The sequence below is a fragment of the Zingiber officinale genome, chromosome 8A, assembly GCF_018446385.1.
Source record: "Zingiber officinale cultivar Zhangliang chromosome 8A, Zo_v1.1, whole genome shotgun sequence".
Taxonomy (NCBI): Eukaryota; Viridiplantae; Streptophyta; class Magnoliopsida; order Zingiberales; family Zingiberaceae; genus Zingiber; species Zingiber officinale.
This window is the reverse complement of record NC_056000.1, coordinates 13,303,133-13,447,311: the sequence shown is the minus strand read 5'-3', so window position 1 is coordinate 13,447,311 and position 144,179 is coordinate 13,303,133. Positions and strand designations below refer to the sequence as shown.

The 144,179-nt window shown below is 38.2% G+C and overlaps 9 protein-coding genes and 1 pseudogene across 13 annotated transcripts; 7 read left to right on the top strand and 3 right to left on the bottom strand.

Annotated features, from left to right (window-relative positions):
• Positions 1-10,700: 10,700 nt before the first annotated feature.
• LOC122012576 lies at positions 10,701-15,038 on the bottom strand. 2 transcript variants are annotated; one of them, XM_042569161.1, is made up of 10 exons: positions 14,748-15,038; positions 14,247-14,419; positions 14,018-14,086; positions 13,836-13,892; positions 13,480-13,560; positions 12,952-12,986; positions 12,581-12,670; positions 12,335-12,491; positions 11,170-11,290; positions 10,701-11,099 (listed from the first exon to the last, which is right to left on the bottom strand). In XM_042569161.1, exons 1-9 carry the CDS (start codon positions 14,908-14,910, stop codon positions 11,174-11,176), a joined length of 942 nt encoding a protein of 313 aa, XP_042425095.1. In that variant the 5' UTR covers positions 14,911-15,038; the 3' UTR covers positions 10,701-11,099; positions 11,170-11,173. The 2 variants fall into 2 exon arrangements, with proteins under 2 accessions (XP_042425095.1, XP_042425094.1); XM_042569160.1 differs by having other exon boundaries at positions 14,018-14,122; positions 14,748-15,033.
• Positions 15,039-30,209: 15,171 nt separating this feature from the next.
• On the top strand, positions 30,210-84,694 carry LOC122010530 (annotated as a pseudogene).
• On the top strand, positions 41,275-46,988 carry LOC122012574 (rhomboid-like protein 20). Its single transcript, XM_042569158.1, has 8 exons — positions 41,275-41,448; positions 41,561-41,661; positions 42,516-42,656; positions 42,881-42,947; positions 44,273-44,418; positions 44,498-44,599; positions 46,271-46,390; positions 46,517-46,988. The coding sequence occupies exons 1-8, from the start codon at positions 41,421-41,423 to the stop codon at positions 46,682-46,684; spliced, it is 873 nt and encodes a 290-aa protein (XP_042425092.1). The 5' UTR covers positions 41,275-41,420; the 3' UTR covers positions 46,685-46,988.
• On the top strand, positions 48,446-52,047 carry LOC122012572 (geranylgeranyl transferase type-1 subunit beta-like). The gene is made up of 11 exons (XM_042569156.1): positions 48,446-48,665; positions 49,017-49,092; positions 49,178-49,236; positions 49,317-49,456; positions 50,309-50,364; positions 50,433-50,509; positions 50,611-50,656; positions 50,817-50,923; positions 51,381-51,448; positions 51,530-51,617; positions 51,716-52,047. Exons 1-11 carry the CDS (start codon positions 48,501-48,503, stop codon positions 51,860-51,862), a joined length of 1,029 nt encoding a protein of 342 aa, XP_042425090.1. The 5' UTR covers positions 48,446-48,500; the 3' UTR covers positions 51,863-52,047.
• On the top strand, positions 55,679-59,555 carry LOC122012571. Of its 3 annotated transcripts, none has more exons than XM_042569153.1 (2): positions 55,679-55,850; positions 57,450-59,555. In XM_042569153.1, the coding sequence occupies exon 2, from the start codon at positions 57,481-57,483 to the stop codon at positions 59,395-59,397; it is 1,917 nt and encodes a 638-aa protein (XP_042425087.1). In that variant the 5' UTR covers positions 55,679-55,850; positions 57,450-57,480; the 3' UTR covers positions 59,398-59,555. The 3 variants fall into 3 exon arrangements, with proteins under 3 accessions (XP_042425087.1, XP_042425088.1, XP_042425089.1); XM_042569154.1 differs by having other exon boundaries at positions 55,679-55,860; XM_042569155.1 differs by lacking the exon at positions 55,679-55,850 and adding an exon at positions 55,869-56,152.
• Positions 61,669-62,968, top strand: LOC122012573 (EID1-like F-box protein 3). The gene is made up of 2 exons (XM_042569157.1): positions 61,669-61,805; positions 61,896-62,968. The coding sequence occupies exon 2, from the start codon at positions 61,949-61,951 to the stop codon at positions 62,873-62,875; it is 927 nt and encodes a 308-aa protein (XP_042425091.1). The 5' UTR covers positions 61,669-61,805; positions 61,896-61,948; the 3' UTR covers positions 62,876-62,968.
• On the bottom strand, positions 70,556-71,733 carry LOC122012575. The gene is made up of 2 exons (XM_042569159.1): positions 71,438-71,733; positions 70,556-71,087 (listed from the first exon to the last, which is right to left on the bottom strand). Exons 1-2 carry the CDS (start codon positions 71,585-71,587, stop codon positions 70,803-70,805), a joined length of 435 nt encoding a protein of 144 aa, XP_042425093.1. The 5' UTR covers positions 71,588-71,733; the 3' UTR covers positions 70,556-70,802.
• A 3,381-nt stretch (positions 84,695-88,075) lies between the features above and the next one.
• LOC122012611 (octanoyltransferase LIP2, mitochondrial-like) lies at positions 88,076-92,008 on the top strand. The gene is made up of 2 exons (XM_042569211.1): positions 88,076-88,315; positions 90,624-92,008. The coding sequence occupies exon 2, from the start codon at positions 90,687-90,689 to the stop codon at positions 91,389-91,391; it is 705 nt and encodes a 234-aa protein (XP_042425145.1). The 5' UTR covers positions 88,076-88,315; positions 90,624-90,686; the 3' UTR covers positions 91,392-92,008.
• A 3,909-nt stretch (positions 92,009-95,917) lies between these two features.
• LOC122012570 (probable calcium-transporting ATPase 8, plasma membrane-type) lies at positions 95,918-127,193 on the bottom strand. 2 transcript variants are annotated; one of them, XR_006120272.1, is made up of 8 exons: positions 126,808-127,193; positions 110,294-110,357; positions 108,282-110,221; positions 107,700-107,858; positions 98,696-98,867; positions 98,313-98,611; positions 96,444-96,870; positions 95,918-96,356 (listed from the first exon to the last, which is right to left on the bottom strand). XR_006120272.1 is itself a non-coding variant. In XM_042569151.1 (7 exons), exons 1-7 carry the CDS (start codon positions 126,979-126,981, stop codon positions 96,562-96,564), a joined length of 3,117 nt encoding a protein of 1,038 aa, XP_042425085.1. In that variant the 5' UTR covers positions 126,982-127,193; the 3' UTR covers positions 95,918-96,561. The 2 variants fall into 2 exon arrangements, 1 of the variants encoding a protein (XP_042425085.1); XM_042569151.1 differs by having other exon boundaries at positions 95,918-96,870.
• A 2,174-nt stretch (positions 127,194-129,367) lies between these two features.
• LOC122010529 (uncharacterized protein At5g39865-like) lies at positions 129,368-129,985 on the top strand. Its single transcript, XM_042567059.1, has one exon. The coding sequence runs from the start codon at positions 129,368-129,370 to the stop codon at positions 129,983-129,985; it is 618 nt and encodes a 205-aa protein (XP_042422993.1).
• Positions 129,986-144,179: the final 14,194 nt, after the last annotated feature.

Genomic DNA, 144,179 nt, shown 5'->3' with positions numbered 1-144,179 from the left:
TAATTTAGAAATGGTGAGATGGAAAATCAGGAAAATAGATAATTAATTTTTTTCAATGCTCGAACTCCAGGACCCTCAAACTTAGATAATTTACTTAAAAAATTTTTAGGCATTAATCAAGGGGAAGTGAAAGGAGTTAAACATTTTTTTAAAAAATTTCTCAAAGTTAAAGTTTTTTTAACCAATTACTATTTTTCAAAATATCAAAAATTAAATATCTATTTAAGTTAAAGTATTTTTTTAATTTCAAAGTTAATTTTTTTGGGTCAAAAAAAGGGGGAGGTCAAAGTATTTTTGAAAAAGGAAGTTAAGTTTTTTAAGGTTTAACTATTTTTGCAAAGAAAGTTTAAACAATTTTTGAAAGGCAAGCTTTAATATTTTTGAAAAACCAAAGTTAAACTAAGTACTTAACAAGGTTTGTTTAAAAATCGTTTCAAAGCTAAGTATTTAGCTGAATTTTTTAATAAAATCTTTTCAAAGCTAAGTACTTAACTAAAATCTTTTATCAAAATCTTTTTAAAGATAATTAAATTACTTAAAGTTTAAATCTCTTGTTAAGCTTAAGCTTTAAAGTTTTTAAAAGTTTTATAAAATCTTTTTAAAGATAATTAATTACTTAAAGTTTTTATCAAAATCTTTTTTAACTAAGTGTTTTAAATTCCTTTCAAAACTAAATTTGTTTAATTAAGGGGGAGCTTAACATTATAATTATGAAAGAGATTAGTATTTTTTTTTACTATCTTTACAAATTAAGTTAGTACTTCTGTTTAATATATGTCAAAGGGAGAGAGAAAGATAAAAGTTAAAGTTAAGAAATAAACATGAAGCATAATTTTTTTTTATGAAAGGGGAAGTTTATTTTTTATGTTAAATTGTTTTACTTATACTAATGCTTAAGTTTTTTTTTAATTGGTTCACTTATGCTCATGCTTAAGTTCTTTACATTATTGTTATATTTTACTCAACTTTAAACCAGGTTGCCATAATAAAAAAGGGGGAGATTGTTAGTGCAGGGAGCACCAAATGATCGAACCTAAGTTTTGATTATGGTAAATGGTCCAAAGTTAAGGTTACTTATTATCTAACAAGTGTGATTGAACTTGTAGGAAAGTCATAAGTATTCTTAGATAAAAGTCCTAGTGGATTCTAGGCAAGTGGAAAACTCTAAGGGGAGGTAACCCTGAGTCCTAGGGGTGGTAATCCTAGGTTATAGAAAATCCTAGCTGCAGTTAGGCAACGAAGTCTTGGCAGATTTAGCACTTTGGGTGAAATTTCAAAGTCCGGGACTCTAGATGAAAATCCTGGTGATCGCGGACCAGGACGAGTCATGGAGCGGACGTTCAGCATGAAGACCTGAAGTTTCAGATGTTGAGCAAAAGTTCAGACGGTGTGGAGGATCGGTTTGGCAAAAGATAAACTCTCTTGAGAGGAGTAAGTGAGGGTGTGTTCATCGGAAAGGGAATAGTAGACATCGATTCGACCTAAAGTTTCAACGAAACTCAAAGTCAAAATCGAACAGTGGGAGACTGTCAAATTCATATTCTAAATACTGTTATTGCATGGACTAAATTTATTTTGTAGAAAATAAAGAGGCTGAAAAAGTTGGTCCGAGCACCCAAGATACCTGGCCGAGGACCTTTCGCCCGGGTGTGGCGCCTAGGCAGGCGTCTTAGCGATCCGGGCGCCCGAAGCTAGTTCAAGCGCCCATAACCGCAAACTTCATCCCTTCGTCACATTGGAGCACGCTAATTGGACGACCTTACATCACGGTCCAGGCGCCCAGAAGTGATCCAGGTGCCCGGAACAGCCTGTAAAAGCAGCATTTAACTAGCACCTGAAATACAACATTCTGAACCACTTTCACTTCCTCGTGCTGCTCAGAAAATGCCTCCTTCACGCCCGAAAGCTGCTCCGACGATGACTACACTGAAGAACTGATCATTCAAGTCATCGGTGTTGTTTTATTTAAGTTAGTTGTGTTTAAATTGTAATAATCTATTATAACATTCCGATTGATTAGTATTTGCACAACGAAAGCATTTTCACGTACGGACCATGGAGTAGCAGTTGTCATAGGTTTTGAACCAAGTAAAAGAAACGTGTTAGCGATTGCTTTGTTTTCTTTCTTTCTTTCCTATCTCTATTCCGCTGCATTTTACTCGAACGTTTTTAAACTAATGTAAAAGCCACCCTGGTATTAGGTTGAATAAGAGTCAATTTATCTTTTTCAGTCTATCCTAACTACCTAGACGGGTAGACTATCTTTTTAAGGTGTCAATTAATTTGGTGTCTCCCTTTAAATCATATAAATTTTATTTTATTAAGTTTAATTAAGTTTAATTAATTCTTAATTAAGGTTTATTTATATTTAATTAATTATTATTTAAGTTAAATTTAAGTTTTTAATTTTGAATTAATTAAACTGGTTAGATTGTCTTTATTGGAAAGATTATCTTTAATATTTAACTTTTTATTAATTTATATTTTTGAATTTGTATGATTTAGTTTTGATTTTATCCTAGTGTTTATATTCATCCTTATATTTATATATTTTTTTCTTTTAAGTTTATATTATTAATTAATTTAGTTGAAATTATGAGATTAGTTTTATCTATAGAATTATCCTTAAGATTTAAATTATTAATTTTTAATTTTAAAATATATTAATTTTATCTAGATCTATATTGATTTAATCATTTTTATCATTTAAATTATTAATTAATTTGTTTGTTTTCAAATTTTCTAATTTAGTCTGATTTTTTGAATTAATTAGATTTTTATTAATTTTAGAATTATTTGAATTTTTAGAATCATTCAAGTCTTTTAGGTTGATTTGGTCCGTGTTTTATTTGACCAAATCAAAGTTGATGGTGGTTTGATCAAGGTTCTGACAAAGTCTAGATTTATATTAGAATTTTTCATATCTAACTTAACATGTAAATCTAAATTATTGCAAAAGTAATTATCTAAGTGATCATGCATTCTAGGAGTGTTTTTGTAAATTGTAGCTTGACTTATCAGAATCGCAACCCTAAATCCAGTAGGGTTTTCTGTTGATTCATATTCGAGTCTGGATTCACTTTTGACTTATTCCTCCAACTTCAATGGCTCATCGTGAAGCTTGGTTAATTTGGTCTAGAACTCGTAGGTATCTCATGTATTCTCCTATGTTGTGAACAATTTCTTCAAGCAATGAATTCGAAATTAACTTGATTACTTTTTTATTTGATTCTAAATTTTCGGTAGATCTTTTCAATGCTATGCCACAGTCGAAGTCACCCATCTTAATGAAGCTTTCCATCTGACGCTTCCATGTTCTAAAGTAGTCCATTTCGTATGGAGGAGGGTTGTGGATACTTCATCCCAACATCTCTTTGTGCATCATTTTTCTTGCACAGAAAATTTTATAGGAAAATTTTCAAGACTAGGTATTGAGATAAGTAGTGTGGTAGATGAAAAAAATAATAAAGCTCGAGTGATATTGCACTAATTTTGAACAATTCAAAGAAATCGTAACAAGAAGAATTATCTGAAGAGGTAATTGTATCAATTTAGATAGAATCGATAAAAAAAACTCAAAATCGAAACAAAGCAAATAAAAAAAACTGCTTGATTGGTAGTTGCACTAATTCAGAGCGAACCTGACTCTGATATCACTTATAGAATCGATGAGCACGTGAAAGGGGGTGTGTGTGAATCCTGTGAATTTTAAAAATAGAGCCCTTTTAAAAACTTAATAAAAAGTGCAATGTGCGAGTGCGCAGCGAAAAGTAAAAGGCACATGTTCGATTTACTTGGTTCGGAGCTTTTGGATACTCTTGCTCCAAGACACATATCCTTTGGACCTATTGATGGGAAATCCACTAATATCCTCTATCGATAAACTCTCGATAGAGAAATCGAATACAAGAATATGAAGAAGGATAGTATAACAAACCTACACTACCTTAGCAATAAAGTAAAGAACTTTAATTAAATTGTTACCAACACGGAAATGTCGAAGTTGAATACTCATGTGTCGGTGTCGATCTGCCGGCAATGGTTGGACGTCATAGATTAGTAGCACGGTAGTAGTACAAAAAAGTCAGAGTGGTAGAACGATCATATCAGTTCATATGCAAGTTATTACTATTCTGCTGGCCGAGCAGGGCTTTTAAAGAGTGTCGAGAGCGCGCCTCCAACCTCATCCGAGGTGCCTTCAAACTCAAACTTGATCTCTGAATTTTCGACCCTTATCATCTCCAAAGCCTGCGATTTCTATCCGCGCAAGGGCACATCCAAGCACTCCGAGGCGTCTCTAATCACCTTCGAGGTGCCTCCAATCGCCTCTAAGACGTCTTCCCTCAATGAACTTCTATCCTCAAAGTTTATCCACGCAAAGGCACCTCTGTCATGTCCAGGACGCCTCCGTGTAGCTCTGAGGTACCTCCGCACACCTCCGATGTGCCTCGAGTATTGTTCATCTGAGGCTTATTTATGCATTTTAATCTTGCAAGATGCATTAGTCCAAAAAATAAAGTATAACCTACAAAACAAAGTTAGAACAATGTAAAATGACATTATTAATTAGATTTTATTTTATCAAGACCAGGATATAGTTATGCTCTCAACTTAGACATCCAAAATGACTCTAAGCTAAACTGTGCCTATAGTTTTACCGGGACTCGTACTCACTGGATGAATCTCCTCCATTGACTTACCTTCACTTACCATTTACAGTCACTTGACTTGTTCTTGACCCACCTGGTCTTCTTGCTAGTTGTCAGGTCCGCAGACCCAATTGAACTTTAGCCAACTATCAGATCCTGCAGACCCAGCTAAACTTCCTACCATATATCAGATCACACCTTGACTTATCTAGACTTCGTGCAAGTTATCAGGTCCTCTGACCTAACTGGAGTTTATCCTAATGTCAGATTCTCTAGACTTATCAATTCCTGCACTGTCATGCCCCGAAGGTATACTTGTCCTACAAAACGGGCGATACCCCCTTGTGGCAATATTATGATACAACATGATATAGCCTGCACGATTGGCACATACACACAAACTACGCAAGATAATGAACACACAACTCACACGGCTGGTACAAATCCACTTCACGTAAGGTAATAATACACAGTCCACACGATTGGTACAAATACAAACAACGTAAACACAATTGAATAGACTACATGCCAGCACGGCTTAACACAATACAAGTATCATAACCTAAATGAAATAAACATCACAAGACTAAAATCCATAACCAAGATAGTTATTACACCACCAATTCAAAAGTCAAAATATAAGCAAAAGTGAAATGAAATAACATGAAAAATGCAAATCTCGAGTGTGACGAGGGACTAATAGTCAGGGTTCTCAAAGCAACTCCATATAATAATCTATCTGCTACCTGAAAAGAAAAGGATACAACGGGGTAGTGAGTCCAAGTGACTCCGCGGGTAATAGATAAATGATAATGCATGGACAAATGTGTAAAGAGATTAAAGTATATAGTCTCACAGTTAGGAAACATGTACGCAATCATAATGATGTAATGGAAGTACATACCAGAACTAAACTAATACGTAAGGTATAATGATCAGTACATTACTATGAATATGTATCAGATCATCTTGTACCACATGAGCAACATAAGATAGCATATGCATGTATGATAAATGATCATGTATGTTAGTGTCAAGCCTATGCAATAATTATATCTCAATCATATGCAACATATCACAATAGTATCTCCAATATATCCATCATACATCATATACATATGATCATATATGTGTCACTCCTACACACTACTCCAGCTACTATAACATCTGTGTGGCCGAGTGGGCAGAACTGTGAAAACTTCTCATGACTTCATCTACCATTACATCTGAGTGGACGGTTGGACAGGATGTAGAGCAGCTATCTAACTACATAACAAGGAGGTCACTGTCTGCATGCAACTCCACTACCACTACCTGAGTGACTGAGTGAGCACTATAGGACAAGCTGCACCCAACTCTAGCTACCATTATCCCTGAGTGGCCTAGTGGGCAACGAATATGACTGATGACTCTCTCACACTACAAGGGAACATAGTTCGTCAGCATGCACACAATGCAATGATGTGCATGATGCTAATATCCATGACTCAAACATAGTCATCATTAATGACGACACGGTAAACATAAGTATATTTAGAATCATGATCCATCAATCACGTAAAAAGATTAAACAAGTATCTACTAAATAACATGTAGTAAATAGTAACACCTATAGTACACACCACACTCGTGTATACACTACAGAATATAGACAGTCAAATATAATAATTTCTATAGGGCATACCATACACGTGTGCACACTACAACATATGCATAATCAACATGGTAACACCTAAAGTACACACCATACACGCGTGTATACTACAACATGTGAATATTCAACATGATAACTCCTATAGTATCTACTATACACATGTGTACATTACAGAGTAAGAATATCTAAAAAAGACTATATGAGAAATAAATAGATCATCTTTAAATTCAAGCATAAAAGTATCAAGCTCAGTTATAATATGAGCAGAGTCAAGGTAATTAATGTACTTTATCAACAAGTTCCATGCATTAAGGTCAATAAACTACAGAGGTCAAGGAAGAAAAACTCGTCTTTATCTGTAGACCGTGCTAAAACTATCCTCATGTCAAAATGCTCGTCTCGTATTAGCGTCCAGCATCACGAAATACATATTACAACTAAGTTCCACCATAAATCAAGTAGCAAAATCTAATCCTAATCTGATTAGGTAATGCCAATTAATCCATCCTATAAAATAGATCAGATAATACATTGATCTTTAACCAACTGATTAATTGTCCATCCATTAATCTATCAATCAATTACTCTTTAATTAATCCACATTAATAATTCTCTAAATACATGATTTATTAAACTATCTAGTATTCAATCAAACCAATATGTAATTCAATTACATATCACATTAATTCACAACTAAATTAATCATCCCTTAAATTAATCAAATCCAAGCTTAATTAACCGTATCAACTAATTCATCCAATAATCCTCAATCCGATTAATACTGGATCACTCATCCTAATGATTCAACCACACGTCACCCATACACCACCCAATATCAATAATTAACTCATCATTTAATCCATTGAATCAACTACTAAACATGATGAAATAATAGGATTATTTGATAATAATCAATTGTTACCCATGTTTCTTGTTCTCTAGTGACGTCACACGACTCCTCCTCAAGTGGCGAAAGTGAGCAAGAAGGTGGCTCATGAGTGGTGATGGCATGGGGTAAGGTCAGAGATCGGTGGGATGCTAGATTTTGTGACCACTCACAGTGGTAGCTGCTGCAACAAAAGCTTGTTGTGGGAAAACAGGGAACCGATGGCCCCTATTCGCAGGCCAAGGGTGAGGGAGGGAGGTAGTCACTTCCTCATCCAATCAAGCAGCTCTCGGTGGATGGAACTCAGTCTACGGCCCAAACTAGCAATGACGATGTTTCGACGATGGAAGCCACTATGATGTGCAGAGCTCGCATGCGTCAGTGGGTCGCTGTGTGCGAAAATAGAGGTCAACAGTAAGGGGAAAGGGCGGCGGTGACGGGGAGTGATCGACCACACCCTTGATAGCCGACGATAGCTGCGGCTTTAGGAACGTGAAGGCGATGACGACTACACGGTAGTCAGCAACGAAGAGGGGATGGGAGAGAGGCAACGTGAGAGGCTAGGGCATGGTGAAGTTGTTAGGAGAAATAAACTTAGGCTTTTATATCAATACTTAGGCTAATTAATTCTAACTTTAGGTTAATTAAATTAATCAACTCCTAACTTAATTGATATTTCAAACAAACTTTCCCTAAGCCTAATAAGTTCAATCCCTAAAATATGTCATACGAACTTTGTTTAAGTCCCAATTTTTTTAAAAAAAAATATCCAAAAAATTATATAAAGTATCCCTTAATTAACATTTATTATTTTATTATTATTTAAGTGTCATATCTAACATGCACACTAGGTAAAAGTATCAGATTACACAAAATCTAACTTTAACTATTTATCGTTCATCAAAACCAAAGTTCAATTAGTAGTGTCAACTGTACTAACACAATCTTCCCTGAAAATATAGGATTTTGTTCTCATCACATGAAAATTTTGTCAGCTTTTCTAAGACTACTCTGCTACATAGATACCAAAGATGTTGATTACTAGCTTGGGCTTTCTTAATTCGCTCAACTATGGATGACTGAGCAACCACATATACTAAAATCCCCCGCTTTGTCTGTCCCTGTTCTACCAACCCCATCTCTGTGAACCCTTGCACCAATTCTATAACTGCTACTCGATGACTAGCTCTAACCTCTCGAGAGTTTCTGCTCACAACATCTGTTACTATATTGGCTTTCCCTGGATAATAGTTGATGGTGCAGTCATAATCTTTCAAAAATTTCATCTATCTTCTTTGTCTAAGGTTCAACTCCTTCAGAGTAAATAGATACTTAAGGCTTTTGTGATATGTGAAAATCTCAAAAGTGATTTCATACAAATAATGCCTCCATATTTTTAGAACAAAGATGATATAGTTGCTAACTCCAAATCATAAACAAGATAATTCTTCTTGTGATCCTTTAGCTGACGAAAATATATGATACTACCTGCTCGTGTTGTATCAGAACTACGTCTAACCCCTGGAATAATGTATTTGTGTAGAGCACGAATTCATCTTCAATAGAGGGAAGCACTAAGATGAATGTAGTTATCCGTCTTTGTTTAAACTCTTGAAAATTCGCCTCGCAAGTCTCTGTCCAAGTAAATTTCATTCCTTTCTTGGTCCGTTGAGTCAATGACATAGCAATGCTGAAAAACCCTCTACAAATCTTTGATGATAACCAGCCAAACCCAGGAAGCTACAAACTTCTTGTATTGTCTTCGGCTGCTCTCAGCTAGTAACAACCTCTATTTTCTAAAGATCCTCTAATATACCTCTACTAAAAATAATATATCCGAGAAATCCAACTGATGACAACCAAAATGTGCATTTACTCAACTTCGTATACCGGAGGTATACTTGTCTGACGAAACAGACGATACCCACTTGTGACAAAAGTAGATACAACATGATGCATGACCGCATAGCTGGTACAAGCACAACCACGTAAGATAATAATAATCAACTATTAAATGTAAAGATATACGAAATCCACTCAAAGATAAAACTAAATAGATTACGTGGTTGCGCTTGTACTAGCTATGTGGTTATGTATTATGTTGTATTTACCTTTGTCACAAGAAGTACCATCCATTTCGTCGAATAAATATACCTTCGGGATGTGACATTTGGACTCGGCACTCAGACTCAGAAGTCTACACTCGAGTGTCTACACTCGGGAATCGGGAGTCTGCATTCGGAAGTCTGGAGTTTGTATTCGGACTCTGCACTCAGGAGTCTGCACTCAGGAGTCTGCACTCTCACATACAAGACAACCCAATTTTCCAACCAACTCAACTATCTCAAGTAGATAAGTTCCTTCCCTGCTTGGTAGCATGAGATTATTAACTTATATCAGTTAATTCAAAAGATAAGTATGATTTAATTTGTAATTTCAATTCGAACTACTTTTCCTCACTAGATTGTCTTACAAACAGAGACCTTGTTCCATTACTATTGCACCCCCTCGTTTGGATTCCTTTCCGAGGTCGCAACGATTGAGGGTGTCCGCTGGGGCCACTGTTTATGAGCTGTTGTCGATGGCGAAGATGGCTAGGCCCGAGGAGATCAAGGCGGCGTACCGACGGCAGGCGCGGCGGTGGTACCCAGACGAGTGTTGCGGTGCCGACAAGGAGCGGAGCTACGTCGTGGAGAAGTTCATGCAGGCGCGGTAAACCTACAAGGTGCTCTCCGACCCGGAATTCTGCCGGGACTGATCGCTCAATCAGCTCCGGTCCTTCTATAGAGGAGGCACGGGGCGAGAAAAAAAAAGGTCCAAAATAAATTTAGGCCCTAACTACTCAAGGCCCCAATTACATGCCTAAAAAGATAAAAGTAAAAGACAATATCAAAAAATTCTGAAATATGAATTTGGGTCCAACTATTCAAGGCCTCAATTGCATGCATATAATACATAATACTAAAAAAAAAAAATTTGGACCCTCTCAAATCATGGGCCCACGGTCATCGCCCAGTGTCGCCCTCCTCCAGGGCTGGCCCTACGCTCAATGCTCCACACGGCGGGAGGCTGGGCAGCAGCCATGGGCGGAGGGGTGAGGGGGAGGAGAGCGGGGGTTCGAGGACTGGGAGAGCCAGTTGGAGGAGTTGGAAAGGTGGCAGAGGGGCAGGGGCCCAAGCGGGTGAGGAGGCGCCAAAGCGGTGGTGGGACAGTAGCGGGGGAGGGGATGAGAGCTGGGGTAGGCAGGCGAGGGGTGCCCACGGTTCGGAGGTTTCTATTTGATCGAGAGCGGTTGATTTTCTTTTCTTTTCTTTTCTCTCTCATTTTTATTGCTGGAATAATTTGCAAATTGTAATACAAGTGTCGAAAATCTCGAAGGTTTTTGCAAGCAGTTGCTTGAGAGGATGGTTAAAGATAGACACTCGTTTCATCGACAACTATTTTGATAAAAAAGGACAAAGATTTTACTCATGAAAACTGTCTTCATGTTAGTTTTGTGGGCTAAGAAGGGTGGCAAAGCACACAATGCATTCTATGTATCAACCATATCATACTCATCGATCATCACACATTTTGAAGACAAAAAAAAAACACTACAGATTGATAAACACGACGACGACGACGACGACGACAGAAATATTTGTCAAAGGCATTGTGGGGAAGCAGTTTTCCTCCAAGTAAACAGACAATTGAAACACAAGAAAGACAAGCAGATTTGCTATTTTAAGCTCTTCGACAACAACGTATCGACAAACATGGATGTGCACCGCCTGCTTTCTTTGCTTACTTTGAGAAGAGTTGTTGGCGTCTGAAAAATCTTTCTATTGAAGGTTCTGCTCACTGAGATCTGCCAGAAACTCATGAGGGTAACTGTTGAACAAATGAACACTTCCGAGTGCTGCAATATGCACTGTACAGCATACACTCAATAAACTGAAAAGCAACTACAAAATAAGAAATGTTGTTGAGTGTGGTCGTACCATCTCAGCTACTATTAGTGTCATCGTCTGGAAATATCAAGAGTAGGTCTTCGTTATCTCTGTATACTTGAACTAAAGCTGCAGCTTTATAAGCCAAAAAACCAAACATCCCTGGAACTAGCTGTGCATCCACAGAAGAGAACTGAACAAACAAACTCGTGCAAGTCTGATAGGTTTTGGGATTGATCCCTAATGTGTCTTTAGTATGCATCTTCTCAAGGAAGCAGCACAGAAATAGTTGCAAAAGCTTTGTCTAATCTAGTGGGTCCAGTTGCCTCTTAATTATCAATTAAAATATTAAACAATAAAAGTAAAAAATAAAAAAATAAGTTTGTTATGCAAACCAGGAATCAACTTGTAAAATAGCGCTTGAAACCAAAATGTGCAAATACTCTATAAAGTCAAAGAATTACAAGTTTGCTACAATGATCAATAATCACTTGCAAAAACATGAATGAAAGCATAAACAGATGGACCTTGCTAGTGCATATAAAAATGTTTGGAAAGGATAGATCCAACTGAAAAAAAAAATGTCCAAGAAAAGATAACATAGATTCATTAGATTCATCAAGCTATATATAATGAAGAAAATTTTGGTGGCGGATAATGGGATCATTCAGTCAATGAATATAATGGCACTGTGCTCATCAAGTTTCTGCATTCTACCACAGTGTGAAAGATTAAGGTTCATCTATACAGCTGGGCTCATATCGAAAGTGGATCAGAACTTCAAAAAGCTGTGACACAACTGTTCAGTGTAACGTCTGGTTTAATTATCTTGATAGTTAGCATCAATACCATGCATGCTATGTATCAGAAGACAATGAAACGGTAGGACTGTGTGTTTACTTGTACAAAAGGAAAAAAAGGAAATGAATAATATTAAAATTTACTTCAGTAGAAATCATGAGGAAAATATTCCACTTGTTTAAGAAGCCAAAGAAATCTTTTAAATGACAAAATATATATTACTAATAATACCCAGATATTTTAAATCAGTTAACTTACTAGTGATATACCCTTAGTAAGATAGTGACAAAATGATAGCCACATTATGCTTCTTCAATGTGCCTATTTTCATCCATGCAAGAGGTCAAAAGGAAAAATGAAAGAAGACATCCAAATTATATTCTAATATCAAGTTAAGCAACTTCTCAAGTAGTACCTGAAAATCAAAATAATCATTGGCAAAATGTTGTGAGAGGACCCATAATCCATATATTGCAGCAGGAATCACAAGCCTGGGTGAAGAAAGCGATATGGCGATTCCACCTATTGTTTTCTCAAACACATTCTTGATGTCCTCACTTCTTATTCCAATTCTGAGGTACAAGCCATTTAAACTTTTCAAAGGAACTTCAGAAAAAGTAATGGAAATTAACAATCTCAAAAGCATATCTGAAAAGCTTACTTCTTTATTTTCTTCTGCAAAAATATTTCAGGAACAGATTCCTTTGACACATTGTCAGTATGGTGATACAAAAGCTGGAGGTACAAACAACTGTTCTACAAAGAAGGATAAAATTAGCACAGATTATCCATCCAAGTATGCAACTACAAAACACAAAAGATATTGATGAATAAAAAGATATTTAACATGTTACTTGATTAGTATAGCAATTCTTATAAATTGTTTGCGTAATTTGCCTAGGTTTTACAAGTCAGTTTTTTCTACTATCGAGAGAGAAAAAAATAGTGGATGTGTAAAGTTGTAAATCTACCAAAAAGGATCACAGAGAGACCATCAATAAGACCAATCTATTGGGAGACTACACAACTAACCTGAAAAGGACTCCAAAAGCATAACTGAGAGATGCCTGCACATTGAGAAGATAGAATTACTAAACTTATAAGACCTAACCAAGGTTAAACCATCGAACAAAATAGATAACTGCAACTCAGAAGCTACTTTCTGGACCAGTCTCATGATCATCAAATTGTGTTATCCCAATAGGGATCAGCTACAATCTGGAACAGAGAATAAAATGATAAAATTTAAAGAGGTAGAAAGAAATTATTAGCCAGTGGTCAACCAAAGTACAATATAATCAATCTGCATAAAATGCCAACTGTTGAAACTATATTGTGCAGTAAGCAACAACAAGCACTCCACATGTATATGATCCCCTTATTTTCAAGAACATCAAACAAAACAATTTTGCACGTATTTCATTCATCTAGAGCAGCAATAAACTAACACGCTTTATAATTATCACATCAGCATCTCATCATTAGATACATTAATATGTTACCCTAGATACAAACAATGTGACTTTTTTTGTGTCTAAATCAGCTTATAGAAGAACATACCTGGAAAGAGAGGATGACCAAACAATATCCACTGCAAGCAACTCCAATCCCAATGGTCAGAAACAGCAGTTCTCGTTTAAGCTGGTCAAGGCCCAAAATTATGAGAGTAAAAATTGGAAATTTTAGATGTCACACAAATCGCATGCTTGCATTATAGTCATACAAAAACAACAACAAGAAGCTGAGTTCAACTATTGGAATTGACTAGACAATAAATTGCATCATGACCATAAAACATATAATAATTGTTAAACCCTTGTAATAAATTTGATGCATAAAAAACTTATAATAAAATGCTAGTCAAGTATATTGACTAAAGAAAACGCGATCAATAGTACAAGGTATCTCACACCTACCACTTCATATTTGAGTAGGTTGAGTTTCTTCCTTGTCTCGCTTTCATTCTGCCAATTCTGTAGTATGATTTATCAAGTTCAGCACTATTCAACGGAAATTATAAAACCTGCATTACTCTAAGAGGCCCAAACAATTTTCCCATAGCTTAGATTAATGTATAGTGCAACTTGATTGATCAAACCTTTGCTACTGCTTTCTTGTTAACTGGTGCAGAATTTCGACCAGAAATCCAATCTCTGGCACTTGTAAGCTTGAGAAACCCACTATCACTATTAGTATCCATCACCTAAGTGAAGATAAAGAATGATAAAGCTACTAAAACATTTAGAAACATCTCACCAGACCAAGTGAAGCAGTCAAGGAAATAAATGCAATTCAGAAGTAGTTGGAAACTAAAGGAGATGGCTCACCTGACCATTATTCGGATTATCTTCTTGCAAGGTGTTAGCTTCATCCTCAGAAAATTCTGAATTTTCCTTCCCCCATAACCATAGCATATCAGAAACTTTAGATATGAAGTCCCCATTCAACTGTCTGTCCTTGAGAAAAATCCGCATTACATCTTCTCCGTAAAGTCCACCTTCTGTGGGATGCCATCATTTTTCCACATAATTTCCAATGATTTTATTGCTAAATTTATAATTCATTATTAAAAAAAAATATGCGAGGGAGTTATTCCTTTTGATTCAGAATAGCAGCAATCAACATTTTTTTTTTAATTTGAATCAAATAAGGTTATTGAAGAACAAAAGAAGGTGGAATCAGGAATTCAACAAAAAGGAAGTATAACCAGGAGTTTGTTCACTTTTATCTCTCAATTTCTGATGAACAAGAACCAAAGAGTTATATGAAACCCTTCCGCTCTCGCTCTTGAGAAATGGGAATTAATAGAAAAAGAAAGGAAATGGTACCTGGAAGGGAACTTCGTGAAACTGATACTGAAAGAGATCTCTTGAAAACAAGCCGGGGCTGGTGAAATAAGGAATAGCGTCCTCTTGGAAGAAGAGCAATTGGCGAACTGTTGCTCTCAGGCAATCTGACCCCACGGAAACCAACTCCGAGGCCAAGCTCCATCAAGCCGCCTCCTCGCCTTCTCCCCCTCCCACACTTCTACAGAGAACAAAAATTTGAGGTTGCAATCGCAACGGTGCCTCGGATACGAATCCACATCCATAATATCTGTGCGCCAACGATTCTCTCTCGTCCTCCTCCCCGAATCAACCAACGATTGCGCAGCCCGTGGATCATGGGCCTGAGACCGAAATAGATGAATTGGCCTTCGAAAACATTCATTTTGCCCCCGTAATTTCTTCATTTTCGAAAACCGCTTCAACATTTTTAAAATTAAACGAAAGACGGATGCGAATATATGAAATTAGCAATAAAGTACCATTTAAACATAAGTATCTTTTTCATTTCAGATATTTTATAGCATTATATATATGATTATTCTATTAAATCTTAACCACTTTTTTATAACATATATTTTTTTTGCCCAGCAGCACCTGATATCTCTTACATAATGATCAGTAATTCATTCTCAATTTGGTTTATTCCATCGTACGTTTAACATTTGTGTATATACATTTATTTTTTTCATATCGGTAGGGTCGATACTAGAACCACTAATATAACGGATCTATATTTTTTAAATAACATATATTTTTTATTTAAAATATAGCTTTTAGCAACTATTTTAAATTTAATTGTTACAAATATATTAAATTTTATTTACAATATATCATAAACTTAATTATGCTGTAATTCAATTTTGATTGCTTTACGTAGCCTTTTATCGATAAAAATATGATTTTGGATCATTTTATCATACGTGAAAATGAATTTATATCAGATAATTGTTCAAGCCTGACCTGATGAGATCCAACCGATTAATCGTTCACGCCTATCTTCCTCGTTTCATATATTTTGCTTTCTGTCCTTGCTCGGCCGCCTCCCACCCTCCGATCCCTCTGCCCGCTTGATTGTCGCCTCCCAGTTTCCATTCATCATTGTGCCTCCTTGCCACCGGTCATCGCCACCTCCGGCAGCGAATCAACTCTAGCTCTTGCTGCGCACTCAGAACCTCATGATCTTAGAATCAACCGGTGCCTTAAATGCTCAGTTAGGTATGTAATCCTGTCCGAAATTAGTGAAGACGGTGAACTGAGGATGCGACTCTACTATTGATTGAACGAAGACTTTCGAGTTGTCCTACAACAAAAAGAGCGTTAGTGTCAAATCAGAGGAGATGAAACGCCCGTAATGAAACGTCCATAAAACTATCTTAATTTAGTCATTTTTGTATTTTTTAAACAATGTACTTAGATAATTCAATCAAACCACTAGCGGTCCATACATACTTAGCATGAATACTAAGATTAAATCTTTTATTACAGAAATTTAAATTAACGCAGAACATAAACTAGTAGGTCTTTGGATTGTGCTGCCTCTATCCCGAATCTGCTCACTGGTCGAAACCTCCTGCCTCATATGTCTCATCTCCTGCAACCATAAGAACTATGAGTCTAAAGACTTCGCACATCTGAAAATATAATATGCATTAATTAATTCATATAACCATGTGGTCTAAAAGTGGGCATTGGTTAAACGTTCTATACTTAACCTCTTGTACAGTATAGACATTATCATGATTTAATCATTGTGTCCAATTCGTAACCACTTACATGTTATAAACATAAATCCTTTGTTATGCATACACATAATTATGGATTTTTTTTTGTACCAGAACATATGTTAAACAGTTTTAACCTTAACTACTTGCATGACATAAACATAAATATTAAGGATGAGCAAATGCACATATAGCCATAAACATGATCATATATGATCCTGAACGTGAACATGAACATAACATAATCATGAACCTAACATCAACATAACACCTAACATCAACATAACTTGAACATAAACATAATCATAATCATAAACAATATGAAATGTAAGCAGACTTACATGTCATAAACCACGTAGGGTTTGGGAAACTCTCGGGTCAGGGTCACCGATCACACTCAACCACATAAGATTTGGTGAGCTCCCAGGCTAGGGTCTCTGGTCACACTCAACCACGTAGGATTTGGTGAGCTCTCGGGCTAGGGTGTCTAGTCACACCCAACCACGTAGGATTTGGTGAGCTCCCGGGCTACGGTCTCCGATCACATTCAACCACATAGGATTTGGTGAGCTCCTGGGTTAGGGTCTCCAGTCAACTCAACCATGTAGGATTTGGTGAGCTCCCAGACTAGGATCTTCGGTCACACTCAACCACGTGGGATTTGGTGAGCTCCCAGGCTAAGGTCGTCAGTCACACTTAATCCATACATGAACATAACCTTGCCACCTACAACTTGCGTACATATTAATTATTCGCTTAACTACATACATGCACACAGAATATTATATCATAAGATCCATAGCGTGCACAAACATAAGTTTCGAACCCTATAGTAATTGTTTATTAGTTCATACACATGGCATATTATCATAAAATCCATCACATACATATTCATAACTAACGAACTAATCTAACACACCAAGTTACCAAGAATATGATTGAGTTCATAGCATACTAAACCATACAAGACGAAATTAACTAACATGCAAAGTTATCAAAAACATGGCTGATTTAATGACATACTAAACCATATAATTCAAACTTAAACTAACATACTAAGTTATCAAAAACACGACACACTAAACCATACAATCCGAACTTTAACTAACATACTAAGTTATCAAAAACATGGTTGATTTCATGGCATACTAAACCATACAATCCGAAATTTGACTAACATGCTAAGTTATCAAAAACGTGGTAGATTTCCCGGCATACTAAACCGTACAATTCAAACTTTAACTAACATGCTAAGTTATCAAAAACATGGCTGATTTCATGGTATACTAAACCATACAATCTAAAATTTGACTAACATGCTAAGTTATCAAAAACATGGATGATTTTATGGCATACTAAACCCTAGAAACCGAGACTTATCTATGTTGTATGGTTATCAAACATCATCACCCTTATAGCATGTTAAACCTAAGGAACCGAAATTTACATGTACTTGCAAGGTTATCAAACATGATCATTTTCATAGCATGTTAAACCCTAAGGATCCCAAATTAACATATAACCTATGAAAAAAGTTATCATGATAAGAAGTAAGAAAAAACACAAGCACAACTAACAAATTCCGGAATCTTTCGTATAACTTATAAAAATTGTCATGATGAGAAGTAAGAGTAAATGCAAGTACAACTTAACCAATTCCGAAACCTTACAAATAACTTATAAAATTATTGTGATAGGAAGTACACTAAACCAAATCCTGAAATCTTACATGTAACCCATAAATTCATTATGATAAAGAGTAAGAATAAACACAAGTACAACTAAACAAATTCTAAGATCTCACATGTAACCTATAAGATTATCATGCTAAGAAATAAAAAGAACATGAGCGTACAACTAAACATATTCCGAAACCTTATCTAACCTACCATGGTATCTAAACATCCCTAGTTTATAGGAACTAATTAATACATGCTATGAGGTATAGAGCGTGCCTTTGATTCCTTACTACCAAACTTTTCCTTCTTCTCCTCTCCCTTAGAGCTTGAACCTGCGAAAAAATCCAAGGTGAGGGAGAGCTTAGAGCCAGCGTCTTTAGGACGGTTTTAGGGTTTTGGGAAGTAGCCAAGAATTTGATGTGAGGAATGCATTATATAGGTTTTGTCATGTCTAATCTATCTTTGAACATTTCCACCATAATTACTAAGTTTTATAAATTTTTTAGACACATAATAGAAATTTAGATCTATGGGTTATATAAATTTTTATATACATACGAAGTCATAACAATTTTGATATAAAAATTTATAACCATGACTTATATAAATTTTTATATACTTACTAAGTCAAATAAATTTTCATACACATAATAAAAATTTATATCTATGGGTTATATAAATTTTTATGCATACTAAATCATATAAATTTTTATATACATATTTGGATATATAATAAATTTTATATGTATTTATATCCAACTGTTTTCTTAGTATAATTGATCGATTCAAATTCCATAAATGTGAGATAACTTAATTAATTAAATCTAACTAAATCTATCTATTTAATTTAATTAATTCTAATTAAATCTAAATTAATCAAATAAATCCTCTTAATTAGACAATTTGGTTTTGGGCACTACAGAAAGAGTCCCTAGCGTTGGCCCTCCGATGCTCAAGTTAGTGATCAATTTGGGAGAAGAAAATAGTGACAGTAAACTATAGCTAAGAGCGTGTACAAATATGAAGTATCACATACCTCCGCCTATAGATGAAGACCCCTTTTATAGTGTCACTGTTGTGTTGTACACGTATCTCCAAGCATTAGCATATTTTTCAAAGCTTTCCTAAGAAAGGACAGGCCATAAAGTGCTCTTGACACCTTTCCTTAAATGAGCGTGCAAATCTCTATGATTTGACAGGCTAGAAACTTATAAAGCGTGATTTATCAATGGGATATTCTCTATCTTTTACGACACAAACTTCTAAAAGAGTATGATATGACAGGTATATGAGTCTCGCTATAGACCAACTGTTGGTTGCTACTCGGAAAGCCTAGAGGTTCCACTGTACAAAAATTTTGTACAAAGGTCTGAACCTTTTCCTAGCTACCATGTGTTCTTTTAAATTAAATTTTGGATCGCCTGCGGAACTTAACACGTTTGATCCAAAACTTAATCTATTTATTCTTTTAGGTTTTGACTTGGATCTCCTGCGAAACTTAACACGTTCGACCCAAATCACCTTAAGTTATTAATTCCATTAAATATTAATTTCCATAATCGGTTCCCAGTACTGACGTGGCGAGGCACATGACCTTCTTGGATATGGGAGCAACCACCACCGACTAGACAAAACCTTTTATAGAAAGCTAATATTTAATTTCCTAAAATAACTTTAGGTTAACCGAAAAGAACAATCAAATCACAAGAAAAAATAAACAAAAGAACACAACTTCGAAAATCATATTCGAAATACTAGAACGTAAGCCTCTTGTATTTGGTATTATTTCCATAAATAACTAGTATGATGCGGAAAGAAAAATTACTAGTTATACCTTCTAGAAAGACCTCTTGATCTTCTACCGTATTCCTCTTCTAACCTCGGACGTTGTGTGGGCAACGATCTTCTAAGATGAGAAACCACCAACCACCTTCTTCTCCTCCTAGCTAGGTTCGGCCACAAAGAAGCTTTACCAAGGATGAAGAACGAAACACCAACCAAGCTCGAAGAGATGCAAGCTTTCTCTCCTTCTTCTTCTTCTTCTTCTCCAAGTAGTATCCGGCCACCGCAAGAGCTCCAAGGGGAGAGAGAGGTTCGGCCACCACAAGAGGAAGAGAGGGAGAGGATGATGATGGCCGGCCACTCCAAGGAATAAAAGAGGGAGAGAAATAATAGAGGTTGTATCTCATGAAGGCACCCTCACCCCTTCTTTTATATTCGTTGGCCTAGGCAAATTAGGAAATTTAATTACAATAAAATTTTCTTAATTTCCTTGACATGATTTAATTGAGAAAAATAAAATAAAATTTCCCAATTTAATATATATTGGCCGGCCACATCAAAGGGAAACAATTTAGACAAGTTTTAATCAACAAATTAAAACTTCCTAATTTGTTTCCGGAAATTTTTTTAAAAAATAAAATTTCTCTTCAAAATCTCTTCATGGTTGATAAAAGGAAATTTCTATAATTTTAATTTTACAACATGTGAATAATTTTTAAAGAGAAAATAAAATATCTCACCAATCTACAAATAAGGAAAGAGATCTCTTTCTTTAATCTTTTGTAGATCTTTTACAAGAGAGATATTTTAATTTTAATTCTCTTTAATAAATTATATCTTCCACATAATAAAAATTAAAATTAAAATCCTTTTTTAATTTAATTTGGTCGGCCCCACTAGCTTGGGTTCAAGCTAGGGCCGGCCACCCCAATTTATACCTAGGTCGGCCCTAGCTTGGTTCCCAAGCTAGCTTGGCCGGCCCCCTATTGGTGGGTATAGAAGGTGGGTATAGGTGGGTATAATACTCTATAAATAAGAGGCTACGATAGGGACCGAGAGGAGGAATTGATTTTGGTCTCCCGATAAAATTAAGCTTCCCGTGTTCGCCCCGAACACACAACTTAATTTTATCAATAATAATTCATTCCACTAGAGAACTATTATTGAACTACCGCACCAATCCCAAATTACATTTTTGGGCTCCTTCTTATTATGAGTGTGTTAGTCTCCCTGTGTTTAAGATATCGAATGTCCACTAATTAAGTGAGTTACTGACAACTCATTTAATTAATATCTAAGTCCAAGAGTAGTATCACTCAACCTTATTGTCATGTCGGACTAGGTCCACCTGCAGGGTTTAACATGACAATCCTTATGAGCTCCTCTTGAGGACATTATCAACCTAGAATCTCTAGGACACAGTTTCCTTCTATAATCAACAACACACACTATAAGTGATATCATTTCCCAACTTATCGGACTTATTGATTCATCGAACTAAATCTCACCCATTGATAAATTAAAGAAATAAATATCAAATATATGTGATTGTTATTATATTAGGATTAAGAGCACACACTTCCATAATAACCGAGGTCTTTGTTCCTTTATAAAGTCAGTATAAAAGAAACGACCTCAAATGGTCCTACTCAATACACTCTGAGTGTATTAGTGTAATTATATAGTCAAGATAAACTAATACCTAATTACACTACGACCTTCTAATGGTTTGTTCCTTTCCATTTTGGTCGTGAGCTACTGTTTATAATTTATAAGGTACTGATAACATCATCTTCTGCATGTGACACCACATACTATGTTATCTACAATATAAATTAAATGAACAACTACAAACAAATATAGACAATTTGACCAAATGTGATTCTTTATACATAATGAATGTTTACAAAGCTTAGGCTTTCAGTATACACTTCAACACCAACAAGCTACCACTCGACCAGGAGATTGTCAGTTCGACCTTATAGAATGCAGTCAACAACTCGTTATTTAATCGACCTCTCATTTTACCGAGGAGGCGCGGTATGTGCTATCAGCCCTTAGGCCCGATTGGATAGGACGGTGGGCTGGGTAAATCAATACTTAGCTCCAAAACTCATCTGCAAGTTGTGAAGGACAACCACTCTAGAGGTCTGATCGGGCCTTCACGTCCGACAGGAGATGCGAAGCCTACTCAACCAACCTAGTCTGGTCAGTAGTTCCAGGTCCGGATGACTGCCACCCGGATGACTAGTGAGCGACCACCCGAATGACTGCCACAGGAACCTTGATGTACTTCCTGCAAAATAGATTGGATGCCCTATGCTCCGACGTATTTAAACAATGACCTAGAAAAGATTCTTTTATATAAATGATCCCCTATCAGCGTGAATTGACTGACTTTCCTTTTTATCATCTGAGCTTGTTCTCGGTATGCGGTACATTTCTTGATCGGAGGAATTGTATCAAAAGTGTCATCTAATCATTTTGCACTTCTATTTCAGTCGCTCTCTCGATATGAGTCACCAACAATACCTACTCGTCAAGCTTATCCAATGCCACCAGGCTTAAAGAACTAGCTAACTTGGTCAGCTTGTCCGTATATTGATTGTCCGCTTAGAGGATCTTCTGTACTGTTACTTCTTGGAACCCTGACTTTAACCTGTCAAATGCCTCGACATATAATTTCAACCTCGTATTATTTATTTTAAAGTTGACTGAAAGTTGTTGGGCTGCCAGCTGTGAATCAGAGTAGATGAAAACCCAAGTAACTCCCACATGCTTAGCTGTCTGTAGATCGGCGATCAAAACTTCATATTCTTTCTTATTATTAGTGGCCCGATAGTCCAGCCAGATGAACAATTACATCATCTCCTCACATGATAATATCAAGAGTATCCCCACTCTACTTCCCTGTCGAGTTGACGATCCATCCACATAGATTTCCAAGTTTCCTCTAGCTCAAAATTATGTATTTCTGTTAAAAATTGGCTAAGGCTTGAGCTTTGATGGCCGACTTGGTTGGTACTGTATATCAAATTCGCTTAATTCTATAGTCCACTTAATTAGTCGTCTGGATACCTCTAGATTAAGAAGAAATTGGCCTAGTATGCTGTTAGTTAACATAATTATGTGATGGGGGAAGAAATAAGGGCGTAACTTCCGAACGGCTAAAACCAACCCTTATGCCAGCTTCTCAAGACCAGTGTAGCAGTATTCACTATCTTTTAATAAATGACTCAAAAAGCATTGTCGTCCTGTCGCACCAACGCCGATTTGATAACCCACTTAGTAGAAGACAAGTAGATCCAAAGTGACTCACCAGTGATGGGCTTTGCAAGTACAGGTAAAGACGATAGATAGCTTTTAAGTTCCTCTAATGTCCTGTCACACTTAGCGTCCCATAAAAATTTGGTGGCTTGGCATAGAATCTTGAAGAACGATAGACTTCGATTAGACAATTTTGAGATGAATCTCGACAGAGCTGTAATTTGTCTAGTCAAACGTTGAGCTTCCTTCAAGTTGTGTGGCGGGGGCATGTCTTGGAGTGCTTTCACCTTACCGGAGTTGGCTTCAATCCCTTGCTCGGTCACTATATAGCTAAGAAAGTGCTCGCTTCTTGCCCCAAATAAGCATTTATTGGGGTTAAGCTTGACTCCATACTTCCTCAAGGTTTGACACGTCTTTTCGATATCTACACATATATAGATTAGCAGCTCGGAGAGATTTTATCAGTATATCTGTTGGTACGGTTAGCACTAACGGTCTAACTCAAGTTTTGATGAATGACAAAGTAGGTTAAGTTAGTGTCATTGTGATCTAACACTTTGACCAAGTGTGCAGGAGAAGCCCAGCTAGGTCGACGAGCCCACTGGATAGCTGGCACGAAGTCCAGACAGGTCGACGACCTGACCGAATGTCTGGCACGAAACCCATCTAGGTCAACGGGCTGATCGGATAGCTGGCACGAAGTCCAGACAGGTCGACGGGCTGATCGGATGTCTGGCACGAAGTCCAGACGGGTCGAAGAATTGACCGGGCGTCTAGCAAGTAAGTTAAGGTAAGTCACTGGAGGGGAGTGATTGTGAGGACACGTTCCTGGAAAGGGAACTTAGGCGTCGATCCAACTTAGAACCATTTTGGAACTCTAAGTTGAGAGCTTGATTAGATTCTGATCTCAGCAAGACAGAATCTAATTATTATTCTTTTTAAAATTGTGCTAACACTTTGATTTGCAGGGTAGTTTTGTATTTTGCCTCGGACTAATGTTTTCTTGCAAGTTGCTGGAAAAAGATGTCCGGGCTCCCGGAATGTAAATTTTATCCTCATCGCCGCTTCACCACGTGAAGCTTCATGGTTGGCTGGGCTACATCACACTCCAGGCGCTCGGAAGGGATCCGGGCGCCCGGAGCCTCCTATAAAAGGAGGGTGAGCCCTAGAGCAAAGAACAACTCACAACAAGATCTTCCAACGCTTGCTCTGCTGTGTTGTGCTCTTGCGACGTTGCGAAGCTACTCCGACAACGTGCTGCCTTTTATTTCCTTTACTGTCAGTATTTATTTTCCAAAGTTCTTATACCTTAATTGTAATCACATTTTCGAACTGCTAGTGGATTGTCCAACGAAAGCACTCAACGAGTGTGGACTTTGGAGTAGGAGTCGACGAAGGCTCCGAACTAAGTAAAAAAGTACTTGTGTTAGCATTGTTCTATTTTTATTTTTTTTCCGCTGCGTACTCAAATTTCTAAATCGCTATTCACCCCCTCTTCTAGTGAATTACTCGATCCAACAATATCATCAACATATACCTCCATATTCCTGCCGATCTGCCACTGGACTACTATGTTCATAAGTCTTTGATATGTTGCCCCAACATTTTCAAGTCGAATGACATGACATTGTAACAGTATGCTCCATCTGTCGCGATGAAGTTAACTTTTTCTTGATCCTCCTTAGCGAGCTAGACTGGTGGTATCCTTGATATGTGTCAAGCATACATATCAACTCACATGTGACTGTAGAATCCACCACCTGGTCGATACGTGACAAAGGATAATAATCTTTCAGATAGGCTTTGTTCAGATCTTTGAAATCGATGTAGACCTGCCACTTGTTTTTCAGTTTAGATACCAACACCAAGTTGACAAGCCAATTCGGGAATTGTACTTCTAAGATGTGTCCTGTCTCAAGCAGCTTCTCAACCTCCGCTCGAATGATCTAATTTTACTCTAAGTTAAAATCTCTTTTCTTTTATTTTACTTGTCGAGCGTCCGGTCGAACGTGCAACTCATGTTGCATTATTGCTAGGGAGACATCTGGGAGCTCATGGGTTGCCTATGCAAACACTTCATAATTTTGCTTAAAGCAGACAACCATATCAGCTTTCTTCTCGAGGCTCAGATCTACAACAATGAATGTGGTAGCCTTCGGTCGATTGGGGTGAACTTGTACCTCCTCCTTTTCTTCATAAACTAACGTGAGAGGCGCCTCCTAAACTACATTGGCCTCCAGTCATTGAGCCTTCCGAGTGATTCAAGACTCGGCTCTTACAACCTTCATGTAGTATCTGTGTGCCACAAGGTGATTACCTTTAACCTCAGCAACCGAGTGATTCATAGGAAATTTAATCTTCTGGCAGAACATTAAGAGACGATGACTCAGAATTATTCAGCGTCAATCGATTGAGTATCACGTTGTAGGCCGAAGGTGTGTCCACCACACGATGAAATTCTTACAACGAGTCCTCATGAGTGACTTTTCCCCAAGAGATATGACCAACCAAACTTAACCGATCAACAACATCTCGTTGCTAGTGAAACTATATAATGAAGTCATCATGGGCTGCAGCTCATGTTTTTCTATTTGAAGCTAATTGACCGCCTTCTTAAATATGATGTTGGCCGAGCTTCTTGTGTCAACAAAGGTCCAATGAATATTGTAGTTAGTGATTACTGATTTAATAATTAAGATATCGTCATGAGGGATTTCCACTCCCTCCAAATCTCGAGAACCAAAACTAATTTTTGGTCCTTGTGTTTTCTCCTTGCTGCACCTGACCGCATGGAACTCTAACCTCAGTGCATGTGATTTCTTGGCATGGTTGGAGTCACTGTCGGTCGGGCCACCTGCTATCATATCAATGTCACCCCGAGCAGTATTACCGTAATTTTCTTCCTCCTGGTTTGATCGGTGTGTTGGCCGCTCGGTCGAAGCCCAGGCGGGCCTTTGACTGTCTCTATGTTGGGGCTAGGGCTGGTCCCGCTCGGTCTGTATATTGCCTTGACCTTGGGGCTCTCTTGATTGGTGATAATGTTGGCAGGTTGGAGAGGGAGATCACCAACAGTATCCTTGAGGGGTCGGTTGGTGAGGCCTTGGACTAAAGTGATAGCAGTCCTTTGTGTTGTGAGTCGCTGAGCAATGTTAAGAGTAAAACATTGGAGTTTATGGTCAGGGCTCGAGAGATCTTACCCACTCAGCTTCCACATGCTGGATGGCATGCGGTCAAGACTCCTGATGTTGCTGTTGAGGGCCCACTCGAGGCCCTTTTGGGGGTACATTATTGTTGGTCAATCGGCGCTTGTGAACCGTAGCAGGCTCAGGGATCACTTCTTTCTTCCTAGCTGACTAGGCTTCCTCAATGTTGATATATTTTGTAGTCTGTCCGAGCATATGATCAAAATCCCTCAAAGGATTCCTGATGAAGGACTGGAAAAAATCATTATCTATAAGTCTATATGAAAAGACACTTACCAAAATTTCCTAAGTGACTGACAGGACGTCCATGGTCATTTGGTTGAATCTCTTGATGGAGGCCAGTAATGTCTCCTTGGGCCCCTGCTTGAGTGAGAACAAATTCATGTCATTTTCTGATAGAGATGACTGTTGGTGAAATATTGGAGGAAGGCCGTTCGAAAATCCCTGAAGTTATGGATGAATTCGGTCGGTAGTTGTTTGAACCATCTTTACGTCGAACCAGATAGGGTTGTGAGAAACACTCAGTATTTTACTCCATCGGTATATTAGTGGAGTGTGGTGATATTATCAAACTTGAGCATATAATCCTCGGGATCAATCGATCCTCCGTATATTCTCCGATCGACAAAGATCGAAAATGAGCTGGTAGCTGATTATCTAGGATTTCTTGGAAAAATTGCATATTTATATACTTGGGAGAATCGTCAGTTTGGGGTGCTTTGCCTTTACGAACATCTCGGACATGTGCGTTCTCGAAGGACGATCCTTGTGTTCTTTCCACCCTGATCATGTTCTTCTAAAAGCGTTCTGAATAATGCTCTATGGTATGGGATCGGTGCATTGGGCACTGATGGCAAGATGGTCAGTGAAATGGGTGCTTGTTGGAAAGCACCCATCGGCGGGTGGTTCGGCTGATGCCCGATGGGACCCTCCACTTGGATCTCATGTTCAACGTGTTGGCCCATAGCGGATACAGCCAGGTTGTTCAGAGTTCGATACTCGGCTGATGTTTGCCATTGTTATTGCACCATCTTTGCAGCTCAAGCGTTTATCAGCATCTCTAACTCTTATGGGGTTAATGTCATTGTGGTGAGCCGTCAAGCGTCCTCCATATTTGCATCTCGGATGTAGGTGAGATTCCTATAGACTGTGCCAAATATGATCCTATTCGAAATCGATTAAGGCAGTGAGCTAGGGACGTGACTCTGCTATTGACTGGATGAAGAATTATGTGTTGTCCTCCAACACAAGGAGTGTTAGTGTCGGGCCAGAGAAGGGGGTCCCCGACATTAACCCTCCGACGCTCAAGTCAGTGATTTACTTTAGAGAATAAAATAGTGGCAGCAAATTGTAGCTAAGAGTGTATGTAAATATGAAGCATCATATACTTTCGCTTGTAGATGGAGACCCTTTTTATAGTGTCGCTGTTGCATTGTGCACGCATCTTCAAGCATTATCACATTTTCCAAAGATTGCCTAAGAAAGGACAGGCCATAAAGTGCTCTTGACACTTTTTTTAAAAAAAAACACGCAAATTTCTGTGATTTGACAAGATGGAAGTTTCTAAAGCATGATTTATCGACGGGATATTCTCTATCCTTTACAACACAAACTTCCAAAAGAATATGATATAACACGTATATTGGTCTTGCTGTAGGCCGACCGGCCGCCACTCAACCGAGAGATCACCAGCGTGGCCTTGTAGAATGCAGTCAACAACTCATTCTTTACTCGACCCCTCATTTTGCCTAGTAGGCACAGTATGTCTGATCGACCCCTACACCCGATCGAATAGAACGGTGGTCCAGGTAAATCAATACTTAGTTCCAAACCTCATCTGCAAGTTACAAACGAGGTCCAGTTGACCCTTCATGTCTGACCGATGATGCGAAACCCGCTCGGCCAACCTAGCATAGTTAGTAGTTTCAGGTCTGTCGGACCTTATGACTTTGACTGCTTGACTTTGACATCCATGTTAGTTGGTCCTTCCCACTTTGACATGCTTTTTGGGGGACTCATCTGTCTGTATCAGTATGTATGATAATGTCCCTTATTTTTCATATTTTTTTTGTTCGCATTAGCGAATCAAATTGATTGTAGAACTAAGTTATCATTATCTAAACTAGTATGGTTAGAGTTATTCCTTAAAGACGCATTTCTTGTTGATCCTGTCCGAAATTGGTGAAGGCAGTGAGCTGGGGCATGGCTCTGCTGTTGACTCGATGAAGACTCCGTGTTGTCCTGCAAAACCAGGAGCGTTAGTGCCGGACCAGGGAAGAGGTCCCCGACGTTGGCCCTCCGATGCTCAAGTCAGTGTTTGATCTAAGACAAGAAAGTAGCGAACTATAGAAAATGGCGTATGCAAATAAAAAGCATCGCGTATCTTCGCCTATAGATGGAGACCCCTTTTATAATGTCATTGTTGTATTATTTATACATGCATCTCAATACATTTGTATGCTTCCTAAAGTTTTCTTAAGAAAGGATAAGCCATAAAATACCCCTGACACCTTTTCTTAAACAAACTCGCAAATCACTGTGACTTGACAGGCTGGAAGCTTCTAAAGAATGATTTGTCGGCGGGATAGTCTTTGTCCTTTCCGACACAAATTTCAAAAAAAAGCACAATATAATAGGTATCTAGGTTGCGCTATAGGCCGATCGGCGGCCACTCGGCCGGGAGCTTGCCAGCTCAGTCATCCAGAACGCAACTACCGATTTATTCTTCACTCAGCCCTTTATATTGTCAGAAAGATGCACTGTGTTCGATCGGCCCTGTGCTCGATCGAACCTTACGTCTGATCAGCTAGAACAGTGGGTTGGGTGAATTAATAATTAACTCCAAACTCCATCTGCGAGTTGTGAAGGATGGTTGTTCGGGTGATCCGGTCGGCCCTTCACGTCCGACTGGCATTGCGAGGCCTACTCGGTCGATCTTGCCTAGTTAGCAGTCTCCAGATCCGTCCAACTCTACGACTATCATTTGATTTTGACCTCCACATCAATCAGTCCTCATTGCTTTGGCCCGCTTTTGGATTGCCCCCTCTTTATCACCGTGTCACTTGTGATCAGCAAGATCAGAACTATAAGATCCAGAGTTTCAATTGTTGTATTATATTGGTTGGAAACCTAGTGAAAGAACATAGTTTTTTTGAGAGAAATACGAAATATTATTTTGTCAATCAAGTTACTGCAGTTGACATATTTAGAGCTAAAGATTTTACACAAAATGATACTGAAAAAAAATAACTTGGAACACATTTTTAGAATTGTTTATTATGGCATGTATGCATGGGCTGACTATTTGCAATCTCCTTTTGGCTAATTGAATCTTTGTGGCCAGTTTGATTCTATGTAGTAGCAAGTGAAACTTGAAAGACTTTGTTCTTAGAGTAAATTTGACTTCCAAGATTTGTGTTGTGTGATGTATCTCTTCCTTACTACCCATTTGAAGGTTGTGAAAGATGCTGTACATCTTCAATTGTATATCATTTGCAACCGTTACAATTCCTTTCCCTTGTTTGCAAGGAATTATAAAGCTTCTGTTTGCTAATGTTGTTCGATGATAATCCACAACAATTCTTGGATTTTTTTTTTGTTCTCCTATTTCGTTCCTTGCCATATGGTACTTTATTGAAAATGTATGGTGTGCTATAATGCTTTTCCATCTTATCATTGGTGACTTAGTTTATCATTCCATTTTCTTTTAATTGCATGCCCTGCGAAGACTTCCAATTTTTGTTTCAGTCTGTTTCCTTGAGCTCTTAAACTAAAGCTGCACTTGTTCGCATCCAACTTAGGTTGTATCAAATGAACCTACAACGGACCATCAAGGCCTACAAATTTGGGATTGCGAACTACTTGAATGCACTAGAACTCCAAAGAAAGGCTTTCTGGTCAAAGAAAAGCTGGCAATATTCAGGATGCCATCTTATCCCTTCAACGCCCACCAGCCTACACACTTGGAAAGAGGCAAACGAACCACAATTTATTACTAACTCAATCTGGACTCCAAGCCATGGGGGCTGCTGAACTTCATTACACAGAAAGAGGCGGTGATATCACATTCCATGGACCAAGGCGAGCTATTCTTTATCCTATAATTTCTCTGAGAGCAATTTGGATTTGGTGCGAGGAAGTATGTTGAAGGCCTTGAATCAATAATGATAGAAGTGTTGAATATATGTGAATGGAGAAGAGGTGAAAAAAATAAAAGTTTCATTGTGAATGGACCTTAATCCCACATTGGAAATTTCAAGATATATTGGTTAATTTATATTGATTCACATGCATTGAGAATGTGAACAAATACATGGGGAGAGATTCTCGCTCACTCATGGATGTGCAAAGGGTGCAAATCCAGTGCTCGGATTGCACTGACCCATGTTAATTCGTGTGCAGGTACAACCTGCACACGCTGAATGCTGAGCCGGTCACACTTGTGTCACGGTCAGCCGTTGTAGTCTGGGAAACAAACGACCCTAGTAAGCCTCGAAGTAGAGCCGAAAGTGACGAATCTATTTTAAAGAAATTCCGACATGTGGACCTTATTTTCAGTTTGGACCAAACTTATTAGGGACCCAACTCCCTCATCCCCAATCGGCAAGGCCGATCGGATAGGTTCCCTGTGAACCTCATTCCTAACTTGAACCGGACTTACTAGGGACCAACTCTCTCATCCCCGATCGACCTTGCCGATCAAATAGGTTCCCTGTGAATCTCATTCCCGGTTCAAACTAGACTTACTAGAAACCGTGCTCTCTAATCCCATGGCCGATTAGAGAGGTTCTATGTGAACTCCACTATTGGCACGAAATAGATTCACTAGGGACCTAGCTCCCTCACTCCTGATCAACCTTGCCAATCAGACAGATTCCCCATGGGTCCCATTCTCGGTTGATACAGTGATGAAGAGTGGCGCCACCAAAGACAGGTCAAAGTAAGGAAAACCAACTGACATGGATGTCAAAGTCAAGGAAGGTAAAAAGACGCGGGCCATGGATCGATTGAACAGATCAATTATGACCGAATTGACAGCATAAAGCTAAGAGATAAATAGACACTACATCCCCCGACCATTGTCCCGGCTGAGCCAGCCACGTGTCCATTGGGGAGAGATACAACCCTTCGACTACGGAAAAGATAAGTGAAAGAGGTTGTGCTGTTTGTTGGTGCAATTTCCAGTAGGTCAAGGTTGACCTAGTTGACCAAGCGTAAACCTTGGTCATGGTTTCGATGTTTGACAATACAGAAAGACATGTAAACATGGACAATGCAGGTGCAGTTGTCCATGCGGAGAGATACTGATCAGGGTCTGATCAGGTTGGATGAAGAAGAGATGTAAACATGGACAATGCAGGTGCAGTTGTCCATGCGGAGAGATACTGATCAGGGTCTGATCAGGTTGGATGAAGAAGAGTCAAGTAGGTCAAGGTTGACCGGATACTTGACTGGGAAGTCCTAACTGGGATGTTAGGCAGTCGGGAAATCCTGGTGAGTGAAGCCAGGTGAAAATCCTAGTGAGTGAAGCTAGGTGAAAGTGAAAGTCAGCTAGGTGAAAGTGAAAGTCCTGGTGAGTGAAGCCAGGCAGTCGGGAAATCCTGGTGAGTGAAGCCAGGTGAAAACCCTAGTGAGTGAAGCTAGGTGAAAGTCCTGGTGAGTGAAGACAGGCAGTGGGAAAGTCCTGGTGAGTGAAGCCAGGCAGTTGGAAAGTCCTGGTGAGTGAAGCCGGGCAGATTGGAAATCCTGGTGAGTGAAGCCAGGTGAAAATCCTAGTGAGTGAATCTAGGTGAAAGTCCTGGTGAGTGAAGCCGGGCAAGGGAAAATCTAGATGGATCAAGGGTGATCGGACATCTGGTGTTGAGAAGGTCAAGTAGGTCAAGGGAGTGACCGGATACTTGACACGAAGAGAAAAGTCCAAGTGGGTCAAAGGGATTGACCGGACACTTGGTGGGGAGTCTTAGCAGGTCAAGAGAGTGACCGGATGCTAAGCATGATGTACCAACTTGGTTTGGAAGGCTTGGGACTTGGTTTGGGCAAAAACCAAGCTCTGGATCGATCAGTGGATCGATCCAGTGATACACTGGGTATCTGGATCGGTCTGGTGACCGATCAGTAACCAAACAGTAGCCTACTGAGTGTTATCTGATCGGTCTGCAGACCGATCAGGAAACAACGATCAGAAGGGGAGAAAAGGAAGGGACATGCATGCTGATCGGTCCACACTGTCCCTGATCGGTCCCCAGGACCGATCAGGGTCTTCCTGGACCGATCAGGACATAGCCTGATCGGTCCAGGCTTAGCCTGATCGGTCCCCAAGACCGATCAGGGACAGTGTGGACCGATCAGGTTGGAGCCTGATCGGTCCAAAACTATCCGTTGGCTCACAACGGTCTTCTGTCTTCTGCTGTCTTCTGGCTTATTCTTCGCAGGTGGATGCAGGTATAAAAGAGGTTGAGGGCTTCTACAGGGGTCTACTTCTTCCTTCTTCTTCCTCCTCTGAACTGAGCTGCTGTTCTTCTGAAAGCTGTGCTCTTGAGCTTTGCTGAGCTCCGAAGCTTCGTGTGAGCTTCTTCGACTGAGTTGCTTGTTGGCATTCGTCCGTGAAGTTGGTGCTTCATCCGGGACTTCAGTCGACGAGAAGGCAAGCGAGTATTTGTACATTCATTGTGTATTTTGTTCTTGCTCTTCTTTGTATTTCCATATTGCTGTTGCAAGCTATTGTGGCGAGGTTTCTCCACCCACAAGGAGTATTTATTAGCCGGTTCTCCGGGGACTCATCCACCGATGGATTGATAGGGCTCGTCCACCTTACGGACACGCCGAGGAGTAGGAGTATCACCTCCGAACCTCGTTACATCCATCGAGTTTGAGGTTTGTCTTCTTCCTTTTCGTTTCTACGGTTTCATTTCCGCTGCGCTAACCCTAATCGTAGGAAGAAACGCGAAGAATTTGGGTCGGCTATTCACACCCCCCTCTCTAGCCGCGACCATCGATCCTAACAAGTGGTATCAGAGCGAGGTCACTCTTCGTTGGATCAACACCCGGGGGAGCACGAGCTAGAGAATGGAGTTATTTGGAGAAGACGTCACAATTCCACCTTTCTACGATCGCGACGACTTCGCGTTTTGGAAGGTAAGAATGAAGTACTTTCTTATGACTAACTTAGAAAATTGGAGGTGTGTGCAATTAGGTTTTACTCCTCCATTGGATAAAGGAGAACTTTTGGAGAAGAAGAAGTGGACGAAGGAGCAAATCCACCAATCAACCATCAGTGATGAGGTAACGAAAATCATTGAATTTTCTTTACCTAATGATGTTTTGTGTAGGATAGGTGGATATAACGATGCCAAGGAGTTGTGGAATAACTTGGCAAAGTTCCATGAGGAGAACTCCACTGCAAGTCATGAAGAGGAGTCAAGTGAGCCAAGTAGCTCACATCATGGAGGCATGGATTTAGAGGTTGAGGGCTACTCAACATCTAAGGAAGAAGAGGAGGAGAGTTCCTCTTCAAGATCGGAGCAAGAAGAAGAAGCTTCTATCTCCGGAAGGGATGAAGAAGAGAGCTCACATCCATCCTCAACCCTAGGTAACTCAAGCCATTTAATTTCAAATAAATTACACATAATGTGCTTTGAGTGTAGGGAATTTGGGCATTACAAGAGTAAGTGTCCAAAGAGGGTTAGGAAGACTCCACCGGCGCCAAAGGTCAAGGAAGCCGGAGTCCCGACATGCAAAGGCAAGGAGCACGTGGTGTGCTTCCAATGCAAGCGAAAGGGACACTATAGGAGTCAATGTCCGAGGGGGAGGCAACCTCACAAGGACAAAAGACCGAGCACGTCAATAGGGGGAGCTAAGGCAAACCCTAAGGTAATCTCTAAGGCACATTATTGCAATAATAATAAGACACATGCTAGTAGCCTTATTGCTATTGTTAATAATGGTAAGCATGATAACATTAGAAATCAATACACATGCTTAGGTGCCAAACATGTGAGCCTAGATAAGGATAACACTAGGAAAGCCAACCCTAGAATTAACCCATCTAAGGCTAAGGAAAACCTAGGTAGGAATCCCAAATCAACTAGACACATGCCTAGGAATGCCTCAAAGAAAAATGACAAATCAAGTCTTGAGGTATTAAAGAATGAAAATCAAGTCTTGAGGTCAAGACTTGACATGTTAGAAAAGACCCTTAAAAATTTGGAAAAGTCAAATATAGGGTCTAAGGGGCAAAAACCAAAGCCCAAGGACATGAAAGGTTTGGGTCACAAACCTAAGTCCCAAGTGGTCAAGCCCACTTATCACAATGTTCCATTAGATTATGGAACAAAATCTAGGGCAAGGAAGACCATCACCAAGGTCACAAGGGGAGTCACCCCTAGAGTTGATCTTGATGAGTCCCAAATGACCAAGGCTTCAAAGCCTAGGAGGGTCATTAGAAGGGTTGCTAGGGAAGTCATCCCTAGTGAATACTTAGTGAACCCAATGAGCTCCAATAGGTATTGGGTTCCTAGGAGCATGATTTCATCACGCTAGATTAGTTAGGGTGTGCCAACCGTACTTGAATAGGTAGTTAACCTAATCATGGCAAAAGGTGGCACTTTAGGATTTTTCAAGGTATAATCAAGCCTTGAAAATGAAATTAAGAATTATTCCTAAGGTGATTAGAATGTGCCAATCAAATTTGAGTTTTCTAGAGTCAATCTAATTGGCACATAGTGATCTAAAAATCTTTGGTATAAGATGCTAGGTCTGTTACACTTAGGAATATAGAACCTATGGTAAAATGATCAAAATTATCAAAAATGGCAACTAAGGCTAGAATTAGGTATTTTCTATACCTTTATATATTATTTGCCATGTATTGTTTGTCATATGTCATGTCATGACATCATATTTATTTTATGATCATTTAAAATGTCATGATAATGCTTAGATTAGTTAAATGTCATGCTTTATTTAAATTTCATACTTTATGCCATGACATCATGACATTAGCACATGTTTCCATTTATGATACAATTATATGCCATGTCATCATCTTGTGCATTAATGATCAATGAAATTGATTTAAGGACTAAAACACAATTTGATATGGAGATCAAATTGTTATTTAGAAAAATACATGAGAACTTAGATTAAGCTAACCTAAACTCATATCTCACATCAAAATTGACTTGGATGTGTTTGATACACCTTAGATGTGTGTGAGATATTAGGATTGTGAGTTAGGATCAAGGTGCATAGTTCTTGTACCTAGATGAGCCTAATTCTAATTGGGGATCATAGGGAAAGCTTGTGTACAAGTCATGTACATTTAGCCCTAAGATTGTGGTCCCAAATTAAAGGGTTCAAAATCATTTTAAAATTGATTTGAAAAACCTTGATGAAGCTTTTCTAGTGATAGCATTCATCATTGAGCAAAGTGATACAAAGATGAGTTAACTTTGAGCTATTTCAAAGACTTTTGAACTTTGTATCAGGATTGAAAAATGGAAGATATTTTCATAGAAAACTATTTTTCCTTGATAGTATATGTTATGAGGAATGTATCCTCAAAGTTTTATAATTTCTGGAATTTTCTGGAATTTTGTAGGGGTTTCTGAATTTCGGAAGGAAATTCAGAAACTGATATCAGAGGTTGTGGACCGATCAGAAGGGAGTCTGATCGGTCCAGACAGTTGTGGATCGGTCACTATGACCGATCCAGGGAAGACCTGATCGGTCTGGTAACCGATCAGGGCATGCCAGTTTCGACTGTGCTGTCTGAAATTTTTGAAATTTTAGCAATGAAGTTGGTGTTTTGGATTTCTAAAGGGTTGAAACTCTCCAAGACATTGTTGATGCAATGGTCAAGGGGGAGTTGACTTTTAGGGAGAGTTTTACCTATTGGTCAAGGGGAGTTGACCTTTAGGGGGAGTTGTCATGAGTGATATGGGATTATCACTAAATTGACTATTGACATTAGTATCAAGGGGGAATTAAGGGTTTCAATGAAAGGTATGAGACTTTCATTAGGAAGAAACTCTTGACATTGATTACTCTTTTTGATGTGTGTCAAAAAGGGGGAGAATGGAGAATGTCTAGAGAATGTTCAAGGAAGAACATTGGAGTTAGTGGGAGAGTTTGTTGATCACAACGAGTGAAGTTGTGAACAACGATAACTTACTCTTCAGGGGGAGAGTTTGTTGATGTGTGCCAATAGAGGGAGAATGAAGGGTTTAAGTTAGGCCTTCATTATCTAAGAAGGAGGTTGCCTTCTTAGAAGGAGAATGTAAGGTTGTAGCTTATGTTTCATTACCTAGTGGCATGAAGAAAGTTGAGGCTATTGGATTAGCCTAACTTAAAGGTATTGTCAAACATCAAAAAGGGGGAGATTGTTGGTGCAATTTCTAGTAGGTCAAGGTTGACCTAGTTGACCAAGCGTAAACCTTGGTCATGGTTTCAATGTTTGACAATACAGAAAGACATGTAGACATGGACAATGCAGGTGCAGTTGTCCATGCGGAGAGATACTGATCAGGGTCTGATCAGGTTGGATGAAGAAGAGTCAAGTAGGTCAAGGTTGACCGGATACTTGACTGGGAAGTCCTAACTGGGATGTTAGGCAGTCGGGAAATCCTGATGAGTGAAGCCAGGTGAAAATCCTAGTGAGTGAAGCTAGGTGAAAGTGAAAGTCCTGGTAAGTGAAGCCAGGCAGTCGGGAAATCCTGGTGAGTGAAGCCAGGTGAAAACCCTAGTGAGTGAAGCTAGGTGAAAGTCCTGGTGAGTGAAGCCAGGCAGTGGGAAAGTCCTGGTGAGTGAAGCCAGGCAGTTGGAAAGTCCTGGTGAGTGAAGCCGGGCAGATTGGAAATCCTGGTGAGTGAAGCCAGGTGAAAATCCTAATGAGTGAAGCTAGGTGAAAGTCCTGGTGAGTGAAGCCGGGCAAGGGAAAATCTAGATGGATCAAGGGTGATCGGACATCTGGTGTTGAGAAGGTCAAGTAGGTCAAGGGAGTGACCGGATACTTGACACGAAGAGAAAAGTCCAAGTGGGTTAAAGGGATTGACCGGACACTTGGTGGGGAGTCTTAGCAGGTCAAGGGAGTGACCGGATGCTAAGCATGATGTACCAACAGGTCAAGGTTGACCGGATGTTGGTTTGGAAGGCTTGGGACTTGGTTTGGGCAAAAAAGCTCGGATCGATCGATGGATCGATCCGATAGATGTGGTATTGGATCGGTCGGTGACCGATCAAGAATAAACAAGAGCTCATCGAGTGTTATCGATCGGTCTGCACCGATCGAAACAACGATCGAAGGGGAGAAAGGAAGGACATGCATGCCGATCGGTCCCTAGGACCGATCAGGGTCTTCCTGGACCGATCGAGACATAGCTCGGTCCGGGCTTAGCTGATCGGTCCCCAAGACCGACTAGTCGTTGTGACTCAACGGCTAGGTTATTTCGGGCTTCTGTGTTCTGGCCTTCTTGCTTCGCTTCGCAGGTTGGCTCAGGAGATCAGAGGTTATAAAAGGAGGTCGAGGGTTGCTACGGCTACTTCTTCCTTCTTCTTCCTCCTCTGAACCGAGCTGTGTTTCTTCTGAAAGCTGTGCTCTTGAGCTTTGCTGAGCTCCGAAGCTTCGTGTGAGCTTCTTCGACTGAGTTGCTTGTTGGCATTCGTCCGTGAAGTTGGTGCTTCATCCGGGACTTCAGTCGACGAGAAGGCAAGCGAGTATTTGTACATTCATTGTGTATTTTGTTCTTGCTCTTCTTTGAATTTCCATATTGTTGTTGCAAGCTATTGTGGCGAGGTTTCTCCACCCACAAGGAGTATTTATTAGCCGGTTCTCCGGGGACTCATCCACCGACGGATTGATAGGGCTCGTCCACCTTACGGACACGCCGAGGAGTAGGAGTATCACCTCCGAACCTCGTTACATCCATCGAGTTTGAGGTTTGTCTTCTTCCTTTTCGTTTCTACGGTTTCATTTCCGCTGCGCTAACCCTAATCGTAGGAAGAAACGCGAAGAATTTGGGTCGGCTATTCACACCCCCCTCTCTAGCCGCGACCATCGATCCTAACACTGTTCAGCACAACCGAGCATAGGTGTCCCAGCCAAGCGACACTGGTCGACCTATAATGGGACCCATCATATTAGAACCTAAGTGTGTGTATTATCCACCATGCTCCTGCATTTGATCATGATATGGTGAATGGGAAAAGGGCCGACCTATAGGAAAAGGGGTCAATGAACTTATGCAGATAGAAGTTAAAGTTCACAGTGGGATAGAAAGTCGAATAGCTGACCTATAGGGTCCCCATTCTCTGTCGATCAAATAGGTCTCATGTGGACCCTATTTTCGGTTTGGTCCGGACTTATTAGGGACCCAACTCCCTCATCCCCAAGGCCGATCGGATAGGTTCCCTGTGAACCTCATTCCTAACTTGAACCGGACTTACTAGGGACCAACTCTCTCATCCCTGATCGACCCTGCCGATCAAATAGGTTCCTTGTGAATCTCATTCCCGGCTCGAACTAGACTTACTAGAAACCGAGCTCTCTAATCCCATGGCCGATTAGAGAGGTTCTATGTGAACTCCACTGCTGGCACAAAGTAGATTCACTAGGGACCTAGTTCCCTCACTCCTGATCGACCTTGCCAATTAGACAGATTGTCCGTTGGCCCCATTCTCGATTGATACAGTGATGAAGAGGGGCCCACCAAAGATAGGTTAAAGTAAGGAAAATCAGTTGACATGGATGTCAAAGTCAAGGAAGGCAAAAAGACGTTGGCCATGGATCGACCGAATAGGTCAATTATGACCGAAGCGACAACATAAAGCTAAGAGACAAACAGACACTACATCCCCCAGCCATTGTCCCGACTGAGCCAGCCACGTGTCCATTGGGGAGAGATACAACCCTTCGACTACGAAAAAGATAAGTGAGAGAGGTTGTGTTGTTCAACACAATCGAGCAGAGGTGTCCCGGCCCAGCGACACTGGTCGACCTATAACGGGACCCACTCATGTATCTCCTCGTACTCTTTTGAACGTTTGTGCCACTGACAATAGAGCATGTTCGGTAGGCAAATTGTACTTTGAAAGTTTTCATCCTGTCATATCAGAGATATGCATGCTCATTTAAAGAAAGATGTCAGGGATATTTTTGACTTATCTTTTCATAGGATGCTTAGGAAAATGTGCACACTCTTTGAAATACGTGCATAGATACTACAATGATACTATAAAAAGGAGTTCCCATCTATAGACGGAGGTATGCACAATTTCGTTATTTTACATGTCATTGCTACAATTTTCCATTATTATTCACATCACCGAAAACTGATTTGAGCGTCAGAAAATTAACGTCGAGAACTCCTTCTCAACTCGGCACTACGCTTCTGTGTTGTAGGACCACATAGAGTCTTTGCTTTATCAAACTTCCAGCCACATCCCTAATATGCCATCTTCTCCGCTTTCAAACGGGAACACCGATGTTGACCTAATTTTTTTGTTTCTTTGCTCCAACTTCTCTAGTCGACCTGACCGATTAGAGGGCCACTACAACCCTGTTTCCTTTGAGATGTTGCTATTACCAGTTAGGCCATATACATAATTGGGCTCTGTAAGAAGCCCACATAGCTAGCAGTTAAAAAGGTCTCACGGACCAAAAGCTCACTTATGGCCATTACCATAACATATGAGTTTGTCCAAGGATCATGCTTATGCACAGATACTTACATCATCTATATGCCAATGTGATTGATGGATATAGTATAAGAATGTTGATGTGATAGATTGACTGATTGAAGGATAATGTCTCAGCAATGCGGAGATTGTGAGGGATATTATAAAAGAGGTCCTCCATTGGCAAGGGATGTGTACATGCATATTTATGCATCTTCTTCTTCTACTTACTCCTATTTGCTTTGCATCACCATCTATTTTTGATTTGATCATTGGAGTAGTTGCGACAAGGACTCCTCTAGCCTGCTTATTAATGGTTTCCTTCTTTTTTCAAGATTCTCGGAGCTAGTCCATCTACGCACCACATCACCGATAGTCCATTTTCATCACTTTAAAATGGGATCAAATCATAGTCTTATGTTCCTTTAATGATCCTGGACTAACCAGTTGCTCAACCTTGACTTGCCTTCCTGCAATATGAGATTTGCCTTCCTGCAATATGAGATTTAAGTAATCCCATTTGCTTTCAGTAAATTAGTGACCCGATGCTTTTCTAATTTGATTTTCAATCTGTTTTTTATTATTAGAATGTAAAAGCAAAAGTTCAATTATCCAATTTTTAATGGGGAAAAAAATGAATTTATCACCGCAAAGTAATTGGCAATTGGACCATAAATTCTCATCCGCGAGCTCAATTCCGGGGCGTCGTTTTGACTGAGTTGAGCCTCTACAGTAGTATCAAATATTTCTCCAAATATTTACGATATTAATCATCAATTAAATATTTGATTCTTTAAATACCATAAATCTTTTAATTAAATATCTCATAAACTAAATATTATATATATATATATATATATAATTATTTTTATAAAAAAAATAAAGGGAGAGAAAAATCAGGAATAACTCTGTATGACTATATCAACCGTAATATCCTTCCCAATATATATATATATATATATATATATAATTATTTTTATAAAAAAATAAAGGGAGAGAAAAATCAGGAATAACTCTATATGACTATATCAACTATATATATATAATTATTTTTATAAAAAAATAAAGGAAAAGAAAAATCAGGAATAACTTTATATGACTATATCAACCGTAATATCCTTCCAAATAAAAATATTTGAGATAGAAGATTTTTAGAAAAATATACCTTTAAATATTCCCTAATATGGATGCCTTACCGATGGCCAATTAGTCGTCCCTATTTAATAACCGATTGATGCAACTCCGGTTCTATCTCGTTACTTCCGCGACGACGACCTTCTCTCTCTTCCAGTGCCGTGAGAACGAAGCACAGACAGATCGATTTCTTCCGTCTCTCTGCCTTAGCGATCTATGATGCACGGAGGACCATCCGGATTTCGTAAGCTTCTCTCTTCGACTCTGTGATTCTACCAACCCTACATAAGTCCTTTTCCCCTTTGCTACTTGAAACCCTTGTTCAATTTCTTCTTGAGATTGTTTCTTGTATGCAGACAATGCGCCGGTCACGCGTGCCCTAGTGATCTCTAGCGCCATCATCACCGTAACATATGGCCTTCGCGGCCGTTCTCGCAGCATCGGATTGTCGTATCAGGTCCCAATGCATCTCCTCTCTCGCGAAAATATGTTCGATTGGGTTATACTCGAACTCATTTCCGGTTCCAGCATCAAATTCAAGTGTTTCGCTCTGGAAAATTGGAGCTCTTAGCTTCGTTTCTTGAATTTAGGAATTAACGTGGGTAACTAAAGTGTTGGTATTTCTCCATCTGTGTTGTTGGGGAAAACGGAACTTATCTACAAGCTTGATTGTTTTTTTTTTCACAAATGAGAGAGGGATATTGTCTGAGACGGGTTTGGTTTATGTCTCTGAACTTGAGATATTTCAGCTCAAGTTGCACAGGTTCCAATGTCTTATTGGTTTGAACTTAATTAAATTAGGTGTATTAAATTATTTTGACCATCTACTCCATAGAATCACACCATGCCCTGAATCTACATAGTAAAGATGATTTCTTTAAGCTAAATGAAGATATTTGCAACATAAAACCCTAGTCTATTTTCCACTATGTATGGATTGAGACCACTTTCAGCTGTCTCTTTGGCATCTTTGCTTGTAATCATAGAAGCTTAATGTCTGTTGTTGATCCAACACATCTTAGTATAGTGTTTGAGTGCCTCTTGCTTCCTTGTGAGTTATGAATCATATGTTCCCCCTTTTTTCCAGATGGTAAATATATCTCAGAAAAGCTGTATTATCATTTTGCATCTATTAGTTGAAATTCTTGGTTATATACATCATTTGATTTATGTTCTCTATTTGATATAATTTAACATGATATGCATGATTTTATACTTAATACTTGTTGTTTAGACTAGTTACTAGTTAGAATAGTTATCTTGCTTTATCTGGACGCCACTGTTATGCTATCAGATATCTCTTGTATTCAGGATATTACTCAGAACCATGGTCTTTGGAAGACTGTTCCATCAATATTTGCATTTTCATCCTCTCCAGAACTGATAATTGGATTGTATCTGATATATTATTTCAGAGTCTTTGAGAGGCAGATAGGTTCTAACAAGTACTCGGTAAGTTGTGACTTTTATGTCTTCTCCATATGGTAGTTGTTGTTTAGTATCCACTTATACTTATTAAATAGTAGACAGGTCTATGTTGTCGTATTCTTCTGACCAGATCTATTACTTGTAATTTGTATCCATATATTCCTGTTCACATTCATGAGCGAATCTAAGTTGATTACAGTTTTATCTTTGGGCTTTGTTGCTCACTCTATAGTCGTTAAAACATGCAGGTTTTTGTTCTGTTCAGTTTAGTAGCTTCAACATTTTTCCAAATTGCGGGTTTGGGTCTCCTAAAAGGTATTGAATATTCAGAACTCTGAAACTGATGCAAAATTTTATATACATGTGGATAGGCTAGTTGGAACTCTTGACCATGACAGGGATGCCTTTCTAATATACTAACCTTCCATCATCTTGATATCATTGACCTTCTGATCTTATTCAACTGTAGAACTGATATTACTGATCATGATGAGGAATTAACTACAATTTCTATAACAAATAAAAGAAATATTGAAAATATTACCTTGTTTGATTGATATATACTAAACTTGGTTACTGATTGTACCAATAACTAATTGAGTTGATTCTTGATTTGTTCTTCCTAAAATATGAATAAAGATGACTAATAAATTAGATGTAATTTTACAATTATGATGTTATATGCATAAAGGAAGAAATGGTTGGTTTAATCTACATGAAGTAGAAACTGGAAAAAAAATGGAAAGAATTTTTCTGATAATTAATGAAAAATACTAACAATTTCATTGTGTAGATTGATACCATTCCTAAAAGATCAATATTTTGGGACAAGTAATCATTTTGTGTTCGATTTTGAATGGTATCATTACTAGGATTGATTGCACCAATAGCCCATGGATCATGGGATTGTTGAGTAGTAAAATGCTTTGAAGCTTGCATTGACTAGTAAATTACTTTGGGAGCAGTAATATTGCTCCATAGTTCCATGTGGTTACGTACAAGCACTTCTTAGGTTGCGTTAACCTTTCTCATTGAATTGGCTATGCCCATTATTTCACTTTTTTATGGCTAGTCATTTTTAATATGGAGTCAAAGCTTTTTGTCCTAATTTATAACCAAAATAATTAAAAGAAGCCTTATGTTCTGATTGTGGCACTGTGCCCCTGATTAAGTTGGTCTATGAATTAGCATGAGATGAAAATTGCATAGATTATTCCTTTTTCTAACAAGTAACAATTTAAGATTTTGGAATAAGGAGTAAGCTAGTCAGTTTCAACAGATAAAATATCAAGAAAAATAGGATTTGCACATGTTTTTCAATGACTTGGGGAAAACTTATGATACAGTTAATATACAATTACTTTGATGGATAGAGAGTTAAATTGAATTTATTGGTGATATTCAAGTAAACTTCATGGTTTCTATAACTTCCTTGATGGCCAACAATGTTATATGGGCCACAGTGTTAGACAATTAACAACTAACGGATAAAAAGTGAAAACAGAAGTGAGATTGTGGATAGGGATATCTTTAATTATTGATTGTTTGGGTGGATTATGGAAAAATACTTCTATCATGTCAAGCGTTTTTTTGTTTCACATTTTAATTCCTATTCAGTGCTTATTTGCTATTTCTCGCAGATTCTCAAGTTCTTGCATCTGGACCTTATGGTCTTATATTTGCCGCCTTTGTACCTTTTTATTTTGACATCCCTGTTACTTCACGATTCCGTATGCTTGGACTGAACTTCAGTAACAAGTCAGCCATATACTTTGCTGGTTTTCAGGTTTAACTTTTTTTCTTAACCTCTCCCTCTTTCACATATCTCTGGTGCTGCTGCATCTCAACTTGTGTCTTTTCTCCAGCTTGTTTTATCTGCCTGGAGAAGGTCGTTTATACCAGCCATATGCGGTCTTCTTACTGGTTTTCTTTTCCGAGCCAATATATTTTGCATCCGCAAACTAAAGGTTATCAAAATTTTCACTTTAGATTGACTTATGTGGATCCACTTGCACACTTTGAATTTTCTGCTTCTATATTGGTTATTGTATCTTTTCTCAAATATATGCTCTGTTTGTGTTGGACTCAGCTTCTTGGTGCAAAACTAAGTTCCTCAAGTAAGCTGCTAAAACATAAGTGTTCAGTCTGGATGGTTAGCATGTGGGCTTTCCCATTGCTGGGATATGGTTAATATGGGGTGCACATGTGCACATACGATCTTATGACCTTTAGTATAGAAGGAAATAAGCTAGGCAAGATTGCATAGACTCAGTTTCCTACTATTAACCAATGATGTGCACGTCCTTAGAATTTAGAAACAGTCATCTTATATTCGGAAACCTGTCATATAGTTTCTGCAAGCACAACTACAGAAGACAATAGATCAGGTTGAAAGAATTGAATGGTTCATCCCTTGGTTGTTAGCTAGCTTTTGTGGGAGGGTATTTGTGAGATACCTTTTTTGGAAGTACTTACACTTGTATGTAAATGGAGGATTTACCTTGTTATATATGATATCCTTTTTGCAAACGAATACAATAAATTACCATTTGGAGAAAAAATTGATGAGTGGAACTAGCTGCAGGTATAATTCTATGTATCTGGCAGGCATACTGATTGAATAAAATAATATTCATTAGGGTGGCAACTATGATATCATGATTGACAAAAAGTAAATTATAATTTATAAATACTGGTATTAAAGGGAATATAAAAAAGAACATTGATTGAATTGAAATAGTTAAGGATAAAGGATAGACAAAATCTGCCAAGGTATGTCATGCTAAAGATCAGAAATATTTTTCTGGTTCAAGACCTTGCTTAAGATACTAATCCATGGTATACTGAAAACCGAAATGCAGAAAAGGATGCAAGTGACCTCACCTTTTGGCCAAGAGGGCTTAATTCATTAATGTTTTTGTGTTGTTTTTCTTAGAAATAGTGTTATGTGAAAAAGTGTGTTTGGAATAAGCTGATCACGTGAAATTTTTTGGAATAGTCAAATTGTAGGATTATCTAATTTCTCAGCGTGTTTGATTGCAGTCAAATTAGTAATTATTTTTTCTAATTGTGATTAACTTGGTTGCAGCTAATTCCTACTATAGCTCATTATCAAAATGCATAATCTTCACTTTCTGTTTGTTGGCTGTTGAACTGATTCAATTTATCTGCCAAGCCACTCATCTATAATAAGAAATCTATAGAATTGCCATATTACAGCTAATTCTTTTCCATTCTGATCTCATTAGCGAAATAAGAGAAAATCAGGCTTTTGACTGATTGGTGTGTAATTGTAGCATGCATACCACCCAGTGCAAAACAATTATTAAACCAGGTTCAGACTAAACCAGCAACACATTTTACTTGAAAGCATTTCTCAGTTAAATATCATCACAAAGTGGGTTAAAATTTATAAAACCTTTAACTATAACTGAGCAGATTATACAAATGGAGCATAGTAAGGTGCCAGGTATATAAAATTCACTCTCCCATAAAGGGTATGGAAACAAGATCCTCTCTTATCAATATTTGATAGTGGGAAATCATAAGATTTTTCTACTTCCTCATCTTCTTTGTTTGCTATTATCTAGCATTTTTTGTTCTCTATTATGTTCTGACAGTTTCTTAATCCTGTGCAGTTCCCAAAGAAGTTAACGTCACTATTTTCATGGTTATTTTTATCTTCTCCAAGTTCATCCCCTTCGAGTGCCAATATCAGAAGAAATGCATATATATCTAGCATGGACCATCGAGTTCAGGCAAGCCTATCTGCATTCTTCTTTCTTTGGGATATATTTTTTTTTTTTTGTAATAAAGGGTAAACTTTTTACCCAAGTGCACCTGATTTAGATGTTCACCAGCACATATATGTGATTTTGATGCAGCGGAACTATCGATCGGTGGGAAATTTTATGCCAGAACCACCAGAGTCTTCGATTACGACATTGGTGTCAATGGGCTTTGAGACCAATGCTGCCAGGCAGGCACTCATTCAGGCTAGAAACGACATAAATGTAGCAACAAACATTCTCCTCGAAGCCCAGTCTCGGTGACTTTAAACTCTTAGCGGTCTTACATGGATGGGATCCTGACCCAGCTTACGACATCTATACAAGAAAAAGAGGAACCAATAGAGTTTCTATTAGTCTTGGCTTTACATCCTTCAATGCCAGCAGATTCTGGTTTCTCTAATTCCCTATCTTTAGCAGTTAATAGAATTCACAGTGCTTTACATTGATTTTGTACATTGGGAGGCACCTCCAGATATTTATGTGTTCCATTCTCTGTAAACATTGATTATGATCGAACCATGATGTAAATTCATTGAGGTTTAGAACTCAATCTTTACTCTTCAAACATTTAGGTAACACTTCTTGCTTCACTAGGTTGTTTTTAATGGTCTCGAACTTATTTCTAGCAATGGATGTTGGGTAAATGCGTTATTCTTCATTAAAAAAAGAAAGGAAAAGTGGCTTCAATCAATCATGTTATTTTCTGACTGCTATAGTGCAATGCATGCACGAGCCAAAGATCTGGTGCTTGATTGTTATCATTTGAAGGCTCAGTCTGACCGATTTTGTTGCTTGTTTAAACAGGAATAAATTAACCTGCTTGATCCGTCCTATTCTTTTCTAAGAGAAATATCATTAATTATTCCTAGCCATGTATATATTCTTATTAATCAAATTCTTCCTTTTCTATAACTAAAACGATAGAAGAATTAAAACGATAGCGAGCTCGTTGGCAAGGCCCTTATTCTTATTAATCAAATTTATATAATATTTTTAAGTAAGACGGTAAATGAATTAAATATTCGTAATTAAGTTTAGTATTCAGTTGTGTTTAGTAAGAATTTATTTATATTCGTTTAATATACATAAGATCAATTAAATAAATATGTTTAAATAATTCGTTAAAATAAATAAACAAGCTTGAACATATGTATTTAGTTTGTTAAAATTTGTGAACAATATTTGCGAACAAGTAAAAGTTTCGAACAATCAAACGATCTTGAATTGAGAATTTGATAATATCTAATTGAAACAAGTTCTAATCAAGTGGCAAAAAGGCGATTCGCTCACCCCCAGCACCCCCGCCAACTCGTCCCTAGGACAACACGGAGGAGGTAAATCACGGGTGACTACTAGTCATTAGTACAAATGGCCAAGACATGGGGGAGGTCATGCTCGGTCACGCCGAGTTTCGACCCCAAGACCTCATGTGGCAACACCCCATGTCTTAACTATCGAACCGTCCCAAGAGGACAACCAAGTTCTAATCAAGCTCAAAGTCAAGCTTGAATTAGAGCTCGATAATATTTAAATGAATCAAGCTCAAATCAAGTTTCAAATAATCTCAAGCTCATACAAAATAAATCAAATCAAGTTTGAATAATTATTTCAAAGACTTAGTTCATTTTAAGTACGATTTGATTCAATTATCTTATCGAATAAACTTCAACATCTTAAAATTCGATTTGACTTAACTTATTTACCGCCCTAATTTTCAAGAATGGAAGATAAGTTCTTTTTAACCTCTATCAGAAAACTCCACCCCTCAAAGAGAATTCTGAGGAGACTCCCAACTTCAAATTGATGTTAAACTTTTTTTCCAAATTCAAGTAACAATATTGTCATCCATATATATTAAATTAAATATTCATTTAATAGTTGAAATTTATATATTTTTTTATTTTAAATATATTGTTAATAATTTAGGATTATAAAATTTGTATATCACTATTAATTTAAAAATAGAAAATAAGTTTATAATTAACTTTTAATTAAGTGAGTAAATAAAATCAGAATACGGACACGAGGCAAAGGAATTCCGATCTGTTGTTGCCTGGGGGAAGCGGGATAGGTGACCATGGATCCACCGCCGCCACTGCGGTTCGATTGGGAGCGACACTTGCTATTCTTGGAGATGATTGTTGATGGCCTCCCTTTGGAGTACGAGACACAAGAGATCAACCGCCTCACACTCGCCTATTTCGCCATCTCAGGCCTCAACCTCCTCAACGCCCTTGATCGGGTGACTCTCCGCCACCCTTATCCTCTTTGTTGTTAGAATTCCTCTTTTTTCTGCTCCGAAATGAAGGAAAACTTCTTTTGGCATAAGAATTCATCTTATTACGATATGTCCACGATCAATTTATTTTTTTTACCCTATATTTCGTGACACGAGTTCAAGTATTCTGCTATACTTTTTATTTTTGTATAATTTTTTTTGCGCCCGCTAATAGTGGCTGCTTGTGTTATTGGGATAATATTTTGTATATCAATCGCCTTGAAATATTTTCTACTGTCACTAGAGCTTTTCGAAGCTTAATTATCATATAAAAATATTATCTTGACTTTTTTGGATATGGGATTTATGATTTAGGTGCAAAGTAATCAAATTTCGAATTGGGTGTTGTCCTTTCAAGTGCATCCAATAAGAGAGACTGACTTGGAAAGTGGTAATGTTCCATAAATCAACTTGCTATATGAAGTCGTTTGTTTCTCTCTATATGTGAAACTTAATGTAAGCATTTGCTTGGTCAGGAGAATTTTATGGTTTCTGTGGTTCCAGATCTTCTCAATTCTCTTCCAGCTTTAGTGAGGTTGAAACCATTGCACAATCTATTAGTGGTGTTCTACTTCTCAATTTTTCTTCTGTCTAATGTTCCCTTTACTTGGACAGGTTTCTAATAAGAATTGTAGTCACTTAGCAAGTACTTATTGTGCTCTTGCCATATTGAAGATGGTTGGATACAATTTATCAAACATTAATCCTGAAGCAATCTTGAAATCAATGAGAAAACTCCAACAACATGATGGGAGGTATATCTGCAATGTCATCCTTTTGTCTCATGGGGAACTTGCCCAATATGTTATGTAATTGGAGATGAATAGATGATACCTTAACCTTCAACCTTGTGTATTTACTTTATGGAAAGAGATACACAAAGTCTATTAATCTTACATTTGTTTGTCACTTGATGTATGCCGCAGCATAATCTTTTGTTTCTGTGGTTTCATGGATTTAAGTAAATGCTGATTCAAAATTTTTGTTTCTGCATTTTCATGGATTTTAACAAAATACAAAGTCAAGGTAAAAAAAAACATAATAGGAGGGTTCTTGTTAACTTTGCTAAATTCTGAACAGGGATTTGAATAAACAAAGTCAGATTTGATAATGATTACAAGATTATTGATGTCATGAATTATGTGTATTGATGCCATGATCTAGCTTCAGTAATGTGGAGACATATGATATATGATAATCATCATTTGTACTCAGTGCAAACTGAAGACACTAGCATCTTCAATTTGAGAGGTGGAATTAAAGGAAGGAAATTATTCTTAATCTACTTACTGTATTCACTTCAATTCCCCTATTCCATTTGGTGTGGTTCCTTCCTGATTCAGCACTGATAATTTCTGAACTACCTTTAGGTATTTTTTTCAGTCATTATGAAACAATATCATTTTTCTATGTTCTATATATGTTAATTTTTATTGTCATGATATCACCTCAGCCCATATATTATCATAGTAAGGCATATTGTATGAAAAATGATCCCCAATCATCTTATTTACATTTAGCAAAATCTCATGTCAGATTTACATACAATTAGTCAAATAAGTGAAAATTAAAATTTATGCATTAAGGATTCAACTAATCTTTCACAGCTTTGTGCCGATTCATTTTAGAGCAGAAACAGATCTCCGTTTTGTGTATTGTGCTGGTGAGTTTACTCTCTCTTCTTTTATAATCAACAACTTATGTCATCAGAACTGGGTTTATCTTTTCTAGCGGCCATCTGTTCTATGCTTGATAATTGGACTGGAATGGACAAAGAAAAGGCTAAGGAATATATAGTTAGGTGCCAGGTATGCAATGGAACAAATAAATGCTTACTTCAATCTTCTGTATATATCCCTTTCTCCTGATGAATTCTCTCTTTTTATACTCTATTTATTATTGTTGACAGTCCTATGATGGTGGCTTTGGCCTGGTTCCAGATTCAGAATCACATGGTTAGTATGCTAAGTCGCTGGTTCATTATCAGTATATCTTCTAAAATGATGTTTTGTGTGATGATAACTTGTATGTCTTTCAACTTGTTTTACAAGACTTGCAATTTATTGTATCCCACATGTTGGGAGATCATAATTTCTTATTGTTTTAATGATACAGGTGGTGCGACTTTTTGTGCAGTTGCAGCTCTCCAGCTGATCAGAGAAGATATTTCTCCTAACCAAGAAGTTATAGATATGCTATTGTTAGTGGAATGGCTCCTACAGGTACATATGAAACCTTTCGTATACTTTTTAAGAAATCTTATTTAGGGAATCTAGTGAGACTGTTGGTCCAATATGTTGCTAATCCTTATGTTCAATCACAATTGTATAGAATTGCTAGGATTGCCGAGTATTATTTCTCAACGTTACATCCCTCTACATAGATGTGGACATACCACAGCATATTTTCTTAATTTTCCTGCTCTTTTTTGGGCAAATATTGATTCATTTGTGTGTTATATTTTCCTTTTTTTTATTTGTCTTTGTTCATCAATATCTGCTGTAACATAGCAAATCAAGGCTAACTGACCTTTATTAATAGAAGAGCGCAGCAGTCCAAGAATGATTTCCAGTCTTCTTTATATTTATTTTCATTCAAATCGACAAATCAATTAAAAAAACTGAGAGAGAAAAAACTAAAATATATAAAGAGCCTGAACCTAAGTTTCATCCACTGCAGAGACAATCAGGCGATGGAGGATTTCAAGGCAGAATGAACAAACCCAGTGATACATGTTATGCATTTTGGTGGGAACAATCACACCTACATTTGTATGAAAAGAAGCCAATCATTTTAATATATTCACCAACAATCTGTTTTTGACATAGGGTTGGCGGGGTACTGAAGATGCTGGGTCTCTTTGAATTCATAAATAAGGATGCTTTAAGGAACTTTATACTTTCTTGTCAGTCGAAGGTGAGGATCCTTACCCTTGATTTCTTCTTCTAGCCTGGTTATCTCAATGAATTGTTGAATGACTATTTTAGTCTCACTAACTTTGTTATATTTCACAGTACGGCGGCTTCACTAAATTTCCGGGGATGAAGTTTCCCGATCTGTACCATTCATATTATAGTTTCTCTGCATTGAGCTTATTAGGCGAACCAGGATTTCGTTCACTTTGTGTTGAACTGGGCATTTGTTCAGATTGTAACGGTTAATAAGTTTCTTTTGTATTGAAGCTTGATTCATTGAGCTGTGCACTGAGTCTGTTGCCTCAGAAATCTGAAGCCTAATCCGTGGAGATGTGTAAACAATTCAACTCTTCTCGACATTGGTAAGCCAATGGCTTCGATTTGTGCCCTGACGGAATTCATTCGAAATTTAATATATACATTTTTTGCTATTTACTGAGGATTTTTTCTCGTTTTCTCTTACTAAGAAAAACTTTCACGCAATCGGATAAGTTTATGAATGATTATCACTCAGTTGAACAAATTGCTGCCTGTTTGTTTCTTCATATTTGTGTTGGTCATTTATGATCTCCACGACGGCCACAGTCAAAATTATTGAGGAAGTGTACTGACATTTTAACGCCAACTCTTTTGTTTCCTTATCTGCATTATCACCATCACGTTATTGTTTCGGTATTTCTTTTTTTCTGAATAAGGCATTTTTGACGGAAATTTAAAAAAAAAACATATCCTAGTTGGTGGATTAATACATCTCTTTAAATATAATTTAAGAATAAAGTATCGAGAATTTCTAATTTGGTTTTTAAAAAAGCAATTGCAATTGAATTAATAAACACAACATTTACAAACTTTAAAGAAAAATATTTTTAATGTATCTATTATTTTTCAAAAATACTAATGGGAATATAAAAGGTGAAGCAATTATATAATAGGTTAAATAATATAGCTGAGGTGAATATTATCAATTTGTATTATCTCTACCATGAATATTGTTAATCCATGTTTTGCAAACTATATGATATATTTGTAAATAGGATAATTAAATTTACTGATTCAATTGGGTCCTTTAAAATAATAATAATAATAATATATAAAAAAAAGACCATAATTACATGTCTGTTAGAGGTTTACATTTTATTTATGATTTTACATTTTGACAATCAATTAGAGGAAAGATGAAGCCGTTATAAAACGACCCCTGACTCTTCTCTCACTCGGAGATAAATTATGGACTCTCCTCTGACTCAGAGATAAATTATGAAAATTACGTCGCATGTGTAATATAATACATTGAAATTACATTGACCCTTTATAATGAAATTATATTAATTAAAGTATTTTAGCATTAAAATACTAAAGTAGAGTCATTAGGGTAAAATACTGGCTTTTCAAAATCTGAATTATTTGGGTCTTTGAAAATCCGAATTGTTTGGATTTTCGAGTGTCACCCTTATGGCTTCCTTATGGAAAAAATTAATTTAATTTAATATTATACTTATCTTAGTAAAAAAAATTAAGAAAAATATATTTTTAACATTATTAGCCTAAAATATTTATAGAAGCTTATTTGATCATAGTATTGTTAATTCTAAGATGTGAGATTAAAAACTATATTTTTTTATATAAAATAACCATAGAAAATTAATGATGAGAAAAATTCATAATAATATGTCGCAGCTGAGTCTCGAACTCTAGATCACTAATTGTTTCGCTTGTAGAATTACTAATAAATCTTTGAATTATTTTTAATGTGAATAGAAAAAATGATATTAACGTAAATTCATTTTAGGCTTCACTAAAATTAGTTAGTAAAGGGGAGAGATTTTTAATAAAATAGTAAGATATTTATCCTAAAATAGTAATTTTTGCACGCATTTTGACCATCAATGAATCATATTTATTTTATGATTCATGTGTCTAAATAATTGACATTTAGCTAAATAATTCCAAATCCATAATCAAGGGTTCGTCCTTATCCTTCTCTTCTCAAACGAAATTTTTTCCCACATTCAATATCATGAAAATATAGAGACCAAAAAGAAAGAATATCTTGAAAACCCAAAAGGATTTTTCTTAGCGAAAAATTAAGAACAAATTGACGACAATAGTTTTAAAAAAGGACCGTATGAACCTAGTCCTGGAATATCACATATCTTATTACTTCAACCTCTATATTCTTGCAGGTTTCTGCATTAAAAGCTCTACAAGATATCAAAAAATATTACTTCTGTCTGATTACTTGAAAACAATTTGGCATAAGGACGTCGATATTAGTTTAACCGCTAATATATATCATCTCTTTAAAACATAAGACTCGTATACCATGTATTCATTATATTAACAACTCCCTATTATTAACACACTATGTTAATTTTAACATTAGCATCCCTCATTATCTTTATTCTTATTTTATATTAAATAAACAGGTTATTAACTCATGTAGTCTCATCACAGATATTAATTATACCTGTGATATTCACAAGAAAATAGGTGCCATATAATATCATCATCTATGACATGAGACTGCAAGCCCTGGTGTAGTGCATTTACTACTTTTAGACGCTAATTACTTCCAGAGAGTTGGTAGAAAAAAGATATGGAGGATGCCAAAGTTGATTAATTTCAAGGGTGAAAAAAAAAAATCTACGACCCTGTCCTTTTGATTTTCATTTCTCTCCAACTATATTGGACATCAAAGTTAGAAGTTCCAATACTACTGATGCCCTTTCTTCTTCCAAACTACAACTTAATAAGATTCAACCAAATTAGATTGATAAATCACTATTAGGACTCAAAAATTGTCAAAACATTTGGCAAATAGAATTCATAAAGTTGTGGAACGGGATATTTTCAAATGGTATCTTGGAGAAGATAAATGAAGGAGAGTCTTGACGCAATTGTAAAGTTGCTATCATGTAACCCAAAGGTCACACGTCAAATCTTGGAAGCAGCCTCTTATAAAGCAGGATAAGACTCTGCATTGGCAGGAGCTTAGCCCTTTTATATCTTGGAGAAGCTAAATCAAGGTTCTTGCTTAAAATACTCAAATGCATCATCTATCATGCAGAGGTAATTCAGAAAAACCACAACTTGAAGACAACGATACATGTACGTCCTCAGATCAGATCGAAGTATCAAGTGCAATATCGTTTCAACTTCGGTGAGCACCTTTGATGGCAATTAATAAAACGAATGTTTTTTTACTAGATTGTCATGACATAATGCCTAGTCAATTATAATGCAGTTAAAGACTCAAGAATCCATATTGATCGACATTTAAATCATGCTACTAAAGCCACGACGAGAGCGAGAATTACAAAATAAAAATAATTGAGGGAGAGAGAGCCTGCAGCAACCAACATACTTTAGCAACCATGAAAGAAACAAGCTCGCGGGATAGATCAGAGAGGGGGGCCGAGGAAGAACGGATCTTACATGTTCCTGAAAGAGGCAGTTGCCCTGGAGACGGCAACCTAGACGATCAATGGCTTGGCCGGTCTCGCGTATCCAGAATCCGACGGTGTAGATCGCCCTCCCCAGCGTCCCCATCGATCTCACCACACAAGAAAGGGAGGAGGGATGCAGGAGTCGACGAGACAAAACGTCCCTTGTATCGTTGCACCAGAGAAGATGGATGATTGTCAGTTGCCAGAGAATCGACTTCTGCTATTACGCTAGAGGAGTGAGAAACTGCAGGCGTAAGAGGAGTGAGAAAATTATCCATCTGGATTCTGGAATCAGAATCGGAATTGGAGAAGCGAATTATTTCTTTCAAAAAAATTAACCGTAGAGTGTCGTTAATAACAATATTTATTTCAAGAATTATCTTTTATAAAACAATTATTCATTATTGAAAAAATTGTTGATTAGTGATATTTTGTCTTTATAATGAAATGACATTAGAATTATATGAGTTGGAATTTTTATCAAAAATTTATATAACTCTCGATTTAGAAAAATAAAAATTTGAATTTCATTATATGTGAAACAAATATCCGGATCCCAAAACTTTCGCTGTCAACGCGTTATTGACTTTGGCGTCCGCGCAGAGCAATCAGCGAGTCAAGAAAGAGAAAGAAGAGAGAGAGAGAGAGAGAGGAGAGAGATCGGCTTTCGTCCAACCCAATTCCCATTCCGTCAAAACCCTCAGCTTTTGCTCCTCCGCTCGGCGATCTCGCTTCCTGTCATCGTGCACCGACGACGCGCCTTCGCTGGACTGTGTTTGGACTCCTAGGTTCAGCTCGGTCTCTTTCCTTTTGCCCGGTCGTTCTGTTTCAATGTCTCGATATGCCTCGCTTGTTTCGGTGTTGTACGGATTTCATATGATCAGACGCGTGGATTACGCTCGTTCTGTGTGTATCTTCCATTCTTTATATTGTTCTTGATGACAAGATGTGATTACTCGTTGTCTTTATTTAGTGATTCGCCGTGAGGATTCTTTTGGTGTAGTTCGATTGGTTTTTGCATCTTTGTGGTTCTCATTTGGTCGGTAGTGTATTCGGTGTTGGATCCTTGGCTGCTTAGCTGATTAATTGGGTATCTATAGGATGACATTTTCCAACACTTCCATAGGATTCGTTGTTGAATCCCTTGATTTGTTCGTTCGTTCATTTTATTTGGTCGTTTTGATTTGATTGTGTCGTTGGCTCCTCTTATGCTGAAGTGCTGTTTTTATTGCTTATGAGAAAGGGGGGCATTTTACCTGACAAATGATTACACTTGGGGTGTCGGGTCAGAATATCCAGTTCGGAGTTCTATTCTTTTTTGATTCAGGATTACGCGATACAAAAAATTATAATCCACATGATAGTTTTGTGCTATTGATTGCCAGCGACATCTTATCTGACGTTCTGGTTCATATTCTCAGACATTTCGTTAAATTGGAGACAAGATCAATCTGTTTTATGACTTATCTGAATCTGCATTACATTGCCCTTAAACTGCATGTATTGTAATGTCAAGTGTTTTTCTGTATTTTGTCTCTGTTTTAAAGTAGGTTCAAATTGAGGTATGGCTCTTGAACCACATCACAACCAGGCTCACTTCTAAAGTTCATACTATTTCCTTGGTTTCAGGATCATTACCATTAGGACCACTAGTTGCACATGGTTTGAGATAAATATGTAATATCAAAATCATCTGTTTCCTATGTGATACTATTCTTGTTGCAAGAAATGTGGTGAAGAAATTGTTTTCTCCATGTTTTTTGTTTCGTCTACTTTCAGCTTGTTACTTCCTTTGCTCTTATTTCTTTTCATTTCTTCCTTTTGTGACTTTCAAATTGAGTAGTCACTCAAAATTGATTAAGTTGAGTTTATATATTTCATCCTCAACTCGACCAATATGACACAATAGCTTAGAACCATTTGTCCCTGGACAATACCAGCATAGACTGGTTACATGGTGTCATAGTTTGCTGATATTAATATTATTAACTGTGCATTTGAAATAATTTGTGGGTTTTGGTGTTTGACTATTGCAAGTAAATAGTCGTGGAAACAATGGAAAGGTAACCAGATGCATGTATCTGGGAATTATCTTACTTAAATGGGTTACTAGCAATCAACTCACAAATGGATCTGATGCACCAAAGCAGCAAGTTAACAATTGAGAATGTTGAGTCAAAAGGATGCAGGTGTCAGACATGCCATACTCCAATACAAAATTTGGGCTACTATATCTGTGATTATCATACTTTTCTTTCTATAGTTTCATCATACATATCTGGGAATTTATGCATCTCTTTCTAGTTTTATTATTGTTTGGTGATTAAATTGTCTCATGGATATCTAGTCTACTAAGATTTTTTTTTTCCTTCAATAATCTCTTGCAGGAAAGTTGCTGTGATTGAAATTGTGAGAGTAATGTCTTCGGCATCTAAAGCTAAGTTGATAGACAAATTATCTGCAAAGGCAGTCAAAGGACAAGACAAAGTCTCTTTAAAGGCTTCAGCTATTCCTAACCATGGAAACGATGTTCCTTCAAATGTCTATAATCCTGATTCAGGGACATTCCACAATATTGATACAACATCTTCTGGGTCCTTGCTGATGAGCCAAAATAGTGGACGTTTCAGAACCATAGATGAAACTGAGGATCATTCTTTTAGTTCATTTGCTACCACTGGCGAGTTTGATTCAATTTATAACCATAATGGCTACTCTGGCGAAGAGGACCAGAAGGAGAAAACTACTAGCAGTTGTGGACCTCGCATAGAATCTATACTTGGCTGTGACATAGACAAGCGTGAGAAAATTCGGCAGAAAAATGAGAGAAAGCATCAACGACAGAAGGAAAGACGGGCTCAGGACCTGCATGAGCGTTGTAGTAATTATCTCATATCTAGGAAACTAGAGATGCTTGCTCAAAAAATTATAGTAATGGGGTTCTCTTCTGCAGAGGCGACAATGGCTCTTATACAAAATGAAGGACGGGTTGAAGAGTCCATTGCTTGGCTACTTGAACTGAGTGAAGAAAGCAGGCACCATACTGCAGCCAATGTGGATAGTTCCAACAGTCCGAAAATAGACATCACTCCTGAGCTTGCAAAGATATCAGAGATGGAGTTGAAGTTTAAATGCACGAGGCAGGAAGTTGAAAGGGCTGTGGTTGCATGTGAGGGTGACTTAAAGAAGGCTGAAGAGACATTAACGGCAGATAAACAAGAAGTTAAAGCTGCTTCATCAAAATTGGAAGAGGCAGATGACTCTGTCTCAGTAAATGATTTTGATAATAAGATGGCAATGCCTGTCCAGACTGCCTTGTCAATACCTAAGCAAAATAGATTACTTCCCGATGGCACCTCACAACTTAGAGATGAACGAGATTTAAACTATAACAAAACCGTGACAATGGAGGCAGTGAAATCCACTAATAAGAATTTGCATTCCTTGAGAAGGATACTGCCTAAGCCTGATTGGGGAAGGCCCCAAGTTGTTCCGCCCATTGATCAAAGGTGGTCAATTGCTAGCACTGCTCCATCTGTCTCCTGCCCTTGGTCATCCTCTTTGCAGGTTGCTGTTCCTCTAACCAACCGATTTGCAATGACAAGTAATGAACCAAAGCCTACCTTGCCAACAATAACATTGAGGGATCCTGTCATGGTAATGCCGAAGCTCCAGTCTAGTCATACCAAACAAGATCCTGCATCAGCAATCCGGAACATTAGTGCAACTCCACCAGCTTCCACAAGATGGTACCCAAACAAAGTATCTAGCATGGAGATGATGTTGGAAAATGGAGGCCTAGGACCTAGCTCGCCCTACTTGGGTTTGCATGGCTCTAGTGCCCAACAATTTGTAGACCATAATAATTTCCTATCTGGGTCTCGCATGGCGGAGTCCTTTGTGAGTAACTGGGATGCTGGTCCATTCAATTTTCCAAGTTCATCAGCATCATCACTCATGGTGCCTTCTTCCCTTGGTCTCTTTACTGGCTCACCTTCTGGGCTATCTTCTACATCTTCAGTTAACTGGAGTTCGGATGGATCAACACTATGTGATTATACTTCTATAGATTGGAGCATGGATACAGCCGTTCTGAAGCCATCCATCAAGAACACTAACTTGTCTTTGACATGGTCTACTATGTTCATGGGCGGCAAAGCGCCGAGGCCTGCTATGAACTCAGCTGATGGTGCCTACATTGCTGGGTTGCAGGATGGTAGTCTGGTGCACGAAGACTCCATGAACTTGTCTGGCTCTCATGATTGGTCTTCCCCTTTTGCAGGGAACGACCTACTTAGCGTACTTAGGCGCTATTTCACTAACTCTTCGATCTAAGAAACTTGTAAGATGCAAAAAAGGAGAAAGTATAAAGAAGAAAAAAAGAAATGGATTTATTGTTGTTTGATCCTCTGTATTGAAATTTTATACCTTGACTCCTCTTTACTATATGAACAAATATGCATCCACACGGTGCATTGCAATGTTCTTGATCACTGCATTTCTACAAAGCAAAGGTGGTTTCGCTCATCCGAATCGTCAGCCTTCAACAAAATGAAAGGATATAAATTACGATATCGAACCGTCTTAGATGATATTTAATTCTCAGGGAATAACATAATTCTGACATTGGAGAACCATCTCGGAGGCTCGATCATTGCATTGCTAGGTTGTTTATATAGTGCACATATATGATTAGTTGCAACAAATAATGAATTGCACTGGTCTGAGAATGGCAGGTGAGAGATGAGCTGAAAACTCTAATGATTTGATATGGTCAAATACATAAAAATAGTCAAGGTCAAGTCAATTCAGTTAAATAATTGTGTGCATCCCATAGTTTGAGGTTGGATTAACTTCACACGACACCAAATAGTCAAAATGCACTAAGAATTTGAAAATAATAATAATAATTTAAAATAAAAAATAAAAATATTCAAAATTGGGGCATCTAAGAGTGGTACAACTTGCACTTGGAAGAGGATATCAAGTTCAATTTGATGTTAATTCATGAAAAAAAGGCTTAGAAACTAATTTTATTTTTCCAAATGCACGAGCAATAAATGGCATGAGACTGCTGGTCAAGCAAATTTTTTTTTTCCTAGTTGTCTCTCCCAATTTTTTTTTTTTTTTTTAGTATTTGTTTAATTCTTAACAATTTCACTTTTACAATTTGCATGAACAACGTAGGGAAAAAAACCCAATTCACACGAAGAGGGGTTGATCAATCTTATAGTAGAGTTATCACAAACTACTATAAAAACTTAACAATAATTGAAACCCAAATTCCGAAAACCAAAAACTGGCAAAAGCCTATTTTTTTTATTTATTTAAATAGTCAATACCATATCCATTATAACTAGGCATATACGAAAATGCAAGCAGGCACCTAATAAATTTCTATAACAGGTTAGGTGCACCTAAACGATTCAAGAGTCCATACTTCGTAAGCAGTTAATCAATAACCTACATGCATGATGCAACTTGAAGGGCCAAATACTGACAAACAATATTGTTTTGAGATTCATGCGTCGAAGAATTAGTCTAATAATTCACTTGGTAGTACCAAGCTTAAAATTGAAAGATATTCTTGTAAAAATTAACTCAACATCAATCCATCAACAATAGGAAGTAGGAACCAACAATTTACTCTTTAAAAAACTAGAATAAATTCGACAAACAAAACAAAATAATTAATTGGCGTTTTTTCAGCAACCGAACTCAGCTGTTCATGAAGGAAAAATAGATGCCATACGAAGGAAAAGAGACTCAATAAATATTCCATTTTTGTCATGTTGCCATTTTAGGCAAAACTTTCCGCGTTTCATAAGACAATCACGCGGATCCTCCATGTGCAAAGCAATTGCTCCAAAAAAAAAAAATTTGATTAAGAAGCTCAAAATTTGACACGTAAGCGTATTTATTTTTAATCCTCGCTCGCTAATCGTTATGATTTCATCAAATCTAACTGCAACTAAAATATCGTTAAATTTATTTTGTTTCATAGTTTTTTGCCTTTTTTTTCATCCACTCCGCAACGACACCAGTGTTTTTGTCTTTTTTTTTTTTTTTTTTTTTTTAAGAAAAGCAGACTAACAAACAAACAATCGGTAACGAGAATGCCGGTTTCGCACGCGTCGACTCCACACTAACGTGTACGGATCGATGGCGTCCACGTGGTCCTAGTACCTGAGCACTGGCGGCTTGTCTCGACACGTACCCTGCGTTCTCTAGCGCGGCAGCACGTGCACGCCCCAGATATTTTTTGGACCACGGAAAAGATATTTTGGAGTGGCTCCTGCTTGCTCCGCGTGTCCTCCACTTTCCCTGATCTCAAAGCACGACGCCGGTTAAACTGACCATACTGATGCGGGCACGCGTCCCGCCAGTGCCGGAAGCAACGCGTGTCGCTTCATCCACACGTCAAAGGTCGATGGGTGGCACCCGGTGTTGTCTGACCGACACGCGTCCAGACGTCGCATTCGGGCGTTAATCCGGTCGAACCTGGTTTTGTTTCCGAACCGGGATGAACGGGCGAACTAGTTTCTCGGTAGAGCGCAAAATCAAGGGAATTTAACTCGATTTAAAATTTTGGAAAGATTCTGGACCGGTCAGGGCGCAGGATTTTGCCTAATCCACTCGGTTTGTGAATGATAATGCGATCTATATAAACCAAATTAGCCCACTCGGTCTGGTTGAAGGCCTGAACGCCAAGTCGCCAACCGACCTAATCCAAACCTAAATCTGTGCGCTCTACTCTGTTTCTCCGCAGCCATTTTGATCTAATTTGCTTTGCTTTTAGTGATGGGCATTCGATTCATTTCGATACGTTGCAGGTAAGAGAAATTTGTGCAGCGGGGCAGTTGGATATGTTGGAGGAGAGAGATCGATGGAGAGGCGTAGAAAGACTCAAAACTGCAATTCTTTCTCGAGCTCAGACCCCTCGACGCCGACCTTCGGCTCCGCCGCCGCCTCTCCGAGCATTGCCAGCGACGCGAACTCGGGAATCCTGAACGAGACGGTGCTGGTGCTGGTGTTCCGCAGCATCAATTGGGACCCGCACGTCATCTGCGTGGCTGCCTGCGTGAGCCGGCGTCTCCGGGCGGTGGCCAGCCGGGTGCTCTTCCGGGAGCTCTGCATCTCGCGCGCCCCGCGCATGGTGACCGCGCTTACCGCAGGCGGCGCTGCCCCTGGCGGCCGCCTCGGCGGGGGGTGGCACTCCCTCGCCAAGCTCCTCTTTTTCTGTTGCGGGTTCGCCGCTCCCACCCGCTTCTTCGCCCTCGACCGCCCCACGCCGGGCCACTTCATCGCCATCTCGCGGTTCTCCAAGACGTCGGGGCGGTCCTTCCTGGTGCGCCGCTGCTGGGGCGACCTGCTTTTCGTCAGCGACCCCTGCGAGCACCCGGAGGTCGGCGGCGTCGGGGAAGATCTCCTGGGGGCCTACCGAGGGGTGTTCCGGGGGTTCATGAAGTCGAAGACCCGAGCGTGGCTGATTGGGAAGAAGCAGGAGCTGGAGAGCCGCGTGCGGTGCCCCTATTGCGGCGCACGGGTTTGGAGCATGATGGCGGCCGGACTGGTGCCGAAGACAGCGTCGAGGAGGCTCGGGTCTCACGAAGGGAGATTGGACTACTTTGTGTGCGTCAACGGCCACCTTCACGGATTTTGCTGGTTGGCGCATTTGTCGACTGATGAAGAAGGAAACAACGACGAAGAGGGCGGCGGCGGCGGCGGCGGTGGCGGCGACGACGACGAAGCAGTTGATAGAGATGAAGAGTTCGTTGAGGATGACGATTACGACGGGAATGTAGCGCTTTGAGTATATTTGCTGAGTTCCTCCCTGTGGTGCTCTGTTGCTTCTCCTACCTTTCTCGATCGAGTGAATTGAATGAGAACTTAGATTGATGGCGAATTTTGTCTTCATGTTTGATCTCATCTGCGTTGGCAGTAGATATATCGTTTGTCTTTGGAATGCGATGCCACCGATAAAGGGACTCGATCAAGATTGAAGTCTCACTGTGTGATATCATGAAAACACTAGTTCCCTCCTCCCTCTTGTTGGCCTAAGAATCGTCCTTTTTACCACACGAAAAGGGAAAACACTGGTTACTTGTTGCGTCGGAGGCATTAAATATCTGATTTTTTTTTTTAAAAAAAACGCTAGTTATGCCTACCAGTGGAATGACTTAATAGAGTTACAGGTCAGAGATCATATCCCCAACTGTAGGGTTGGCTCCACACGGCAGTAGATAAGCTTGCTGTCGATTGTGCGGAAGCTGCCAACTAACCTTTCTGGCACCCTTCGCATCTATGGATGCGTCCATAAATATATTTGAGCTTCATAGAAAAACTTAACTTTTAAGTTACCCCCAACTCAACACGATAATATTTTTAAACATCATTTACACTTCTATTTTTCAAACATCTGATTTGAGGTCTTCACATGTAAATATTTATGGATTTAAAAAACTATATCTCTTGATACGAGATCTTCGATATATCTTAAAGTTACGATATTTAAAATGGATAATATATTTTAAAAAGAGCTTAATTTAAAGCGCATAAAATTATATCATTGTAGAGATGCATAAAATTATATCATTGTAAATATAAGTGAATATCTTTTAGGCACAATAAATGATATTGAAATCATGGTTTAAATCAAATATTATGTGGGATAATCTTGAACAAAATTATAGGGAGGTCCGGAATAGGTTAAGATGATCAGATGTCCGCGGGGAAGGCCCAAAGCGAGTCAGGGTGATTGATGCTCATGGGAAGACCTGGAGTGGTCAAATAAAGACTGACCAGACACGGATGCTCGTAAGAGAAGCCCAGAACAGGTCAAGATCACCGGATATGGATGTTTGTGGGAAATGCCCGGGGCAGATCAGGGTAACTGAATGATCGCAGGGAAGGTCCGGGGCAGGTCAGATGTTAGAGTAATTAAATGCTCGCGGGGAAACCCAGAGCATGTTAGGATAATCAAATACGAATGCTTACTAGAATGGTCGGAGCAGAATGCTCGCAGGGAATGCCCAGAGCGGATCAGGGTGATCAGATGTTCGCGGAGAGACTCAGAGCAATCTGGTCAAGAATGACCAGACACGGATGCTCGCAAGGAGACCCAGAGTATGTCAAGATGACCGGATGTGGATGCAAGGCCCGAGACAAGTCAAGATAACTGAATGCTCACAAGAAAGGTTCAGAACAAGTCAGGGTAACCGAATACTCATGAGAAGTTCCAAAGCAGATTAGGTTGATTGAATGTGGATGCTTGCGGGGAAGCCCAAAGCAGGTTAATAGTAAATCGGATGTTCGTGGAGAAAGCTTAGACCATGAAAGTAATTATGATCCTTTGTTTGAAGGAAAGATTGTTGGGATACAATCAAAGTCCCACATTAGAAAGATTTAGAAAAGATCATGGATTTCAAAGAATATAAAATATCTTCATTGACATAAGACCTTTTAGATATAGCCTAAGAGTAAAAACATAAGAGCTTAGATCTAAAGTGAATAATGTAATATTATTATGAAGATATATAAACATTATTTGAGCACACTAATGTGTTTACATTGAGAGAAAATAACCATATCATTACCTCCCATTCATTTCTCTTTCACCGCCTATTCTATACCTCATATACCACTTATAGTTATAATTTGAGAGCCAAATGGAAATTCTGATAAATTAATCAATCATTAAGTTACCGTAGGTGAAGATTTGAATCCCAGTGTTCTGGTCGGTGTAGATTTGCGTGGCCATCAACATCTCGTAGTGGAGATTAATGAAGAGTTGATACAGTCATAACACGAAATGTAAATATACAAATGTAAATTGTGATCTAAATGATCTGTTTTTTACTATTCTTTTCGTCTGATTTTGTAGATCTTTAATTTGATGATCTTTAATAAAAATTTATAAATCGAATTACAGAGTATAAAGTTTAATTATGAGACAATATATTTATGACCTATAAAGGAATGTTTTACCAAAATAGTGAATGATTACCTAATATCTTTTTCTAAATGGTATAGAATAAAGACAGATACATAAATCAGAGTTTGGGTGGACTTTAACTTAATGTAATAGTCCTTACTCTAAAGAAGAGTTTTGTATACCGTCCTATTTTATTTTAGGAAAGGCTATTTTCAAAACTCTAAATCAGTAAACTCAAGATCATACAATAATAATTTTATTGTTAGCCAAAACTCTCCATCATATTATTATAAAATAAAATAAATTATGTATGTAATAAAAAAAATTATTACATTATCCTCTTCAACAAAACAACTATAAGCATGAAAAAACAAAGAATGACAATCTTATTTTTTTTTTTCCGATGATCTCAACTAGCTCCGACGACAAGACAAGGTAAAATAAGTGTTGCTCTCGTTGAAAAAGAAGGACCCCGGTTGCTATTGCCTATTAGTCGTGCTAGAAAATAATAAAAGGAAGGGAAGGAGGGTTGTTGCTCTTGAGAAGAGGAACTGTTGAAGATGGTTCATATTTGGTTGACACAGGGCACGACCGTGTTGGGAGACATGATCAAGCCATGTCAACCACTGTGGGTTTGATGAGTGCACATAAGAAGTCAATTACATGGTTGTATTACAAGACACGGCTAGGTCGTGCCTAAATCAATCATGATTTAAATCAACATATTTCCTTATTCATGCTTATCCGTTAAATTTTGTTAGACCTAAATCAACACTTTTGTTTGATGATTCAATTTGTTTATTTATTTATTTTGTAAAAAAAATTAATACTTGATAAAATTTATATAAATAATAATAATTTAAAAAATTAGGGTGGGTTATATATAGACTGACCTAATGTGGCTCCGTCTCCAGTATAGAAGATTTAGGTATTGGCTTATTTTTTTTCTAAGGTTGTTGAAAGGAGAGCCTTTAGGTTAGTAAATGAAATCGAAGATGTTTAGCCTTTGAGATATGATTGTACTTGAGAGGTGTAGCCAAAACAACTAGCTGTCAATTTTTTTCCCCTTATCTATAAAACCTTTGCAAATTTCTATTTTATTGCTGACTTTATAATTTTCTGGAAATGTACATCAAATGGTGCAAATTACTCATTACCTTAACTGTACTATTCCCTTCAGTGCCTATATCTAAATATTTAGTCATGAAATAATAATAATAATGCTAAGGTGCTTAATGCAAACCAAATTTTTGGGTGTCTATCAATGTCATATAGGTGAAAGTTTGTAAGTTCAGTAGAATTTTATCGAGTTTTTGATAGGTAGTAAGGTTGGCAAGGTCATTGCTCGATACAAGTCTCAATAAGCCCCATTCATGTTTATTGATCATAGTGTCTTGTAAATTTTGTTTTTTCTTATCATCTCATCCCAAAAATCACTTGGAAGTTAAAAATATGAAAACATGTTCTTGCCAAGGGTATAATTTTCTTGTTTCACCTTTTCGAATTTCTGTTTTAACTTTATATAGATATTTAGTCCTAAACTAGTTGTCAATTTTGTGGTTCTTTAATTCTTCTGTGTTCGAGATGTTTGTCAATATCATAGTTTTCTTGGCATGTCCATGGATCTCAACGTTCATGCTTGGCTCATGCTACTGCACAAACTTTTAAGTAAAAGAAAAGATCACAAGTGATTCTCAATTACTAATCAATAAGTGATTAACAGATATCACAAGTGATTCTCAATAAGGAAAGAACAACTAAGATTATAACTTTCAAGTAAAAGAAAAGTTCTTCCATAATCCTCAATTACTTGAGGAAAAGGCTGCTATGGATTTAGGGTTTTTGGTTTTGGGATGAATTCACTAAATGAAACGACATCTAAATAGTGTAGGGGGCCAGGATAAAACCAGGTGAAGGGGATCAGGGGATCTGAACTCAGGAAAAGGAAACACAACCAATGGAAAAGATAACAATTTTCGCCATAAAGAGTGTCTACAATTTTGCATGCTTCCCAGTTTATTTCATTCCAACTGTCTTTCATGGTAAATAGCCTTAGCTATTGGAGTAATTGCATTTGCTAAAAATGGAACGTTAATGAGGATCCTGAGCATAATTTGTATTTAAAGTTTTTTCAAGTGTGGAACATATGCTGGAAATGCATACTTTCTATAATAAAATTCAAGACACTATCAACTGTTATATAATTCTTTATATACATCGAACATGTATAGTACCTGCTCTACATTCCTTATGTTCTGAATCGAATTATATTCACCATGCAATTCCAACTCCTTTTCATTTTATTGTTTGTTTTGAGCAGTTGTATCTGCATTGCCGGAGCGGCTTCAATCACGAAAACGATCGTCGTCGATCAGAATTGGTCTGGAAATTTCACCACTATTCAGGCTGCTGTTAATTCAATACCTGATGGCAATCAACAATGGATTCAAATTTTTGTCAAGCGAGGAGTATACAGGTGTTCTCTCTATTTTTTTTTTTTTCTGAAAGAGAAGCTTACGCATGCGTCTGAAGTTGTACCATAGCAACAATTGGTATTACTTCATTGTTGATATATTCTTGTAGGGAGAAGGTTAACATACCAATGTCGAAGTCATTTATTGTGCTCCAAGGTGAAGGTCCTACCAAGACTAGCATCGAGTGGGATGATAGTGGCGATACCATGAATTGTGCAACCTTCATTGTCAATGCCAATGATTTTATTGCTCGAGATATTGCATTTGTTGTGAGAACTCTGCATCAACCTCTCTAATAAAACACATTCATGCTAACTAAACATAAGAATACGGATCACATAAACCAAAAGGACTTTTTATACTTTTTTATAGACATTAAGTTATTATCCATTGCGCTGAATTTCCACAAATCTCTTCACTTTTTATACAGAATTCATTCAAACAACCAAGTGGTGGACCATATGTAGTGGCAGAGGCAGCTCTAGTAGGGGGAGATAGGAACTCCTTCTATAGGTGTTCTTTCCTTGGCTATCAAGACACCTTGTGTGACTACCACGGTCGACACTTTTACGAAGAATGTTGGATCGAAGGCGCTATCGACTTCATTTTTGGCTTTGCACAATCTATGTACCTGGTATTTTTCGAAACATTTGTGGTCAAGCTGCTCGAACCTACATTATTCGATACTGATTGCTGTCGTGTATGCAGAATTGTGTCTTGAATTCTGTTGGACAAGGTTGGTTGATCGCAAATGCTAAGGTGAACGAAAGCTTCGCAAGTGGGTTTGTGTTCAAGTACTGCACCATTCGAGCCTCAACCAAGACTTACCTTGGAAGACCATGGAACAATTGGTCCACTGTCGTTTTCTACAATACATTTATGCCGAGCAATATTGAACCTCAAGGTTGGGACACATGGGGCACCTCACCAAATCCGTAAGTTCTTGACTTAAAATTTAATTATATATATTTTTTCACATTTTATTTCCATGAATATGTTTTTTCTTGCCTCCTTAAATTCAATCGCAGGTACCAGACAACCTTTGCAGAAGAAAATTGTCTTGGACCAGGCTCGGATAAGTCAAAGAGAGTGAGTTGGTTGAAGTATCCCTCAAAAGAACAATTGTCAAACTTCATCCAGATCAAATTCATAGGCCCAGATAACTGGTTGTCTCAACGACCATAATGATAAGTTTAGTTTAAATTTCATAGATAATCTTAATTATGTGATTATCAGGTAATTATATAATTTAAATTATAAAAAATAAAATATAGTTTAATATTATTTAGTTTAACGTAGATAATGTAATAAAAATTTATTTATTTGAAGATTTTAATGTGTAATTATATTTAATATCTTACTAAATTACTCTTTTTATTACTAAATTAAATATTTTTTTAACTTTATATATATATATATATATATATATATATATATATATATATATATATAAGTTTAAATCTAACTCTCAGGTAAAAACAAATCAAGCAAAGCTTAAGTCTCTTATTATTTAACTCAGCTAACACCCCTACAAATGAATTCACCTAATTTGACCTGATAAGATGGTAGTTCAGGCTAGGCAAAGGACTAGGATGGATATTCTTTTATTTTCTTTAGTTTGGTGTGAAAATTAGAATTAAATTGACCGATTTTAATTTGAAAAAGTTAAAATGAAATGAAATTAATTTAGCTTGAAATATTGAAAATAAATAATATTAATTAAATTTATTCTTAAGTTTAACAATAAAATTTATTAGCATTTAGAGTTTGTTAATTAGTAAACGCCACATACAAATAACAATATATTTGATTATTTATTAGTGTCTATTGATTGTCCCATTAAATTCCATTTAAATGAGTAAAATAAAGAGAAAATGAATGCCATTAAATCATACTTTTTATAACACTTCGATCAGTATCTATTGTTTGAATGAGTAAAATCATTGCCAATCCATTTGGATGTACACGATTCTAAAGATCCAAGAAGATCCCTTAAAATTGTCCTATGATTTTTTTTTAAAAAAAATGTAATTTTAAAAACAATTTATCCTTTTACAATCAATAAATATTAATTAATTTCCTCTCAATTTAGAGAGATAAGATAGGAGTAATGATTAAAATAATTTTTTTGGTAGAAAAGTACAATACTTTCTATTATTAAATCCATTTAAAGATTTAAGTAGCTGGCCTGCCATCAATCGAGCACATAATTGCGGTGTGGAAACCAGCTTAGCAGACGAATTCAACATAGTGCACCAACCAGGCATGCTCGTGGATGTTGGATTCTAGTCCCAGACTGGTATCCTTCCTTCCACTGCAAGTATTTGCACTTTTAGTAACATGGTAAAGCTTGGCTTCTGATCTGCTGCCAGCTGATCTGGGGCCCCATCCATGGTGAGTACTAATTAAGGGAGCGTTGCGTTTGAATGCTTAGTATTGTTGAACAGAAATAATTATTCTTAAAAATATATTTAATTAGTTGAATAATGAGAAAAGAAAATGATAGAGAAATTATGATGAGAAAATGAGGAGAAAAAAAATTGATATGAAAGAAAAATATGATGAGAGAGAAAGTACAATAAAAGAAAAAAAAATGATATAATAGAAAAAATAAATAAATACATAAAAAATATTTTTGTTTAAAATAATTTAAATGATATATAAAGTTTTATATATGATAAAATCTAAGATCAAAAGTGAGTTTCATGAACTAAAATTTTTAGATTTCAATTTTAAAACTTATTCTCGTTTCCATCAACCAAAAGTTTAAAAATGAATTTAATTCTCTATTCCCATACGGTCATAGCGGGTATCAAACGCCAGATAAGAGGTTGCAATTAGCAAATAATGTCGGTCGTCGTGGCAAATTGCAATGGCACAGACCACAGAGAGTCCTTTTTTAGCACTCTGTTTTTGATTACTAATCAATAGTCCAGATCCTGTGGAAGGCTCTGTCGTAGGGCTCCAACTAGGACTAGGACTAGGCTAGGTTAGGCTCATGTGACCTCCCCTAGCTCGACAATGACAAACGCCAAACGCCAAATGATATAGAATAATTCATTTCCTCAGGATAAATGTCTACTAATTGAAGTGCATCATTAATGCTCCGAGAATACATTAATTGACTTGGATCATGCCATCTATAACATCAATAACATGACAAGTATTAAAGGGTGGAGATTTAAAGCCCTCTTCGCATTGCATTTATTATTGGAAAAGTGCTATGTTTTTTTTTTCTTCTCCTTGTACACAAATCAATCCCACAAACAAACGACCACCATGCATGACATCCTAACCAAGGTTAATTAGCTGCGAGGCCGCAGCAAACAGCTTCATGGCTGCTCTACGTGCCTCTTTATTAGCACACTTGAATGGCTGCAATATGCGCCGTTGGACACATGAGAAATCGTAGTTGCAGTTTTTTGCAGATGCTGCCTTGGGAAGTTGTAATGCTCCACTGGAGAGCACTTATTCCTTGATCTGTTCTTCCTCCTCGGTGCAGAAGTAGAGCGTGGAATGAAAACTCCTGTTCCTTTGCTCATCTCCCTTCTGTAAGCCACCTGATCGTAGCCATGGGATGATGGTGGCATCATGATCTGGGGCATGTAAGGAAGCTCCTGTGGCCCACAACACAATTATGTTAAAAAAGAAAAAGAAAGAAATTAACGAGGGAGATAAATTGGATTTCTTTGGCCTGGTTATATAGTGGTGACTGGGTCCATTGTGACAGTATGATTCAAATCTGGAGTCAATACTTTACTGACGCTTTAAAAAAGAAGGGACGCGAATCTCAGTAGTGCTACTTTGCGGAAGAGAAAATTGGAAGAATCATTCATCCAACTTGTGCAAACTGTACGTACGTCTAAATGGCTGGCTCTTAAGCAATTAGAAGGACAAAGAGATAGAAAACAGTGTGAATTTCAGAATTCATGAATACTGAAGACATGTCGAGAAAAAATTAACCAACCCGAAGTGGAAGAGGAGGACACTGCATGTGTACTGGGAGTTGTTCCTCATCATCCATAACCAGCAGCGCTAGTTGCCTGCTTAGATCTGCGAAGAACACATCTTCTTCTGCTTCCATCTCTGAAGGATCTGCGAGTGGAAGAAGCTCCATGTACGTTCAGGCTAATTGACGTGCTGCTTCTTTGGCTGCTCGATCTCTATGGGATTTAATGAGCTTGTGGACATGAGGAGCATGTGGCTTAGGCCTTAGGGGGCCCTGTGGGACAATTCCTAGGGGTATAAAAAAGGGGAATGGAACAATAACTAATATTTGTCTGTCACCTTTGCTGGTTTGGCTTCATAATGGCAATGCATATGTGGATGAGTTTCAGATTCTCGAGCTCGAATCATGTTATCGCACTGATTCCATTCGGATAGAGTTGAGTTTTGCGATGCAACGATCCACTTAGTGATCTATCGTAATTTAATTGTCGATTACCTATTGAACTTTGGAAAAAATATAGAGAACGATCATCCAAAATGATACATAACTAATTGGTGATCAAAAGCTCGATCTAATTATAAGTGTCTTTATTACATTAGAATCTCATGCTAGGCCTAACTCATGCCGGGCAAGACTCACTGGTTGTTACATACTCGATCGAGTTTGGTTGACGCCCAACTTGATGATACCTCCATGCCAGCTAGTTTATTTGGTAAATTGTAAGGATGCAACTTCAATGCAACTCTTAGATGTCAACTTCAGCTACTTCAAAATTATTGACCCAATCAAGGGCTTTCAGGTATGTTTTATAAGAGGAGAGTGTACTACTTCTTATTTAGGTCTCAAGGGCTTATTAATTGATGGCATATTTTATTTTATTTTATATCTGCAATTTACCTCTCGTATGCAAGTTTTTTTAAAAGCTATCTTTGTTCTTTTTTTTATGTTACAAGAAGACAAGACGGATCTCAATCACATCCGTCCAACCGAATGAATCTTAGACGGCCGGATAATTATCCTTTGAGGTGGTGCGGTGTTGAAACATATGATATTGTCATATTAAATTATGGAGTCAAAATTCGACGAGTATGTCTTCTTTTATGTCTTGACCACTACACCAATGATTAATAATCACTCGTAATTTACTTCGGCCTAAGAATAAATTGATGAAAGCTCTGGACAAAATGCCACATTAGATAGCCGGACAATTGTCATCCATTGGTCCACTCAACTGATAGACATGATCCTTACTCCTTAAAAAGTTAAAATCCACCTGCCCTTGTGCGTAAAAAAAAATGCTGCTTGGAAGCTTACGGGGACAGAGCGCGTAGTGGCATGCTCGCGCTCATGACTCTGATATAATTAATCAATGTTCTATACTTACCTCCCAGGGCTTTTGTTACATCCATCTTCTGATCATTTCAACACTTGTTTTTTTTCCGTATCTTTTTGTCGAAAATGAAAGATTTATTTCTAATAGAACTAAGTTTGAACTAATTAAGACGCACTAACTAAGAATATTAGTTTAAATGAAAATTATATATATGTTGCTTGATCTTTACCCAAAATCATACGAATCATAGGAATACATTAATTAATTATAGTTATTCTAATTAACGCTAATATTCAACTCCAATTCCGGTGCATGCTCAGCTGGCGATCGACAACCATTGAATAGGGTACCAGCTGGCAAGGCTTCCTCCATGTCAAGTACACTGTGCCATGCATGCTCGTTATATAATTACTTTCGATCCCGTGCGTTCGGAAGCTAAATCGGATGAAGATACCGGTAACAATGGTAATAACATTGATGAAGGAAGAAACCTGTATTCCGGGTGATATGTTCGAAAATTATGGAGACAGAAAGTTGGTTATATAGTTATTATGTTGACGGGATATAGATCATATTCTGATCTATAGGTATAAGAAATGTCAGTGTCGAGTCAAGGAAGAGGTCTTCGGCATTGATCCTTCGACGCTCAAGTCAGTCACCGATATCAAGAAAAAGACGGAACAATTGTAGCACAAGCATAAACCTTGAATAATGTGTATCTCCGTCGGTGTATAGACCCCCTTTATATAATATCCTGGTGGGCGATGTACACGCTTTCTGAGACATGGCACGTTCTCCTATTGGGCGTGGACACGTTCTCCAATTGGTCCTGGACACATGGTCATGGACACGTTCTCCCATTGGTCGCGGACACGTGGCCATGGACACGTTCTTCAATTGGTCGTGGGCACGTTCTCCGATTTATCGGCGTACGATCTGCCTATTGACTATGCCCTATGTTGGCAGTTTTATTTCCCAAAAGGATATCCCGAGATAGGTCAATGATCCTGTTGATCGACCGAGTGAGATAGCCGCTAGGCCTAGTACTCTTCCGCTTGGTCGACCTCGGCTATTCTTCTTTGCGGTGATTGAGTATAGTAGGCTGCCGCCTCCCGATCGGACAAGCGCTCCGGTCTCTTGGTGTTCTACCGCTCCGTACTGAGCGTCTAACAATCTTACCATACTGTTCAGAGCTAGGCGGGTGGTCAGCTCGGCCAAGCCTGTTGCCGATCGGACATGCCAGACCGACCCTTGTGGTCGACTTCTGCTCGACCTCCGTAGGCGAGCCCTTTGACACCTTGACGTTGACCACCTTAACTTTGACCTCCACCTAGGCAGTTGACTCATACCGGGCGGGACCCCTTTATCACTGCATCATCGAGGGAGAGGATCACTGATGGTACTTATAACCCTGCAAACACCACAAACTAAGTATCTGGAAGCGTTAGAACGAGAATCATGGAAGAGGTCCTTGGCGTAGGCCCTCTAACGCTCAAGTCAGAAGAGAGGCCGAGCGGGAAAAAGATGAATGAATAGTAAATGCATGCACGTAAGTAAAACTGTTGTTTAGCGTGTACTTGGCCAATGGAGAGGATCTCTCATTTTATACTACCTTTTGTAACCTCCACAATTATAAGACATCAGAGAAAATGTTGAATGCCAGGGGGTGTCGGGTGAAAGAAAATGTATGATGAACTTCCGTTGGGTAGAGAAAGATTCCGCAGTTTATATATGGCAGAGTGAATATTGGAATATTCTCTGATAAATAGCTGTTATTCTCTTACACGTATTGTGATTCTCTGACAGCATTGTCTCCCTAGGGGTTTGATCAACTAAGAGGCCGACTGGGAACAAGGCTGGGATGGTGCCCAGGAGAAGTGAGTGGATTGAGCTCTGAGGGTCCAACAGGCGTAAAGCCGACCGAGATTAGATCGGGAGTCTAGTTCATGAGAAGTAAGGGGGCTGAGCTCTAGGGGTCCAACTAGTGTAAAGACGACTGGAATTAGATTAAGGGTCTTACCCATGAGAAGTGAGAGGACTGAGCCCTGGGGTTCAATCGGCGTAAAGTCGGCCGGGATTAGATTGAGAGTCTTGCCCATGAGAAGTGAGGGGACTGAGCCTTGAGGGTCCGGCCGACATAAATCAATCCGGGATTAGATTGAGAGTCTTGCCAATGAGAAATGAAGAGGCTGAGCCCTAGGGTCCGACTGACATAAAGCCAATCGGTATTAAATTGGACGTCTTACTCATGATAAGTGAAGGGATTGAGCCCTGGGGTCCGATCGACATAAAGCCGAGAGGGATTGGATTGAGAGTCTTGCCCATGAAAAATGAGGGGATTGAGCCCTAGGGGTCCGACCAGCGTAAAGTCGGTCAAAATTAGATTGGGAGCTTTGCCCATGAGAAGAGAAATGAGGGGGCTGAGCCCTAGGGTCTGATTGGCGTAAAGTTGGTCGGGATTAGATTGGGAGTCTTGCCTATAAGAAGTGAGGGGACTGAGCCCTGGGGTCCGATTGGCGTAAAATCGACCAAGATTAAATTGGGAGTCTTGCCCATGAAAAATTAGGAGATTGAGCCTTGGGGGTCCGACCGGCATAAAGCCGACTAGGATTAGATTGGGAGTCTTGCCCATGAGAAGTGAGGAGACTAAACCCTGGGGTCCGATCAACGTAAAGCCGGCTTGATGTAAAAGAGTGGACTGCATGGATGCATAGTCCTTAACCCTAACTGTCACTTCTTCTTGACTTTTGACTACCACGTCATTTTGACTATCATCTATACCCTATCACTGGGGTCATCTACTATTTCTTGTATCACAATCTTGCTTTTCACATCTAGTTGAAAGAGGTTCATGTCCGACTGACTAGAGCATAGTCCGTTCACTGTCTTGTTATTTAACTGGACAGAGATGCTCGTATGTTGTCGATCGGGGTGGATAGATTACAGACGTTAAAAAGGCAAGAAAAGAACCTCATGATGGCATGCCTCTTCGCCTTTTGTTGTCACCATAACTATCTCTCCATTCCAATACCGTTGTGCATCTATCCGCTTTATATTTCCCTGGTAATACCATCAACATGCAACTTTCTATGACAATCCACCTACCCTTTAATCCAATAGTTCTAGGAGGCGACTCTTCTCCTAATGAGATCGTATAATTTATCTCATGATCATTCTTTTAAAAAGGAGCACCCGACTCCTAATACCTTCCTCTCCTTTATCTTGTTGTGCTTCTTCCTTGCCCTTCGGTGAATCACTCAAGGTAATGGAGTCAGAATCTCATCCCAGAATGCTGATTGAAGAGATCCGATATCTACAGCTAGAGGTGAAACACCGAACTCAATTACTTGTTGAAAAGGAGGAATCCTTAGTGGAGGCGTTGCAAGTCCGGATTCCATTACTCGAACCGGAAGGAACTCAAGGTACATCTATTTGTTGCCCAATCCAAAGTCTGAGCCGAGCTTGCCTTTAAGAAAAAAACCTCTATGGACTTAGCGCAAAGTACTACGGAACTATATGACCTTAAAATGATGCATGCTTTCATGATCTCCTGCATGCCTAGGAAGGCACAGGCTAAGGATTTAACAATACTACAGCAACAACAATACTTGGACCTATGAGTGATTGAGTTGAGCTCCCTACAAGTCGAATTAGAACGAACTAAATCTAAGTTGGCACCTTGCTTGCATACAAATGTTTGAAAATGGGGTGAGCGACCTATTTCTGTTCAAGCTGTCGTTCGACCACACATTCGTACCTAGGGTTAGAGGAGCAGTCCGGCACCCCCATGAGGAAGGACACCAAATGACTAATCCGCCTGATGAATTTTTTGGTTCATGAAAGAATCGCAGGAGAGACACCAGAGGCTACTTTTTCTGGGTTTGATTAATTAGATTATCTTTATATTGTGTGCTTGTTTGATGACATATTGACTTCTATGTTGGTTTATTATCCTTACTTGTCATTCTGTTTACTCTTTCATTCTCTATAGAAAAATGATTAACTCTCGTGTTCGAGTGTTGATCAAATAATGAGGTTGGGGGTGTAGTGTTGAAGGGTTACAATATGCGTGTATTACTAAGCATCATAATAATCATGCTAAGTGTCGGGCAGAGTGACTGTTGAGATAAGAACTGGGCAGAACAACTATAGAGATAAGAGCGGGGCAGAACGACTATAGAGATAAGAGTCGGGCAGAGCGGATGTAGAGATAAGAGCAGAGCGATTGTAGAGATAAGAGTTGGGCAGAGCAGCTGCAGATAAGAGCTGGACAAAGCGATTGTAGAGATAAGAGTCGGGTGGAGTGACTATAAATAAGAGTTTGACAGAGCGGCTATAGAGATAAGAGCTAGACAGAGTGGTTGTAGAGATAAGAGTCTGACAGAGGAGTTGTAGAGATAAGAGCTGGGTAGAGTGACTATAGAGATAAGAGTCGAACAAATTTTAATCCTGGCCCGGAAGTGATAGACGCGATATGTGAGAGCCCTGCTCACTTATAACTCGCCCAGGGGCGAATATCTAGAATCCGACCGGAAGATCATTGGGACATGAGAGCCCTGCTCACTTATAACTCGAGCAAGGGTGAAAGTCTGGAATCCCATATGACAGTCGTTGAGATGTGAGAGTCCTGCTCGCTTATAACTTGCACAGTGGTGAGAGTCTAGAATCCGATTGGATGGTCGTTGGGACGTGAGAGTTTTGCTCACTTATAACTCTCACTGAGGCAAGAGTCTAGAATCTGACTAAACCACCATTGGGATGCGAGAGCCCTGCTCGCTTATAACTCACACAGGTACGAGAGTTTAGAATTCGACCGGATGATCATTAGGACATGATAGCCTTACTTGCTTATAACTCACACAGGGACGAGAATTTGAAATTCGACCAGATGGACGTTGAGATGTAAGAGTCATGTTCGCTTATAACTCACACAGGGGCGAGAGTCTGAAATCCAACTAGAAGGTCGTTGAGACACAGAGTCATGTTCGCTTATAACTCGCATAGGGACAAGAGTTTGGAATTCGACTAGACGGTTATTGAGATGCGAGAGCCCTACTCAATTATAACTCGCACAAGGGCGAGAGTTTGAAATCCGACCATTGGGATGCGAGAATCCTGTTCGCTTATAACTCGCACTGGGATGAGAGCCTGGAATATGTTCATTAGATAATGCTCCTCAACTATCATAAAGATGGGCATAATTCACGCTCCCTAGGCAATTTAGCTTCTCAACTTCGATATTTTGGACACAAGTCCCTTGAGGATTTTCTACTGTTCATCCCCATGGGGTACTAGCTTAGTTACATTTCTGACCGACCCTACTTGACTTTCTAGCCGAGTAGGGGATCCGTCTACATAATGTCTCGGATGGCGACATTTCTCCGGTTCTCCTCCTCCCGGGTTTCCCTCATCTCTTTTACTTTACTGCTCGATAAGCCACCTGGATCTTCTCTCCCTTTAGATGGATTAGCTGGTCAGGCAAAGATGTTAAGGTTGCTAGCTTGTTGTCTCAGAAGTTGAGGCGTGATTTCGAGCAGAGGTAGGCCTAGTTCGACTGCTCGGTGAGAATTTCGAGTGAACTGGAGATAATTTCTTTTGTCATGAGTGTGAAACCGATGGTAAGTGCAGTACTAGGCCTCTTACGGGGTAGACTGGTTAACAGGAGCTCAAATGGCCCCAACCTACTATGCCACCAAATCGGTTGGGGCTAGTCTTTATTTCTTTCTTCCAGGTGGCTTGAGCTTCCTCCACATTAATGTATTTGACCGTTTTCCCTGATAAATCATCAAAGTCCTCTATGGCTTTTCGGATGAGGGCTCAGAAAAAACCTCCCTCAACAGGCCTTGAGAAAAGATGCTTATTAATATCTCAGAGATGGTGGACGGGATGTCGAGCGCCACTTAATTAAAACGTTTAATATATGTTTGCAAAAAGTTTGTGTCTCCTTGTTTGAGGGAAAATAGACTATGATTAGTTTTTTGATACCTCCTACTACTAATAAAATGGTGCAGGAAAGCATCCTTGAATTGTTTGAAGTCTTGAACCGACAAAAAATTCGGCTGCTGATCTTTAGGATGGACAGGATTCGACGGTGACCTCTTCGCCAGATCGGTTGGAGTGGGGGTTTTATTTCTTTCTTTCGGTCGGCTTGAGCTTCCTCCACATCAATGTATTTGGTCACTTTCCCTAGTAAATCGTCGAAATCCTTTGCGGGTTTCCATATAAGGGCTTAGAAGAAATCTCCCTCCAATAGACCTTGAGAAAAGGTGTTTATTAATATCTTAGAGGTGGCGGATAGGATGTCAAGCGTCATCTGGTTGAAATGCTTGATGTATGCCTGGAAAGACTCTATGGCTCCTTGTTTGAGGACAAATAGACTATGATTAGTGTTATGATACCTCTTGCAACTAGCAAAGAGGTGTAGGAAAATGTTTTTAAATTCTTTGAAGCAAGTGATAGACCTAATCGACAGTCTATCAAACCATCTCTATATTGAGCCTGAAAAGTGATCAAGAACACTCGGTACTTTATTGTGTCGCTATACTAGTGGAGAAAGGTGGAGTTTTGGAATTTACAAAGGTGATCCTCCGAGTCCTTGTTAACCTCATATTCTCTGATAGATAGGGGCTTGTAACCCTTAGGAAGTTTCTCGTCTAAGACTTCCTAGGAGAAAGGGGCGTTGAGTTGTTCAAGCATCTCCTGAATGGCTAGGGCTTTTCCTCTCTTCGGATCCTGTGAGGGTGAGTTTCCGGCCGAGGAGGCCTAAGATTATTCCATTCTGTTGCCACCTTCTCAAAGGACTCGATACAACGCCCAAGGAAGTCACATGACCACTTCCTCTTAGACCTTCCATCCAAGGTGGAGGGCCCATCCTTCAAGGCCATAGGTGTGCGACATGGGTGAGAATTTGCAGTCTATTTTTCTGAGGTCGCTCACATCTTGGGCTCCTTGAATAATTTGTATTCCTCAAGCATCATAGTGACGTTGATTTTGCCGATGTCCTCTATTTTCACATTCTGAAACATGTGAATGTGTTCCCACAGATAATGTCAAATTTGATCTCATCCAGACATTGAGTCAGAAGGGGGTATCGATGACGATAGCAAGAACGTTGATGAAGGAAGGAATCTGGGTCTCAAGGGAGAGGATAGCTGGTGGTACCCAAGACCTTACAAAGACCACAGACCAAGCATCCGGAAGCGTTAGAATGAGGACTAGAGAAGAGGTCCCTGCTATAGGCCCTCCGACGCTGAAGTTAGAAGAGAGATCAAGATGAAAAATAGTAAATGCGTACACATAAGTAAAATTGCTATTTAACACATACCTGATTAACAGAGAGAACTTCATTTTTTATACTGTCTTTTATAACCTCTGCAATTATAAGGCATTAGAAAATGTCGAATGTCAAGGAGTGTCGGGTGAAAGAAGATGTATAATGAACTTCCATTGGGTAGAGAATTTCCATTGGATAGAGAAAGGTTCTGTAGGTTGTATGTGGCAAAGTATTAGAATATTCCCTGACGAATAACTATTATTTTCTAATAAGTTGTTACGATTCTCTGACAGTGTTGTCCCCCCGGAGTCCGATTGACTAAGAGGCAAACTATGAGTAAGGCTGGGATGATGCCTAGGAGAAGTGAATGGACTGAGCCCTAGGGGTTTGACCGGCGTAAAGCCGACTAGAATTAGATTGAGAGTCTTGCCCATGAGAAGTGAGGGAACTGAGCTCGGGGGGTCCGACCGGCGTAAAGACGATCGGGATTAGATTGAGAGTCTTGTTCATGAGAAATGAGGGGACTAAGCCCTAGGGTTTGACCGGCGTAAAGTCAGCCCGGATTAGATTGAGAGTCTTACCTATGAGAAGCGAGGGGACTGAGTCCTGGGGTCCGATCGGCATAAAATTGATCTGGATTAGATTGAGAACCCTACCTATGAGAAATGAGGGGATTAAGCACTGGGGTCCAACCAGCGTAAAGTCGGCTAAGATTAGATTGGGAATCTTATCCATGAAAAGTGAGGGGATTGAGCACTGTGGTCCGACCAGCATAAAGCAGACAAGGATTAGAATGAGAGCCTTGCCCATGAGAAATAATGGGACTGAGTCATGGGGTCCGACCGGCGTAAAGCTGATCGGGATTAGATTAAGAGCCTTGCCCATTAGAAATGAAGGGACTGAGCCAGGGGTTTGACGAGCGTAAAGTCGCCCAAGATTAAATTGGAAGTCTTACCCATGAGAAATGAGAGAACTGAGTCCTGGGTCCAACCGGTGTAAAGCCGACCAGGATTAGATTGTGAGTCTTGCCCATAAAAAGTGAGGGGATTGAGCCCTGGGGGTTTGACCGATGTAAAGATGGCAAGAATTGGATTAGGAGTTTTGCCCATGAGAAATGAGGGGATTGAGCCTTTGTGTTCGATCGGCATAAAATTGGCCAAGATTATGTTGTGAGCCTTGCCCATGAGAAGTGAGAGGACTGGGCCCTAGGTCTGACCGACGTAAAGTCGGTCGGGCGAAGAGGAGTGGATCGCTTAGACGCGTAGTCCTTAACCCTGACTATCACCTCCTCCTGACTTTTGACTATCACGTCATCTTAATTATTATCTCCGCTCTATAATCTGGATCATCTACTATTTTCCGTATCAACTTTATTTTATTTTCATCTCTTCCCATGAATTTCTATGGCTCTTTTAATTTTAATCGTTAATTGTTAATTGAAAGTTGTAAGCTTTCCCTAAGATTAAAATATATATTTGAAATGAATATACTGGTGCTAGAATAGAATTGTATCTATGTGAAAAAAAATCTTGTCGGATGATTCATGACTGACTGCGATGGAACTACATATTGTTTAGTTGCTTGTTGTCTTGAGACAGACAAGGGTGGCAGTGAATTTAGCTTGCCAAGTTTGATGAAGAAGGAATACAACACATCAATCATAGTGTTCATGTGGCAAAAAAAAAAAAACTGTGTTTAGATCAAGTTGATGGTGGGAACTCATCGAATTGGTGGATCTATTAGATATGTACACCATACATGTGGAAGAGTAGCTATGGGGAGGCTTTGTCGATGTCAATACTAAAGGAATCAATACGAATAAAATATGCATGAGTCATATCATGTGATAGAAAAAGTATGGAGAAAAAAGGAATATGCTCAGAAAATACAACATGATGAGAAACATATAATTTTTTACTAACTAGATAAAAAACAACGATATCTCTTTTATCTAACACTATAACCAAGGAAGATACATAAAACATACATAGAGGACAACTTATCACACTCGACGTGTGGTCGGAGAACAAAACATGTACAATCAAAAATATGTAAAAAGGAATAATCAGGAGCACCACCATATAATTTTTGAAAATGAGATAAACTTGAATTGTGAGAAGTTAGAATTCTATTAATTACATGAGTAGTAGTAAGAACTGTTTCTCTCCCAAAACACTAGGAGCATCTACAAGCAATAAGAACTAACAGGTTGTCTCAACAAAATGTCTATACTTTCTTTCTGTAACCCCATTCGGTTAAGGTGTTTCTCGACATGAGCTTTGATATATAGTACCTTCTAATACAAGTAAATGAGAAAAAATATTGGAAGTATACTTGCTCCTCAAATTACAATGATAACACTTAATAACAACTAAATGTTGAGTTTTGACAAGAGCTTTAAAGTCATTGAAGATGATAAGATAATCAGATATATTTTTCATGCGATAAACCCAAGTATACTGAGTGTAATCATCAATAAAAGAAACATAATATTTTGATCTCTTTTTGTAGTAATAGGAGAAGGCCCCCACTCAAGACTAACAATTGGCTAGCGTATAGTGGTGTTGTCACTATAAGGTCTGGGGTCAAATCTCGTCTAGTAGCTAGGTGTCTGCCCTCCCCCATGCACTATTCAACCGTCCAAGGCTAGAGCCACCCATGATTTACCTCTCCGGTATTGCCTTGGGAATGGGCTAGCGGAGGCATTGGGGGCGAACAAATCGCCTTTTGCCACCAGGAAAAGGTCCCTACATATCAAAATGAATAAGATTAAAAGGATTAGGAGAAAAAGATAGACTTTTATTGAAATATAGTCTAAATTTTTTTACCAGTTTACAACCACTACAATAAGAAATATCATGACTTTTAAAAGTTCCTAATACTCCAAATAAAGCTAAAAATTATAAACATGACCTAGACAAGTATGCCACAAATAAAAATCAGAAGAAGAATGACTCAATCAAAAAGATGACAAATCGACACTAGAAGCTGCAACATCTGGTACTTGAAACTTATCCAAGATATAGAGTCTCCCTTGCCTATGACCTGTCTCAATCACCTTCTGAGTCCCAGATTCTGTACTTAACAATTGGATGAAGAAAACAAATTAAATATCCAGACTCAAACATTGACTAACAAAAACAAGATAAAGTGTAAGATTAGGAATATAATAAACATCAAGAAAAGACAAGCAAGTTGTAATAACAGAACCAATACCTATTAATGGTATCGGAGAACCATCAATAGTCACAACTGATAAAGATGAATAAGAAAATAAGGAGATAAAAGATAACAAGTCAGGTGGCATACGATGAGAGGCTCTAGAATCTAACATACACAAAGAGGAAAATATACCTGATGCTCTAGAGGATGACAAACCTATATGAGAAGAAGTAGACATGATAAAAGGTTATGAAGCAAGGAACTGTTGAAACTGCTCAAGTATATGTGGATCAAAATAGGGGGCAACCATTGCATTGCTAAACTGAGGAAGTCCAAATGATAACTGTTGTGGTTGATTACCATATTTCCATAAAACATTATAGTGTAGCAATGATGGTTGTTGAGGTCGTTGTTGCTGATACTGCTGTTACGATAATTGTTTTTGCTACTGTGATAGTTTACCTTTGTTCAACAATAATGGACACTGAAATTTCTAATGTCAATTTTTTTTACAATAAGCACATTCATCATTAGAAACCTTTGAAATCGACTTACTTTGATTATAAGGCGTAGGTCATTGTGGTGCTGCAAAAACAGATGACGTAGATGGTGTAATAATCCTCTTATCAACCTGAGACTTAAGGTAATTTATGTACTACTAAATCAACAAAGGGAGAGGACTGATGCAAAAATTTTCCACGCAATTCATTAAAGTCATCATGAAGAGCCATCAAGAATTGATCCAAACACTGTTCTTCTCTATGAATGACATAAGATGGGAATACTCGCAATTCTGAGAATTCTGTGAGTGTCAATTGGTCTCATAGTTCTGGCATGATAGAATAAAAATCCTGGTCGTCAATATCTTGTTGCCAAAGTGCGCGGATATCTGTTTCCAATTGATATTATTTAGTAAAATTAGACTGCATGTATAATTTTTCTAGATGATCTTAAACCTCTTTAGTTGTCTTGTACTTGGTCAACTAAGCATCAATGGAGTGTATAATAGAATTATTGATCCAAGTAATAATCTTCATATTTTCAGCCTTCTAAACATCTAATGATTTTACATAAGCTGAACTCAGACATTTAAAATTTTTTTCATAACATATTCTCAATATAAATAATTTTTTTTATCTAGTCAGACCCTAATCAATTGAAGTGAATTGTGATCACTCATTATGCTAAAATAAATTGTGCTCACGAATAATTGAAAAAAAAACCAAGTTAACGTAAAAACAAAAGAAATTCTATCAAAACTGTATGACTGTGCATCTCTCAATGATGTCAATGCACGTCCTGGTAAAGCCGGTAAGACAGGGGTGTGGGTTGGCGATAGAAAATTGGCGCCACCTGTGTTTGGATATCTTCAGGCATCACTTCACATGGATTAGCATTCAACAATGATCCCGATTTGAACTATTTCAGTTACATTGTTCGTTGTGGAATATCAGACAGAGGAGTCACATCCTTACGGAGGGAGACAGATGCAGTTACTAACAGATGAAGTGATCAGCTTATTCGGTCCTTCGCAGAGATCTTTCATTTCAAAGACATACAGTGGCCTGAGTCAAGGTGGATCAATTTTGCCAGCTGATGAAATCAAATAACCAAGAGAGAGTTGATTAGGTGTTCATATTCCTTCATTTAATTGGCATTTCATTTAAACTGCTAATGGAGTCACACAACAGCATTGTGCTTCTTATACAGGCATCTGGAGGAATTGACTTCTTCACTGAGATACACACTGTGGGAGAAAAGTTTCTCTTCTTTCAAAAATAAACTGGGTTGAAAGAACAAACCTGATTAGAACCTAAGTGTGCGTATTATCCACCATGCTCCTGCATTTGATCATATTCTTATGTTCCTTTAATGATCCTGGCCTAACCAATTGATCAACCTTGACTTGTCTTCCTGCAATATGAGACTTGGCATTTTTCTGAAGAACCACCTCGAGTGAACAACCAAGTGGAGAAGGCTGGTTATTGCTAGCTAACTAGATGGTGTTTGTAGTTTCTACATCACTGTTGCAAAAGCAGCAAGTTGGTCAACTATGACGGAGGAAATCCTGACGTGGTCTTTTCTTGAGAGTTATTGTGTTATCGAATCAAGAATAATGCATGATGATTTCTGAATGATGTGCGCTTTATTTCAAAGAAAACGTTTAACTATTTCACAATGATCTCTGATATATCAAATAAATTTTCTAGGTTGATTTTTGCGATTTAACTAATCCCATTTGCTTCGTCAGTAAATTAGTGACCCGATGCTTTTCTAATTTGATTTTCAATCTGTTTTTGATTACTAAAATGTAAAAGCAAAAGTTCAATTATCCAATTTTTAAGGGGGAAAAGGAATCTATCGCGGCCAAGTAATTGGGCCAATTGGACCATAAATTCTCATCCACGAGCTCAATTCTGGCCGTCGATTTAATAAGCTTGTAGACATGAGGAGCATGTGGTTTAGGGGCCTTGCCTAGCTAGGTAAGATGTCAATGGAATGAGACGGGGATGAATTTGTCATCCTCATCTCTCTTTCTAAATTTCATCCTCATTCTTACTTTTTCATGTTGGAGGAATCTTCGAACATAAATTATCAGGATCAAATCTCGATCCTTACTCTCATTCCCATTTTCATTCTCAAATTAATTTTATGTTATTATTACTTTATTATTAATATTAATATCAGAATTAATAATAAATTTATTATTAATATTTTAATTTTTTTTAATATTAATATTATTATCAATATTATTATTAATATTTTTTAAAATAATATTAATATAATAATAATAATATTATTATTATATTATTATTATTATTATTATTATTTTCGATGTGAGTTTGAGGATGGAAACAATATCCCCATACTTGTCCCGAACCCATCCTATCCCTGAAAAAAATCTCCAAACTCGCCCCCATCTTCGAATAAATCGGGGATCCCTATTCTAATTTTAAATTTTCCTCACAAGACTTCGAATCCGTGGAGAAAATTGCTATCCGAATCAAGGGGAGTGGAACAATAATTAATATTTAGAGTCTGTCACCTTTGCTGGTTTGGCTTCAAAATGGCAATGCATATGTGGATGAGTTTCAGATTCTCGAGCTTGAATCCTTGTTATCGACTTTTGCGATGCAACGCTCCACTTAGTCTATCGTAATTTAATTATTGTCGATCACCTATTGAAATTAGGATAAAATATAGAGATAATTGAGAATGATCGTCCAAATGATACATAACTAATTGCAAGTAGATTATTCTTGGTCATCAATAGCTGTAACAAGGTATTCTTATTACATTCGAGGAATAATGATGGTATCTAGATAGGATTAGACACATAAATGGATCTAGGTGCCTTCATTACATTTGAGGTTCATGCTAGGCCCAACTAGGGCGGAGCCCCTTGGGTTAGGATGGGCTCCAGCCCCACTTATTTTTTAAAAATTTATGAGTAAAATTTTATTTCAATTTTATTTTTATTTTATTTTAGTCTACATGATTTATAGTATTTTCATTTCAATCCTTATTTCTCCCAATTGAATTGTCAAGAATTTTAATTAAATCTAAATTTTTACTTATTTGCTGCTTCACCTCCCTACATGTATTGCTCTATCTATCCCACGAGCAGTTAGTGCCGCCGCCTTCCTTGTCCCTCCTCGCATGCGTCTAGCCGTGACATGACTAGTATAATCACGACAAACCTTCTCTTTATTAGCGCTCTATATCTGTGGGACATTGTCGCAACTACAATCGCGATCTACCATCGCTACCTTCCTCTCTGACCATCACGACATTACATTCATTGCTATCCCTATTGATAGTTTTGTTATCGCTGCTCTCCTTGCCGATTCCGTCTTATCATCATGACTCGATCGCAATTATCGTCGCCTGAACACCAATGTCGACGATCAACCCTATGTATTTTTAAATCTCAGCTACGCCCCTGGGCCCAACTCATGCCGGGCAAGACTAGGCTCGCTGGTTGTTACATACTCGAGCTTGGTTGAGGCACAACTTGTTGATACCTCCACGCCAGCTAATTTATTTGGTAAATTGTAAGGGCATCTCTAATGGGTTTTTAGTTTTTTGGTGTGACCCCTACACCAAGAAGTTGGGTTCTTCGATATTTTGAACCCAGCTTCTTAATTTTTGATGACATGTAAGAACTTACATGAGAACTATGAAGGAACGGTACAAAAACCACCATTATGAATGCTTGTATGCATGCTCTTAGATGTCAAACTTCATCTGCTTCAAAATTATTGACCCAGTCAAGAGCTTTCATGTATGTTTTATACTTTGGGTCTAAAAGGAGTTGACCACACATTCTATTTTATATCTGCAATTTACCTCTCATATACAATTAATTATTTTTAAAAAAATTATTTGTTTATTTATTTGTTTCTTTTTATAACTCAAGTATCTCGGTGTTATGATCCAATTAATTTTAAAGACAACTGGTTAGATTTATAAAAATTTCCCACCAGTTTTTTAGAGTAAATTACGGAAGCGTTGGAGTAAATTATTGACAGTTGATTTTTACGGTCTTAACTGACCCTGTAACACCGTCTAACATTGAATCAATACTCCGCTGGCAAAGATAAACTCGTGGACTTTTTTACCCATGGATATTTTAGGCCCACGACTGCCCAATCCAAATTTTTTCACACACGTCCTAGCAAAAAATTGAACCGCAACACTCCCCTTATCTACGCTGCGCTTTACATTCATCCTAATTATCTTTCACAGCCGTCCCCATAGGAGAAACAAAAAAATTTAGGAAAGAAAGGGGTGCGGTGTAAATTTTAAAATTGGTCGTAATTTTTTTTTTCCGAAAAGTGCAATTAAAAGGTCCCTCCGAACCTTTTCTACCCTCAACCCTAACCAACCCACAAAAAAACATAAAAATCCTTTCGCCGCTGTCGTCCCTCCGCCTCCGCCTCCGCCTCCGCCTCCGCCTCCGACCCTCCTCTAACCCTAATCGTTGCCCGATAGTGATCAAAGCAGTGGAGAGTTTCGGACCCCATCTCGGTAGCGCCGACGCCGCCGCTCGCCGTTGCTGTAGGTGTCGCCGTCGTCACTCTGGCAACGCTCCACAGCAGCAAGCACGATTATACCTGATATTTAGGTGGATTTTTCTTGCTTCATTCTTTTCGATTACCTTCGTGCATGATTAGCTACTTCTTTTTCTTTCTCTGTAACATACAATAAACCATTTCAAAGAGGGTGCAAACCCTCTTGCTTAATCTCTCCACAGTAATAGGGCAGTTTTTGAATTGAAAATTATGTTGCTTTGATTATATTTTTCATGCACGTCTCTAGTATCTCCACTTTGCAAGTTGTGCTCACTCTTCTTTTTTCCTTTGATCTCCTGGTTAATTTCTGAGATATATACATAACACTAGTGTAGTTACTTCAGAGGTGCATGTAGTTAGTTTAGTTAGCTTTTGATCTGACATTGTTATAGTTCACGCGGCAAGCGAAGTTAGCATTGCGGCAAACCTAGTTTGTATGGGGCGGGACAAATTGTCATCCTTTGGTCCTTTCAACTGATAGACATGGTCCTTAAAATCCACCTGCTCTTGTGTGTAAAGAAAACTGTTGCTTGGAAGGGACAGAGCGTGCATACCTTTGGCTCACTCATGACTCTGATAAAAATATAATGACTACGTTTTTTTGTATAAAAGACTACTTATAGTAACCTCTAATCTACAAATGAATGTAGGGTTTGAGGATTAGGAAACCACACGCGAAAAGTGAAGAGGATTGAAGAAAAATGTACCTATTCAGCACGAGTTAAGAGGGCCGGAGCTATGACCATGTGCACGCCTTCAGGTAGAAGGAGAATGGGTTCGTGGAGTTAGGTTTGTGTGAGAGATGGAAAGGTAAATTGTGAGGTATCCTTTTTCAATGAATCATGATCGTCCAACATTTAGGTCATATATGGGCCGGCCCATAAGCTAGATTTAGATTTTAATATGTCCAAGCACATTAAGGGCAATGCTACATTATGCGTGTGGACACAAAATTTTAACACCAACCTATTGTCCACGTACTTAACTTTTTTATTTAAACTTTATGTATGAAATAAATTGTTATCAAATTAAATTGAAAATATTAGTAGACCTATGAGTTGTATAAAAACTATTAAAATGATAAAAATCAAAAGAGAAAGGAATTTCTCTTATATTAATAAGTAAATATTATTACGCATCCTCATCTTTTAATATTACCATTGAATGGGTAAAGCAGATATAAAATAAAATGTGCCATCATCTAATAATCCCTTGAGACTCGAATAAGTAGTACACTCTTCTCTTATAAAATTATAGGTGTCCAGTTATTTCTAGCCCCAAAAAAGTTTCCCATTGACCATCGAGTAAAGATGAGGATGAGTAATAATGTTTGCTTATTAATATATGAGTAACTCCTTTCTCTTTTTCTTTTTATCATTTTAATAATTTTTTATACAACTCACAGGTCTACTAATATTTTCGATTTAATTTGATAACAATTTATTTAATACATAAAGTTTAAATAAAAAAAGTTAAGTGTGTGGTCAATAGGTTGGTGTTTGAGTTTTGTGTCCACACGCACAATGTACGATTGCCGGTTAATTTGTTTGGACACATTAAAATCTAAATCTAGCTTATTGGCCGGCCCATATATGGCCCAAATGTTGGACGATCATGATTGATTGAAACCGGATGCCTCGCAATTTGCCTTTCCATCTCTCGCCCAAACCTTACTCCGCGAATCCATTTTCCTTCCACCTGACAATGTGGGGGAACTCAAGAGGAAAGAAAAGCCCTTGGTCGCCGCTAGCTTCGTCCCTTTTGACTTGTGCTGAATAGGTATATTTTTCTTCCATCACTTTTCGTGTGTGGTTTCTTAATCCTCAAAAACTACACTCATTAGCGATTACTATAAGTAGTCTTTTATACGAAAAAACATAGTCGTTGTATTTTTTAAAAAATGAATCAATTTAGCATTATTTCGGGGCACAAAGCTCCAGCCGATGTGATGCAGGATTTTGGGAAGGGTTGAACCACATTTACGTAGACTTATGGAAGAGGTTGTTTACAACAGTAATTTACCGTTGTGTCAAACTTCCCCTTCTATCATTAAATTATGATTAAATGAAAATACAAATATTATAATTTTAAAATTAAATCATAAATCTAAAAAAGAAATGTAAGGCAATCACCTGTATATCATCAGCAAGCAACAATTCCTTTCCCTTGTTTCCACAGAATTGTAAAGCCTCTGTTATAATTCTTGGATTTTCTTTGGTTCTCCTATTTTGTTCCTTGCCAATTGCCATATGGTACTTCATTGGAAATTTATGATCTTGTTACATTGGTGACTTAATTTATCATGCAATTTTCTTTTAATTGCATCTCATTCCATGCTAATACTTTCAATTTTTGTTTCAGTCTGTTTCCTTCAGCTCTTAAACTAAAGCTGCACTAGTTCACATCCAACATAGGTTGTATCAAATGAGCCTACAACGGACCCTCAAGGCCTACAAATTTGGGATTGTGAACTATTTGAATGCACTTAAACTCCAAGAAAGGCTTTCTGGTGAAAGAAAAGCTGGCAATATTCAGGATACCATCTTATCCCTTCAACACCCACCAACCTACACACTTGGAAAGAGGCGAACGGACCACAATTTATTACTTACTGAATCTGAAGTCCAAGCCATGGGAGCTGAAGTTCATTACACTGAAAGAGGGGGTGATATCACATTCCATGGACCAAGGCAAGCTATTATTTACCCTATAATTTCTCTGAGAGCAATTGGATTTGGTGCAAGGAAGTATGTAGAAGGCCTCGAATCAATAATGATAGAAGTAGCATCCCTTTATGGTGTCAATGCACATCCTGGGAAAGCCGGTGAGACAGGGGTGTGGGTCGGCGATAGAAAAATTGGTGCTATTGGTGTGCGGATATCTTCAGGCATCACTTCACATGGATTAGCATTCAACATTGATCCTGATTTGAACTATTTCAAGCACATTGTTCCTTGTGGAATACGAGACAAAGGAGTCACATCCTTAAGGAGGGAAGCACAGATGCAGTTACCAGAAGATGAAGTAATCCATGATCAGCTTATTCAGTCCTTCGCAAAGACTTTTCATTTCAAAGACATGCAGTGGAGTCAAGGTGGATTAATTTTGCCAGCTGATGAAATCAAATAACAAAGAGAGAGTTGATTAGGTGTTCATATTCCTTCATTTTGACTTCATTTAAATTGCTAATGGAGTCACGACAACAGCATTGTGCTTTTTATATAGGCATCTGGAGGAATTGACTTCTTCACTGAGATACACACTATGGGAGAAAAGGTACTCTTCTTATTTCAGAATTAAACTGGGTTCAAAGGACAAACATGGTTAGAACCCAAGTGTATGAATTATCCACAATGCTCCTGCATTTGATCAACCTTGAGTTGCCTTCCTGCAATGTGAGATTCGACATTTTTCTTAAGAGCCGCCTCGAGTGAACCATCAAATGGAGGAGGTTGGTTATTGCTAGCTGACTAGAAGGTGTCTGTAGTGTCTACATCACTCTTACAAAAGCGGCAATTTGGTCAACTATGAATTCAAGTTGACGGGGGAAATCGTGATGTGGTCTTTTCTTGAGAGTTACTGAATCCAGAAGCTGACTTTTGAATGATGTGCGTTTTCAAAGAAAACGTTTAACTATTTCACAATAATCCCCTGAAGGTTCACCGTTCACCACTAGGTGACGTGATATATCAAACAAGGGACCAACACTGAAGAGAGTGCTGGTGGCATCATTGAGGTTGAGCAGAGCAATGTTTCTATACATTCATAATCTTTTTTTTACATGCTTATTTTAATAGTTCTAATAAATTAGATACATTTTTCTAGGTTGATTTTTGCAATTTAATTAATCCCATTCGCTTCGTCAGTAAATTAGTTAGCCGATGCTTTTCTAATTTGATTTTCAATCTGTTTTTTTATTACTAAAATGTAAAAGCAAAAGTTCAATTAAATTGGGGTTAAAGGAATCTATCACGGCAAAGTAATTGGGCCAATTGGACCATAATTTCTCATCTATCGTGGTAAAAGATGAATATATTTGTCTTAACGTTTTCGTCAATTTGTTTCAGGGTCAATATGGAGAAGATAAATCATGGGTAGTTATTAGTTTTTAAAATAGTGATTAGCACATAAGAGAGGTATTTATCTCGATTTTGTCGAGATTTGAATTTTAGATTTTACGATGATAATATCTCATGCGCTAGTCACTAGACCTATTCGATAGAATTCATAATTGGTTTCTCATCCACGAGCTCAATTCCCGACGTTTGGTTTGACTGAATTTGTTACAGACATCCAATTAGTTGTCCCAATTTAATTGACCCAGCTAATCGATGGATGCCTCTTAACATGCTTTTTGACTCTAATACCATCTTGAAGTTCGAGATGGAGCCACAAAACCAAGGCACTATGCTAGGGATGTCTAAATATTCAGTCTTAGAGAAGTTTATCTTATGTGAAACATAATGTGAAACTAAAGGAAATGAAGTTTCTTTCTTTATGTCCTTCCACCTTTTCTTTATCATGTCTTTTGATATGTTCCCACAGGTGCTTGTATCAGACATTGCTAAGTAAGGGCAGCCTCTCTTCAAATAAATTGATTTAGTGAAAGCACTCACAGAAATGTTTTCTTGATGTTCAGATAATTATTACTGTATGAGATACTGCTGCAAACTGCGGTTGTTTTCAAATTTTAGTCATTTTTTGGTGCTTGTTTGTTACTCACAGAATGTTGCTTTTTGTTCATGGTATTTCATTCAATTTCTGATTTTTATATTTTAGTTGGGTGGGTTGCTTGTTGAATTTGATTGATTCGATAATACAGAAATTGAACACTAAAAATGAACCTTCACCGATTTTAGTTCTATTGGAGAAACAGGTGATATTGTTTACTCTAAAGGATTCAGTATTGTCAGCCCTACGATAATATACAGGTTGGTAAATCATGGAAATATTTTATCTTAGTATAACGGTCCTTTGCACAAGGAATATCTAAAATTTATTAGAGTAAATACTCATACTGATAGCAACAAAATTTTAATTGGACAGTTCTATGAACCAAGAGGACATCCTGACAGTAAAGGATGACCGTTAAATAATAACGATGCAATCAAAACACAAAGCTTACATAATTAGAGAAAAAGGAAACAAAAAAGCAAGGTGCCTACCCTTTGTGGATGTGGATCAAGTTGCCAGGATCTCGAGAAAGAAATAACGGAGAGAGTAAGTTACAGATTGATTTCTAGGAAGTTATATAATTTCTCAAATTTCATTTTAAATTTTTTTAAATGTTTATATGGGTGCTTTTTCCCTTGATCTCAAGTTATTTTGAGGCAAAAAAGAAGAAAAATAAAAACCCAAAATTGATGACATTCGGGATTTCCTTGGTCGTGAAGAGATAAAGTTTGGTGAGGTTGTTCAGGCTCCACCAAAGTGATCTGTTCCTAAGGTAGAATTTGTATTTGCGATATCAACTTAGTCTTGTAGTTGACTGAAACCTGAAAGAGCTAATGCAACTTATGTCATTATGTGTTTTCTTTTTCTTGTAGAGATCCACAAAGGGGCCCCTTGATGTTTTTCATGAAAGAGTCAGATTAGAAACAATTGAAGCTTACAGATAGAAGAGAGGATGGGCATCTAGGCCTGGTGTCAATATTCCTATGTCAGCAAATCCATCCCCATGATATTGAATTGAGGGGTTTAGTATAGCTAAAAAATGGTTGTCCCACAGCTTGATGATAATAATGATGATGCAAGCAAATCCATCCACATGACATTGAATTGAGGGGTTTAGAATAGCTAAAAAATGGTTTTGACCCCGAGCATAATGATGATGAATGCATCAACTTTTCATCCATAAATTGTATTTTTTTTAATAATTAAGATATTCAGCTTTTCGAGCCGACTAATCCTTAAGATGATCGGTCCGGTTCTACAGGTGTTTTCCACTGACCACCAAGAAAGCTCATCCAAGTGACCAACGCTCTTAGGTTTATCGTCCTTGTATTGTACCGCAGTTGGAATTCGAATCTTATATATATAGTTATCGGTTTATAGGACTATAAATGAACTAAGTATTCGTGAACAAACTTGATATTCGACTTAGTAAGAGCTTGTTTATGTTCGTTAAATATATACAAGATTAATTAAACAAACAAGCTTGAACAACTTGTTAAGCTAAACAAATAAACTTGAACACATATGCTCGGCTCGTTAATGTTCGTGAACAACGTTCATGAACAATGCTCACGAACCATATTTATTAATAAAACTCTTTTCAATATGATAAATAAACAATAAAATAAAAAAATTAAATTATCAAGTTCAATAACCAATCAAACAACTAAAAGTTTCAAACAACCAATTGAATTAAGAGTTCGATAACATCTAAACGAACCAAGCTCGAACCAAGCTCAAGCCAATCTTGAATTGAGAGCTCAATAATATCTAAACGCACTAAGTTCAAGCTCATAAAAAATAAACCAAGCCAAACTTAAACAATAATTTCAAAAGCTTGGTTAATTTTAAGCTCGGCTCAGCTCAGTTATCATATCAAACAAGTTTAAACATCCCAAAGCTCAGCTCGACTCGACTTATTTACTACCCTATCTGTTTAGAGGGCCTAATTGTTATAAGCCTAACCGCTTGTATATTGAATCTTGATACTTGATCAATGTGCATAAATAGTTCGCTGCTTGCATTTTATTAAAATTGTTAAGATCCTAAAAGTTTAGACTATGTTTAATCATTAGTGCAACTGTACAAGGAAACATTTATATTTAGAACTGTTATTAGCACACAGTTAGGGACAATCAAATTTAAGCATTTCTTTCAACTTTGCTCTTCACAGCAAGTGATGGTGGTGATAATGGAATTCAAATTCAATCCTTATGTGAAAAGTCACATTACACATCTAAAATAGCAGCCATTTTTTAAAGCACTTTTAGACAATAGATGGTCTTTTATTAACCTGGGACTTTTTGTTCTCAGATATCATGCTTGAGGTGGGCAAAGATAGCTTGCAACCAGTTAGATTTGTGTGATGGAAAGATCAAAGAGTTGTGCAGAACTATTTTTAAGGACTATTCTATGCATGCACTTGCAAGTACATAAAATTTCGTGATCAGTTGTCACATAACCTTCTCTAGACCAGTTCATCTTGTGGAACTAAAACAACTGCAAGATCGTTTATCTTGATTGTCTTATCAACTAGAGCAGACTCATGCCATTTGTGATGAAACTCGAATGATTTGTTCACTGTTAGCTCTACTACAAACTCCTCGTCCATTCAGGTATTCTTTATCCGCACCATTCGGTTCAGTTGTATGGAATTCATTTGCCCTAGAAAGACGCAGGCTACTCTCAACAAGTTTAATGCCAAAGTTATTATTTTATGAAAGAATGCGTATGCTGAAAATGTTTGTTGTGTTATCTATTTGACTGAGTAGAAATTGGGATAGCAAATGGTCAAAGTAAGAAATGCACCTAATTTCTTATGATCTTTTTTTCAATTATGAGTCGCGAATTTATGAAGCTGTTACCTATGGAGATTAGCTGAAAGGATTTTTAAAATCCTAGAGCAACTGGCAATTTTACGCGGACCGATCAAACATTCCTCGGTGTTTTATGGTCTGAATAACTAGCAAACTTTGAAATCGGGTGCCTAAGAAATCACGGATCAAATTATAATAAATTTCCTTTATCCACAAACAAATATTAAAAAGAAAGAAGGCTCAATTATTTACGCGCAGAAAAATCTAAAGGGAAAGCTTTTTTTTTTCAGGAGTTTCTCTACGTGAAGCTTCCAACATTTCTTCAAACGGTGCTAACAGAAACACCAGACGCTTTGTCTCCTGTGATTGTATTATCTTCGTCTCAAAACTTCAGGTAAATAAATTTGTTAGTGGTTGCACCATGCACCACTCTTTTCTCTTTTTTTTTCAAAAAAATCAAGACTCGTTACATTTAAAACCAACTCATAAATAAATGAGAAATTGTACATCTCAAATACCAAAGTAAGAGTTATAATCATGAAGATGCATTCAGTCAAATCCAGGAATTGCCCATTTGTAACAAATTGGAACCACGATCTGGGTCCTGGTATATAAGTTCGTGGTAGAGTCAGACAGTATATCAACTGTAAGTAATGCGTATCCAAAAACATTGAAGAATAAGAACTCTTACTGAAGTAGTCCTGAAAAGGATTGTCCACTGGGAAGCTCAGGTTTTGTTCCAATAAGCTGCATACAAGTTTAGAGAAAAAGATGTGGACATCGTCATGAATTATTCTTCTATTATCTGTTTATACGTCTTCTGGACCACTAGGGAGGGCTTCATAACCATTTATCTGATCAAAGCTGTTCTTGTTTGATTCAACTGGGATGCACTTCAAGATTATTGCAATTATCATGCTGATAGAACCGATCAGTAAACTGAGCAACCATAGTTGCCAATTTAATGGCACTATTCTTGCATAAGTCCCCAGAAATTCGATTATAATAACTTGGAATATGACAGTGGATGCCACAATAGTCAAGAAGATCCAGTTCCTGAATATGCCACGTAGCACATTGATCCGCTCCATTTCACGGCTATTTATTTCGTTAAATACCTGAGCAATAAGCCAAGCAGAGGAGAAATCCGTTTACGGTGACAAAGCAATGTGAAGTGCTTTATTAGAATAATCACAATCTGTCTTGATAGGGGTGGGGGCTTATCAGATCAGGTTGAGTTGTGAAAAAAAAAAAAAGAGAGCAGGAAGCCCGAAAGCATTTTCGATCAGGAGTATGTCAGTTTTTTTTTCCTAGAGTCTTGATCTTATTTTTTTATTGTAAGCTCTATCCATCTTTGACTCCTTAAGATGCTAGTTAGATTAAATAACCAAAAAACAAAACTACTGCTAAATATTAAATGCATTTTCAACTTTTAGCACTAACACAGAATAGTAACACGCCAACTACTTTGTTGTTGTTAATGTTGATGCTCCTATAGGATAGTGTATAGTTAAACTCGTTAGCTATTACCTGATACCTTATGGTAGAACATGGATAGACCTAGCGCTGAACGAGATACTTGCAAATGATGACTTTTGCAGATAGGCCTTTGACCTATACTATTGCCTTAGTGCCTTAGGTAGGACATGGTAGAGATAATGATGGATGGATTACTTGCAGATAAAGAGTCACTGTCATAAATTTGCAATGCGAAGATTATTTGTATGCTAATTATGTATCTAATTTATTATTTTCCAGCTATACTTTACTTTTATTCATTCACTCGTGTTCTTTTCATTGCTCTATTTTCCCTGTTGACTCTCCTCTTGCCACTCAGAGGCCACAAGAAGATGTTTAGATATCTAATGGATTGAAGTCAGATTTTGTAAAGAGGATTACTTTGAGGACACTTAATGTGAAATTTGTTAGATTTCCTCAGTTTGTTTTTATCATGTTTTGCTTAAATATTTGTGGTTCTATATATGTTTTGATACCCAGGTTTCTTCTTTCTTTCTTTCTTTCGTGTAAGGACTTGTGTATTGATATTTCTTTGAAATGAGCTTTTATTAACATGTTTTTTATAGTGTGATTTTGTTAAGTGTGGTTGTTGATATATATATATCGTGTAAAGAGATCATCCTGCAATCATCATGGGAATCATATCATGCCAAGTCAATAGCTACGGAAACTTGCGGCATGGCATAGAATAAGTGGGAATAAGAGACGTATAAAGAATTATCCTATATTATTCTTTCATCCTCTCTTCTTGTTTTGTAGATATTAGATTGACTGATTCGACATGTTAACCGTGGCTCAAAGTGACTGACACTAAGGTATTCATACTGCATAATATTACCCCATCTATTTGCACAACAAAAAGTGCTAATAAGCAAGAGTGTCGGATACAATATTTATGTATCTACAACAATCAATTTTGTTTTGCAAGAGCAAAATAAGTATATATATCCAGCTAAACAAACAAAGCGAAGTCGAAAATAAATATGTCAAATACAAAATACTTACCAGAACTAAAAATAATGAAATCAAATAGATATTTTACCTGGCAAAAGACGAAAGTATTGAATATGAAAGTATTGAGAACAATGTCAGAGTCCAGTCCGTCAATTCCCAGAAGTTTTTTCCCATCAAACATCAGAAGGCCAAGTACAATCAATTGATACATACTTTGTCCAATTATATTTCTCCACATGACTGGCGTAATGAAACTTTGGCTCCGTCGAACAGGTGGCCTTTTCATCATATTGTCATTCGGGGGCTCTGTTGCTAATGCTAGGGCACCTAATGTGTCCATGATCATGTTGACCCAAAGCAACTGAACAGCAGTAAGTGGAGCACTCCCTGAGAGTCAATGTTGTGTGATCTAAATGTTGAGTAAAGTAAAATCTTCTTGATCTTCTAAAAATATAAACTACAAACAAGTACCTGTGAACAATGCAGAAACAAAATTGACCATCAGAGCGACAATGTTAACTGTCAGTTGGAACTGCACAAATTTTTGGATATTGATGTAAACCGAACGGCCCCATTTGGCTACATTAATTATGGACGTAAAATTGTCGTCTAATATAATTATATCAGCACTCTCCTTAGCTACCTGCAGATTATATAATGTAGACATATAAATGAGAACATGCACAAAATAACATTTAAACAATCATGCAAAACAGGCATCCAGGTTTAGGAGTCCCTATTATAACATGGGGTTTAACAGTTGTAAAGAAGTAAGCATCGAAGTAGAATGAAAGAAGTCAGGTTTGGAGATTGTCAGTTTACAGCCAAAGTACTTCAACTTGATGTTTTTACAACCATGGTTCTTTCTGGCTATGATATGTGTGGAGATAAGTTAGATCCCTTACTGAGTAATTAACTCAAGGTGTATTGAGTAATTGCGTGTCTTAAAAGTTACCGGCCCAAACTATTTCACCTGTCAATGTATTTATCGATTTATAAAGAGAATATTAAGAGCAAAAAAGCATAAACTTCTATTTTTATGGAAATTTGATTGAAATTTAGGCATATTTGAATACTGGTTCCGGCAGAGATCTGTGATTTGAACTCAAGGGCTTGCTTTGCTGTGGATTTATCTTGGTTCCGGCAGCACCTCTTTGGCTGCGGATCAATAGCAGAGATCTGTGAATTAGGGTAAGGATTAGGCGTATTTGAATACTTGTTGTAGATCATGTTCCGAATTGGAGGATTTGGTTAGACGATCATGTATATGTTGATTAGGTTTATGTGTTTTTGAAATTAAGGTTTTGTCCTAATTTAGGGTTAAAGAATTTATTTAGCTATTTATAGGAATTTAGCTAAATAATCGTATATCTATTGGATACAGGATTTTGACGCGAGACAAGTATCTCGATGTCGGATTTGGACATTCCTATTGGAGGCGGGTACTTCTGACTTTATGTCATTTGATATGCATAGTAGTGAATTTAATAAATGGCAATAATTATGTTTCTTATCTGTTTTCGGTTAGTCACTACCTGATACTTGTTACATGCTTGGTTGATACTTGTTTTGCATCTCATGTTATTTCTTGCCTGCTTATACATGCTTATAGGGGGTAGTGATATACCATGCTTCACCATGTTTAGGACCTAGGTTTTATACCTTGTTTTATCTGTGTACCTTTGATTTGATTCATTGACCTAAGGTGCACCTTCTACATATATATGGTTTAGCTCAGGATATTTACATGGTTAGTGCCATGCACCATTCGCATGATTGCATACTGTGCGATAGTCCGCTCCATTATTGTTGAGCACATCGCCAGTTACATGGATCTGCACACACCACCACTCATGGGTTAGTGGTCGATACAGGCAGAGTGTGTGGCAGCAGGGACTTTGTTTGGCTTCGTTGGTCCGCTCATGGGTAGTGTGACGCAGCGTGGTAGCCGGCAGAGATTCCTCCCCGTCATCGTGTACCGGGAGTTGAGAGCATTGCGCTCCCCCATTTATGATTTGGGGTAGGAGGATAGGTGTACTCCGACAGCATCCTGTCCACTCGGTCACTCATCAGGAGCAGTGACGACAGAGTGCACGGTTGTCACAGACCTACCCACTCTGTCTCACTATTGTATGTGAGATGGTTGACTGGCGTCAGGGGTGACCAGGACGCATCATTGGCATCATACGCATTGATGCATTTATTTCTTGTGATTGTGTTTGCTGCATTTATTTGCTGCATATTGGTTGGATGTCATGCTTGACATGCATACAGGATTTCTATACCTCTCGGACTATTTATCCTTGTACCAGGTTCTGGTTAGTACAGATTTCTCCTGTTTACTACAGTTGCATTTTATTCTTCTTATATCAGGAGACTGTACGCATGATTAATGCTAGATGTTATTTCTCTACTATGTATATCAGTTGTTACCCGCTGAGAAGTTGACTCACCCCGTGGATATTTACTATTTTCAGGTTGATGCTGTCACGAGATAGTTTCAATTGCTAGTCCCTGGAGTCCACGAGGATGTCTATTGTCTTTTGGTGTCTTTTACTAGACTATGTTGGAAACTGTATTGTTTTGATATACTTGGATTTTATATGGACATTGCCGATGAATTTTTAATTGGATTTGTTTTACTACACGCCTGCCTAGACGACAGAAGAGGTAAGTGGATTTTATCGTCGGTTTTGAACTTTATGAGTGTAGTTGAGTAGGGTGGATTTTGAGTCTTATTATCATTGCTTATTAAACTGCGTGGATGTCATTATTTCAGTTTGTTTATTATTGTTATTTGTTCCAGCCGTATGTGGCTGAGGTATATGGTGATGTAGTAAAGTTTCAGATTGTCCGCCGTACAGGGGAGATGCTGCCGAAATTTCTTCCGACAGGGACTCCTCTGGGGCGCGACAGGCAAAATGATCTTCATTAAAACCGCCCACACTAAGTCCTCAATATCAATCTCTAAGTGTAGTCTCTTTTGGTCTGCTCTGTCTTTGTACTTAGAATTAGGGATGGATAAATGATCTTTTACTGTTTTATGGATCTCCTGTAAACAATCCACGAAGTCAGCTGCCCTACTACGTAGGGGACCTGTGATAGACAATGTCAACAAATCCAATGGATCATGAGGCTGAGCTGAATAAATCACCTAGAACGAACTGAAACCAATACTTCTATTCACAGCATGGTTGTGAGCAAATTCCGCCTGACACAGCTTCTGGTCCCAACTCTTCACATGGTCTCCTACTAAGCATTGCAATAAGTTTTCGAGTGACCTATTCACAACCTCCGTCTGCCTATCTGTCTGAGGATGATATGCACTACTAAAATTCAACTATGTACTAACCATCTTCCACAAGCTACACCAAAAGTGGCTAAGGAACCGAGTGTCCCGATCCAAAATAATACATGTCAACAATCCATGAAGACGGTAAATATCCTGAAAGAATAGTTGTGCCGCCATAACAGTATATGTAGTCTTCTTGCAAGGAATAAAATGAACCATCTTAGAAAATCTATCAAAAACAACAAAGATGGAATCATTACCTCGCTAGGTACACAGCAAGACGAGCACAAAAGCATGCTAATATCAATCCAAGGCCGAGAAGGGATCGACAAAGGCATGTACAAACTCGCATTAGTGGTTACTGTTGGAGCAATCTAGGGACCCTAGGTTTTGATGTTTGGGCAAAGGTTTAAGTTAGGTTTATTGTTGTATTTGATATGCAGTGTGAGTGTGCAGGATACAGGTACAACAAGGAAGTCCAAGTGTGATCTTGGCAAAGGAGGAAAGTCCAAGGATGAGTCTTGGCGGTGTAAGTCCAAACATGTAGTCTTGACAACGTAAGTCCAAGTGTAACTTGGCAATGGATGAAGTCCCGGAGGCGCGACCTCTTGGCAAAGGAAGACCCGACAATAATGACAAGGCCGATGGAAGCTCCAGAAGGCAAGACGTGAAGGATGGGGAGGCATCCGAGGGACGCAAGGCTGATGGAGGAGGCTAGAAGGCTAGGTCTAGGTTGGTCAAGCGAGGAGTGTTGAGAGATTGTACTCGAGTAAAATACTAGAATTAGGGTTTCTTGTAATGCGCATCAGCATCAGTAGCATGATCGCATGTTTTAGCGATCGGTGATCGCGCCGACCGGCAATGAATGTGTGAAATTGAGCTGGGGTGTAACGCCGAATTTCCAGAGGGCGCCGATCGCATGTTTTAGCAATGATCGGTAGGCGGGTTTTCAACCATGGCTATAAAACCAAAGCTTGGGAGCTTGGTTTGAGTTGACGAAATTAGACTTGGTTAAGGTCTAATTAGTAGTCTACAAGTGCTCAAGAGTTTTCCTTGTGTCCAAGAGGTCTTGGTGAGTTTGTGGTGAGGTTTCTCCACCCACAAGGAGTTTGAGCTAGCCGGAGGTCTTCCGGGGAGTAATCCACCGACGGATAGGGATCGTCCACCTTACGGACACGCCGTGGAGTAGGAGCTTTATCTCCGAACCACGTAAATGATCGTGTAGCTTGGTTTGCATTCTCTCTTGTCTTATATTTTGTTTAGCTTGTTTATTTTTGTATTATTCCGCTGCGCAAGCTAACAACGTAGGAAGCGAACGATTTGGGTGAGCCGCTATTCACCCCCCCTCTAGCGGGCACATCGGTCCTAACAGTTACCTCCTTAGAGACTTGACAAATTTTGCACCTCTGCACATATTTCTCTACTTCTTGTCGCAATGTAGGCCAAAAGTAAGAAGTTTGAACCAAATGTAGTGTTCAATCCCGACCAACATGACCCTCACTATAATATTCCTTGATTATCCGTAAGTGAAGACTACAATATGAAATGCGTAACTGATTACCTTTAAACAAAAATCCCTCATATGCAAAAAATTAGTCCTCTCTCCTGCTCATACATCATGCAATATTATTGAAAAATAAGAATCAATATCAAGAAAATCACAAAAAGAGTCAAACTTTGCGACCTCAACCCGTATAGTAACTAGAAAGTTACTCCAGCGACTTAAAGCATCTGCCACTCGATTAGCAACCCTCGCTTTATGTTTAACGATAACATAGGCGTGTTGTTCCAAATAAGCAACCCATCTCGCATGGCGGAGTGACACCATATCTTGTTGGTGTAGGTGTCTTAATGAATCATTATCTGTATATAACATAAATTCACAAACAAATAGTGATGTCAATACCTCACGACTTGCACAATGGCAAAGAATTCCACGTCACAAGTACTATAATTAAGTTTTGTTCTAGAAAGGTTTTCACTAAAAAATGTGACGGGTCTACTGTTTTGACTGAGTACTGTGCCAATACTAATTTTGGAAGCATCTGTGTGCAACTCAAATGGTTATGAAAAATCTAGAAGGACTAAGATCAGTGTCGTTGTGAGTCTTTCTTTAATCAATCGAAAAACTGACTTTGCATTATCAGTCCACTCAAATCTACAACCCTTCAAACTATTTGTTATGAGAACCATAATAATGCTAAAAGAAGCAATGAAATGCATGTAAAACGAGATCAATCCGTGAAAACTTATTGCTTCTGTTAAGGTCGTCAGTGTAGGTTAATCCCCGACTACTTGTATCTTAGTTTTGTCAACTTCCGAACCTGCTCCTGAAATCAGATACCCTCAAAATAGCACCTTGGAAGACATAAACACACTTTTTCATAGCAGCATAAAATTTTTCCCTACACAACACATTAAAAACCTCTCTCACGTGCTGCAGATGTTCTTATGAAGTCGCACTATATATCAAGATATCATCAAAATATACCACGACAAACCTACCAACAAATGGCCGCAACAATTTATTCATCACACACATAAAAGTACTAGGAACATTAGATAAACCCAAAGCATCACAAGCCACTCAAACAAACCCTCCCTAGTTTTAAAAGTTATTTTCCATTCATCCCTTGGCCTAATGCGAATTTGATAATACCCACTCTTTAAGTCCAACTTGGTGAACACAGTTGCTCCACTAATCTGATCAAGTAAATCACTCAAATGGGGAATGGGAAAATGGATGACCCAGTTGTCCATGCACAAACGCCAAGATCCATCTTTCTTTAGTACCAAAAGGTTCCCTTATATGGCCTTTAACCAACAAATCTTCAACCTGTCGTCGCAATTCTTCATGCTCACACAAGCTCATCCGGTAATGCAATCTATGTGGTATTGATGACCCTAGCTCCAAATCAATATGATGTTGAATATCTCCTTGAGGAGGTAACTCATCAGGTAGCTCTTTAGGAAAGATATCACCAAATTCTGTAATTAAAGGAACCACTAAATATGGAATGGTGTTAGGTTCATATACTTCCTTGCCCATCAATATAAACCCCCTTTCTGCATTTTGCTACTCCTCATTCAACTGAGCCATGGACAATAAGATTGACGCTTCACCTGTAGGCTTCGTTTGGTAGTAGCACAATTTTAGCTCCCTCAAACACAAAACTATAAGTATTAGTTAGCCCATCATGAAATACTTGTCTATCATACTACCAAAGTCTGCCTAACAATAGGTGACAAGCATCCATCGTTACCATATCACACCAAACTGTATCTTTATATTTTAGACCAATAGAAAAAGAAACAAGAGACCTTCTTGACACCGATACCTCACCCCCCCCCCCCTTCTTTCTTGAGTCATGCTAATTTGTACGATTTGAGATGATTTTCTGTCTGAATATTTAACTTTTGAACGACATCAGCAGATATGATATTTTCACAACTCCCAACATCGATCACAAAACGACATACTATACCCAGAATGGCGTGTCAATTGAAAAATATTACTTCGCAACCCGTCATCGTCTACCGATTTTGGCGTCAAATAGGAACGCTGAACCACTAAAGTTGTCTCAACATTTCCTTCCAACAACACTTTGTCTACGGCCTCCTCGTCATACTCAGGGTCTCTAGAGAATTCTACTATACCATCTTCACAATCTTCATTCTCCACGAATAGTGTTTTCTTTACCGCAGCCTTCTTACAATCCAATTGTCTATGCTTAATCTCTCCACAATTAAAGCACTTTATTTCCCCGCCATTGTTACCACTTCCTCTATTAATTTATCTAGCACCCTTATTACCAACCCATCACTCACACCATTAGGCCCTCCGTTTACTGCGTTCGTAGGAAAAAAATCCAATATTTCGTCGTGCTTGCTTTTCTACTACTCTGGTGTGCAGCAGAAACAAAAATAGGATCAAACCTATTAATTGTGTCTTGAATCTGATATCTCAACCCCTCGATGTATCATGCTACCAACTTATCTTCTGTCTCATGTATTTCATTCCTCGCAATTAGTTAAAAAAATTCAGAGATATATTCATCCACTGACCGAGTACCTTGCTTCAAATTTTGCAACCTTTGATACATTAGTCGTTGGAAGTTGTATGGCATAAAGGTTTCTTGCATGAGCTTCTTCATCTTTTCCCAATTGGTAACTTTTGCTTTACGCAACTTGTTTCGGGTTAATTTCAGTTGTTCCCACCATGTAGCCGCTCTCCCACGCAATCTAGTCGTAACTATGGGCACCCTCGTCTTCAGGTACTTCTTTAAAATCCAAGATTTCTCTCTATAGAGGTCAGTCAATCCAAGAACTCCTCAGGTTGTAGGCTGCCATGAAACTCAGAATTTTCGTTCTCATACTTGACTCCCAACGCCAGCGATCTTCCTCTACTATTGCCTGGAGTCGCCTGTGCGAAGCCTCCTCCTCCTCACCCGTTTCCACATCTGAGTTTGCTCGATGACGACGATGGGTAAGATTTCTTCTAGTTTTGTTCTCGAGCAACGCCTCCATCCTGTCAGCAAGACGTTCCACGACCCCTTCGATTCGCCCCACCTGTTCATCCATCATCTCTCGAAACCGCTGTTCCTGATCACGTTCATACATGTTGTGGACATTGTCAACGCATTGTTGTCTTCTCGGCAGCATGATCTCGCAGGATCAGTTCGACTCTGATACCAACTGACTTAGTAGATACTATCGACTATGTTGATTTGCACACGAATACCGGAATTGATGCTTTTACAACCTGTTGACTCGAAAGAGAATACCAGGAAATAGGGAAAATACCTCCTTCCAAGAACGAGACGATGTCTCAAAATAGAATTAAACCAAAACTGTCTTGAAACATGAAACGAGACCATAAATAGAACGAAAACCCTAATTTTAAGATAACAATACCAAAATTAACCAAAAAACAAAAAAAATACAAAAATACTATAAATAGTAAAAAAATATGTTCGGATGCTCCAAAACGGATCTAAACGGTAGAATTTAGGCCTGAAACTTGACGGTTATGGGTACCTAGGTAATAAACGTAGATGTTCGAATTCTGCAAGCGTGACCACCGACAAAGCTTGATTCCGAGTCCCGAGTCAAACCCACATCACCGAGTTGGTACTCAAGTGATAGATTGCCGCAAGAGAGCAGGGATCGAATTCCCGGGAGAACAATCTCTTGAGAAATAAATCTTTCCCGCCTAAAGAAACGTCATTCGGTCACCGTTATTTACCTCCCTTCCAAATGCCTTGGGGCAGGTGTGGAGGGGTGCCTAGGGTGAGCACATCACCTTTATCCACAAGGGATAAGCTTGACCTAGAAATATCCATGCCAATATGGCCATGTGTTGTGAGCAACTGAGATACAACTCATTGGCATCCTTAACTGACACTCGCCCTCATGCCAAGCATAGATGTTGAGCAATGCCCTACAAAATATGAAATATTCCACAAACAGAAAAGTAAGACTAACACACTAGTTGAAGATGATGAAAATCCAGCTCTAATGCAGCAATTAAGCAACCTTGACGTATCACCTGTTTGAATTAAAGTTTTGATAATCATCAAAAGAGACTGAATGGACCCAATCTCCAGATAATTGGCATGATGTTCTTTCTTGATTTTCCCTCAGATTGTGAACATGAAGTGACGTATAACAAAGGGTTGCAAAGGAAAATAAGGTAGGTTTCCATTATTTACTCTTGGGGCATGAGGCTCACCTAAAGATAAACTAAGTTTGATTTACTCTGAAATATGAGGGAATGTCAAAAAGGAGAGAGTATTATTCTGGCATCTAACCTTGGAGATAAGGTCATGAATTTGGAGAATAACAATCTGTGGGAGATTCTAAACAAGTATTTAAGAACAAGCATTACAAGGATTCGTAGGTTCAGCTAACAGTTCAAAACCACCCCAATGAGGCATAGCCTTTGGCTCTGACTAGCTTTATATTTATATCTCTACTTATCATGCACATCTTAGTTTATTATTTTACTCCATGCCTCCTCCAAACCAATATAAAAAGGCTATGTCCCTCCATTTCAAATAATAGATTAAACTGCGGATGGACAGCCATTCCTCTGATCCAAATAAGAAGAGAATTTAAAATGCATTCAAGAAGTACCATAACCATGCATAGTCAGCACAAGTAATTCAGGGTTGAAAAGTATACCTCTGTGCCTGCAATACCCATTGCAAGACCAATATCAGCCTCGTGCAGAGCTGGAGCATCATTAGTTCCATCGCCTGTCACTGCTACAACTTCATTAAACATTTTCCTCAAGTTTTTTACTAATGTATGTTTGTCCAAAGGCAAAGACCTAGCCATTACCTGTAAATGACAAAGTAAACTAGCTGCTAAAGATTAGGATAATCTGATATCCACAACATATAATTTCGTGCCAATGTTTCAGATAAACTGGTTTGTTTTTTCAGGCAAAAAATGATTGTTTGTGACCCAAGTGTGAAAGGGTTAACAGCAAGCACGTTAGTGTAGCTGAAATTGTTTCTCATTGCAGTAAAGCAGCATAAAGGAACCTGAATTTTTGGTATTATATCTTTCATTTCTTCAGGGTTCTTGTTTCTAATTTCTGACCCACAACATATAATTTCGTGCCAATGTTTCAGTTAAACTGATTGATTGTTTTTTCAGGAAAAAAATGAGTGTTTGTGACCCAAGTGTGAATAGTTTAACAGCAAGCACGTTAGTGTAGCTGAAATTGTTTCTCATTGCAATAAAGCAACGTAAAGGAACCTGAATTTTTGGTATTATATCTTTCATTTCTTCAGGGTTCTTGTTTCTAATTTCTGACCCTTCCACAGCCAAACCGTCCTCGGATAATATGCCACACTCTTTTGCTATGGCTTTAGCTGTATTTATGTTGTCTCCTGTAACCATCCGCACCTTGATACCAGCGGCTATACAAGTCTGAACAGCTTCCTTAACTCCTGGCCGTACAGGATCTTTGATGCCAAAAACACAAATCAGTGTGTAACCAGTAGCAGGAATTTCATCCATATTCTGCTCTTCACCATTGGTGTCCTTAAAGGCTAAGCAAAGAGTTCTCAGAGCTTCACAAGCAAAATCATTAATCACCTTCATAACATTGTCCTTTTGCTTATTGGATAAAAGAATGATACTTCCATCACTGTCAATTACATGATCACACATTTGTAGGACAATTTCAGGTGCACCTTTGCAGAAAGCACGGGTCCCTCCATCAGGTAATTCAACAACGACAGACATTTTCTTTTTTACTGAATTAAAAGGTTCAACTTTCAACTTTTTGCAGTGCTGATGCTGTGAATCTACTTGTGTTTCTAACACCAAACCAAACTCTAATAATGCTGTTTCTGTAGGGGTCCCTAGTATTGAATTTTCACCATCCTTCCCTCTAACCACTTCTGAACCACTATTGAGAAATATGCATTGCAAAAGGACTGTCAAAGCACTTCCTGGTATCATGGATTTTAGAGATACAGCAGTCTCAGATCCCCTAAATGATTTTGCCATTTCACAAATCCATATTTTATCAACAACCATGTGTTTAGTTGTTAGTGTACCAGTTTTATCAGTGCAAATACAACTAGCAGATCCCATTGTTTCACATGCTGACAGGTGTCGCACAAGTGCCTTCTCCTCCATGAGTTTTTTCATTGCGAAGGCAAGACTCAAGGTCACAGCCAGAGGTAGCCCTTCGGGAACAGCAACAACAATGATTGTAACAGAGATAGCAAAATAGTTTAGTATTGTCAATACATCATCCGGAAACCATTTCAAGCCTGCATTGTAGAACTTATCAAGCATGAATCTTCCTAACAGGACAACGAATGTCAATGATGCAAATGCTAAACCAATCTTTCCAATTATTGTTGCAACGCCATTGAGTTTTACCTGAAGTGGTGTTTCATCTTCCCCGCCATAACTCAAGGTTTCCATTAATTTTCCCCATTCAGTCTTCATCCCAACAGCAGTAACAATCATCGTGGCAGAGCCATCTTGCACTTTAGTTCCTGCTAGAAGAAAGGGCTTTTCATGAGAAACATGCACTGGTTCACTTTCCCCAGACATGCTTGATTCATCTATTAGCAAAGCATACCCAGAAATATACAGTCCATCAGCTGGAACTATATCTCCAATTGAAAGATTAACAATATCCCCAACAACTAAATCATAAATTGAAACCCTCTGTCTGTAGCCATCCCTGGTTACTTGAATGAATATTTTCTTCTTTTCTTTCTCCAAATCTCTGAATTGTAATGATTGCCTGTAATCACTGATTGAAGTGACGATGACAACCAAAAAAATGCTGAGAACGATTCCCAACCCATCATACATGCCCTTGGGCCATCCTTCTGTAGCAAGACCCACAACAATAGATATCAAAGCGCATATCATAAGGATGAGCAATGTCAAATCATGTAATGCATCCCACACGAACATCAAAAAACTTCTAGGAGGCTTCTCAACATACTGATTAATTCCATAAATTTCCTGTCTAATGGATAAGTCACTTGTTTTGACACCATAATCTGGTGAAATAGAGATTTTTCTTGCTATGCCACTAACTCCTCTATGATTCTTCAATCTCCTGTTATCATGGGAGCGTGCAATGTTTGTCAATTCATCAGGACTTATAAGGAAACCAGCTTTTCTAACCTCCTCCGAAAGTGGATACTCAGCATTTGCACTAGCTGCAATTAAAGATGAAAAAGACTGATTAACAGAACAAGTTCACTTATAATGTCAGTGCATGAAGTTCAAACCATCAATAAAGTGCAGAGCAGCCGTTTGCACATAAAGGGCAACCCGAATTTTTCGAATATTTTCCTGTGTAAAACCATAAGCATGTTACCTCTCAATAAGATGTTGTATAACCGAAAGGAGTCTGATTAAAAGGTGAACACAAAAAAAAAGTACTCAGAAACAGTAGCACAACCAGATTAGAAAACCAAAAATCAAGCAAGAATAGTTGCTGAGACTATTTGACAAGGAATGTTAGCATGTAATATCTAAAATAGTTTTATAAAAGGGAAAAAAAGTTGCCAGGTTTTCTAAAAGGTTGCAACATCAGCGTGAACATTTGGTGCGTAAGTTGTTGAGTGTAATTACATGAAGTCAAGATTAGCTATGATGGCAAATCCATGCCATCAAATCTAATCTTAGAATTCAAGTTTTACTACCTTATTTAAGTTTTTGAAGATTTAAATCTTCCAGCAACTGACAACAAAGTATGGCTAAGGTCAATCTGTTAGCAAATCAGCCGACAAAACAGCCTTTGCCTTTCCTCACCTTAGCTATAATGGACAATACTGTTTTTCTTGTCAAATCTGATCGAACCACTATTTATCTTAAAAAATGAAGCAGTTAGAGAAGAGGCATTCTTAACCTAAACACAACATTATTCTTTTATAAATAGTAGATAGAGCAGGACTTTTCCATCGTTTCTTCAACAAAAAAAAAAAGTAATTAATAAATATGGCAGACTGCAAAGACTTCGCTTAGATGGCACATTCAATCTTACGAGCCCTGAGTTAGTTTACAGTTTTAAATCCTCATCTAATCAGGAAAGGGATTCAACCTATCACAGTTTTCATTTCTAAAATCCATACTACATTAGTTGCAGAAGAAAAATAATCTGATACATATATATAAAGAAAGCAAGCAAAATGCCTATTTAATTTTACAAAATATATATTCTTATTTTTAAAAGAAAATTAATTAATCAAGCTGTTTGATAAAACAACTCGACTAAGTGTTCTGATAAAACAACTTGACAGATTGAACTTAGTTAAATTAAATTTATTTTTATTTTTATTTTTAACTTTTAAAACTAAATGGTTTCCCCCATTCTAATATAGAAAATCGAATTGTTTTATACACACAAAAAAAAGAGTGGGCTCTCATTCTATAAAACTAAACTGATGGATTAAAATAATTCAAGAAATTAGAAAAGGAGTAAATGCCCATGTAAACATTTTCCAATTTAGATGTTGGCAAAATAAATTTTTGTTATTCTACTCACAGGCTAAACATCTTCGTGGGTTGCAATTCTAAAAAATAATAATTAATTTTTCCTTTTTCAAAGAGATAATTATTCCGTTATATGTATTTATTTATGACGTTTTATAAAATTAAATTATTATCAAGTTGTTTCATCGATTAGCTCTAAGTCCCTATATTTTTTGCACTAATTATGGAAGAACTCATTGCACACATTCAAGACAGAATACTGTGGTGCATGTTGTTTGCAAAAATGATATTGTTTTGATAGATGAAACATATGAACAAGTAAATGTCAAACTAGAATCTTAGCGGAAAATACTAGAAGGGAAAGATTTTAGGTTTAGTAGAATAAAGACAGAATATATGGAATTTAAATTTAGCAATATTAGACGTAATGAGAAAATTGTTAAGATAGAAGATGACGAATTGCCCGGAAAGCTTTAAATATTAGGATCATTTTTGCAAAACGATAGAGGAATTGAGAGAGATATCTTACATAGAATACAACCACGATGGTTGACATGGAGGAGAGCGTCGGGTGTTTTATATGACCGTAAGGTACCTCAAAAACTTAAAAGAAAGTTCTACAAAACCGTAGTTAGACTTACTATGTTATATGGAGCTGAATGTTTGGCTATAACTCGAGCAGAAGATGAGAGTTGCAGAGATGATGTTAAGATGGATGCGTGAACATATGAGGATGGACAAAATAAGAAATGAGAGTATTAGAGAGAAAGTCGGAGTTGCATCTATTGAGGGAAAACTCCGAGAGACACGTTTAAGATGGTACGGGCATGTACTTAGACGATCAATAAATACTCCAATTAGGCGATGTAAGACAAATACGCCTATCAAATGAGGAAGACCAAAAAAGACTTGGTTAGCAACAATAAAACAAGATAAACTTTATTTAAGTATAAATGATGATATGGTAGAAAATAGAGCTCAATGGCGTAAAAGGATCCATATAAACGACCCCATCTAGTGGAATAAGGCTTGATTGTTGTTGTTGTAGTTTTATCATTTTCCCTTAGCCATCAGCTGTATCTATCTGATACCTGAGAACTTCGGCGCTTCCTCTTCGAATGGCAATACAAAAGCCCTAGATGCTCTAGTAGCAAGGTTGATGTCGGCCTCCCTCCCCCTCACGCATGTTGCTCTTCGTCGTTACCCTCCCACTTTTGCCACTGCTCCTTCTTGATGTCGAGAGCAATTCTATATATGTAAATTGTAGAAGATACAATAGACTTAAGACTGAATTTGTTTCCACCACCTGAAAACCCATTATATTGTGCGTAGTTAAGAAGCGAGTTTTCTTAATCGTTATTCTTAGAGAAGTCAAACTACCTTTGTGACTTAATCCCAGAAAAAGAAATCCAGAGAAAGACTAGACGAAAAATGACGATGAAGTTGCCAAGATAGGGACACATTAAATTTTTTTGAAAAGGAACTACTTTCTTTAATCTAAATAAGAAGAAGTCTTCACCTAATTCCGTGTTCCAATATCGCCAAATCCTCAAGATTTATTAGGACTAAAGTCGCTATTGTGCCTTCTTAGAAGAAAGAGAAAAAAGCATGCTCTTTCCATCGTTTATTTCTACATTTTAGTAGATCGTACACTACAGGAGTACGCCCATAATTTCATCCAATAGACTTTCATCCAACTCAAGCACTCCTAGTCCTTGTCCGTCAATATACTAGGGAAAACATGATGTTACGGTGTGTTGAGAGTGGCCCCAAGGGTAATGTGGAATCAATGGTCAAAATAATGTGGCAGTTAAACTTAAGGTGAGGTAACGGTCAAAGTCAGGGTGAGGTGGTGGTCAGAGTCAGCGTATATGCAGCTAAACAAGTCACTCTCAACGCTAAGGCACTCCGTATGTAGCCGATCGACCCCAGAGCTAGTCAGCCCCAGAGTCGGTGGACCCGAGAGCTGGTCGGACTTATTGGACTTAGCACTCCATTTCTCAGTGCCAAGATACACAGATTATACTCGGTCAGTTCCAGCACCAGTCGGATTTACGAGGTCCTATCTCCCATTCTCCAAGCACAAGTCTCTCAACATACGGTCGGCTGGCCCAGAGCCAGTCAGACTTAGGGGACTTAGCGCTCCAATCCTCAGTACTAAGATACACAGAATACACCCGGTTGGCTCCAACAACGATTGAACATACGGGGCCTAGTTCCCCGCTCCTACAATGCAACTCTCAACATATGATCGGTCGGCTAAATAGGCGGTCGGACTTAAGGGACTTAGCTCCCCACTTCTCATGTTAGTCTCCCATCATATAGCCAATCAACTACTACGTCGATCGGACTGTGTCCAGGAGACAACATTATTAGGGAATCACAACAACTTATCAGAGAATAACTATTTGTCAAGGAATATTCTACCACCAAGGCATATACATAAACTGGAACCTTCTTTCGAGGATGGTCGTGTTGGTGCATTTGACATCAATGGTTGTTGAACTAACCTTGTTACCGAGTGCACAAGGTTGACTAACTTGACGGGTCAAGAGGACCAGACACACCAGGCAGGAAGTCCAGTCGAGATGTGTGATTCCCGATTGGCGAAGTCCAAATGTAGAATTCTGGCAAGAGGTTGGGATGTTCGATTCCTAATGGATTGAAGTCCGGATGTGCAATTCTAGTAAGAGGTTGAGATGTTCGATTCCCGATGGAAGAAATCCAGATGTGCGATTACGACAAGAAAACCTAGTGGGTTAGATTAGACGTCAAGGAGGTAATTTGACATTTGATAAATGGAGGTAAGTCGTTGGAGGAAAGTGACTCAGTGAGGGCGCGCCCCATTTAAGAGGACAGTAGGATCCAATTTAGGTCCATTTCGGAAATCTAAATTGAGACCCTGACTATATCCTAGTCTCGAAAAGACATGATCTAACTCATAAATCCATATAAACTGTTCATGCATATATTTTTCTAATTCTATGTTGTAGAGACAAACGTAGACCTTCGAATTCTGCACGTGTGGCAACTGACAGAACTTGATTTCGAGTTCAGAGTCAAAAGATATAGCCTCCGGAAGATTGTTGTGTCAAACCAGCAGTTAGAGGCGCCTCACATGCTTCTAGAGGCGCTTTGATCTTACTGGAAGGCGCCTTGAAGAGCTTTGAAGGCGTCTTCCAAAGGATAAAAATCGAAATTGTAGATTTTATCATCATCGAAGATAAGGGGCTAAAATTTGTTTGTGGAGGCGCCTCGGAGGAGGTTGAAGGTGCCTTCCACAGCCTATATAAGCCTTGTTCGAGCAGCATTCAAGCCACAACCCTTCTACAAGCTTCTACGAGTCCGTTTGACGTTCTGACAACTCCGGCTTCGTGCTACTGCTTTGTTACAACACTACTGTGCCCAACTACTGCTGAGGAGTTGTTCAACACCAAGCCTGATCCGATCATCTTCGAAGGTGTTGGGTAACGAACGTTTAATATTGTACTTAATTGTTGCATAAAGGAAAGTGTAGCTTGTTACACTTTTCCTATTCTTTTTATACTTGATCCCCTCTTCCGGCGGTTATCGAAAATGTTATTAATGGATTACTCATCAATAGACCCGCGGGACCTGGGTTTTAGAGTAAGAGCCGCCGAATACTTCGAACCAAGTAAAAACAACCGAGTTCGAGTTTTCTGTTTTGCTTTCGTATTTAGTTTTTTCCGCTGCGTACTTATTTCAAAACCGAAAAAGTAATTTTTTTTAAACCACGTGATTCAACCCTCGCCTTTGCGTCTCAATCCAACAAGTGGTATCAGAGCAATGTTCTGCTCTAAATTGGTGAAACCACCAATCAAGTCGGGGGAATTGTTTTATTTCTTTTCGGATTTCAGTTTTTAGTACCTTATTTGAATTGGTAAAGTTTACCTCTTCAGATAATTCTTTCTCGTTCGATTTTTACTCGAACTTGGTACAACACCACTCGAGCCTTATTTTTATCTCTCCTCCCACACTACTTACCTCAAGACCTAATATTGGCATTTCTTTTTAACTGTATTGTGCAGGAAAAATGGAACACAAAGAGACGCTCGAGTGAAATGTTAACGAACCATCGCCATACGAAATGTACTACTATAGAGTATAGAAGCATCAGATGGAATGCTTCGTAATGATGAATGACTTCGATTGCGGTATAACACTAAGGCGATTCTCCCAAGACACGGAAGCAAACACAAAGCTAATAAGTTTAATTTTAAGTTTATTGCCTAACGAAATTACATGCAGAATTGGAGAACACCAAGATGCCTATAAGTTTTGGACTCATCTAACCAAACTTCATGAGGATCTATCAAAATTACAGATCAAGTCAAAGTTAAATCTAAACACGAGTCTGAACCAACAAAAAAGCATACAGGATTAGGGGTTACACTTGAGGTTAGTACTATTTATCAAAATACCCCTGTCAGTAATAATTTAAAAAATTTGCATGATAATTTAGTTAATAACAAGGTTCTAAAATTCGCTAGGCGCTAGTCGGGCGGTAGACCAGCGCCTAGCGCCTAGGCGTCCCTAGGCGGATTCATCGGTATCCCATGTTTTATGTGGACTGTGGACAATGTCATATGCAAATCTGAATGTTGTATTAAACAATTTCATAGTAATGGAGATCTAACTATGTATGCATAAATGCATACTTTCCAATACCAAAAAATAAAAAATTAGAAAAGAAAACTAACAATTTTGTGCAAAGGAAATATAATAGACTAAGTAAATACGAGCAAAAGAAACAGTTGAACAGTAGAACATGCAGTAAGTCATCATAGATTATGTAGTAAACAGTAGAATATATATCCAACTCGAATTTTAAAACCTTGCTATAAGCTAAAACAACTTTAATGGTGAAAAACATTAGAAAATATCAAAATAGTAGCAAGAGTTCAAATCAAGACTACATCATTGTGAACCACTAAGCAAAATATAATTGTTGAATAACATATATCATGCATTAACAAAATGAGTTTAAAATTACACAACTAATAATATCTCATAGACTCATATTTATTCTACTTCTTTTTCTCCATAATTTTCAATAACTTGTTCTTCATCGAACACAAACTCAATATCATTAATGTGATCCTCCTCTTCTTCTTCGGATGCAAAATCATCTTCATGAAGTTCTCTCACTCTAGAGCTTCTTCGGGGTTGTAGATTTTCATCTGCTCCACTTGCTTCATCAACCATTTGCCAAGTGAGCCCGGAACCTAGTTCAACTTCATCATCTTCCCCACCATCCACAATCCAACTTTATGCGTTTGAAGCATCTTTTGCAAGAAGGACATCGACATTCCTTTATTTTTCTCTTTTTCGTTTGTTCAACAATCTAGCATTAAATTGGACAAATACTAGATTGTTCAACCTATTGACATCTAACTTATTTCTTTTCTTTGTATGAATCTAAAAAAAAAGAAAGCAAATATTATAGTTAGTATATGAATATAAATGTTAAAAATTATAGTTAATTTAATTAAAGACTGAAAGTTTAAAATTTACTCTTTTAAATGTACTCTAATTTCTTTCACACCAAGATGAACTTGTAGTTAATGAAAGTATCCTCAATGCCATCCTTAGCAAGTTGGGTGTGTGAGCACCGTAAGTACTCCACCATGCACATGGATCAAATGTATCATCATTTTTTTCACATGCTTTTGCTACCAATGTTTTTCCAAATAACCCAGTCTTATCTCTATATTTTGCAAATTCCTTGTTAATAATTGTATCTTGTAGATTTAACTCATTGGCATGCAAAATTTCCATGCATTCAAAAATCCCCGCCATGACCTCCTCATAAAAAGCAATAAAACTATCTTTATAGTAAAAATAAGGATTCAACAAAAAGACAGTGGTATGCAATGGTGTATCAAGTCTATTTTTCATTTTTGACTCAATAATAACTATGATAGGCTGATAATTTGATTCCACGTTGTTCAGAGCCACCTTGATATCTTCTTTAGCTTGAAGAAGCTCCCCATATAGAAACCCCATCGATGACTTTCTATCTCCATTTACTAATCAAAGAACTCTTACCAAAGGAGCAAATATTTTCAAACAAAGTGTCACACCATTCCAAAAACTCATGCTCATCACTGTAGAATAAGTCAATTTTCCTTTGTTTGTTTTTGACCATTTACATTTTTCCCACATATCACTGGTAAACATGACCCTTAAACTAGCTTTTTTTTCAATCAAACTTTGCAAAAACAAAAAGGCAGCCTGGTGCACGAAGCTCCCGCCATGCGGGGTTCCGAGGAAGGATCCATTGTACGCAGCTTTACCTTGCTTTTTGCAAGAAGTTGTTTCCAGGATTCGAACCCGTGACCTTTTGGTCACATGGCAACAACTTTACCGTTGCGCCAAGGCTCTCCTTCAATCAAACTTTGCAATGTGAGGAAATTTGATGTAAACTTCGTAACTCTTGGTCAGACTATATCTCTCTTCTTCGTGAAACTTCTTATCAATGACAAAGTCTTATGGTGAGCATAGATGAAAATGGTAAAAGACTTGGCTTGCTCAATAACCTTTTTATATCGTGGAAGTTTACCAATACTTTCAAGTATGAGATTAACCGTGTGAGTTGCACATGAACTCCAAAAAATCCTAGGTCGGTTTTCTCTCATCAATTTAGCTGCAATCATATTATTGGTGACATTGTCTATAACAATCTGAACAATATTCTGAGCTCCTACTTATTCAACACACTTGTCAACATACTCAAAAATAAGTTCAGTCGTATGCACCTCGTCTGAAGACTCCTTAGACTTTAAAAATGTAGTGCCTTCCTTGCAATTAACACACAAATTTAAGATGCTTCTTCTTTTTCTATCACTCCATGCATCTATCATGATCGACCACCCATTCTTTGCCCATTCTTCTTCATGTTTCTTCAATAATTGTTTGTTCTTTCAACTTCGGCTTTCAACAGTGGCTCCCTAAGTTGATATTGAGTTGGAGGCTTGAATCCTGGTCCAAATTGACCCACTGTCTCCATTAGTTGCTTGAAGCCACATCATTATCGACAGCATTGAATAAGATTCCATTTTGATAAACCCATCTCCCAACATATTATTGAACTTGTTGAGTTCTCTCTTTGAAAAGAGCTTCATTTATATTTTTTTGGCGAAGCACTTTACTCCCACTTGAACTTACATTTTCTGAAGCAATTACTGATGCATATCTATCCATGGGGCCAAGTGGAAGAGGTTTTTTAATTCCATCCATCCCTTCAATTTCAAGACCTTCTTCGTCTAGAGAAATAGTTACCTCTGCTCTACAACTTTGTTCTTCCATTATTTTGTTCTTCTTTCTGTTTCTCCCTTCTAAAATAGCCCGTTTGCACTTATTTTTGTCTTCTTGAGATGCTTTTTGATAACCAGATACATTTCCAGGTATATTTCCAATGTGATCCTTGATCCTATACACTCCCCCGACATTGTTTTTCCACATAACTTGCATTTAATTTTGTTGAGGTTCTTAGAATCAATCAATATCCCAAATTCTCATCCGATGTCATTTGACTTTCTTCTAAGAATCCCGGATTCGGGTTGAGTGACAGACGCTGTCGAAGATAGATTGCTTGCCATTATAATAACAGATAACCTAAAAAAATTATATATAACAACATAATATAATAATAAAATTAAATTATACCATACGATACAAAATATAACATTAACAAGTCTGAATTTTTTTTTTATATATCTTAATCTAATTAATAAAATTTATTATATATTTATTTAAAAAATATATTTTAAATATTTTTTTTTATATTTTAAACCCGTTTTATATAAATTAATAATATTTATTGGAATTTTTAAAATTTTAATTTAATTTTTATATTTTTAAAACTGATTTATGTAAATTAATAATATTTATTGGAATTTTTAAAATTTTAATATTTATAAATCTGTTAATATAAATTAATAATATTTATTAGAATTGTTTAAATTTTAATATAATTTTAATATTTATAAATCTGATTAATATAAATTAATAATATATATAATTTAAAAATCTGCTTTATATAAATAGATTTTTTAAATTTTAAATATAATTTTTATATTTTTAAATCTGATAAATGATAATATTTATTAGAAATTTTTAAATTTTAAATATAATTTTTAAATCTGTTATCTAAATTAATAATATTTATTAAAAATTTTAATTTTAATATATTATTTATATTTTTAAATCTGATTATATAAAATAATTATGTTTATTATTTATATATTTTAATTTGTTTTTTATAAATAAATAATATTTATTATAAAATTTAAAAAATTTAAATTTTAAATATATATAATTAGGATAATTTAATTAGGCTTTATGGACCTATTATTTAAATTATCCCAGTCAGAAATTGTTTTATTTTATTAAATAAAAAAAAAATATGCACAGTAAAAAAGGGGAAAATTCGCGACGATGGTGCGGATGCCTCGCGGGAGGCATCCAGCGTCGCCGGAAGCGTCTCTGGCGCATCCGGTGAAGTCCGGCGTTGCTTCCAGCGGCGCCCGTAGCGTATTGGAAAGCTTCCGGCGTCGCCAGAAGCATCGCGACGCTACCAGCGCCCTGGAAGCAACGCCGGACTTCGCCAGACACGCTGGACGCGTCCGGCGACGCTTCCAGCGGCGTTGGACACCCCACGACACATTTGGCGCCGTCGGAGAGTAGCCACGATGACGAATCATGAGGAGAAACAAAAAAAAATAACAGAAACAAAACAAATTAAGAGAAACAAAAATAAAAACTTACCGGAAGCGACGAAGCTGAAGCCGCGATGAGAGAAGACGAAGAGCCGGCGATGAGAGAAGTTGAAGAACCTTGTGCAAATTAGGATTTAGTATTAAAAGCCTAAAAATATGCCAAAAATATCGAGGCCCGCCGAACCCGCCTAAGCCTGCAAGGGCCGCCGAAGCCCAGTGAGGGCCGCCGAGGACCGCCTAGGCGGCCTTGCCGCCTAGGTCACCCGCCTAGCTGGTTTCCGTCTCGGTTTGCTACCGCTCCGGCGCGGTTTGCCGCCGCACAGCACCTAGGCGGCCGCCTAGGGCGATATTTCGAACACTGGTTAATAATGAAATTACCCCTAATATGGTATATGATAATCTATATCTGCATAATTCAAATTTGATTAAAAATTCAGAACTAATAAATAATTTAGGTTTTGATCAAGTCAATCAAGACCTTGATCAAATTGGCATCAACATTGACTTGGTCAAAGACCAAATCAATTCAAACAATTTAATTAATTCACAATTTGAATTTAAATAAATTAATTAATAAAAATCTTAAAAGTTTAAAAAATAATAAAAATTTAAATAATAATTCAAACTTAAATAGATCTAAAAATTCAAATGATAAAAATGACGAAGTCAATATATATCTAAATAAAATTAATAAATTTCTTAATAAAACATTTGATAATCTAGATAATATCAATCTAAGAATTTCTATCCAAAATAAAAATAATTTAATAAATATAAATTTAAATCTTAAGGATAAATCTATAGATAAAACGAATTTGATAAAATCAAAACTAAATCATAACAATTCAAAATTAAAAATAATAAAAAGTTATACCCTAAAGACAAAATCTTAAACACCACCAATTTAATTAATTCGAAATTAAAAATTAATAAAAATTTAAATAAACTTTTAAACAAAGATAACTTAACCAATTTAAAAAATTCACAATTAAAAATTACTAAAAAGTTAAATATTAAAGAAAGTCTTTTTTAAAAGATAATTTAACCAACTTAATTAAGTCAAAATTAAAGAATTAAACTTATATTAAAAATTAAAATTAAATTTAAAAATTAAATTAAAAATAAAATATTAATTAAACTTAAAATATTAATTAAACTTAATAAAACCAAGAATATATAATTCAAAGGAGGCACCAAACTAGTTGGCATCTCTAAAATAATACTTTACCTATTAAGGATAATTAGGACTAGAATAATTAGGGACAAAAATTAACTTGACAAATAGTATTGGAGAAAATTGGGATGATAATAGATTAGGAAAGCTCTATCTATGCATGTTTAGGAACATATGGCGATGCATTTGACTTAGTGTAACTACCTAAAGTTACCCTTTACTAATCCTACCTAGTTAGACCAAAGTTTTGTACTACGTTTTTTGGGCAAGACTATTTGAAAAATCTCGAAGTACGTGGTTACTCTAATGATGTCCGTGTGACTCACCACGGCCTAAACATTAATTCAAAGAATGCCTACTTTGATTAACTTAGAGTTAAACTTGAATCTAACACAAGTAAAACTAAACTCTGAAATTCAACTTAACTTATCTTACAAAATTATAGGATTCCCTTGATTAAAAATATATATCGGATGAGATGAATTAAAATTAAATTAAATTAAAAATAAAATAAACTTAAACTTTAAAGTTAAACTTAAAATTTAAAATTAAACTCTAAATATTAATCCACTTAAACTTTAAATTTAAGTTAATTAAACATTAAAAATTACATTAAAACTTAAAATTAAAATAGAATTAAACGTAAAGTTAATTAACATATTACGTTAAAATTCTTTTAAACATCTTTTAAAATTATTTTAAAAATCCCTTAAAAAATTTTTGAACATCATTTAAAAATATTTTTAAAATTATTTTAAAAATCCATTAAAAACAATCTAAAAATTATTATAAAAATCCTTAAAAAATTATTTGAAACATCCTAAAAATCCTTTAAAAATATTTTAAAAACTATTTTAAACATCCGTTAAAAATATTTTAAAATCCTTTTAAATTCTTTTTAAAAATTCCTTTAAAAACATTTTAAAAACTCTTTTAAAAATTATTTTTAAAACTTCCTTTAAAAATATTTTTAAAATCCTTTAAAAAATCTTTTGAAAATTATTTTCCTTTAAAAATATTTTAAAAATTCTTTTGAAAATTATTTTAAAAATCCTTTAAAAATATTTTCTCACTAAAGATTAGATATAAATCTATGGTGGGCATGTCTTAGATAATGCATACATTAAGAGGGAGAGTAATGGGTTAGCTAGAAACTCATTCTGATAAACTCAGAAAATCCTAGAAAAGTTAATTAATTTAAAATAGTATGCATGTCTGTTTTTACTGTTTTATTTAATATTATTTTTTAAATAATATCAAATTCAAGGGAGGATATTTGGAAATTACTTTCAAAATGTCTTATTTCAAAAAAATTTCTCTTCTTGCTACTTTTTGCAAACTGATAGTTTAAACAAAAAAATATTTTAAAACTTGAAATTTTTTGAACACGTAACCCTAAACACGTTCATTATCTAGATCCATTATATTGCAAATGATGCTAGTAGTATACTTAATGAATCTCTTTTCTCTATCTTAAGTAGCATGAAATAAGCTAAATATCTTATGGAGATGAGATTTAGTTTTGGCTTGACCTTAAGAATCTTATCTTCACTTCACTTCTACTTGATGCTTGAATGGTTGATATCATTGAAATAGTCATGATTCATCTTATTTGTTTAGTACTTGGTTTCCATGGTGATTTCTCAAACTTCATTTTGGTTACTGGATGAGGCTCAAATCATGTAAGCTCATTTGGAAAAATCAAAATATCCCAACATTTGTGCTAAAAGTACATTTGTAAATAAGTTTTGCACAATGCAAATACTTATGAAAAAAAAAGTTAAAAAAAATAGGAAAAAAATGAATAAGGGATATAAAAAACAGTTGTCGTGAGTGGAATTTAGCAAGTCACCCAAAATTTGCTTTTAAAAATTTACTATTAAAAGTTGCACTGAAAATCAAACTTTAAAAAATTACTTTACTTAATCCTTGTAAAAAAAATATTTTGCAAATTTTCGTTTAAAACTTGCTTTGAAAAATACTCTTATACTTTTTCAAATGTTTGTTTTAAAAACTGAAAAGAAAAGTATTTCGAAAAATACTTTAAAACCTTCTTTGGTAGAAAATGTGTTGAAACAACATTTTGAAAAATCTGTTGAAAAGTATTTTACCACCTTGAAAATTACTTTATAACTTCGAAAATTACCTTACAAAATTTGCTTCGAAAATTCAAAAAACTTTTACTTTGCAACTTATTTTAAAAAACGGTGTGTAAAATTTTTGCAAAGTTTAATGTTTTTAATTGTCTTAAGAAATGCTTTGCAAAATGTTTTTTTTGTTTTCAAAATTATTTTGATCCAATTCCCATAAGAAAAATATTTTCCAAATTTTTCAAAAATTACTTTTCAAAACACTTGCCAAAATTTATACTTGAAAAACATTTTTGCTTTTTAACTTTGTCAATTCTTGTTTTGAAAAAATATTTTGAAAATGTTTCCAAACCTATGTTGCTTAATTTCTTTGAAAATTGTTTGAAACCCTCTTTTCAAAAGTTGCTTTGAAAAATTGGATTTCAAATTTACTTTCAAATTCCTTTAGAAAAAGGTTATCTCTAATTTCAAAATCCCCCTAATATAGGCATGAAATTTCAAGCAATAATTTTTACTTGAACAATTTATCTTTTCCTCCCTGAAATTGACCAAATTACTTTTAGTATTTGGTAAATTTACTTAGGAGTGTTTGCATATTTTACTTCCTTTTGGTATACTATATGCATAATTTTTTATGAATGTCAAAGGAGGAGAGTAGAGGTTCAGTAAGAAAAAAAAAACTAAGAAAATCTGAAAAACTTAACCTTAAAAATTCTCAAGAGAATAAATTCAAAAATCATTCATTTCTCTTGAATCATTTTTATATTGTTATTTTATTATTGCATTATTTTTCTAACTTTAACCCAGGTTGTCATTGCATCAAAAAGGAAAAGATTGTTGGTGCATTTGGCACCAATGGTCAAACCTAAGTTTTGATGAATGACAAATAGATTAAAGTTAGATGTGTTATTGATCTAACCTTGTTACCAAATACACAGGGTTGACTAACTTGACGGGTCAACCAGACACCGGGCAGGAAATCCAATCGGGATGTGCGATTTCCGATTGGCGAAGCCCAAATGTGGGATTCCATCAGGAGGTTGGGATATTCGATTCCCGATAGATTGAAGTCTGGATGTGCGATTCCAGCAGGAGGTCGAGATGTTCAATTCCTGATGAGGGAGGTCCGAATGTGCGATTTCGGCAGGAAGGCCTGGTGGGTCAGATTGGACGTCAAGCAAGTAACTTAACATTTGATAAGTGAAGGTAAGTCATTGGAAGAGAGTGACTCAGTGAGAACGCATCCCGTTTGAAGGGACAGTAGGCATCGGTCCAATTTAGATCCATATTGAAAACCTAAATTGAGACCTTGACTAGATCCTGGTCTCGGGAAAACAGGATCTAATTCATAAATCTATATAAACTGTTATGCATATATTTTTCTAACTCTATGTTGTAGAGACAAATGTAGACCTTCGAATTCTGCACGCGTGACAACTAACAAAGCTTGATTTCGAGTTCGGAGTCAAAAGATATAGCCTCCAGAAGATTGTTGTGTCAAATCCGCAGTTAGAGGCGCCTGGCATGCTTTTGGAGGCACCTTGAGCTTGCTGGAAGGCGCCTTGAAGAGCTTTGAAGGCATCTTGAAGAGCTTTGAAGGCCCCTTGAAGAGCTTTGAAGGCGCCTTCCAGGAGATAAAAATCGAAAATTACAGATTTTATCATCATCGAAGATAGAGGGATAAAATTTGCTTGTGGAGGCGCCTCGGAGGAGGTTGAAGGTGTCTTCCAAAGCATATATGAGCCCTGTCGAGCAACATTCGAGCCGCAACTCTTCTATAAGCTTCTACACGTCCATTTGACATTCCAACTGCTCCGGCTTCGTATTGCTGCTCTGCTACGACACTACTATGCCCGACTACTGATGAGAAGCCGTCCAACACCGAGCCTGATCTGATCATCTTCGAAGGTGTTGGATAAAGAATGTTTAATATTGCACTTAATTGTTGCATAAAGGAAAGTGTAGCTTGTTACATTTTTCCTATTCTTTTTGTACTCAATCCCCTCTTCGGCGGTTCCGGAAGAGATTATTAGTGGATTACCAATCGATAGGTCCGCGGGACCTGGGACTTGGAGTAGGAGTTGCCGAGGCTCCGAATCAAGTAAAACTGATCGAGTTCGAGTTTTTTCTTTTGCTTTGGTGCTTAGTTTTTTCCACTGTATACTTATTTCAAAACCGAAAAAGTAAGTTTTTTTTAAACCACGTGATTCACCCCCCCCCCCCCTCCCCCTCTCACGTGTGTCTTGATCCAACAGGTCCTACAACTTTCATTGTCTGGTGTTACTTGACATATTCTAACATCGAATGTTCTCAGCCGCCTCATTAATACAGGGGTTACAAAAGATGGATCATATGCATGAAACGAAACCTTCGTCGAATGGTGGTCATACATATTTCGTTATTCGACATATTTTGACACCAGACATTTTCTAACGCCTCATTATTACGAAGGTTCTGAGGGTCAGTATAAAAAGGGTTCCTCTCAGTTGGCCATGTACGTTTTTTACACATTTTACTACACATCTTTACTTGCACACATCTACTGTTCATCTTTCTTTCCACTTTTGGCTTGACCACTGTACTGGCTTAAGCGTAGAAGTGCCTGTGTCAGGACCCCCTCCCTGATTCTCGCTTTAATGTTTCCCTTTATTCTCTCTGCGGGGTGTACAGAAAGGAGTGATAAGTGTCATCGCTTCTCCATCTCGGAGTCTTCTCTCAGTCGACAACAAGAGTCATCTACCTAGCGCACCATCTCCACCGCTTTCAGACAGGATCACACAAGAAGCATAATTGCATAATGGGAAAAGAGTGCACAGTCATATCAATGGTGCCAATGGTCCAATTATGCTATTGACTTTTGGGGTCACACAAGAAGCTTCGCAGAAATTTCCGGGATCAGTGGATTCCTACATTGAACCCTTAGGGATGAATGGCAAAAGGGCAGACAAGCCCTCAGGCCTGGCAAATCGAAAAATAGGATGGATTTGTTGATCAATTTGCGACTGATCATTGGCTGGAAGCTAACTGTAACCCTAAAGGAAGAGAAAATAGAACTATCTCGCATCCAAAAGAAATCAAAGAAAAGGAGACCAAAGATCAAATTGGTCAAACTCATCGATAAAAAAACAAAAGGAAAAGCTTCAACTAAAATTTCTGAAAAATAAATACAATTGCTACCCACGAAAAGAAAAATTCAGATGAAAAACAAAATCCAAAAAAGGGGGTCGGAAAGGCAATAAAGCAACCAAATCAAGAGAATGAGGATGCGTTCATTCTGCTGGAGCATGGGATGTTGCACTTACCTGGATATTCTTCTTCTTGGCCTCGACCTCGGATCGCGTGTCGAGATCTGGGACCATACGAAACCTGCGGCGGGGGTTCCTGACCACCAAGCCGACGGCCCGCCGCCACCGCCGCTGCGCCTCCGCCGAAGGGTGCTTGCTCTCCACCTCGAAGTTCTTCAAGAAGCTCTCCATCGTATCCCGCGAGCGATTTCCCTTTCTGATCTCTCCTCTCAGTCTCAGCCTCGGTCACAAGCAGGGCAACAGATCAAGCGAGGAAAAGGAGACTCGCGGAGTAGTCGCCGACTCGGCGCACAGTAGAAAAGGAGAAATCTGAACGAGTGGTTCTTTACAGCAGAGCTCGCGGGGCATTTGCAATTTGCATGACTCCACCAATCACACTTTATCTCTTTCGATATTATGATTTTACCTTTTAATTGCAGTTATGGTTTCTAAATCGATAAGATGCATTATCTCTCTCGACATTACAATTCACCCTACTTTGCCAACTTTTTATATCATCTTCCATCTTTAAAATATTATATTTTGTCCCCTATAGTTTACAATAATCTCTAATTGCTCTAACTTCCTTCCGTACACAGTACACATTAGATATACTTCGTGTTTGATCCTATGATTTATATTCATTCATATAATCTAAAAACGGTCGATGCGGATGTATGGAGCATAATCACTTTTATACTATACTTTTATATTACAATAGATATGTCAAGTTTGAAGGTATTTTTAACCAATTAAATTAATCAAAAGCTAACCGTAATAAGGTTAAAGTAGGATGAAAAGGACTACCCGTGAACCATTATTTACGGTTTAACTGTCAATACAGTCACACGTGTAACATAATAACAAGGGAGAAGAGAGGACAACTTTAAGATAAAAGTGACATGTTAGTTCTATTTTCTCCTAGAATCATCGAGAAAAATCCATTCCCTCGTCCATTTTAGACTGAAATTTCCTACACGGAAATATTCCTTTCAATAATATTAAAAATATTTCCAATGGACCGTCGGTTATGTGACTTACAGTTTTATATGCTCCAAGAACCCTTGAGAAGCAAAAGGGATCATCAATAAGTGTACCAAGAGGTATTTGGTGTAACTACTGTCACAATCAAGTTAAAATAATGATAGTGGCACAAAGTAAAGCAAGCAAAAAGAGCAAGAGATGTGTAAGTGTGTGTGCACATATCTGTGTTAACAAAGAAAGATCCTTTTTTATAATGTCCCTTACAATTTACGTATTAATGAGATAATATTATCCTACAATCAATCAATTTGTTCCATCGTCATGCTTATACCGCATCCATAAATCGCATTAGCATGTACATGATGTAAGTATTTGTACATAGATATGATCCTCAGACAAACTCACGTGTTGTATTAATAGTAATAACTTGGATTTTGCATCGGGAGACCTCTTGGGCTACTATCTAGAAGATGGACTCCTCATGGAGCCCATTTATATATAAGGTCTAACTGGGCGGTAGTGATATCCTTAAAGAAAATATAATTTTATAGACGGTCTATTGACTCTTTTGGAGCCTGTCCAATCAATAAGACTGATCGAGAGAGTGGAACAGAGAATGGAACAAATCAGGTTGAAACCGGTAATGGATCCATGGGGGACTTGTCTGATCAGTAGAGTCAATCGGGGTGAGGGGAGCTGAGTCTCGAGTGAGTCTGACTTGGGTAGGGAGTAAAGTATTGGGATATTGAGAGACTGTTTGATCGGCAAGGCCGATCAGGCAAGAGGGAATAGAGCCTCAAGCGAATTCGATTCAAAACGGGGATAAGGCTCGTAGAGAGCTTGCCCAATGAATCTGGTTCGGACCAAGGGTAAGGCTCACAGAGAGTCTGCCCGATTGGTAAGGTCGTCGGGAAATGAGGGGTCTCGAGAGTTGAATCCAAAACAAGATCGATTCCTAGTAGGTGTGAGGTTCACATAGAATCTATCCGATCGGCAGGGTCGGTCGGGTGAGAGGGCATTGAGCTCTGAGTGAGTATGATTTATATTGGGTGCGGGGTTTATAGAGAATATATCTAATCCACAGGGATCGATCAGGTGAGAGGCCATTGAGCTCTAAATGAGTTCGATCCGTACTGGGTGCGGGGTTTACAAAGAATCTATCCGATTGGTAGGGCCGATTAGGCAAGGAGATATTGAGCTCTGAGCGAGTCCAGTCCAGTCCATGCCAACTGCGGGATTTACATATAACCTCTTCGATCGACAAGGCCGATCAAGAGTATGAGATGCTATACTAGGCCAACTTTTGATCTCATACGGACTTTGATTGTCACCTAGGTAAACTTATTGACCCCTTTTTCCTATTCACCGTATCACGTTACGTAATTTTAAAATTATTTTCTACCATGTCTCCTATTTTGAATTATAGATGCCCATCCTATTTTAAAGCTTGCACAACTAACATGTCAAAATAATCAAACAGAAAAGTCCCCGAAACTTTAGTGATCGCGCAATGAAAACCTACACCACAACAAAGCAAAGCTAGCAGCAGCACTGGTTACCAACCAATGTATATATATACAACGAGGCACAAGTAATGGAGCTCAATTTAACGATCAAAGCCCACTTCTCTGCCATTCAATCAATTACTATTATGGCATCCAATATCCTCTTCCCCATCCCCTACCACCATCATCACGGCACCGCCTTGAATTCCCGGCGCCTTTGCGCCTCCGGCGATCCCTACAAACGTCCCCAACCCGACGTCGTCGTCCTCTACACCACCTCCCTCCGTGCCATCCGCCGCACCTTCGAGGATTGCCGCGCCGTCCGCTCCATCCTCGACGGCATCCGCGTGGCCGTCGACGAGCGCGACGTCTCCATGGATGCCGGCTTCCGCCGCGAGCTGCAGGTGACGACGGAGGGCATCCGGCCCTTGGCGCTACCCCAGGTCTTCATCGGCGGTCGGTGCCTAGGGGGCGCGGCGGAGATCTATGCGATGCACGAGGCCGGGGAGCTTGGGAGTGCGCTCGAGGGGGTGGCGCGGCGCCGGGACTCGGGTTTCAGCGTCTGCGGCACCTGCGGTGGGGTGCGGTTCGTGCCCTGCTCCGTCTGCTGGGGCAGCCGGAAGGTGTTCGTCGAGGAGGAGGGCCGCGCGCGGCGATGCGTGGAGTGCAACGACAACGGATTGGTGCGTTGCCAGGATTGCTATTAATGAATAGTGTTTTTCGACAAGTCATAGGATGGACCGGTTCAACAGGAGAAAACCGGGGTCAGGCTGGTCTTAAAAATGTACGTAGGAATGCAGGTCGGCCAAATTGTATTAAAGAGCAAATTTCAATACCTTCAGTTTACAGAGGCACTGAATATATAGAAGCTACGAATTCAACGAATTATAAGAAAGGCGACACAGCATCGCTTTCACGACGATGCAACCGGTAAGGAATCACGATCCAATTCATCTCTTAAGGGCCATCACTGCAGCATACCACTCGACAGAAGCTCTATGCCAATCACGCCGTCTGTTGGAAGAATGAAGCCTTCTATGTCAAGTTTAGGAACAGAACAAAACAAATAAATTCAAGATTCAGCTGAAATTTTACCTTTAGCAATTTGTTCTTCCAACGGCTTGTAAAAAACCAAAAATGAATCAAGTCATTCAAAAATTATTCAAGATTAACTTAATTTATTTTTTATGAGTTTGGGTTTGATTTATTTAGGTGCGAACTTTCAATTCAAACTTATTTAATTGTCTATAATTTTTACTTGTTTGAATTGTATGCTCATTTTAATTTTTTTTATTTTTTATATATTGATAAGAGTTTATTAGTAAACATGTTCATGTTTTGTGAACATGATATTACTAATATGGTAGGGTATTACATTTTTATTTATTTAGTTTAACGAATTATTAAATTTATTTATTTAATTAATTTTATATATATTAAACTAACCTAAATATATAAATTTTTACTAAGCTAAATATTAAATTTGTTCATCAACATTCGATTTATTTACAACTTTATCTAAGACAAAATGTGACCTCACTCTCGTAACCCTGGGCAGGAATATATCAAGAAGTCGTAGCATCAGGGATATGAAATTAATTCCCCACGAGAACAGCTCTGGGCTGGAATCGATGTGCTAATTGTTCCGATCAATGCGGCGAGGGGAAAAAAATAAGGAGAAAAGAAACATACAGGAAAGATTCGGAATGGCCAGAGTTTTGGCCAGGCAAAGGAATGCGTACAGCGATAATCTTGCGGTCTCACCATGGAATGAGATGGCCGCCGGTGAAGAAGGAACAGACGGAGTCAACGAACTCGCGGATCTTGACGTCCATGGCTACTCACTAGAATCAAAATGGGAATGTTGGTGTTAATCACAGGAAATAAAATAATTAATAATGGTTAAAAATCTCTTATTGATTTTAATCAACTAAAATTTATCAGGCATCATAATCAACATTGATATGAATATTATTTCTAAACTTATTATATTTAACACTATGATTATATTTATTTTTTTAATTAACTTTATAAATCCACTAATCATACAAAATATTATTCTCCGCAATATGATCCTTTCCTTTATTTGTCTATCTCTATCATGTCTGTCTCTATCTTTTGTTTCTTTCTATTCTTCTTATTATTATCGATAATTTATCAAAAGACATATTTAGATTTATAAATTGATCAACAAACATAGTATACTTTGATATTTACCAAATAATATACTCAATTTTTTATTCTTTCTATACTATCCCTCAATCATTTGTCTATTCTCTTTTCTCTTTTTTATACATGCAATTTTTTTTTCCTTTTCCCTCTCTACAATGAATCCTCTCTTCTCTTTTCTCTCATCTTCTCTTTCCTCTCTCTTTAGGAGATATGCATGCATGCAAAGCATAATATGGGTCTAATATAATTCCATATCGAGCCCACGGGATTAGAGTTTAATGTGTTTCTTTCAATAACATTTTAACATTTTCGGAGAAGTCGAAATATGCAATGAACGACACCGTTAGACTCCTTATAACCTCAGAAATCTATAGGATCAGAAATGGACCATGTTGGGTTTGATTTATCTCATGGTGGAGGTTGTCTTTTAGATAATTTTTATTTTCTTTTGAGTTTGGTTGAGATTGTTATACCATATTTTGTCAACTTTAATCGATATAATGTAATAGAGGTTTAATGGGGAGCAACAAAACATTCGAGAGAGTCGGAAGGACAAGAAACAAAATCAGAGCATGCTCACCGTGCCCTTCTACAAATTGTTCTCCTTCGCAGACTCCACAAATTACATCTTAATATTGTTGGGTTCGCTTGGTGCCGCAAGGAATGAAGTTTCTCTACCGCTTATGAAGGTGCTCTTTAGAAATTTGATCCATTCCTTTGGAAGAGCTTCAAACGGACATGATGTGCTTCATCGAGTCTCCAATATATGTGCATTATGTGCATTACAATCACCTTTTTAGCATTCTATTCCACGATTGGTTACTCAAAAATACTTAATAGTTAAATAATGAAGTTTGTTGGAAAAAGAATGTTTGATAGCCATGGATTTGATTGTATACAAGTAGTAATAGAATTTTTCTACCTAGCCATTGGAGCAGGCATTGATCTTTTCTTTGTACGAATATTTACTTTACTCTCCATTAAACCTCTGTTACATCATATCCACTAAAGTTGACAAAATATGGTATAACAATCCCAACTAAACTCAAAAGAAAACAAGAATTATTAAAAGACAATCTCCGCCATGAGATAAATCAAGTCCAATGTGGGCTTGATATGGAATCATATCAGGCCCACATTGAGTTATTTTAGTTGATTTTTTCTATAACATTTTAGCACCTCTAGACAAGTCAAAATATGCAATCGACGACACCATTCGATTCCTTGTAACCTCAAAAATTCACAGGACTTGAAATGGGTGCAATATGAGATCTCTAGGTCCATCAGTGGATTTTGATCGAAATCCACTGATGGACCTAGAGACCTCAAATTGCACCCATTTCAGTTCCTATGGATTTATGAGTTTTCAAGGAGTTCAAATATATTATCCATAATTTATTTCAACTTCTCAGAGGTGTTATAATATAATAAGGAAAAATCTCCATGATTATTGTGTTGTGATTCTTATCTTTGTTGGTGCATGTTTACTGTGTCATGATTCTTCCTCAAAGTTTGTCAGTGAAAGAGGATCAACACCTTATGCTCCTCACCTATGTTTGCTAACTTTGGACAGCCAAAAAAATAGTCTAAAATGAACTAAAGATGTCGGTCTAAAGAAGAATTCAATAACATCAAATCCATTTTCTTTCCTTTCATCTGTTGGGTTGGTAGCATTACATTATTCTATCTCTATATATTCTCATATCAATTTCCTAATTTTTTTTGCTATTCTTTTTACACAAGCCTTACTTCTTTAACAATATCTATTAGAACAAATAGTTCAGATGACATGTAAAGTGCAGTCAAGATAATTCGAAACTACTTTATGCTAATTACTTTACAGAGAGGCTAATTTAGCAAATGCTACTTTAGCTGTTGATCCTGTCCGAGCGCTAAGTCGACGGACGCTGGGGACGTGACACTCTCCGCTGTCTTCGACTGGTGATGTGGATCTCCGGCGGACCTGCAAAGAAGCCGAGTCGGGAGGGGTTTCTCGGCGACGACCCTCCGACACTCAAGTCAGGCAACGAAGAAGCAGAGTAACGTTACTGTGGCTATAGTGATCAAGATTGCATACCTCCGTCGAAGTCCGGGGGTCCTTATATAGGACCCCGGGGAGGCGTGGGCACACTTCTCGATGCGTGCATGCTTCCCCAAACATACTTCTGTAGGTCGTGTCAGAAAAGCATGTCTGACGTCATTCCGCAATCGTCCGAGCATATCCCGGATGTGACGGTGGAAGCTTCCACAGTACGATACTCTGTCCACTCCTGCCGCCAACCATGCTATTTGTTGGCGGCAGGTGTCTCGAGGACGAAGTTACCAGTTGTCATTTTTGTCTCTTTGCGCCCTTACTTATCTCCGGGTCGAGCGGACCAGCCGCTCAGCGCTCCTGGCCTTTGGGAATGCTCTGGTACCTCAGACCGGGCAAGAAAGTCCTACTCGTGTGCTCGGATGGGATTGCGCATTCTTGCCCTGTGGCTCGGCCGCTCGGCTTAGAGACTCTTTTACCTTTTAGCATCGGAAACCCGTCCCATGGTCGGGTTGTCTTTCGTCCGGCCGCCTGGGAGACCCGGGCCGGGTGCCCGATCAGCCGGATGTCCGGGGATGGTCCGCCAGTCCACTCGGCATGACCTTGGTGTTGACCCTCGACCTCCACGTGTCGTTGACCCCCCGCTACCGAGGGTCTCTCATCCTTATTACCGGATCACATGCCTCCCTCTCAAGTCTAGTCGAAGGAGGCGCCGAGTCCGACTGACTGGACTATGAGTTTGACCGAGCGTGTGACTCCGCTCGGCCACTGTGGGGTCGAATAGCGCCGGTCGGCTGAATGCTGAGGACTGTCCAATCGGCTTGTGATGGTATCCGGGGATCTTCTTGGAATGCATGCAAATCTCCGCCATTATGGTTGAGCACGCGGGTTCTGCCTCGTGATGGGGCTCATTAAATGCCCTCCTCTGACTGAGTGCCATGTGGCGCGGGTGATGTCATCGTACGACCGCCGCCTTACTCTCGAAGCGACGTCCGTCAGTTTGAAATGAACGGCGTGATGTGGGCCTCGGTCCCTGTGACCTACATCCGACAGCTTAGGACGATCGGGCATACCCCTATAAAGCCTTCGCCCTTCTCCTTCGCCGCACCTTCGCTTTCTTGTTTGCGACGTTCTCACTGCGCTCCTCTCTTCGGTGACCTCGTCCATCGGCCCTCCGGTGAACCCTCGTCTTCTCCCTTCGATCTTCTTGTCTGTAAGGTTCTTCTGCCTTTCTTTCTTTGATTCCTGTGTTTTCTTCGCGCTCTTGGCCGTGTTTCGTCTTTTGGTTATTGCTTTGCTCATCTTCTCGCTTGCGCCTTTGCTTTCCCTTTCGATTTCTGCTTCCTCCGTTGTTATGGCGATGGCAAGTTCCTCTCAACCCGCGGACCTCGCTCTCGGCCGATGGTATACCACCATGGAGTCGCAGTTCGATCGGCGTGATGCCGAGAGCCTGATGAATGCTTTTGATATCCCTTCCTATTTTGAACTGATTTTACCTTCACCTTCCGCTCGGCCGCACAAACCTCCGAGCGGCGCCTTTTGTCTTTTTTGCGACCAATTCGTAGTCAGTCTGCGGTTTCCCCTCCACCCCTTCATCGTGGAAGTTTGTAACTTTTTTGGCATTCCGCTTGCCCAATTGGTTCCCAACACTTTTCGCCTCCTCTGCGGAGTTATGGTCTTATTTAAGATACACAACATTCCCCTCCGCCCGGAGGGCTTCTATTATTTTTATTACCCCAAGCAGTCCGAGCCGGGCACTTATCTGTTTCAAGCTCGACCCAGCTTAGTCTTTTTTAATAAGATGCCCTCTTCCAACAAACATTGGAAAGAGAACTTTTTCTACCTTCGTATTCCTGGGCGGCTCCCCTTCCGTACGAAATGGCAGGTCGGACCGCCCATCTCCCCCGAGCTAAAGAAATATAAGACCCGACCGGACTACCTTCAAGTAGCGAATCTGCTAGCCGGTTTAAAGCTCGACATCAACAAGCTTTTACCTGAAGGAGTGATGTATATATTCGGTTTGAGTCCGAGCCGGACCCCGCTCTCGAGCAGCTTTGGTAAGAACTTCACTTGTACATTTGCCTTGAGTTCTAACTGATTTCTTTCACCTTTCCTTGCAGCGAACATTGTAATGGAGTCTGTGCTGTTCGGGATTTTGAAAAAGAAAGCGATCGCGCTCGAAGCGGCAACGGCCAAGGAAATGGAGCAATTGGGCATTGCTCCGGTCGGCTCTCACGAGGACGAGAGTGAAGCGCAGGCAGGGGAGTCGGCCGCTCATGCTTCGCCTGTGGATGCTAGCAAGGAACCGACCATTCGGGAGGAAGACTCTGAACTGGAGGACGATCTCCCGCTCGACAGGAAAAGACGGCGAGTTGAGAAGCCTCTTCGTTCGGCAACCTCCGCAGTGCAAGCGTCCGAGCGGACGGGCGTCGCATCTCAACGCGGCAAAGCGCCATCGGTCGAGGCGCTCTCCTCCGATCGGACCCACTCTCAACTGGATGCGCCCGCGACCTCCATTGAAGCGGTGCCGGTCTGCTCTCTACCTCCTGTACCGCGCCAAGTCCGCCGCTCGGGCATTCTATCTATAATGTCCAGCCCGGCTTCTGATCCCTTGGCGTCCGCTCACACGACTCCGGGCCAGCGTCGCACTATTAGGGCAACACTGCACCTCTCCACTGAGGCGTTTATGGCCGAGTCCGATCGGCCGACAGCTCTCGAACATATGATCACCATCAAGGGGCCCCTCGCTGAGATGTGGGCGGACACCCGAGCCCGTGTGGCCATGATACCACTCGACAAACTGGCTGACAGTTATATGCAGCAGCCCACAGGGTAAGATTCATTTCTGCCCTTTTATGTAGCCTTCCCGGTCGGCCTTTTAACATGCCTTTATATATCAGAGATGGGTAGAAGAAATTGTTGTTGCCAACCGCTTGGCAATGGTGGAGGAGGAGCTGAAAAGACTGAAGAGTCCGAGTGGCCCGTCTTCTTCTCGAGGTCCCTCTTATGCTAAGCTGCAGAAGGAGCTCGTAAAAACCAAGGACCTGTTAGAGGCCGAGAGGAAGAAGACGGCCGACCAGGCATACATGTTGGATCAGCTTGACAAGCAGGTCAAAACTTGTGATCGCAAGATTGAGCTCGCCACCACTCGGAAGAACACCGCTTTCGCGGATCTGGATAAAAAGAATGTGGAAGCCTGAGCTCTGGAGCAGCGTGTGAATGAGCTGGCCGAGCTGCTAGAAGGAGAGCAGAAAGGCCGCTCGGAGGAGGTGACTAAACTCAAGAACGATTTGAAGGCCCTACAGGAGGCTCTTAATGCTTCACGTGCCGCCTTCAAAGAGTACCAAGAGGCGGAGCCAGGCCGCGTCGCCACCTTGAGGAAAAACTACATCCGCTCAGCGGAATTTGTGGAGAAGGTCTGCGACCGACTGGTCATCGCCTTCGAGTTGGCCATCACCACCACGACGGACTATCTGAAGTCCAAGGGTCAGCTTCCCGAATCCGTGGTCATCCCCGCTACGGAGCATGCAGCGCTTCTCACTACCATTCCGAAGCATGTTTTTGATTTCCTTGAATGAAGTATTTTCTGCAATTCTCTCGATCGGCTAGCCTTAATTTTAATGACAACATCTGTAACTTTGCCCCCGGTCGGCGAACTTTTAAATGTTTCTTTGGAATGCCAACTTTTGTTCTGTTAGCCTTTCGTTGTGCTCCTTATAACTGTGTCGACCGGTCGCTCGACCTTTTTTTCGCATGTAATTTCTTAACTTTCTCGATTGGTCAAACGACATTCATTCCGTATGGAACTCCTGTTAGTTTCTTGTTACAAGTGTCTTTCCTGACTGCGCCGCTTGGTCTTGTTGGATCGAGACCACGCTAGAGGGGGGTGAATAGCGTTCGTAGCTATTTCTTTCGATTCGTAAAACAAACGAGTAAAAGCGCAGCGGAATGAAGAAATAACAAACACAGAGAGACAAGGAGATTTACTTCGTTCGGAGCCTAAGGCGACTCCTACTCGAAGGCCCGCGATCCTTGATCGCTTTCCGTGGGCAACAACTATAAGCACGATAAAACTATTACAGATTAACTACAATTTAAAACAGTAAACAAATTATACCGACAACAAAAGACTAAATCGAAGCTCCGGGTTGTCGGGGTGTCGTTGCAGCACTTTCTGGATCGAGTCGTTAGCAGCTTGTCGCAGGGAGATTACTTAGATTGTCGTTGTTTTCGTTGCTGCACCTCGACCCTTCTTTTATATGAGGTTCGGCGCTGGATCCCTTCGGCGCTGAGTGTCAACGTGGCCAACCAACGGGATGCTCCACGTGTCAACGCCCGGATCAATCCCGGGCGCCCGGACAGCCTTTTTCCGGCAGGTTCCTCACCTGCAAACGAAGGTTAGTCCGAGCAAAGTCCCCAGCAGGACAGTGTTAGAATAAGACAAAACATCGTAAAGAAGTATTGACAGTCTTCGGACTGTCCGAAGTTTCTCGAAAATCCTAGGTCGACCGACGCCTACTGTTCCCTCTACGGAAGCGCGTCCTCACCTACTCCACTCGGAAGATTTACTGTTGCCGTCGATCCTCCAGATCGACTGGACGATGCTTCCGGACTTTCTCTTGGACATCCGCTTCCGGCTAGTCCAGACTTTCACCTGGTTCGCGACACGGGACTTTCCACCTAGGGTTACCACCCCTAGGACTTTTGCTGAAGCCATCGACACGCCAAGACTTTCCGCATGGGTTACCACCCCTATGACCTAGGGTTACCACCCCTAGGGTTTTCCCTTTGCCTAACCGCAGCTAGGACTTTCCTGAAATACTCATTCAACCATGTTAGATTACACCAACCCTTAACTTTGAATCTTTTGCCATTATCAAAACTCAGGTTCGATCGTCGGATGCTTCCCGCACCAACAATCTCCCCCTTTTTGATTATGGCAACCCAAATTCAAAGTTAAGTAAAAAAACAAATGTATAAGTATATTAAGCAAGCTTAAGTATATAAATTCAAATGAACGCCTAACTTAAGCTAACACTTAAACTTTTTGTAAACTTTTTGTGAAGCTCCCCCTTAATACAGGGTTTCCTTTTTCTTTTGAGTTTCTCTACTTTGAATTTCTCTATTCTCCCCCTTTGCCATATATAAAAAATGAGCTAGTTTTGAAAAACTTAATTTTTCAAGACAAAATTAAAAACATTTTAACTTAGGCAAGGAAAGTGAAGGACAACACCTTAGAATTTATTTTGTTTGAATAGACATCGAAAAACATGAGCTCTTTTTGAGTCTATGGAGTCTATAGAAAAACATTGGTTTCCAAAATATTCATAGAAAAATTTCAAAATACAAGTTTCAACTTCAGAGATTTTCAAATAAATTTGCAAGGAAAAATAATTTTTAAAGCTTTAACAACTTAATGAATTTTTCAAAAAAAAATTTCCAAAGAAGAAGATATTTGAAAGTTAAGTTTGGAGAAAATTTTGATAAAACTGCTTAAGGAATGTTTTTGAGAAGAGATAACCTTAATTTAGATTTAGTAAGGTTTCAGTGTTCTAAAGTCCAAGCATGAGTCAAGATTTGGTTTTGATCAGGTATCAGAGCCCTTAAGTACAAACATGCTTAAACTTTTAATATTGCCTCAACCAACTGTCTAACCATTTAGCTACTTGCTGATTGCCTAGAGGGCAACAGTGTTCACCTGGTTAGTCAAGTCAAGTCAATTGATCTAGTTAGATTTGACTAAGGCTGGAAGACTTGATTTGATTACTGCTAATTATGTATTTAACGCCCAGACTCATATTGATGCACAGATATAAGCATTCTTGAGTCCAGGCTCTACCCTATGCATCTCACACCATTCTATGTTTTTTAATCACAATCAAGGTAGACCTAGGTGTTTTGTGAGATGCTCTGGCTTAATTCTAGGGGAACATGATATCTAGGGGAAATCCTAAACTAAACCCAACTTTTGAAAGTCTATTAAAATTGGAGTTTTGAAAACTGTTTTTCCTATAATTTATAAAAGAATGTGACTAAAGGACTAATTTATTAGGTTAAGGTATAGTTAATCAAGCCTGAAGTGAAACTGTCCATTAGACTAAAAAGTCGATATAGATACAAGAGTCATAATAGAGCTGCTACAAGCTGTACTAGAGTCATAATAGAGCAACAGTAGGAACTACTGAGATGATGAGGGAGGTGGTCCGGAACTCAGCGACCGGAGTAGTGTCAGGATCTCAGTGTGACGAGCTCGGTCGTCCTCTCGTAGATCTCGGCGCAAGTCGGAGAGCTCCTGTCGTACGTCTCGTCGTAAGTCGGAGACCTCCTGTCGAACCTCTCGTCGAAGATCAGAGACCTCTCGTCACATGGACTGATGAAACTCGGAGTTCTCGTGCCGGAGACTCGACATAGTTCTCTCTAGTCCGGAGACTCGATCAGCGAGAGTGCGGGGAGCTGGGTGTGGTGCTCGAGGAGGTGGTGGGGCAGGAGCAGCCTCCTCAGGAAATAGTGCCAACATGAACTCATCATGCTCTGCCTCCTCCGCCTGCTGGTGCTGTGCCCCCCTACTCCAGGACATGGTACCCTCATCGTCTATATGAATATTCGCTAGGGAAAAGTTCCTAGCTCCTATGATGTCAAACTCGGTCATGTAGCGGATGTCACCTCTGGTGACGTCAATGTGTAATGAGGCCATGTAAGCTGTCAGAATATGACAATAAGGCATATGTACTCGTCTGCTGGTCACGAATCCAGCTGCATAAATGATAGTGGAAAAGATGTGAAGACTGATGTCTATATCTAACCTCTGACACAGGGCATAGAGCAGGAAGGAGTGAAATGGACGCATCACCGCAATGTCGTGAGTGGTAAGTGGTAGAATACAAAGTACTAGAACCCTATAAAGGGCGTAGTCATGAATTCTAAGGTTAAGTGACCTAAACTGGGTCTCAGTGGGATCACGCTGGTCCTCAAAGAAGGACGAATAGATCGTATCAAGGGTAATATGTGAGTAGGGATCTCCAAAAGGTAGCTCCCTAGGAGGGTAGCATAAAAAGGTGCATGGTGACTCTCGTAACCCTAGAAACTCACGTATGATGGTGGGAGATAATGTGATATCCGTACCAGCTGCCCTAGTGGTATAGGAGTAGTCGTCTACTTTCACTAGGTTGTTGTAAAATTCGGCACATAAACTTATGTTTACTGTGTTGGCGCACTCAACTAGGTTTCGCAGCCTATAGTGGTTTATAGTCTCGGAGACTGGAATACAGGAGCGTAAAAAGAATGATCTGTCTATACATTTGGTTCTAATGGCCATGTAATTTGTTGATATAAACTTAATCCTAAGTTCTTCGGTGGGAAACCTAGGGTCAATGCTAGGGGTAGAGGGTCCAGCACCAGATTTAGTACGCTTCCTAAATATCAAACTAACATTACACTAAGAAGAAAAATTATAAGAAAGAAAGTTTAGGAGGGATAAAAATTTTACCGAGGAGCCATTGTAATAAATTTTAGAACTGACGACCTCGGTTGAGTTACGACTCCGGATCAACCGTGGAAAATTTTAATTTTCAAAATCTTCGCAAATAAGCTAGGAAGCTTAAGGAGTACGAAGGATCCTAACATATATAAGGGAGTCCGGGCGCCCGGACGTGTTCCGGGCGCCCGGGGTCGTGTGAGGCGGGGCGCCCGGGATCGCTGCGGGCGCCCGGGGTCTGAATACCGGGGGCGCCTGCCCCCGGTTTTTGACCGTGGTTTTATTAAGCTTAAATTAATCTTAATGCAAGTATGATTAAAGATGCTTAACTAAAATTGATTCTTAACCATCTTTAATTGAGAATTAATTCAAATTTTGAAATTGAGTTTGAATTAATTTGAAATTTGGGTTAAAAATAATTTTGAAATTCATTTTGAAAAGATTTTGAAAAGATTTTTAAATAATTTTGAAATTGATTTTTGTAAAGATTTTGAAAAGATTTTTAAATAATTTTGAAATTGATTTTTGAAAGATTTTGAAAAGATTTAAATAATTTTGAAATTGATTTTTGAAAAGATTTTTAAATAATTTTGAAATTGATTTTTGAAAAGTTTTTTAAATAATTTTGAAATTGATTTTTGAAAAGATTTTTTAAATCATTTTGAAATTGATTTTTGAAAAGATTTTTAAATAATTTTGAAATTGATTTTTGAAAGGATTTTTAAATAATTTTGAAATTGATTTTTGAAAAGTTTTTTAAATAATTTTGAAATTGATTTTTGAAAAGATTTTTAAATAATTTTGAAATTGATTTTTGTAAAGATTTTTAAATAATTTTGAAATTTATTTTTGAAAAGATTTTGAAAAGATTTTTAAATAATTTTGAAATTAATTTTGAAAAGATTTTTAAATAATTTTGAGATTGATTTTTGTAAAGATTTTTAAATAATTTTGAAATTGATTTTGTAAAGATTTTGAAAAGATTTTTAAATAATTTTGAAATTGATTTTTGAAAAGTTTTTTAAATAATTTTGAAATTGATTTTTGAAAAGATTTTTTAAATAATTTTGAAATTGATTTTTGAAAAGATTTTTTAAATAATTTTGAAATTACTTAGTCATCTCACCCGATCTAATTTCTCGATCAGGGAATCCTATAGTTTTTGTGAGTGAATTGAGGCTCAATTTAAGGGTTTTGTTTAGTCTTGTGTTAGATTTAGGTTTAGCTTTGGATTCAACAAGTAAGCATTCTTTGGATAAACTTCTGGGCTATGGTGAGTCACAAGGAGCTCATTAAAATAACCATGCCTTCGAGGTCTTCCAAATAGTCCTACCCATTGAACTTAATACTAAAACTTGGTCTAACTAGTTAGGATCCATTTAAGGGTAGCTTCGGTCAGTTCCACTTGGCCAAATGCACCAGGTCGAAGCCATATCTTCCTAGACATGCGATGCCCAAGTTTCCCTAACGTACTATCATCCAAAAACTTCACCAGTACTGTGGTTCAAGTTAAACTTATCCCTTTTTAATCTAACCTTAAATACCCTGCCAGGTAATCCATTCTTGTTTTACCCATTCCGGGTAAATTAGGTTCAGTTACCCTGTCGGGTAGTTCAGTTGGAGGTGCCAGCTAGTTTGGACCCTCCTTCTATTTTTCATTTATAATTTTGATTTGTTTAATTTTGAATTTCATTTTTGAATTTATAATTTAATTTCGAATTTTGAATTTCATTTTTGAATTTATAATTTAATTTCGAATTTTGAATTGAAGTTTATAATTTAATTTCGAATTTTTAATTTTTATAATTTAATTTCGAATTTTGAATTGAAGTTTTGAATTTATAATTTAATTTTGAATTTTGAATTTTTGAATTTATAATTTAATTTTTTTTTGAATTTAATTTTTGAATTTATAATTTAATTTCGAATTTTTTATTTCATTTTTGAATTTATAATCTAATTTCGAATTTTGAATTTCATTTTTGAATTTATAATTTAATTTCGAATTTTGAATTTTGAATTTATAATTTAATTTCGAATTTTGAATTTCATTTTTGAATTTATAATTTAATTTCGAATTTTGAATTTAATTTTTGAATTTATAATTTAATTTCGAATTTTGAATTGAATTTTTGAATTTATAATTTAATTTCGAATTATCATTTTTCTCTTTGCTCCCCCTGGATCACGGCCTCGATATGGTCTATCGAGGTAATGTATTTGATCCTTCGGGACCCAGTATTGACCAAGTCCAACTTGATTGATCAATTTGGACTTGGGGACCCATGCTTGGGCTGTGTTACTACTTTGTTTGTTTATTAAGGATAAGTAAGATTTATATTTACTTTTATATCCTAGCCCAGTTCTATTGTAAATGACCCTTTGTGTCCCAAGAATTAAGTCCAAGTTCTTGGAGCCCAAAGAAAACCGTTCTAAAGTAGTTTTTAAATTTTTAACCTGATTTTTTAGACTTGAATTTTCTTCCTCAAGTTTATGAACTTGAGTTGGAAATTCAGTCTGACTCTGGTCAGGTAAGGTTTTAGTGTCAGCCACTTATTTAAGGACAGATATTTCCTTTAGAAGTGACTTAACTTTCAGGTTTGACTTAGCTAATTTGCGCAATAAATAGCTAACTAAAATGTTTAACCGGGAGATACTTACAGCGGGGTCTGGTCCTTCGGAAACGGATACGGATCCGTGGCTTTGCTTGGACTCCGCCTCGGACTCGCTCTCGCTTCCGGATTCGACGATTTGGTCCCGGGCCATTAATGCGAGTAGACTCGTCTGTTCGAGCTCGTCGTCGTCGTCCTCCGATGAAGATTCGTCCCATGTTGCCTTAAGGACCTTTTTCCTTCTTTGCTTTTTGACTTCCTTCAGGTTAGGGCAGTTGGATTTAATGTGCCCTTTTTGGTTGCAGCCGTAGCATGTAACTTCAAACTTCATCTTTGAGTTCTGTGAACCTTCCTTCGTTTTTACTGCCTTTTTTAGATCTCTTTTGTTGAAGCCCTTCGTTTTGTAGAGCTTCTTCACGAGGTTTACCAGCTCGGTTGTAATTTCAATGTCTTCATTGTCTGAGTCTGGTTCAACCTCCGACTCCGGTTCCGTTCTTCGTCGTGATCTCGGTTCCCGTGTTCGACTTGTACCTGCAACCAACGCAATACCTTTCTCGGTTGGCTGTGCATTAGTCTGCTCATGAAGTTCAAATTCACAAAATAATTCGTCT

What these genes read in the sequence shown, in the direction of transcription:
- LOC122012611 (XM_042569211.1), top strand. Translation starts at nt 90,687, where the DNA reads ATGAGCCTACAACGGACCCTCAAGGCCTACAAATTTGGGATTGTGAAC.
- LOC122010529 (XM_042567059.1), top strand. Translation starts at nt 129,368, where the DNA reads ATGGAGCTCAATTTAACGATCAAAGCCCACTTCTCTGCCATTCAATCA.
- LOC122012575 (XM_042569159.1), bottom strand. Translation starts at nt 71,587, where the DNA reads ATGGAGCTTCTTCCACTCGCAGATCCTTCAGAGATGGAAGCAGAAGAA. An exon ending in GTCCTCCTCTTCCACTTCGG is followed by an intron (nt 71,088 to 71,437) that starts GTTGGTTAATTT and finishes TGTGGGCCACAG; the next exon opens with GAGCTTCCTTACATGCCCCA.
- LOC122012571 (XM_042569153.1), top strand. Translation starts at nt 57,481, where the DNA reads ATGTCTTCGGCATCTAAAGCTAAGTTGATAGACAAATTATCTGCAAAG.
- LOC122012574 (XM_042569158.1), top strand. Translation starts at nt 41,421, where the DNA reads ATGATGCACGGAGGACCATCCGGATTTC. An exon ending in GGGTTTGGGTCTCCTAAAAG is followed by an intron (nt 42,948 to 44,272) that starts GTATTGAATATT and finishes TATTTCTCGCAG; the next exon opens with ATTCTCAAGTTCTTGCATCT. An exon ending in TATACTTTGCTGGTTTTCAG is followed by an intron (nt 44,419 to 44,497) that starts GTTTAACTTTTT and finishes TCTTTTCTCCAG; the next exon opens with CTTGTTTTATCTGCCTGGAG.
- LOC122012570 (XM_042569151.1), bottom strand. Translation starts at nt 126,981, where the DNA reads ATGGAGAGCTTCTTGAAGAACTTCGAGGTGGAGAGCAAGCACCCTTCG. An exon ending in CCAAGAAGAAGAATATCCAG is followed by an intron (nt 110,358 to 126,807) that starts GTAAGTGCAACA and finishes GGTTTTACACAG; the next exon opens with GAAAATATTCGAAAAATTCG. An exon ending in ATATAATACCAAAAATTCAG is followed by an intron (nt 107,859 to 108,281) that starts GTTCCTTTACGT and finishes TGTCATTTACAG; the next exon opens with GTAATGGCTAGGTCTTTGCC.
- LOC122012576 (XM_042569160.1), bottom strand. Translation starts at nt 14,910, where the DNA reads ATGGAGCTTGGCCTCGGAGTTGGTTTCCGTGGGGTCAGATTGCCTGAG. An exon ending in ACAAGAAAGCAGTAGCAAAG is followed by an intron (nt 13,893 to 14,017) that starts GTTTGATCAATC and finishes ATCATACTACAG; the next exon opens with AATTGGCAGAATGAAAGCGA. An exon ending in ACCTACTCAAATATGAAGTG is followed by an intron (nt 13,561 to 13,835) that starts GTAGGTGTGAGA and finishes GGCCTTGACCAG; the next exon opens with CTTAAACGAGAACTGCTGTT.
- LOC122012572 (XM_042569156.1), top strand. Translation starts at nt 48,501, where the DNA reads ATGGATCCACCGCCGCCACTGCGGTTCGATTGGGAGCGACACTTGCTA. An exon ending in GATACATGTTATGCATTTTG is followed by an intron (nt 51,449 to 51,529) that starts GTGGGAACAATC and finishes TTTTTGACATAG; the next exon opens with GGTTGGCGGGGTACTGAAGA. An exon ending in TACTTTCTTGTCAGTCGAAG is followed by an intron (nt 51,618 to 51,715) that starts GTGAGGATCCTT and finishes TATATTTCACAG; the next exon opens with TACGGCGGCTTCACTAAATT.
- LOC122012573 (XM_042569157.1), top strand. Translation starts at nt 61,949, where the DNA reads ATGGAGAGGCGTAGAAAGACTCAAAACTGCAATTCTTTCTCGAGCTCA.